The sequence below is a fragment of the Cephus cinctus genome, unplaced genomic scaffold (assembly GCF_000341935.2).
Source record: "Cephus cinctus unplaced genomic scaffold, Ccin1 Ccin1_scaffold0709, whole genome shotgun sequence".
NCBI lineage: Eukaryota > Metazoa > Arthropoda > Insecta > Hymenoptera > Cephidae > Cephus > Cephus cinctus.
This window is the reverse complement of record NW_014333329.1, coordinates 369755-510318: the sequence shown is the minus strand read 5'-3', so window position 1 is coordinate 510318 and position 140564 is coordinate 369755. Positions and strand designations below refer to the sequence as shown.

Here is a 140564-nt window from a genome sequence, read left to right as displayed (position 1 = left end):
TTTGCGAATATTTCGCGAAATGCGAAGATTTGCGACGTTGGCAGTGTCTCTTTTAATCGTTGTTTGTTTGAAAGTTTTATCAGGTATTTTTTTTTTTTTTTTTTTTTTTTGACACGTTGTAACAGACTGTCACGGTTTATCAGGATTATCAATGAACACACGAGATACTTCCGGCTTTTTTTTTTTTTTTTTTTTAAATTTTTTAGGGTTTTTTTTTTTTTTTTTTTTTTATTGACACGTTGTAACAGACTGTCACGGTTTATCAGGATTATCAATGAACACACGAGATACTTCCGGCGAGATATACTTTTTATTATTTGCACGGCTAATGGAAACGTTTACCCTGTATCCCACGATTTTCTTCCGGCTGACTCTCGCGATTTAGGAAAAGAGTGGCAGGACTCTCTGGACTACGCAACCGACGCCGAAGACAGCTTCATCAGGATGCCGCACGGCTCGCGCAATCGTAAAAATCGTCGAAGTCGGAATCGCAGGCGATTCCAGCCTTCGGCCCCGGAACAGAACGGAAGCACTGCAGAAAGATCGACGAACGAATCTAACGAAACCAATACATCAGACGATGAAAAAATTGAGACAATCCTTGAAAATGCGGCAGAGACTAGGGTTAATGGAAATGCTGTAACCGTGAAAACTGAAAATGCTGATTCTGATCGGGACGAAGTTCCCTCTCTGCAATCACCAGTCGTTAAAAGACGTGCGAGACAGAATCGCTTTACAATTGAGAAAAAGGCGCTGAACACCGAAACAAAAATATGCGAAATCACAACGATTTGCAATCTTCCGCTCGAGGCCAGAATAGACCACATCGCCGGGGTGGGTATTCTGGAGAGGGGACTTAAGCAGGATGAACCCACGGTAACCATAGTCGAACCTATCGAACCTCTCTCGAGTAGCCTGACTTCGAAGGTCAAGACCCTTGGCGATCAAAAGTTCGCTCTGGCATTGTTGGCAAAGAACAACAGCCTCGAGATTCATGAAGTCAGCGACAGTGACGTGGAGCCTGACAATAGCAGAGTAGTAGTGGTCGAAGCGGAATCGGACGTGGAGAAGGAACCAGTAGGAGAATTGGTGATTCTCGAGAAGGATCCCGAAGAGGAGGAGGTCGAGGAGCACGGGAGTCTCGAGGAATATTATTCGACTTTGAAGCCCAAGACGGAAACGGATATTAAGAAAGAGGCGACAATGGACGAGAAGGAAGCACCGGAAACGCCAATGTCCAAGGAGGTCGAGAAGAAGCTCAGGAGTTTCATAGAAGGGCTCAAGTTACCGGCCTCGCCGGAAGAGGCCAGGGACGAGTGTCAGAAGGCCGAGAACGAGAGAAATCTCGGCGGGAGTACAGCTTCCAGGAAAGCCAAGAAACGTGCAATTTTGGAATCTTACTTCTCGCAGACGCAGGCCGCCAACAGGTTTCTGGATATTATTCAGGAGGAGGGAGAAAAACTGTCGGAGGACGACGAGCAGCATATACGGGACTTCATAAATGAGGAAATAAGCAGGTACAGGAGGGAGGAGAAAAGAATCGATGAGAAAAACATGTCGCAGGAGGATACGGAGGAGCAGGTGAAATCCGTGAGTAGCGAGATGAAAGTAGCCGAGAGCAAATCGACAGTGGAAACAGAGAAAAACACGGCGGTTGTGAATAATGAAAATTCAGATAGCAAACAGACGAAGGAACCTGGTGTGTCGACGGTAACCGCAGTTTACAAAGAGCTTCCAGTGATGCAAGAGGCTACAATAGAAATTCAAAGCGATACGACAGACATCGCGAATCATGTACCGAGCAACGCGAATAACGATCACGCGATAAACGGTGAAGCTGGCGGAATATCGTCAATCACGGTAAATCCAACGACGAATTGTGCAAACGAACGAAGGTGTCCGCCACCACCTCCTAAAAGATCCTCCAGCTTCGGCAGCGATCCGGAGCCACATCGGCCGCCCACCCCACCCGAAATAGATTATCCGAGTGACCTTCCTGAGATTCCACCGCTTCCAAACAATGTATTTACCAATCCAAAAATACCGACACCACCGTTGCGTGGTAAAACAGTACATTTCGCTGATACGGAGAACGGCCATGAGCCACCCCTGCGACCACCGCCTCCCGTTCACGATAACTCGTTCTTTAACTCGAGCACCGAACCAATTTACGAAAATGTCAAGGTAATCGGAAGATCGCGCAGTTGGGAAGAATCTAGACTATCACCATCGCCGCCACCGCTACCACCTGTACCATCGCCAGCCCCACAATTATCAATGGATCATCAGCATAAAGTTCGCGTATGCCAATCCAACGTTAAAACTGAACAAAATACGGTAGACTTCGTGAAGACCCTTTTAACAGTTCTATCTCAGCACGACACCACCAGTCAAGACGTACAAAATATTCTCGCTGGCTTCGACCTGACCCAACTGCCCGAAAACATACGCGACATAATCGACGACCTAATGGCGCCCAGTCCCAGCGCGTCGACCGCGAGTGACAGCATCGACTTACGCAACGTTGAGAGTACCGTCAAGCTTGGCAATGACGCGAGACTTGAAATAGCGCATGAGCACATTAAGGAGCCAGCCGAAAAATCTGTAAAATTCTCTGACCATCCGGTGTCATCCACTCCGAACGGCCTGGGTGGTTTCGAGGTGCCACGAGTCTCGGAGAAGAGTTCAGTGGCGAAGCACTGCGAGATCAAAGAGTACCGCACCGAGTGCTGGACCAGCTCAGAGACCAAGAACGGTATAAAGACTGATCAGTATCGCAAAAGCGAGCTTCGTAATCAGGAGAAGCACGACACTGAGATCATCAATGAGAACGAAGCCAAGTCGGTGAGACAGTCGAGCGAAAAACACGAGGACAGATCGGCAGCCTTTGACACGAAGATCGTCGATTCACTGTCCAAGTCCGAAGGGGTTAGCTACAGTCTGAAACGCGAGCAAAACACGGAAGAGAAGCGCGTCTCGCAACTGCACGTTAAAAATAACCAGACTGAAGTAGTGGCGAACGAGTGCGAGAAGAGGCAGACAAATAGTGAACACTGCACCAGCTCCACCGGGGTCAGTTCCAACGAGGTGAAGTCGGATTCCGCGGGCACTGCCGAGAAACGGGCCGGTGTGCCAGAAAAGTCTGATAACACGTTCCAGGAAGCCGAGTGCACGACCAATGCCATTAGTCCGACTGATTTTCAAGGTCAGGATTCTTCGAGCAGCAACGCCTCGTTGAGCACCGCAAAATATAATCCAGACAGATCTTCACCGGCAGACATACCCTCCGTGCTCCACGAGATAGAGAACACTGAGGATCGACGGGAAAGGGAAAATCACTCGCCTCCGTTAAAACGGAAGTTGACATTATTAAAGCAAGAGAAATCTCGAGAAAGCTTCAAGGAGAACGAAGAAGATTCTCCGCAGCCCATACCGTACTCCCCCATAGAGGATCTGTATAACGCGAAGAAAATCGATACCACCGTTGATTTTTCGACTAATCTAGACCCGAGACCAGACCTGCTAAAAGACCTCTGCATAAAGAAGATCCTGTCGATGCCCTACGGTGTTCAAATAATCAACGAAATAACCCTTCCAAAGTTTAACATCTTTAAAAATCTGCAGACCATTCAAGAATCCGTTAACACTAAACTAGATAACGACACATTAAAAACGCATGGTGTGAGCCAAGAGTCACTGTCGAGTAACCAAAGGTTGATATCGCGATCTCACAGCGTGGACTTAGATACGCGAAAAACTACTGTTTCAGAGGAGTCAATGAGCACAGAGACACGTAGAGAAGTTGTCTGTACAGAGAGTAGCGAGTCTCGTCGAGAAGAGACAATGAGCAAGCAGAGATCTAATACGTGGATGGGAGTACCAACTGCTGAGGATCCACGATTGCTAGTCTGCTTGTCGCCGTCCCAACAAGAGACCAAGATGCAAGCCAGTGCTGACAATCTCCTGGACCTGCACAAGAAGTTCCTAGAGAGACGTAGCTATCACGAGCCACAACAGCGTCACGACGCTTCCCTCCAAAAGTATCGTGTTGAAGTATGCGCCCCCCCAGGTAGCGAATCAAGTGGTCATAAGAGCGATACTCAGTGCGTGGGTGGTAAGGCCGGTCGTTGGAGTGGGGACTGGCACATTCCTGGACCTGGCAATAGACTTCTCGAAATTATTAAAGAAAATTCTACGGTGCCAGGAGATTCGCAAGTGTCTCACAAAGATCCTCGATCAAAATCTAAGCTCGTGGAACGTAGTCGCGACGCCATTTACGATTTCTACAGCACGAAAGGTAATGTTGATAACAAGACAATGAGAAGAGTACCGTCTCTGGATGACAATCAAGATCGTCTGAAAGCTACCAGACTCTCGGACTGGCTCAACCTGGCCAGGCGTAACTCCGTTGATAGCGATTCAGGAACACGTGGTGGTAATAACTTATTAATAGAGCAATCGTGCGAGAAAATATGTGAAGGCAGCGATAAGACGTATTCCAACTCGACAACCCGAGTCAATAATGTGCACGGAACCGGAGAGAGTTCAGTTTACGAAGAAGCGCCTCGGGAAGAAGCTACGCGTGATAAGTCACGATCATGGGCGACGAATCAACAGTCCAAGAGAGACAGGGAAAAGTTAATGGAAAATCGCACGGAGAATCAGTTCAACGAAACGTCTAGTAGAAAAGTCATTGAGGGCAATCAACGTATAAACAGTGCATTGGTGGATCGTTCGCGCGAGTCTTGTGACGCAACCGTCAGAAGTAACACGCCGTTTCGCAAAAGTCCTATTTCGATGAACAGTGCTATTATTGACAAGTCTGCGAGCACGTCGGATATGAGGAAGACTACAGTGCTTAAGAAGAGTGACGTTAAGCAAGGTGTCAATCCTGCTTTGATCAATGACAAACCCGAGGTACCCCCAAAATTTAAGAAATCAGTATCCGTGGATAGATCATGTATCGACACGACAAGTATATTTGATAAGACACCACCAAGAAGTCATCTTGAGCCTAGGAGATATCATGACACTGAACGCGAGAAGCAAGTCAGTACCGAGGAAATTATGGAGAATCTGAAACAGTTGCAATCTAACATGAAATACCACATGGATAGTCGTAGACGGTATTCGTTGCCTCAGGAATATTTTGACGAGCAATTGAAATACATAGAGCAATTGGAGACTCAGCTTAAGAACGTTATAATGGCCGAGGAGGAGGAACGTAATACGTTAAGTAACGGCAGACAGGAGATCAATCAAAAAGTGCGGCAAAGACCGCACAGCGTCATAGGTGGTCCATGCGTCAGGGACGAACGCGACGTATTCAACGAAATTTCAAGTAATGAGAAAATTCAGGATTCTCGGAAGTTAAGGGATGTCTCCCAAGATAAGAACGATATTACGCACAGAGACACGTGGCACGAAGAATCCAGAGATGTTGGAGATGGCAAATCCGAAACGGTGAAGAAAGACGGTTTTTACGAGATAAGAAAGAAAATGTTGGACGCGGATGGCTTTCGCAAGGAGGAATCCGAGCGCAATGAAACCAAAGAGGAGAGATACGTTATCTCGAAAAGAGGTGACATAGCTCACAGAATCGAACCCGATGATAGAATCGTCAAAATCGAAAGACCAAAATCCGCAACGTCCGCGGTGCCGACGAACGGCGAAGTTTTCCGTCAAAAGATGTACGACGAGTACGTGCACAAAGTGCAGGAACGAGAGGAGCGGAAGCATCACAAGGTGATAAAGATCAGTTCGCATGCGGATCTTGATAAGACCGATGGGAAGGCTAATATGAACAAAATGGAACAAGAGTTTATACAGAGAGCTAAGAACAGACTGGATAAGTTTGGCATAAAGTTGGACGAGAGTGAATCGGAAGCTGTGAGCAGTGGTACGGAAAGGAATCAAGATGACGGTGCCGAGGAGGAGGCCAAGTGCCTCATCGATGGGAAAGAGATCACCGATGCCAGGAGATTGCCAAAGCATCTTCAGGAGTTCTTGAAGATATCATCGGAGCTCGAGGACGGTGAGTCTCGCCGAGTAGAAGATTGCTGTGTGCTCGCCGAGTATGCTTTTCGTCGTGTTCGATTGCTGCCATATTATTACCGTGCTCGCGTTTTACCACGTGGTCTTGGACTTTATAATACTGTGATGACGTCCTGGATATTATTAACAATCACTAACATCGGGATTGGAACATGTACATTAGGTTTATCGTGTTATTGACTAATGGAGTATCGATTATTCTCCCTGTACTTATATCCCTGTGCGTATATTGCATTTTGTAGTCAGAGAGTGCATCCTCAAGTGCATTCCCTATGCCCGGTTAATATTCATATTCATAATTCAAATTTTTTACGATAAAGGAGATATCTGTATAATTCTATATGTGGAATCTTGATCTTGCACGCTACTGATATTTTCTTCCATTTCGATACCATTGACTCCTTAGAAGAAAGCTGAACAATGGAACAACAAGTGGTCTTTTTACCATTCTACACGTCCGTAAGTCATACCAGGTTGCATATGAGGCGTCGAATAATATTACTTGTAAACAGAATAATATATGGAAATACTACACGATTTCAACATTTTGCGTGTAATTGTATCATGGAAATATACTTAGCATTGGGAATCTTAGTTTTCATAAACATTCTAAAAATATTGTGTAGCATGAGTCGTTTATCGATTAAAAATATCTATATCATCAATATATCAGGTTGCACTGTACCTGGAGTAGTCTTGCTTGTTGGTTCAGTGCATATGAGAAATCTTGCTAAATAATGGCCATTTAATTCTGTGCAGTGTATCGTGTCGTGTATCCGAAAATAAATTTACAATAAGTACAAATGCCCTATTTTATAAATGTCAACCCTTCCACATTAGAAGCTTCCATAAGGTCAAAGGTAACATCCCCTCGTTTACCTAAAGCCCTTACGGTACGAGAAACTTTGATTGACATTATCCAAAACAAAGTGCAGTCATTTATCACGAACTGCAGCTGCAGAAGAATGCAGATTGCTGCATGACAGATACCCTCATTTAATACGATATTTCCTTCCATAAGTCATTCGCAGCTCGTTTGTCTTTCCACACATTTTATAAAGGCCACAAACCGGAAGTGCCACAAATACATCATTATTATTAATTAGCGTCATTAACACGATGGCACGTTGAAGACAAGTCGTGGTAAAGCGTTATCTTATTAATTCGTTCGATAAAAAATTCGTTCGACGATAAAAAAAATTGAAAGAAAATCAGTTACTTTTTTTTTATCTGAATATAAATATTAAAATAAATAAACAAAAATTAACATCCCTTTCTCGTATACTGTACGCGGGTCTTTGTAGTTTTCCGCATAGATGAATTTCAGTCGTCCAATGGTGAGACGCGATTTACTTAAGTCAGTGTTTCTGACTGGTCTAAGTTTATTTTCCTTCGAATTGAAATCGCGGCAATCGCTACGTAGCCACGCTAGCGGCTCGCCGCTGATTCATAAGAGGTAAACTATATTTAGAGGGCGTCGAAAAATAGGCCAGTAGTTGGACGTCACCGCATCCCAGTGCCCAACGGGATCGCCGTCTTGTTTTCAGCTATTTCGAACCGTTGCAACATCCACGCTCGCGTCCGAACCGTTACGCGACGCTGTGATGATCGAATTTTGATCGATCGTAAGAGGATCTATGAGATCTTGCCGAATGGGCACTTTTCTTCTCGTTACGCGTTACCGCGCGTGACGCTATCAGAGATTAAAAAACAAAACTTTGAATCGTGCTATTAAAAAAAAAGTGCATGCACCTGACACTAAAATTGCATAATGCTATTAAAATTATTTTTTATTTTTTTGCTTCTTCTAATTACCATTCGATTCGATCACTCATGTATATCTATAGATCGTATAGAACCTCAATTTGAATAATTATCACATATTTGCCGATGCGCATTTGAATAATCGTTATTAACCGAACAAATTTGTTTATGCAATCGCACACACTTGATTGGTTGTATTTATCGACTATACACAATACGCAAAATTAACGAGTATATGACTGATGACTGTAGAACATAGTGATGCTTGATAGATGCTTTTTTAGCGAGCACCCAATGCATGCTTTCTTTCGTTAACGGAAATGGCTAATGAAATTGCAGCTGGAGAAAAAGGCATATCAACAGATCTACTGCACGAGATTGACACGGCTTTGAAAATCGGCAAGGGATTTCTGCTTGGTGAAGGTGCGTTGCCATATGAGTCTGCTTCTAAAGCGATATTACCTAACGTAACGTAGATACGCCTTGAGCCATTTTGCATTGTAATCGGAAGTAACGATAGCGGGACGCCTTTCAATGCGCGCCGTCTCCATTCATTCCATTACTCGACGAACGATAAAGCCTAGCGTCTCGCTAAACGGTACGGTCGTTAGCATTGCGAAAAGGGAATGCTAGTGAATCCAGCATTGCACTTGAAGGTTGGTATTTTGCATTTTAATAACGTCTCCGTTACACCCTGCCCTTGGAAGGTGGGCAGTTGCAGCGAGAAGTAGTGAAATGTTTTTTACACACAATTATTCACGTATTCTATCTAATATTCGGTACCGGTACGTGCGCCAAGGGAATTTCACTGAAATGCCAACGAGATCTTCTCTATGGAATTTCGTACATGGCTGAGCAGTCGATCTGTATTATGCCGGCAATCGTGTTCTAGTGGCACGTATCGCTGTGCTTTTAGATTGCGTACGCACGATCAAAGGCTGCCTTATTAAATCGGATTTGAAAAGCCCGCCTTTTTTCCTCCTGACCACCCTCAGGTACGTGCCGTCCAAGTTTACACGCTGAGCATGGCGTTGGTTGGTATCAAGCGGATATAATTAATAACAGATTTTGGATTATCTACGAGGAAAGCAACGTGCTCAGCCATAAACAACCTTAATGTTATGATGGGTAATCTCTCAGTGCGATAACGATAATGTTATGCAACCGAACAATGTATTGTTCTCGAGACACTGTGCGTGCTATTAGCTTTCGTGCGGAGACGGGGAGTGTATCTGTGGTCTTTGTAATAAATCATAGTATGACAGTGACAGATGCATTTACTTATGCATGCTTCTATTATGAAAGTGCATCTGTTGCATTGGCTTTGTTTTATCGTGATTGTTTATATTATTGGTAATTATTATTCAGCATGGTCACCGTGCTCAAATTTTAATTACTCGGTTTGAGTATTTTCTTGTTTACGTTCAATGTCATTGTTTTTTTTTTAATTCGACTATGCAACACCGGCTGTGCCAAATTACGTTACTCTAATTAAATGTCCTTCGATTTGCTCTTACTGATGCAGACGTCTTTGAAGTGTCGGATTACTGTTTACGATACCATCACGTAGGCTTATCAGATAGTCTACTACAAACTGTAGGTGGGAGTAAACTCTTGCACAGTTACTAGAAACTGATAAGGCATACCTTTCAGACTCGAATAACTATGCAAGTGGCTATACTCCTACCTGCAGTTACAATTTCTGATTATTAGCTATATGATATATTGCGATACTAGACGAATATTATATTATATTATCACAAAAGCCCATGAATCATGTCGCCAATTCGATTTCCTCTCACTCCCGATGTTTCCAGTCGATTCAATCTCCACAGGAAGTAACTTACTGGAAAATCAACTCACGATCAACCCCGCGAATGTTACTGCGCTCCGCTTAGATGCAATATAGGAGCAGGTCTCCATGGTAACGAAATGTAATTTCAATTTTCCTGCCCTTTGCGGAAATTCATGAAATTTCAGTGCATCTCAGACGCGTGTTAATATTTTGCAGATATGTGTACCTGCCTTTGGAAATTTTATACGTTTATGGGAAAAAAATGTTTTTTTTTCATTTTTTGGAAATTTTCTCGCAAGTTAAAATTTTGATAATTGACAGGGCCACTGTAGTAATTATTATTGTCTCATTACGCGACTTCAGCACAGCGTTTTCGCGCTGTCCGTTTACGTCGACACGGACGCAGTGGAAGTCGGTGACGCCGACAGCGACTACGAGCTTTCGACGTCGCGACGCCCCAGTCCCGTTTCATCGTCCGCGCGTACTTCCTCCTTAGAAAGCTGATCGCGCTATGCTCTGAAGTTCGAGCGAGACGCAAGAGGAGAATTTGAAAACAGAGGGCATTGTGCAATATACTGATTTAAATTTCAAGTGGAACAGTGACGTCATGTTGGAGAAAAGTGAGTGCCGTTCAATCATATAGGTTTCACGGGACTCGGTATTATCGAGTTAAAACGTATTCGAGACGGACTGAGTCCATGTGGTCGTTCAACAGGTTGTATCAATGGCTCAAAGATGTTTATCAATAATCAATAAATTAATTTCAAGCTCACGTGGAAAAATTGATTAGCAGAAATTCCTTGAGTTTTACAAAATGACTATTCAATCTTCAATAACAATAAATTTTTAGGACACTCACGTCGTTATTACCAATGATAACTTATCAATGTTATCTTTCTCAAAACTTTTTTTGACTAAACTTTTCTTTTATTTTGACTTTCGTTAATTTACATTCGACGAAAAATTGTTCTCGTTATCATGAGTTTCTTCAACTACCTTCACTTTTAATACGTTCTCATTGACCTCCGTAATTTGACCACTTTTGTGGATTATTCATGAATATGGACCAATAGCGCGATAATATACTCGTCGACGACTTTTTTACGCCTGCTTAGGCAGTGCGACGAACCGTGTCGTATTTTTCGAAAAAGCACGAACAAGACCTACGGGAAAATGACGGTAGCCAAATAACGAATCTTAGTAGGATATTAAGTCCATTACGAAAACCAACATCCTACATCCGCTTGGTTCTCAGTTACGTAAGAGGATCGCGTTACGTTTCAGCGACGTCTCGCCACGAGGAATATGGACTCAGACGAATTTGAAACGGGAAATATTAAGTTTGCTATTTCCGTATCGCCTTGGACACATTAATTTCAAGTGTTTTGACACTCGTTCAATTAAATCATTTCGGGTGATTCGCAAAATCCACATTATGATATATAGGATTTAGCCAGATTTTTAATCTTTTCGAAAATAACCGTGAAACCCCATCTCTGTAGAACTGTCTATTCTCGAAGCTTCAAGAAAAGTAAATTTCATAAATATGCAAACTGTCATGGAAAATGTTTTTAAATTGCGAGACAAGTTCACCTGTTTGCAATATGTATACCGAAGATAGTCGCTTGCGAATAAAAAACAAGCAGCCACTATCGTCTCTCTTATGCATTTTTCTTTTTGGTCTCTCTCTTTCTTTCGCTCTTCTTCGTTACTTCTCCTGACGACCTCATCAAGTGCAGTTCTCTATTAATGAGCTGCAAGGACTCCATTACAGAAGCTCTTTGCTACTCGCATGCCGTGAAACGCCAAGAGCTTCTCAGTCGCCGGAATTACTGTCCTTCCAGTAGTACCAAAGTAAAAAAAAATATTTGCATATTACATAAGCTCGTCTTGCCTATTCAACGTTTCCAAAGTATTCACTAAGTACGTATGAACTGCATTGTCAATATCTCTAGTGCAATCTTGGTCAGCTTGACCTACTAAACCTCACGGAGTTAATTAAGAAGGAACAAAAAAACTTCACACAGCTCCAATAGGAACCGTATAGAAAACTTTCCTTGCATCTTATAATAATGCATTTAGTCATTCAAAGATAAATATTTTTCAAAGTACAGATAAGGATAGAACGATAGGAACGTTCTATAGATAATCGTTATTTCTATGACCGCTCGAAATCCACATTTGTATACCTACTCGAAAAGTTCTTTGAAATTTTTTCTACGTTACTCATCCACGTCGACGTCCAACTTTCCGTTAAGTTCGCCAATCTTTTTCTGTCGGCCGCTAACGAGTCTTTGAATGCCTCTTAAGTCAGTCCGGTAGTTTCGTAAACTACCAGAAAGTTGACCAACGTCTTCCCTCGAGTGATTTTCAAAGTTCTTCAGTGACTAACTAAAGAACGTGATCCCAGTAGACTACCCAAGTACCACCTACCGAAGATCCATTGCCTAAAACAATTAATCATGAATATATTAACGACTCAATGACTGTTCATACAAATTGGAAGCCATATTTAATTTCGTGCAAGAAGGAAATGCAATTTTCTTGCATTAGATTTCTGATTTTTATTTCCATTAATTTGCTAAAGTTGTAGCAAATTACCAGACGAGTATTAAATTCGTCAATTGATACTTGCAGAGAACAACATGTTTGCTCCTACGTTTAAAGCATCGTCGGCTAAACCAGGTAAATCATATACGTCCCAATATGAACACGTGATAATGTGTGCCTTGATGTTATCCTTCAGATAAAACAATGAAAGTCCATTGTAACGGACATATTGATTAACCATAATTAAATCAAACTGTGTATACGTAGACTACAGTAAATTCCTACTAATCATAGTAAAAAATGTACATACAGCAAATAGCATGAAGACACTACCGATTTTAATCAGGTTCTTAATTATTATAATATACGAGATATCAATCCTCAAACGCATTATTCGCGTCGCCAAAAATAAATGAGGTGTCGTGTGCAATATACATATATATTATATATGTATATATATGTTTCGCTCTAAAAACTAACGGCAGTAATAATAATCCACCCATGGAAATTCTAAATTTACCAGAGTCTTGGATTCAGTCACGAATTTACTTAGTCACGTTCGCTGTCTGTTTGAGTTTATCACGAGACCTCGATAAAATCCAACTTAGACCTTACGTCATGGGACACCATGTCTGTATAGTAAACACGCCTCCGAAAAAATGAATTAGAAAATCTTTTTTTGGCACTCCAAAAAGATCGACCATCGGTAACGTATTTTCTCTGTAATTTAATTCTTGAGGATCAACCGTGAAAAATGCGCGAATGTTTGTTTCATCAAAGCGCCGTCTCTTCTTTGTATCCGTCATCAAGCGTCGCGACGCAACCACGTGTATAAACAGTCGAGTGCATCGGCTTCTGCACTGACTACTCGGCAAGTGGATATGGGAGAAAATATTCAGTACTGAAAAGTCTAGTAATCCGCAAAGGCCAAAATACTCGACTTATACATATATGCCTACCCTAACGGTCAATGCAAAAAAAAGCACAATGGATACGGCGTAGTAATTTAACTAAAAATAGAAATGCAATTGTAATCTGGGCAGTATTCTTTCTCTGGTTTTATGAACTGATCGGCGGCTGCCAAAGTGGCTCGTATCCAAGTTTTACTTAGGATAATTAAAAATCGAGCAGCATATCTATTTCTTGATTCAATAGCGTGAAGAAATCCCTTTTTCTTCCTGAATCACATTTAGGATCGAGTTTACGTGATTTTAATATTGTCGAATCGACGCGATGCAGAATTTTGTATTCTCCAGTCTACATACATCTTAGCAAACGGTTTACGATGTGTAAAGCATGACTCATCCAGAGGAAACCCTTGCCAGGAAACCTCTGTTTCTTTTTTTTTTCACGTAATGAACATTCGCGAGCCAAGAATTACTCCTCCGCTTTTGTAACTTGGTCAGTTTTGCCTTGTACTAAATTAACACTGTCGCCATGCGTGTTACGTTGAAAACTTGCAAAAAGATCTTTCCCTTAACGTATAATAAAACAGGACTCCTTTTACTGATTTACTTTACACAATATACAATAAAAGAGGATTTTGCTTGAATTTTTTGTCGTGTGAGAATGATCTCATAAGATATTACCATAACTTGTACTGTGAACTCTATAATCATGGAGGACTGTTTGACGAGTGAAATATGAGAATCTAGGATATTTGATGTCCAGGATTAATGTATAATTGATCCTGTCGATAGGAGTGTGGTCACCGGGAAGCGAACCCCGTCCACCGCCAAAACAGCCAAGTCCTGAGCGTGGCAAGGAATCGGACAAGGATGCTGGGATTCCACCAGTATGGACTCCGTCCAGCGCAGGTGCAAGTCCGGTTCCTGAGAGGAAGGAATTTCGTCCCGTTCAATTCGAAAGTCCTGTATTAAGTCGAAAGAATAAACCTCAGTCGCAGGTAAATATATAATTCATATATCCTTATTATACAATATTGTCATTAATTCAAATATCTTAACGTGATGATCCCATCTTTAGTCTTCCACGGAGGAGGCACCTCCACCCTGGGAAGGCGAGGAGGAAAAGAAGGAAGCATCAGATATCCTTTCGCAGAGTATCACATCCCGTATCGTCAATTCGCACTCGGCACCCTCTCAGGGGTTGAACACCCTTGCGGGTACACCCCGATTGCCTCGAGCACAAAATCCTACGATTACCTTACTGCAAAAGGCCAGGGGTTAGTTTTACATTTTATAAGTATCTTTTGACTTATTTACATGAGTTATCGTTATCTTATTACGTCATAAACAAATCTCATTAAATCGGAAAAACCTTGTACATTGCAGAGGGTCAGTTACCGAAAGGAGCTGCGTACTTAGAGGAAAGTGATAAAGTTGCTTATCGGAAGAATGACGAAAGACCTTTGATCAGTCCTGGCGAGATAAGTATGTATATTTTTATTCGTATAAAAGCGTTGCTTAATATTATTTTTTTTTGCCTATTTACGATTCGCAAAAATTTACGATTACATTGTGATATAACCGCCGTACGGTATATTGATTATACTTGTGTGGAAAAATTTGAACGGATTTCCGGAAGTCCGTTCGCATTGCGCGAGTGCGAGTGTTAAATATTGTATCACGAAATTATGATGAATTCGTTTGAACTCGATGATCAGTCTACACCGTGAAGAAGGAGTACGAAAGCGAGCCAGAAACAGAAAACGAGCCGCCCAAGAAGATGGCTGATTTAGGACCTAGGAAATTCGAAGGTATCGGTCCAATAACCAAGGAGGGTATTCCTCTTGTACTGAGATCGGTAAGTTGTTATAAAAATAAAATTTTTGTTAACCCTAAATCTCTAGATGCTATCAGCAATATTTTTTATTAATCTTCTATCGATATCCAACTAACACTTCTAACCGGATGTTTCATATGACCAAATATTAAGGTCCCACGTAAGGTAGTAGATAAAAAAATATAATATATTTTCTTAATAAGAAGTTTTACTAAAATAATTATAACTACTGAATTTTATTTCAGGAAGTCAAAGAGAACAACCAAGCAAGATGGTACAAGAAAATGTATGACTCTTTGCATCGCGCTGATAAGGATGGTCAGTGTTCCAGATAATCATTAAATGACTTTTGAAAAAAAAAAGTTACTATACGTAGTGACGACCCTTATAAATTCGTATTGCTTCCTTATTAATTTAGTCCTTAAACGCAGTCATTACTTTAAATATCATAAAAATGTCCGAGCTTACTCTGAACGACTATACATATAAATAGGTTATAATATTTTCAAGGCATAAAATTGCAGCAGCCTAAATATTATTAAGATTCATTTGTCATCCTTGGATGCATAATTTATCTTCATATTTAAAGCTACCGGCCAAGCGCAGTTCCCACGTAATGCAGACGCATTTTTCAATTTCAGAAGACTACGTAACCATCCGGTACAAGCCACGTAGAGGTGACTATAGTTGTTAATACAACAATTAAAACTGTTCCAATCCCAAGAAGAGCTTAAAATTTTTAACAAATGTTTTTTTTTAAGTGAAGACTAATATTTCTTTATGGTTTATTTCATTAACTCGCACTATATTCAGTTTCTTACAGATACTGTGTGATCCTATGGAACCTTTAAGTACATATCGGGCGTGTTACGTAGCTCGACGCTGAGTTCAGCCGTTTAATTTAACCAGTTGCTTGTTCATGCGTGGAAATAACAATAAACCGATTAACTATCGTTGCTGATCTCCTACGCCTTTGTTACCTAATATCCTACTAAATAATTAATCTTTTTTTCAGGTACGGTTCGCTGGCTCTGTCAGCTATTTCTTTTTCGTAATTGCGATTTTGTCAGCTTTTATTGATGTAACATATATAATAAGGCGGGTGCAATGCTTTCATATGCTTTTATGCTAGGATTTCAATTTGCTTTATTATATTTAAAGTATTCGCAGAATATCGCAGATTTCATTATGTCGAATGTACACAGGATGTTTATATTCGAGAATGTTTATTGATCTTTGCTATATTAAAGTGATACTAGAAGGTAATTAATTAAAATTTCTTTGGTCACAAGCATAGTTTTCGTATAATTTTTTTTTTTAAATAGGAAACGAACTGTTTTAGTAAAAATGTATGAATATTTGTAAAGAGCTTCGAGTCCAAGAATTATTTCACTTCAGTGGTTTATTTTGAAGTAGGAACCATACTACATTCTGGAGGTTGTAAAGTGTATAGATTTACAAAAGTACACGTAACATCCTGTATCTAAAAATAAAGATCTATAAACTAGTCGTATTTACGATTTTATATAAAAGTTCTCAAAATAAAATTATTTTTTTTCCAGGAGGAAGGTACGGTTACGGCACCAGTAGTGGTTACTTGAGTGAACCCGAACCACGTGGTTCTTCCGACAGATCAGCGACTCTTGACAATCGACGACGTCTGCGAAATAAAGAAAATGACTTCTCCACTTCGACTATGCCGAGAAAGTAAGTATCTACAGGTACTTGTACTTTTTATAATCCAATTGGATATCAAAAATTACATAAAAAAAAACATTTTAAAATCAGAAACGGCCCACTGAAATACGCCAGCGAGGTTTACAAAAATCAACCAGGCCGTATCGAGGATTACGAACCAGGTCGATCATCCATTGCCGACAAGGAAACCAAAGAGGTATGTCTTAGAGTGAAAAAAAAAATTCATTTTTGAAATAGCCAGTGAGTTCATTCGATACTTTAGTATTTTTCAAAGTTTAACGAAAAAGTGACATAGCGAATTAAATGGAAAAATAAATCGTCTCTAGTGTAGTATATTGAAAAGGATCAAACAGCTTTGCTACTTGATTTCGTAAGAGAGCTGACTCTTGGTTCATAGATTACAAACTATTAGAACGAACGATGATCTGAAATATGAAATTGAGAAAGAGGATCAGTAAAGCACGTCACGTTGTAAATTGTACAGGAACTAACACTATCGAATCCCTTCGCATTTGCATTATCGTTGTTCCGTGAAACGTGATAATTAACGTGCAGTAATGAGTATTAACAAAGAATATATTGAACGGCAAATACTAATGGTAGATACTTAATGCTGGCTTTAAGTGCTACTTGAACATGATGATAGTTTGAAATGGCTTTGCTTTTAGCCAACGTCTATCACGTGGACAAGAAGAAAGGTAACGACGATACGAAAAACTAAGAGAAATTCTATATTTCTTCCTTTGTTATTTAACGCCACGATACTAAGTGCGAATTGTTTGCTTCTTATAAGATGCGATTCATCTTTTATATAATGATGTCGACTCAATGGATCAAAGCAATTGTCCGAGAGTATATTAGTTATATTTTATGAAGCTTCAGTAGTGCTGCTTGTAGACAATTATATATATTTTTTTTATTACATTGATTACTGTCCATTCAAAATTTTGCTATTGCGGTAAAGAGACTATCATACGTGGTATCAAAAAGAATTTTGAATGGGAAGTAACGTGTCTTAAGTAATCCTATAAAATTTTCTCTTTATTTTTGACCCTATTTTATACAAAGTAACCCAAATAGACTTCACGCCTAGTATAACGCCGTGTTTAATTATATTTTTCTAGTGGTGGGACGAGGTCATGGACATATTTGACGGGGTACGCCATTTTTATATTTAATGTAACTACTTAAGAATTTGTTATCAGCTTAAGTTTCTCAGATTCTCTATAAAATGTTCAGTCCACGTCAAAGATATCGAAAAGAACTTGCATCAAAATCCGAGGAATCCTTTAAGAAGGAACCTATTTATTTCTCTTTCTAAAACTTTGTTTAATTCAACGCGATATTTACTATGAAAATAAAACTCGATGCGTGTTCTTTTCTAATGGTGATGGGAAAAGGGTACGGTCAAAAATTCTTACGTCAAAGTAAATCTGACATATTTTGCTCGTAAAAGAATTATCATTTGGGCCTTGCAGATGATCCAAAATGGTCGATTATTATTACGATTATTATTCTCCCTAAAAATAGAACGAGTCAATCAGCTGACATTAACAATGAAACTGGGAGAAATTACGAGCACGCGATAATTCAACATCGCTATAAAGTCCCATTGCATTCAGCGTCCGACAGCTGATTGGCACGTTAATTTTCGAAGGAGACATCACCTATCGCTCTAACGTATCGTACTCCCAATGTCAATTGGCTTTAAACTTACACTTTAAAAGCACCGTATCACTGTCACTCACTGTATTATCTTACCTCTGGTAATGACGTGTTGTTAGCTTCACGATAAACAATCTTTCACATACAGCCCCTCTTCGCCCGTATCAGCACTATCCAATTTGCGGCAAATAATCCAGGCTGACATTTCCCATCCATACCGATACCAAGATCCCCGGATAACTAATCCGTAGATCCTAACCGTGAACCACTTTTCAAAATTCAATGATTCTATATCCCAATAAATGCTGTCCTGTACCATTATTCTTCAACTGTTGCGTGTAGTACTCGTTAACATTGTTGATCTCGATGTGTTGGTTGTTTGTGTCGTCGTCTCTACTTGTGCGCTACTTCCGGTTCCGGTTCTGGTTGGCGAGCGCAGTGGCTGGATGAGAACGGACATCCTCAAGATCACAATCCCGAGGAACCGATCGGAGAGCGTCGACTCTCGCAATCGGCACGAGCTTTCAGTCTCTCCTACAGACCGGACGGCCGTCACAGTGTAAGAGCACCACTCACGAGTTCGAATACTCCCGAAAATACCTACGAATTAGGGCAACTCGAGGAAGGTCGCTTCCTTACCGACCGAGTCGATAATACCCACAGCGTTTTCGCGCATTCGAGACCTCCACGAGAAATCGGTAAAGACAGTTCCGCCACGTCGCGCTGCAAGACCAGACCAAGCACGGGGATACAGGTGCAGGGTAGATCCTGCACCATGAAGAGCGAACGCACCACGTCATCCAGGATGACGCGCGGGAAGGGATCTATAAAATCTCATCAACGACAAGAGATCGATGACGTGAAAGGTGTTAAAGACGAAACGAACGATAACAGTGCGTCGCCCGAGCGCATAATACGACCCTTACGCGACTGCTACAGCATGCTGGAAGGAAAGTCGAAGAGCTTCGTACTGCCAGATCGTTATAATCATCGATCGTTAACTAAGACCGGATGTCAATCTGCTCGATTGGCTAAAATCGATGATCGGTTGCTCCTGCCACTGCCAAGCACTCGCAATGACTACCACCACCACCATCACCATCATCACAACCACCACAACCACCATCATCACCACCACCACCGCATTCCACCTTCTTCTTCTTCCAGCACCAATCATATCATACCACAACCTTCTGCTCTGACTGCGACATCGCCACGGGTTAGATTGCCATCCGTGATTTCGAGTGCACGATGCATTCTTATTAAATGCGACGTTCATTATTATTGCCATTATTATCCTTATTAATATAGTCAAGTTCAATGCTCGCGCGATTTTATTTCTCATCAGCTCTCGTATTTTTTACGGCTACAGCTATATGATATATATAACGCTCTTAAAATCATAGTTATATTACTATATGGGCGATTCAATGCCGGTTCGGTCTGTGTTGACAGCATGGTCGCGGGTTCTTATGAATTTTGAGTATATGTAGTGTTGATTGAGAAGGAATCTTTTGTAGAAGGATTTCACGAAATTCTCCAAATTCAAAGAGTTACATGTTGAATTTTTGTACAAGGGTTCTCTTTGAATGTCTTATCTCTGCGTACGGTTATCTCGCGACCTTGACGAAACCAACAGGCAGCTTGCCAAAATTTGGAGAACGCTAATGGCTCCATGGTACCGGTGCGCTTGCCTTAAAACAATAAAGATTAATGTCCAGTCTCTGTATGTTGGCTCTGCCATAATCCGGACACTTGTTCCAGTTGTTCTATTGCTCTGTCTCTACTTATTCTTGTCATTGTCGATGTCGTTGTTGCTATATTTGCTGTTGCTGTCTTCGATCTTGTTCCCATTATCCATCCTCCTGTACTTATCTACTTGTTCTTAAGCTTCGTGCATACCGTGTTACTCTGTTGAATAATTTTATCACTCTACTCAAAAGTTAGCCGAATGAGCAGCATGCTTTTTAATCAACGTGTGAACCATAAGTATATTTGTTGGCTATTCTGATATGATACAAATAATATCCATATGTGCATTGGCGTGAAAGCTCTTAAATGTATGCTTGCGATTAAACTGCTTTGCCGAAAATTCATGGTGATGTCAGTGTATACTCGTAAAGTAATGAAGCACGCAATAAAAGGCATGTCTACGTGTCGTAATATATATGTTACGCGAAAGACCAAACAATACAGATGAATAAGTGTCAAACGATTTTCTTCGATTTTACAGCCTTTCGATCAGCGCAGTACACATATCGCCAAGCCCTATATGTCCCAGTAAGTACACCAACAAAATGTCATTCGATTAAGGCTACTAATTAAAAAAAAAAAACAATCTTATCTTCTTACTTCATTACAGTGCCTTAAAAGAATCCGGCTACGAAAGCGATTCGACCCTGGTATTTCGTCGACGCGACGACGTCAATCCTCTGAGTCCTCTTGAACAAAGATTGGCTTACAAGACTGTACAAAAGGGTGGCGACGTACCCCTGCATGGTCTTCGTAAACCAGCCCCTGAACGACCAAAGGGTAAGTAAGAAAAATTCAATTACGAAGTATGTTTAATTTTTTGGATTTTGTTCTGGGATATGGGGGGTTAAATCTATGCTTCATTTAAAAATCAATATCCCTTTATATCTTTCAATGGATTTTACGTAATTTCAAAGTACCCGATAACATATCACGACTCATTCATCGCCACGTAACACGGAATGTCTCACAATTAACCCCAAGTAATACGCGTGGTGCATGTGGTCGTGTTTTTGCAGCGATTAACCATTATTTTCTAACGGCAAATATATGCGACGTGCATCTTGACTAACTCTAAAATCCAAAGTATCTTCTGAACTTTGATTGCGATGCTGTCTAATTGCAATTAAGCGCTCTTAGTACCACGGCACGAAAGTACGTGCTGTTTTGGTCGATGACGAAACTACAAGAGCCTGATCTCATCTTGTAGATATATTAGTACCTTAGTGCATCATCCAAGTGACGTACTCACATTATTATGCATGAACGTCTTTTATGCGTTTTTAAGTATATGGCACTCTACCTCGAATGTTTTGAATTTATTATATTTTAATGCTTCCAGTAAGTCTTTACTATGCCAGTTTTTTCATCTCTATCCTCTTACAGGTTACTTTTATATTATACCGTAACATGGCACATATCTTTTTATTCTCTGTCTTCTTATCTATCTTTTCGATCTATCGATATCGGTATGCAGCTATGAGTTTTCGATTTTTCTCACATTATTGCTCCCCTGCACACCACGAAGAGGAACGATCTCCTGCGATACCACACGCGCAAGCAAAACTCACTGCCTTGCCTTGGTGAAAGGGGTTCATCTCGCGAATCACCGAACTCGCACTGCTAACGGGCCCAAAACGAAACTCTGTCCACAGACGACTCCGAGATCGAATACTTCCCGATCTCGCCGACTTTGACGCGGATTCGCGTACACAAGAAAACGAATCCCACGTCAACAGAAACGAACGCGCGAACTCCGATCTGCCCGGGCGGTGCCAGTTCCTCATCCACGGAGATGGTTTTCGCGCGCTACAAAAGATCCGCACCCTCTCTGGTCAACTCAGCCCTGAGACAGTCCTTCAAGTCGGACATCATTCCGGCAAGGTCGCACTCGACACCTTCCAGAATATCCTCCCCACCACCTGGACGACCGCCATCGAGGGTATCGTCTCCTGCTAGCGGACCACCCTCTCCTCCAAGGAGAATGTCCTCCCGAAATAACTCAACTCTCAGACTCTACTCGAAGATGCACATTACTGATAATCCACATCCACCGAGTTCAAGACACGAGCAGTGCTTTGCGGCTGATAGCGTGTCAAACATCAGATTCCTGAGGGACCGGCTTTCTTGCAAGCTCGAAAAACACAGGAAGGACAGAGAAGAGGCACAGAGGATCAGGATAACAAGAACCTTGTCGACCAGTCCAGTATCGTCGCGGACCAGGGTGTCCTCTACGGTCATTACTGATTTTCCTAGTGGGAAATCAGAACCTTGTTTATCTAGAAGTTTCACAGAGGGTACCAGCTCCAAGCATTCTACTCGGAGTCCTGAACGATTGAGATCCAGGATCTCTACATCGGCTAGTCCTGTATCCAGGACTTCTAGGACTACAGTACAGAAAACGGTCGATAGCAAACGAACCTTGGAAGATAAACCACCTATCAAGAGAGTACCGTCCAAGAGTCCTATTTCCATGAGCTCTAGGGAATCGACTGTAGATCGGCTATGCTCATCGGAAAGGACGTGCCATCATGGCAGTCGGTCAAGGACTTCGGTTGTCCCAGTGCAAAAGGAGCCTATTAAAGTTCGTCGTACGAAAAAGGAGCAGGATGAGGTTTGCAAGAGATTGAGTAGATCACCTGATTTATCTTCACCCATGGAAGTTCGTAAGGTTATCCAGAAGCAGAAGGACAAGGAGTCCAAGGTAGGACAGACGAAACTCTTGCCTTCGGGAACCGTTGTGAAAAGTTCTACGACTCTGTATTCTTCGGCTGCCAATAGCAAGCAAAAGAATACCGAAGATAAATCATTGAGAGTAACCGTGGCGATATCATCCAAAGGACGGGAGCTTCTACGAAGAACCACGGAAACTTCAACCACTACCAGAAGTCTGACGAAAACGTCGACCACGAGTTCATCGCCGTTGATAAGTCGGAAAACGACTTTTGTAGAACCTGTCGAAAATTCCAAGCTGAAGCCAGTAACGAAGCAGCAGGATAAATTGCGAAGTAGCCGAGAATCCTTGCGTTCGACTTCATCCTACTGTACGGATGTTCTGAATGATATCGGTAAGAGGAAACGACCGCGTGAGAAACCGCAGACAATTGTGAAATCGCCCGTGAGGAAACCAGAAACTATCAGTCTGATACCAGAGGACAAGGACAGGAAGATTGAGAAGAAAAAACTGCGAAAGGATAAAAATAACGAGATCGTTAAAAATAAAAAATCGTCAAACGGTAAGAAAAGTGATTCTGAAAAGAAAAAGTCTAGGAAAGCTTTAGGAAAGGCAGCTGGGTCGGAGATGGCTAAGGAATTGCGTAAACTCGATCAAGAAAATCCCACACCTGCATTGACTGTGGAGCAGATAAAACGCCATCAGGAAGCCATGAAGTCGGATGCATTTTTTCAAAATTTATTTTTGAGAAATATCTCACCCACCCCCTCGCAAGCCAGTACACTGAGAAAATCATCGGTCCTAGAGCGCGCCAAAATGTTTCAGGATTTAAATAATGAGAATTTCAAATCGGAACCGTCGCTCAGATCCCTTAATATTTACCTGACCAGTAAGCGACCAGTTTCTAATTCAAAATTCAAAAATTGGGATCGCGACAGTGTCTCTTCGAGGTGTTCCAGTCCTTATGGTGTCAGCTGGCCTGGGCGGTCCGTATTTCAAAAAATTAGCAAATTTGATAGTCTCCTGAGCGTTGATGATTACGCGACGGAATTCGGTTCGGCCACTTCACTGCGTGGACGAAGTCCGGACATAACTCAGCATTGCTACAAGGAAAGAAGTTTGAGCGAACCACCATTAAAAGTGCTACCGGTAACTTCCGAGCAACAAAATCCTGAGCGTCATTCGCCACGACCAGCATCGCCATCTCCAATTAGATCACCAGCCTGCCGCAGGATCCAAAGCCTAAGACAACAGGACGTTCCGGGTACCACAATCGTCGTGAGAAAAGCAAGAGCCAGAAGTGCTGGTGAAATTGAGCAACGTAAGAAAGCAATTTTCGGGTCAAACTTGTCACTGGCAAAAAGTACAAGTTCACTGAATTCCTCGCAAATCGATAGAGAAGAGTATCAGCAATACGTACTAGAGATGCTGCACTGTAAAAGAAAATCTAAACGATATAAGGATCTTCATGATTTCTATGCAAGCTTGGAAAGAATGGGTGAGCTAGAGCGTACAGCATCCAGTGGTGACTTGAAGCCCAGATTAAAGAACGAAGAGATCATTGACTACGATCGTTGGAAGGAAGTCAGATCTAAGGAACGTGCGGAACAAGAATTGAAGCTATTGTATGGTAAATTGAAAGCAGCCCAAAAGGAAAAGGACTTCCTCTTCAGACCTAAGGACGTCGATCAGTTCAGATGGCGAGGTGATTCCGGATTGAGGTGTAAGGAAAAGTCCGTGGAAAATATACGCGATCATTTTCGTAAATTAGAAAACGAAGAGAGCGAATTGGAATCTTTGCGACGTCGTGAAATCTCGTCGAAGAAAGACGTCTATAAGCCACTATGGCGAGGAAACTCGGTGGTGAGTGTAGCGAATACAATATCGAGAAGAGCAACGTCATCCGAAATGGAAAAAACCGTACAGCCGCTTCTGCAAAAGAATCTCGGTGGAAGTAGAAAATTTTGGAGCAGCCTGTCAGTCGAGCAAGTAAATGCTTTGAAGAATCAGCTTAATGAAATTTATAGCAACGACAGTGGAAAATTGAAGGCCATGTCAAAATCTGATTACGAAATAGTAGTTCCATCTCAGGACCAGTTTGGCGATGGCATCCAGGAAGATAAGAAAGGTCTTCATGTACGATGTCATTCCATGGTGACGCCGGATATATGCAAAATGGCCGAAGTCGTCGATAAGAAGTCTCCTTACAGCCACTTGGATTCCCCGTTGAAGAGAAGCAATTCGATAAATCGCGGAAGAAGCATTGAGAGATCACAATCGGACAGAGAAGTGGTGGCGCCGGCTATGTCTGAATTGGAAAAGAAGAGATTATCGTTGACCTTGAGTCAAGAGATCTTAGATAAGGTAACGCGAAGACGAGCTTCTGCGTCGATAACGCCACGAGAGACCCGCGGTGCGATAGCTGCAGCTGCAGCGAAACCAAAGGGTTCGACCTCAAGTGGAACTGACACTTCACCGCGCACCTGTTACTCCCTGGAAATGTCAGAAGAAGGTACACCAAAGTCCAAAGATAAAAGTGACTTCTTACTAGTTTTAACGCCAAACGACGAAACGCCGACGAGCAAGCGAAGGGTTGAAAATGTCCTGGAACAATGGTCGAAGAAGCCACCATTAATGACAATGGCCGTTTCCGAAGAAAGTTTAGTCAAAATGTCACGGGCTACGTCCGGTAGTGAGCTGGATAGCAATACTGAGAGTTCCGAGACATCGGTGAGAACTGTTATACATCAGGGAAGCGCAGAAGACGTAACGAGAAAGGTCGAATTCTTTGAGACTATGGATTACGAGACGAAAAAGGATGATAAAATGGATGCGCGGACAGAGAAGCAGCCAAGGAGCAGTCTGTCGTTTTCTCAAAGTTTTGCAGACCTGAAGGAACTCTTTGGCGAGACGGAATCAGCTAAATACGCAACGATACCGTTTCACAGGTCACGACCTCGTTCGACCTCACCGAGACGAAGTCCTCCCGCTTCGCCAGACACTTTCAACACGCGACAATTCTATTCACGATCGCAGGACCGTGAACACTTTGTCGACAGGGCCCGCAGTGTCAGTCCGTGTCGCGGTATGTCGACGTCATCCTGCAGCCTCGAGAGTCTATGGCAGCGAAGTGCATCTCCAGATCCAGAAAAGTACTGGCGAGCCTACCTGAAGTTGGCGAAGAGCGGAGCAGTGAGGAGACTACGCGCCAAATTCGAAAGTCTAGAGGAACTGACTGGTAACCGTGCGAAGATGGTGCCAACCCCAAAAAGATTCCAAAGCGATCCGGAACTGACGCGTAATTTACTAAGCAAGGGAGCAGACGATAACAGGGCAATAATCAAGCCACAGGAGGTACCAGACGTGAGCTGGCTCAGAAGGAAATATGAACCAGTGAGAGGTCGGGCGCGTAAACGTGGTACGTCACCACCAATTCCACGTATCCCTTTGCGAATGGAGGACCTGGGTATGCCGCGTATCAACGTGATAAGTAAATTAGCCGAGCTAAAAGAACCATTGCGAAAGACAGCGAGCTCCTCTAAGAAAGCAGAAACGAAGGAGTTGGAAGCTAGCAAGCCGGTCGGTCGTATTCGTAAGAAATTCGAGCATGATCAGGAGGTGTCGATTCTAGGTGAGATGTTCACGTCAACTCCGAACGTGCACGAACTTCGTGATATAGCACCGTATTTGGCCGGTCAGTGGGTTGCACACAAGTATCCTAGTCGTCATGATAACGCGCGGTCCTTATCCTCACCCGAGCTCGAGACGGAGGGTGGATCCTCGAGTCGTATATCGAGTCATGGAGACGGTACCTCGGAGAAGAGGCAGAAGGTCGGAAAGCCACGTGCTACCTCCTCGTCACCTATACGTCCTAGAAGACCACCTTCGATCTTGAAGCAACCCACGGACGCCTTTGCGAATCAACCTTTTGACCCGAGCAAGCACAGACCGAGGTATAGGTACCAACCTCCTCCTCCGACTGTTCATCGAGAGACCAGGCCCTGGTGGCCACCAATACCAACCTACACCGCGAGGCCTACGGTCACCTTCGAAGGTCCGGCTTCCTTATGAGTTAGGATACCTAATACACTATCTTTTTCTCTTTTTTTCCTGTAGCACGTGTGTTCCTCTCAAGAAGGAGTGCTTTCGAGTTCAGTTAGTCTGGACACGATTGGCCCTTGTCTCACCTGCAAGCTCTCCTCCTTGATGCGGATTACACGTAATGGCCAACACCAATATCGATAGATTAGAAAAAGAGGCACATACCGCAGTTTAATAGTACAAGGCTGCATTGTCGTACGCGATTTTAGGATTAGTGCGTTGTCCTTTGTGTTTATCCCTAGCTCTATCTCATTCGAGACACTTTTTTTAGTGCGGCTAATTATTTTGATTTTCATTTTGTTTCGCTGAAATATAGAGTACTCGAACGCACCTCCGCCGCCACCAAAAGCTCCACACTACAAAGGCGACCGTCAAGGTAATGCTACATGCTAATGATCGTTGCTAATTTTACATTCTTGCATTCATATGTACATCTCCCATTGTGTTTCCTCTTTCTTACCTTTCCTGTATAATGGATCGTTAACCAACTGCCGATAACGAGTGCCCGCATTAACCAATGCTCGACGAATTATCTAATCACGGTAACTACAACCCAAAATTTGTCAAAGGTGACCAATATCCTTTTGATTAAAAAAACAAACCGTATCTCCAAAGAAACACTACATCCGTTCCTCTACGAGGAAAATCAGGCATGCCAAGTGACTGTCGAAGCATGAAAACTAGTTAAGTGTCATAGTAAGCATGTCTCTATTATACAGAGAAAAACCTTATTACCACGTATGATATGTTTTGTATGCATATTAAGGTCGCTACGGTGAAAAAAATAACCAGAGACGACATCGTTCTCTAAGTATGTCTATATGTATGTTGCGGTCATCGTCGGATGCACGTAATGATGCACGTACCTACTTGAATAAACGCCGGAAATTATATCGCACGCTAGCATAACTTGTGCCTGTCGAAGTGTTGTTTCTGGATCATGGATTGATACATTGAAAAAAGAAATTCACATCCATTACATTATCATATCGATCAGGCTGGTTATTTAAGGTGTCAAGAAGAAAAAATTAATACTTTTCAAATATAAGATTTGATTGAGGTTAAATGATGAGATCTGTGGTCTCGTTCTGTTCATTGCATACTTAATGTGTCAATGAAGTTTCGGACGTGATAAACAAGAATGGTCATTGATCCGTTCAACCATCATGATGCTTTGGTCGGATGTGAAATATAGGAAGAAACATATGATAATACAATTAAAATGAAATTCTATTTTGCCATAACGAGAATTTCCCTGGCAGGCAATGAAACGATAATGATTGGCTTATTATAATTCGTGAATAATGATTCGTAGTTTCATATCTGTTTTGCAAACTATGTATCAAAGCCGAGGAAATTATGTTACTGGATATTATTAGTATTGCTCGTCCGTATGTTACACAGTCGCAGGAACACGTGATGATCGTGAAAATATTGAAATCGCACGGAATGGCGTCATCGCTTATAATAAATATGAGAGCGTCCACGCTACATATACGAATCGGACAGTGTTATACTTTTAATCTTCACTACGAATATATTAATTGAATTGAATACGAATTTTTTTTATTATCAAATTCCATGGTTACAATTACATAAATCTAACATACATATATACCTTGAGTCGATAAAAGTAAATAATATATGAAAAATATTAGAAATTTTGATAGCTTCCCACGAATTTCAACTGTTTCCAAAAATCCCATTAAAATTTTCCAAGCATTGTTGAAAATTTTCAAAAATCTTACCTTCACTCCCATTAATCGTTCCACCGATCGTCAAGCGTCGTGCGTCCTTTGAAAATGACTGCAGAACTTATCTATTACCTGTAACGCACTCAAATTATCGACACGCATCGAGCAACGTGCTGCTCGATAAAGCAACAACAGCAAAGTAACAGTTATCTTGCCCGTTACATAATTACAAGCAAGACCGTTTATTCAAGCAGTGAGGAGTGCAACCTTGGCATCCTGGGTCGAACGTTACCGATTCCAGCAGTGATTTAGTTCTTTCGTGAAATGAATGGCAGAAGGAGCGTGTCTAGTGGGTGGTGGTCAGTATTTTGGTAGTGGAAGACTTTCACTGTACTAGGATCAGTGTTATTCCAACGTACCGGGCTTAATATTACTCAGATAACAACTCGCAGACTCCAATGACGAACCTTATCTAATCGCGTTACGGTAATTCGTGGGCCTCTGTTTCTACACTTACGGCAAAACATATGGACAGTCCCGCGGATGATCTGGATGAAAGAAGTGGACGATAGAAAAAAAAGACAGAAATTTTTTCGTTATACCAGAGAGACGTTATATGCGACTTCCGTCCTTGGGAACATAAAGTGGCTCGCATTGTCTACGGCTGAAGTTAAAAGTGGAGTGAGCACGAATGGTGCCAGCTTAGCCGGCCAGACGCGTTTTGCGCGTCTTGCGCGTCTGTCGCGTTAACGAAATTACGTTTGTTTTTATCATATTCATTTTTTTTATTTGCCTCTATTTCTATTCACGTGATCATGAAGTTATCTCGTATCGAATGGAATTCGCCGATTGTTGTGTCGTGTGTGCTGTAGATCGGTGCGTGACCCGCGTAAAGATAGAATGCCGAGATTCGAGTACTCGGTGGAAATTAATTTCTTGTTGGGAGGGAAGTGGGTGGAATGTTATCGTGCGTGACGCAGAGACTGTGATAAAAGTTCGCCTTCCATCGATCCTCGAACTGTTTCACCAAACCCTTGCCAATCGTTGCTCACGAATTACGAACGGTGCTTGTTTGAGCTTTAAACATATCTGAACGACGTGCTTGCGTGTTATGCTTACGAGTCTTTGAATTTATATACACTTCGGCAAGCGAGAATATATTTTCGTTCTTACGTTACAGTCTATGGTGATTATTTTTTCATGGAAACGTAGCCAATACATTAAGGCGGCTCAGTGAACTTTCCACGATAATGGATACTGTGTCAAGGTGGTACTGATACAGGACAAATAATCCCACGATTGGATATTTAACGTCGTACATTAACCTTCGATTTGGATTATGGATTTTGATTGGAATTTATTCGAAATTATTACAGGATAATATTTTACAATTTCAAGCGATAGAAAATGGCAATTTTCTGTATCACCTAAATCGATGTGTCTATAATAGTCATTAAGACGGTCAGTGCGTTCAGTAAAACGGTGAAAACGTTACGTTGTAAATACGGCAGATCATACGCTCCACAGAAGTTGTTCTACATTGCGTCGAGAATGAGACGCGACACGACTCATTAGAATATAATAGGGTCTGTATCGGCTTGTGAGAGTAGAGGTAGCACCGTTCTCAGGGAAAGAGTTCGTTGCATGAAAACGGTGAAAATTGTATCAACACAATTTTGCGAAGAGAGTATTACACTGGGAGTTGAGTTTTTCTTACTTTATTTTAACTTCCTCTTTTTCTTCTTGGCAGAGAAGGAGTTTAAAATGAGACTAACTCAAACTCGTCGTATCAGTCTAGGAAAATTTGATCAGCTCCTCTCGTGAAAGTCCTTTCGGATCCCTTCGTTACCACTCGGATAACGTTCGACGCTTCTGGCACTTTAATCGCGCAATCGCCGTTTGAAGTTTCCTTCTTTGGGTTTTTCTTTCTATTTTAATAAAACGGTGACTCACGCAAGATATGATACCCAAGTACAAATATAGATTCTTATATCGTGTATAGATAACTGTCGTGAAATTAGTAACACATAAACCACGTCGTTTACAAGAAATTTCCACGCCACAGTTGAGAAATCGACACTGATACAACGCGATTTCGGAATCGCTTGAAGTTAGTCGCTTTCCATTTTCATCGCGTGTTCCCGCGTAATCGATTTCGAATAATAACCTAAGAAGCCAGCGTGCAATATAAAGTTTCGAGCGCAGGTTAATTAGAGCAAGAGATTCCCCGTTAATCGTTTAAAAGGAGGAAGAATTGTAATTAATAAAAACCAATTAAAATAGCTCAGTCAAGTACCCGCTTTGAAAATGAAATTAACGTTCACTCGCTCTAGATATTAATAAATAATAAGCAACGCATCGATAAATTCAATATTATCAAAATTGACGTCACTCCACTCGAAATAGCGATTATTTTCTTTTTACCAAACAACACTTTCACGCCTTTTTAGGAACTAGTCCCGTGAACAAGTACTCGTTGAAATTGATGTAACCTTGAAGATTTAAAGAAAATTACAGTTGTTCTTGGTCCGTAATTATTAGAGTAGCAGGTATAAAACGGATGTAGATGCAAAGGCGTAGTAATACCCGTTTAAGAGAAATGAATCGAGGACAAATTTGAAATCGACATGAAATCCGCGACTACTGAAATATACATAGTACGTATTACAAACACACATAGCTTCTATGGAAGCACCTAGTTAGATAAGAGATCAGGAGAGCTCAGTGTGCGTGACGCGGATGAGAACCTTCATTTACCGTGAATGAGTTAGCGAAGTAACCCGACGTAACGTAACCAGCGTAGCGATCTTAAGACAGAGGCATTGTCTTGGACCCGAGACCCAGGAACCCGTAAACCAAGTCCCAACCACTTGACCAGTATTGCTCCAACGATCGCGTGACTACGAACGGTTCTTTAAGATGAGCTACGTAAATCAGTATCACTGGATAAAAAAATATAATTTCAAAAAATCCTCCCTACAGTATCGCTGTTGACTTCGTGAACGGCTATAACTCTATGGGTAAAAGTTCAGTCGCAAACAGTAACCGGTTATCGTGGAAATGTCTTTATCTCAGCGAGTTCGATAAATCACGATGAACAATAAGAATGAGAAACGAAGAATAACTTTTGTTTTCTTATACGACGCAATAACTCGCAATCTCGTCGTTCGAACGTTTATTTTTTTTACATTCGTCAGATCGTACAGTGACGTCAGATTGACAATGAAAGGTGGCAAATTTGACAATCGCTATTCAATTGTTGAATAAAACCAAAACCCAGTGTGCGCGAGTGTCCTTGGATTTTGTATTATCGATATTGTTAATGTGCTCGGCAATGGAGCGTGTAATGTCGCCAAGAACTACGGGTTCTCCGCTCTACCCACGTGTTGATGACTTGGAGAGGAGTCAACAGTGGAATAGTCTGAGGAGCGACATCAACGAACTGGAACGAATGCATCCAAGAAATAGAGTCTTGATGAGGACTCGGACCCAGGATTCGGATTTCAAGAGACACGCTATCAACAGACGTTCTTTACCCGAGTCCCAAAAAACTGACCTACTGGTCGTGCGCGTGACGACGAGCGATCACCTCACAAAGAACCACAGAAGCCAGATGGATCATTCGGTAGATCGTGCTGCCTTGGTGGACAAGAGATTGAGTTGGAAGCCAAGAACGGAATTCGAGAGAAAATACTTCGGTAATAATAATTACGAGGAATTTCATTACGATCGCGCTAAGAATAGCTGTCCGAATTATTATGAGAGTACAGAACGTCTAAATAAGGAAAATAATACGAATTTTAACGAATCAAAAGCATTCCATAATGCTGGAGAGAACAAAGAGAGGAAAGATTCGAGTAAACCAAAGGAAAGCCCTACTGACGTTAATCGGAACGTTAAATCTAATATGGTGAATCTTTTCAAGCAGGAAGAATCGGAGTTTCTTGGAAGTAGAGAAAGACTGCATGAAATATTCGAACACAATCGACACTTAAGGAGACAATTTTTTGCTAACATGCCAGGCAGTGTTTCTGTAAATAAGAACAGCGACGTTGATAAACGTGAGAATAAAGTGCTTGGGAAGCCTGGAATTCCAGAAGGAAATGGATTCGGTAGCACTGAGACAGTCACTAGTCAAAGTAATCATTCGGCTGACAGTAGCGTGGCTAGTAGGAAACTTCAAGATGGGCACAGTGACATTGGCAACACGCCCGAACCACTAGATGCTGAGGAAACCTACGCAAATGCAATGCAAAGGAATAAGGTGAAGTATGCTTCACTAAAGAGGCAGGAGGACTTCACTGAAGTTATCGGTTCGAAATCGGAAGGGAAGTATAATACAGTGCCGAGAACTAAGCCAATTCTCGACGTTAATGAGCATCATAATAATGCAGATAACGTATCTCTTAATGACTCAGCTCAGAATATACAATCCTTGGATAAGATTGATCGATCTGAACAAACGATCAGTCGCACTGTTTATTTTAATGACAACGAGAGAAATTCAAACGACGAGTTCAAGCCTCGTTTTAACAATCTACCAAGAATCGAAACGGATTATATTAAGAATTTCTCAAAGATTTCTCTGCCAAGTAAAACTGAAAATACTTATGAGATGCTGCCAAATTTTCAGGATAGAAACGACGCTAAAAAACTGAAAGATTTTGAGAAATTTGAAAATCACGAAAATGTACTATTTACCATGAATTACGCGGTCAATGATGAGGATGCTGTTAACATCGATAATGAGAATGACAGATCACTTTCGATGACGTCGTACGAGAATCAACAAATTTTTAGAAGTCCGAATTATAATCCAGAATCAGATGGTCTTATGCTGCTGGACCGTCTCGAATCTCGGATCGAAGAACAAAAGGCTAATCGATCTTACCTTGACTCTCAATCGATGAATGACTCCATATCTTCAACTACTGATCGAAATACTATTCGTAATGATCGTCTTAAGTCATCTGTTCTAACGAGAAGAAGCAATTACGATTTCTCAGACGTAAACAATAAATCAAGTATGTCCAATGATTTTCGAAAATCTTTACCCAATCTGGCGATCCTTAATCAACCACAATTTTCTACGAATTCTGTAACCAGACTGTCGATTAATGGGTCCATGATAGATCTGTCGGGATCTAAACTCTCTCATGACTATGGTAAAAATTATTTGGACCAGACTCAACCACAATCACTATACAAAGAATACGTCCCAAATTTCTACACAGCACACAGTCACTTACGCGAGTCATCAATCGAGGAATCAAAAGTCCCAAAAATTCCAAAACGTCGAATTGAAAAGATCATACCCCCTCCTCTGGATTTATCAAAAGTATGTGACTTGTCCGATTATGATGAAGAGGAAAGATCAATGTTGAAGAATTATACCGTTGACGTGTCCCTCCTGCAAGATTATGATAGGCCAATGACTGGTGTTTTTACCGTAATTCGTGACGACAGCCCGCCATTTGACACTTTCACAAGAGAAAGAGAAACCGTGATAAGAGATAGTAAAGATTTTTTAAAAATCTCAAACAATTCACCATCATCAGTATCAACCTTGAATTCTGATAAAATTCGAAATCCTAATAAAAATACTAAAGAGAGGCCTCGACTAATTTGCTCAAGATTTTTAAATAAATCTTGCGGCGATATATCCAGAGCCTGTGAACTACAGTCTCCACAATTAGTGAACAACTTCAAAAATTCAATGGTGGATATACGTTCTACCAACTACTCTACCGATGGTGACCAGCATTCACGGCTGGGTAGCTTTGACAGTGCATCGAACAGCGGTACCGTGAGTCCTCTGTCAGATCACCGGAAGTCGAGTGGCAGACTTACTCCGGGGACCGGAACCACGCTTCCATTGGTTTATGGCCCGATACCATACAGTCAGTACACAAATAGATTTTTTTTAAATTTACTAGGTACGATCTATTTTTGTACAGTCCCAACTATGCAGCTCAAATTACATATGTCAAGTCCACATATAATTCAAATTATAGAACAAGTAACATCTCCTCCATCACATAAACGACTATCATTAAAGGAATGACAGTCTTGTACAACCCACTAGCTCCCATGCATATAATTCAAATTTACTTACTTCTAATGAAGTAATTCTCATTTAAAGGAATATGCTAACGATACAGGCATAACAATAGAAATATGAACTCTCTTTACATTACTGTTTAAGAAAAAAATATTAATATGCCTAAATCACTCAAAAATGTAATATCCATTACAAAGCATTTACCACTCGTATTACGTAAGATGTCACAGACTCAAAACTTAATGAAGTCCTTGAATACTTTATCCGTCTAAGTCTCCTCATATAGATTAGATATAGACACAAGTGTTCCGATATTTATACTACTTACTCTAATGATAACATACACCGAAAAAAACATCACTTTTCGTTATAACACATGACGAATGATCCGGACATACCGATAACCAGACATAAAACATATACGACACATTTCTCATGATATATTACACTAACTAATAGTAGCAAATATTTATCACTTCCGCGAAACTCCTCGTGAATTTCTAGAATTCAAATTCAATTAGAATTCCCACGTTGTGCTTCCCAACGTTAATCGCACTTGCAGTGTATTCTGACTGGAATTTCCAACGGGCTGCAAAGCCAGCGATTCGACGCCACGTGCTCAGCTTATAGGAAATGCGTGGCAACACTGTCGTTCATTTTGCTATAGCTGTCAAAGAGACCAAAACGGATGCTGCATGTAGAATTTCGTAACAACCATTGTCACCTACGCAGACCAGAGATCGTTGGCTCTGATAAGATCGTCGTCATCGAAGTGAAGCGGCTTTATTTTCATGTACCAAAATCAACGTGTAACGTATGCGGTGTTCATTGCGTAGTACCATGCTTCACGATCATCACAGTCGCCCAGTGTGAACTCAGCGCAGACGCGTGACAGGCACACTCTCACCGTAGCGCCACTACGTTATGTCGCATCTTTCTATGATATCAGTTGTATCATCGCTACGCGTTGTGTTGGACGTGTTACTTAGTACCAGTGTTAATTACCGTAATTAGTTAAGAATTTTATTAAGGGTGAGCATCGCTACTCACGTCACGGTATGTTGAGATCATTGTACGTTGACTTTGATCGTTAATGATTTATTACAATAGCATGCGTATACGTATGATCATCACGTATTAGGAATTTATCCAATTTTTGTTGCTGTTGCATTGTTAATTAAAAACGCAGTAAAAATGAGAACTTTTAGTATCGTGATCATCTAGTCTAGTTTAGTTGGTAACGCTACGTTCAAGAGGGATCGTGTATACTGTGTGTATAGTATGCCATGTTATTTTAGGAGCTTAAGGTGCATATATGCGCAAAAAGGAACATAAATATGCACGGGTTGCTGAGAGTAAGCGATTTAGAGTCACTAAAGTCCCGCGACAGATGATTATAGTATGTTCAGGGAATAGTGAATGTTTGGTACAATTAATCAGACATGCAGAGTTACTCCAATACCGTTCGTAACTTTTGCTCTAATGAAAAATTGGAATTCTAGATGGCGTCATTTGTTTTGTCTCATCACGTTACACGGCTTTGGTACACAGCTCTGTCAGACAGTTATGCTGTAAAAGTGGCAATGATTATTTATGGGACAGTCTAGATTAAATAAACTGCTAGCGTATACCACGCGTTAAAGAAATTCCTCATAGCAGGAATGCTGAACGCGTAGAAATTTTTTTTCTTGGAATTACTAATCGCAAGTTTCCTCTTTCGCTATTTCCGCTTTCCACGTGTTCGATATTGCATATTTTCAACGGAACAGGAAGAATTAAATATTTATTAAAATATTACACACGAACTGAATTTTTTTAGGAACTGCAAAACTCGTATATTTCCTCACGGCTATAACAAATACACTGGTGTCGTAAGTGCGTAATTTTATACCAAATCGTACGGCAACGGTATTCATTATGCAATATGAGTCTGAGTCATACCAACTATTTTAATTCCCTGCATTCGTGAATATTAGATTTGCAAAAAAAGAAATCACATCTTATGTATTCGTCAGAAACCATCTGGTCAGTTGACTGTTTAAATAATAGCACTGATAATTCATACGAAATTTATGGCATACAGTTATTAAATATAAATAATATTTACAGGGTGATATGCAATCGATGAGAAAATTTTACTTAACATAGGAAATAGGTAAAAAAGAAATTATTCGTTGAAAATGAAATTTTCTCAATTTCTACTAGTGCTGTCACTCCCTCTCTGTTTCTCCTTAGGATCAACGGACCGTTGTAATACGAAACCTTATAATCGCCAGAGACTTGGTTAGGCTTAGAGAAATGTAGGTCATTTATTGGCGATCCAATTTTTTCTACCCCACGTACCCAGCTACAAGGGATTCCTTTGGCTTTGTAAAAACAAATATTCTACTACGTAATGATATTATTGTAATTTGATATTCGTTCGAATCACTACCGATCAATTAAAAAGAAATAGAGTATATGAACAGTATAAGGCATCGAGCCGTGCAGAAGATCACAATTATAATCGTACGTTCGTGATGCTGCGCTGGAGCCTTAATTACGTTCACGGCCAATAAATGTCAATTCTAATGCCCGACAACAATGGCCACCGTTACAATAATAAACAGCATTTTGTAAAGTGGTTTTAATTCGTGGCCCAAATATATACGGGAGCACACGTGTTCTTGATTCGTTAATGACACCAATGATTAAGGACTATACGTCTTGCCTTTAGCATTAGGTCATGATTAGAACGGAATGTAAAAGTTGGCATACTTTTACGATGCTTCCTCCGCGAAATTCTCATTTAATTTACTTTCCATTAATTATCCAACGCGTAACTGTCTCGTCATTAAGAATGCAATATGGCTCTTCTGTATACACAGTACACGTGCCGACCATTATTACAGTCATTATGAAGCATTTTCTTTTTAATTATTATTTTTCTATAGAATACCAAGACATATATTAAATTATATTCAACACATGAAATGCGTCAATGAACGGATCAAATGTTAACCTTAACGCTTTATAGTTAAATTCTACTTGAAGATTGTGTACTTCTGGTCTGGTGATAGTGCGGGTCAGCCGTTAAATGTCAGGGTGAAACATTTCGTTTGTTTTATATGGGATAACGGAAGCTGTACTACTCGATAAAGTTGTATGATAATTTTAACTTTAAAAACACAAGCAGAGGTTTAGAAATTTCATCATAATACATCCGGCACAGGAAACAGTCACGACATAAGGAGTTCCTGTAATCAATGTCTAATTGGAACTTTCATGCACTGATCTATAATTAAAAGAGGTGTAATTAAGGGACAGTGACCCTTGCGATTACAGAAATAATCTGGCATAGAGTGGATACAAAACAGTACTTATACCCTGTAACGTATCCTATTATAACTTTCTCGAACTTGTGGTGTCAATTACTTTCGATAAAATTAATATAATCAACTTCAAAGTAACCAGTACACTTCGGCAAAAGATACGTACTACACTACTTCACCTACAATTTCAAAATGACAAATTTCAAATTTTTGAATTTTCTTTCTTCAACAAAAATAATATATTTCTTATACATTCTTTATACATTTCTCAACAATCTAGCACACACGAGCTTGTAAGTTTCTCTCATTTGTTTTACATATTCGGAATTTCCTTTTCTACTAAGTACATCGTTACTAAATTGCATTGGAGAAAATGAAAGATCAGCAGCTCCATTAATTTTAAATAATTTCTATATTCCTCAAGATTTCACAAAAAATATTCACATTAAAATTCACATAAAAAATGTACATTCCTACATGTTCTAATGGTAGCAGCTTACAATGTCCTGTATTGTACTAAAGTCTATGTATATTCTCAAGACCTTATATCCCGATTATTAATTCCTGACGTTCATCAACTTTAATTGTTTTCGTCAACAGAATCGCCAAGACGTTATGTTGAGGGTGAGGTGACGATTCACTATCGCTCGCCAGTGCGCACAGAGGCGAAGGAACCATTGAGCGAGGAGGAACTTGCACGCAGAAGTGCCGAGAATATGCGTCGCGTTTATCAGGAAGAAAGACGTCGCAAATATCTTCAAGAGCTGCACGATATCGATTCACGACGTCATACGGACAATTTTATGTGAGTACTGTGAACTCGAGACTGTAAAGAGCACAGAGCTAAAGCGCATAGACACGAACTATATATTTCATGTAATTCAATAATGACACGTGAATGATGCAGACTTTTTTATAAACCATTAATTATATTTTAATATTACGCGAAGTATCTTGATGATATGCGTAATGTTTACACGATATAATTAACCGTATACATCTGTTCCTCAAAATACATGAAAGGAAATATATTTCTACAGTTTAATCGTGATACTAGGGTATACGGTATAATTTTGTTATAATATTTGACACTTTTTTTTACAGATATAGTAACATTTGATACATAATATAAATATATTGCAAATATTTCATTATTTATAGCCGGTATATAATATATCGATATATCATAATTATTATAGTCCATGCCGAAGTTTATTACGATAAAAACACATCTAGTTCACACGATCCATGTAACTTTACGCGCGATGAACATCGCAGTTCATAAGTGGAGGAGAAACGTTAACTCGCGTTATGACAACGAGTGAAACTAAACATTTTCTTTCGGTGCCAGTAGTGGGTAGTACCTGTAGAATTGTACGATAGTATCGCATTTAATTCGCAGAGAGTAAACGCGTCTACCGTTAGTACAGTAACAAGTACTCCAAGTACCTGGTAGTACAAGTTGTGAAGATATTGCTGAGATGTCAAACAATTGTTGGCTACTGCAACAAATTGAAGTGACAAATCAGTGAGTTGGATGTGAAATATATCCTTGAAGTTTTTTTTTTCGTTCCTTTTTGTCTGTTGCAATTTCTTGTATAATCGTGACGCAATATCGGACAGAGTTTCTTGCAGTGAATGGTTAAAAGTTACAGGGTCAATAACAGTTACGTTATTATTTCAGACCTTCGCAGAAGTCTCCAATACCGCTGAACAGATACGATGATTTTATCGATGACCTCAGTCATCGTGGGAGATCTCATCAGGATGTTACACCTGAGCCACGTCTGGTTGCAAGGGCTCTTTATAATTTTGTAGGACAGTCTTCCAGGGAACTGACTTTCCGACGTGGCGATATTATATTCGTACGTCGTCAAGTTGATAAGAATTGGTACGAGGGAGAGCACAATGCCATGGTGGGATTATTCCCGTTTAATTATGTTGAGGTAATGACCTTTTTATTGTATTACGTGACTCGTTCTTGATACGTATTAATAGACCGCACTGATTAATATCATAATTTTATATTCAAATATTTAGATTCTCCCGTATGATGGAATAAGGACAACACCAAAGAAGCCACACGAGGGACAGGCGCGCGCAAAATTCAATTTCGTCGCTCAGACAAATCTGGAATTATCGTTAACCAAAGGTATAGTCATATACCTTCATATAGTATCATTAATGCTATCATTATCGATTATAAGCAAAATTTCATATACTCGTGTATATTTTCAGGTGAAATGGTTATTCTGACACGACGGGTAGATGAAAATTGGTACGAAGGACGGATTGGTAATAGGAAAGGAATATTCCCAATTTCCTACGTTGAAGTGATCGTAGAGCCAGGTCACAGGCCAGGTACTGTTATAGAAATTAACATATACATATAATTAAACGTATTCGTCGCTTTCAGCTGATACGTCATCCTCTCATCTCTCATGCTTCTCATATAATTCTCTCTTCTGTAGGGTTGAAAATTATTCTTAAAAATAGAATAGCCTAGCAGAACTGTCACTAAATTCTTCCTCGTGAATAACTCGTCACTTTTATTCGTGAGTACTTCACATAGCTCTACCGGATAGTCTTGTACGTTTCCCAAATTAAAAAAGAAAGTTTGTTTTCCTCGTGGCTACATCATCAATCCTTCAGCATTCGTTTCTAATCACTGTGCACGCGCTCGCTTTTCCGGCTGAGAAAACTTTACGAAATGAGTTAAACAACTTTGGCTGATATTTTGTTGAATTTCAGAAACTCCCGTTCAGAGTAAACCCGTTGCTTCACCCGCAGCACACAGTCTGCTCTCTAATGGATCGGCTGGTGGAAAAATGAGCATGGGAGCTCATCATTACACCCCATCGATCCCCGTCAACCCCACCACAACCCAGCCCCATTACAATTCACTGGTAAGTATTTACAGTCCCTGCTACTGAGTTGACCTAGTATTATATAAAACAAAAGAGAAGAGATTAAATAATGTATTAAAGTGTATCACAAATGCTATCTAATTCATTAGAAAAATATTATACCTAGAATTCAATAACAAGTCATTCCAAAATAGTAATACATTAGGCACATTGTTATTCTAGTCTGCCTGTATCATCGATAAAAAAATTACAATTTCTTCTAAGGCGTCAAGTCAGCCGTACTAATTATCACTTGTTTTTCAAATAGCCACGTATGGGAGGGAACAAATTACACGTAGCTCCTGTCAACGAGACATTACACATCGATACCCACTCAGAGCCTCAACCGTAAGTAAACTCTATTAACGTAACAGACATTTGTCGTTGTCGAACTCTGTTTCTTTCTCGGAACATTGAGTACCGTGACACATGGCTCTATCTCTGGTATTAAACAGTCTTTCCCTCATGGTCGCAGGTATCGTGCTCTCTACAATTACAGACCGCAGAATGAAGATGAACTGGAATTGAAAGAAGGCGATACGGTGTATGTGATGGAAAAATGTGACGACGGTTGGTACGTCGGCTCGAGCCAACGAACCGGTTACTTCGGTACCTTCCCTGGAAATTACGTGGAAAGATTGTGAGAGAACACAAGGCGCGATCTCGTACGAACGAGGAGATCATAGGTAGACCGAACATCACTTCCGTTGCATTGGAAAAAAAAAGGTAGACCGGAAGTCAAGTGAATGCTAATGAAATTGCATCGTAGCGATCGAATTATTGCTTGAGGGATGAAATTGCTATACTTCCTTGAAATTGTGACATTAGATTAGATACGATACCGAAATAAATATTGATAAGAGGTTTTAAACATTTACATAATACGTATCTCTGTCGACTAACGAAATGTTACGACGAGCAAAGTGTCGAAAGCGATTATGGGTCTTCCTCCGAATACGGTATCACATTTGATTTTAATTGATAACAATCACGCATGCACTCGGATACTCGATAGCCTCGAGAGAATAATATTTAACGACGATCTTGTATAACATTGCATCTACCAAAAATAATGTATAAGTTCACCTAGGCTAATGTGTAAGTAGTGTATAATAACATTTAGTAATTTATTGATATGAAGTTGTCATGCTACGAATGTAACGACGATCAATGTTACGATGACGTTCGCACACGTCATCGCTGTATATCCTATGCGCACGATGCCCCATTGCGTGGCTCAACAATACATTTTTCTTACAAATATATCTACGTAGGAATGGCCTCTTGTAAAACGCGCGACTATAAATGCATACAGTTATTTGTAAAGTCGAAACAATTTTAATAACGAGTGTAAAATCGAACTTCGTTATTTTTAAATCAATAAGGGATAAGAATGACTACTGTATTTGATAGGGAGCTCTTTACATGTACGCGATACTTCGAATACTTAGAGTAGCCATCCTTAATCCTTTCGATACAAGTGATTTCAGAGAGAAACCATTAATTTCTCAACTGCGCTAAAATAAAACTTCATTTTCTTTATGATTAAGCTTGAGTCTGAAAGGGCTAAGGAACTTTGGCCTGTAAACGAACACCTCACTCACCTCGGAGTTTGCATTGAGTAAAAATGTTTGTTGAAAAATAAAACCGTAATATGAATACATGAATTCTTATAGGTTGTCGCGAATGCGTTCCCCGTTATATCAACCCGCGACAACGTTCTAATAAAACAAAATACGTAGGGTCGACATTTGTGAGATTGTTAACTATTTGATTTCTTGAACCGACCACTCTTATCAGCATCTAGAGACGTGTATTCTGCTTGAGTTGAATTTACATTAGAATTAACCCAATGATTTAGAAGGTGGATTTCATTTCGTCGCCAACAAGGTGACGAAGCAAATCTCTCATTATGATTGAAAGTTTGCCTTCCCAAATTCATATTCATATTTTTGTATACATTATTTATACTTAGAATTATATATAGTATATATATAGTATATGCATAAAATATGAAAAATATCACCTAAACAATTAGTGATATATATATATATATATATAAATCATAGGTATATACACATAATTACACGCGACATTTTATTGCATGTTCATGCACCAAACATCAAATACATACAACATGACTCCGTTGCTATGACCATCGCTATGAAATTTCTTGTTGTGCGATAAGTTCTATGCGTGTGTAATAAAACCTACATACGTACATTGCGCGTCGTCACGGACGTAGTTCAAAAAACAGACAATATTAAAATTATTGATACGAATAGAGAATATGTACAAGGGCATTACTCTGTTCAGTATACAGATATACCGGGTGTCGTCGACGCGGAGTCTTGTGTAACATTCAAATTGGACGCTTCTAGTCAGTCAAACGTCACATACTGACTTTACCGAAGATATACTGGCTCTTACAGGATATATTAAATATTCGACATATCGCATGGATATCATAGAAAATGAATGAAGAATATACAAATATTAATTATTAAAATCACGCGTGTGACCAGATATAGATGTACGATCAACCAAAAATATCTTATTTTAATTGAACCTTAAAGGATACAATGTAAACTTTAAGAAAACTCTCATATGGTACATTTTTAATTGACTGCTAAATGCGCGAGTTTAAGATCTAAGCGTTCATCACTTATACACAGTGATTTTTTTCTTATTGTTACGAATTTTTTAAACATTGAATACTCGCGCTTGACGCAGATTTTTATTTCTACCATATTTAGGAGTCTTGCATCTACTCCAATAACATCTTTCCTGAATAAACTTTGATAGCGTCATGTTTTCTGTTTTGAGCGCCACATCTCTTGTACTTCGTTTATTTTCCGAGAGAGGCTTCGTAGTGTCTATAATGCTGCAACGATGTATCGTATCGTTTTATTTGAAATTATTGTATTTTCATTAATTAGCACTAACGATGTCACTATTCATTGTACACTTCGGCTACCAATAAACCCTAGTGTATTACTAATTCGTTTGACAGTGAAATATTATTTTTGGCCTCTCCTATATTGGTTCCTGATAAAGAAATGTCTTTGGTATAAATTGCGAATAATAATTAGTCTGTCACCGCGAATAAGTGTCTCTACGCTCAACCTACTCCTAGCTATGTAACATATTAATGTATTCTATATATTAGTAATTCCACTTTATTAGCAAATACCATGAAAAAATACTAAACTGAGCCCGTCTGTAGCAACTCATTAGCCACACTAACATCCTAAATTGTAAATTGCTATCAAATATCAAAATCCGCTTTATCACAAGATCGACAGCATCTTCGTCTGTATCCTGGAACCTCGCAGTAACGTCTGAGACTCGGTACGACGCAATAATCACTGGTATCATTTTCACACGATTTAATACAGTCGGAAGTCCTTCTTGCGTATCCTTTGCATGCTCTTAATTCGTCCTGTATAAAGGAACCGTTACAATCAAACAAAGTTTCGCCATGTGAAGAAACGCAACGAGCCATCCTAGACTGGATACCTCTTCCACACGATTGCGAACACTATAAAAAAAAATATGATTTTACAATCCTGCTTGATGTTCATTTTGATACAACTTTCATTATATCTTCTTACCAAAGACCAATCGGTGAATTCCCATCGTCCCTGACAAGGTATTCTATTACATTCCCTTTTATTGCCAGGGCTCCGTTTACTACAACATGTAGGAGGCATCATTGTCCTGTATACATCTAATTCATTATCCTTTGTAAAATAGCTGTCGTTAAAAGACGAATGAACGCAATAAAGCTGTCTATACTGTACGCCAGAGCTACCACACGTAGCTGAACAGCCTTCCCAAGGGCCTGACAGCCATTTGAAATCGCAGCTGAATTGTCAATAAAAATTTACATAATCGTTATTCATAATATGTATAGATGCTAATATCGAATTGATTTTCCATACCTAAATATATTACACTTCTCAACATCCTGTACAGGCTTCAGGCTTAAAGGACACTTTCTCTTAGGAACAATCCTCCCTGTATATTCATCCTTACACGCAACTGTTTTCTGCCTTGTACCACCACCACAACTTGCACTACATGGACCCCACCCACCCGGTAGCCATGAATATCTTTCAGCAGCAATTCGATCATTGCGATTTAACGTATACTTCAAAAATATCGATACGGATACACCTTGCTTGACAACCTTCTCAGGTATGGCAATCTGTTGATCACATCCGAATAAAGAAATAAAAATTCGTCTTGTCATCTTAAAACAGTATAAAACATACCGATACTACTATTTCTGCAAATAAAGGTCCTTTGGCCCACATGGTGTAAGTATCGCCCAGCTTTTGAGGTCGGAAAGCTGCACCTTCCACTATTAAAATTTGTCCACGACCTCTTGAATCAAAACCCTTCACGTCGTTTCTACGTCTTCTTCTATCTCTGACGGTGATAGTGACGTTTTCCTTATAATCAGCCGGTGCCTGCAGTACAGTAACATCAACCCTTATATTGTATGCAGCATGTGGCACCACGGCGACTCTTGTCATAGCTACAAAGTTATATGCACTTCACTTACTAACAGAAATTTCGCAGGTAAACTTTGTCCTTTATAACATATGTATGTATGACAAAGCGATCTTCTTGGCTTTAACTTACCTCGTCTTAGTTTACGTTGAACCTTATTAGTGACGTTGTTACAGTTTGAATTATCACCATCGCATACTCCACAAGTATCCTGTTTCTTTCTAGAACCTAAGATGTTATCGCATCCCATTTCATGACATTTACCCTGGTAAGGATTGCTTATTGAGAATGAATCGTATAAAATTCTCATAATCAATGAAAATATCATACCTGAATGCATATATCAGTATTCCCATAAGAGCATGGTGTACCATCAATGAGATTTTCACCACTGAAAAAAATCTCACCACTTTGTTTGCTGCGACACGTCAATTGACATTTTAAACTTTCTTGATCGGGTTCGTATGGCAGCCAAGTCATATTGTACCTGGCTGAGGTAAATTTGAAATCCATCAGACTTGCTAATCTGGAGCATTGTTTCGTCCTGAGATCTATGGGTTTAGGGCAATCTGGTTGTACGCATATGCGAAATTCTTCGAGTTTACCCTTACAAACGATACCACCATAGGCAGGTCTATAAATTTATAAATATGGCTTTTCGTTATGAACAATTTTTCATACTTTGTTTTTTGTACTTACGTAGGCTTATTACATTTACGGGATCGAAATTGCACACCGATGCCACAAGTTCTAGAACACTTTGCCCATTCGCCCCATGGGCCCCAACCACCGTCACGTGCATTATGAACCACTGGTCCCAATCCAAATCTTTTACGGTCCACTGGCTCGCAGTAGCCATTGATGCACCACTGGAACGATGTAATACAGTAATAATGATAGCTGTCTAAATTATAAGAAATTATTCATTTGATTACCTTATCTTCTCCACACGAAGTACCCTCCAGTGGAGGACCTTTTTTAGTCTTGCAAACTTGAGAAGAATTCAAATGACCACACCACAGATGCGAACACGGTTCGGGTAAATCAAAGCTTCTACACAAACTATATCTACGGTCAGAAAAGAAATACACTGATATTCTCTGGTGCAAAGAAATGATATTCAACAGAGAGTAAAGTAGGAATTATACCCATCACCAAATTCCATACGACATTGCTCGTCCATTGTAAACGTATCCTGTAGGGTTGCCTTCAGATCTGTTGCATTAGTGTTATCGGGTGCATTGAGAAGACAAGACCATTGTCTATAAAAAGGAATGACCTAAGCCAGTCTCTCTTTTTTGGATAAATTGAATACAACCTGTATTACAGATAAAAACTGTACTTTGCTCTATGGTGAAATTCTCGTTTGGAGCATGTTGACCAGTGAAAGCGATGAAACGTTGCTGCCACCATAGGAGCCATGACACTTCCAAAAGATGCTTCATCCCCGCAAGTATTTCCAGCATTTTCATCCCCGTCGTGGGACAATCCTAAACTGCACCACATAAATAAACGACGTTACCATTATCCTTTCATTTTTATACTTTACATACATGTGCGCCACTTCATGGGCAATGATGAAAGCGCTAGTTAAACCCTCATCACGATTCAAGGCGCAAGACCGTGCTGGATCACAGGCACCTGACACAGGAGCGTATCCGGATGGTCCACCGATATCCAATCTGGTTAACCATACAGCAACATCGTGACTTTCCTCCGAAGATGACAACAGCTTTCTATTCCACTTGTTAACATTTTCCAAAGATCGTCTAGCATTTCCGCTACGTACCTGAAATTGAAATTAAAAAATCTTAGGAAAAATAATGAAATCAGATATTTATTATTTTAATATGTCCAATCTATTCTGCTGTTTTTATAATGATAATTATAGTGTTATAATACTTGCCATACTGTCTTCTTTTTTAGCGTAGAATATCATTCTTACTATGACAAGCTTCATATTAGACTCCAGAGAAGGATCCTTGTAAATTGCGCTTACCTGTAGAATAAATAAATTATTTTAAAAATATATAATCGATATATTTCCATCAATTTTATATTGAAGTAGAAAGAAACCATCTTTTCTGCTTAAGAAATTCTTCTCATCCAATTATGCGAAATATAGAGCCGATGCACAGACTGTATGTCTGATGATGATTATTTAGTTTGGATTATTCGACAATTATTTTAATCTCAAGTCTTATTTTCTTTGTTATAACTTCGCACGAATGGAACTTTTAAATAAAACGCTCCAGGTGGACAAACTTACCTTCGTAAGCTCAACTTCGTCGGTGCTTCTCTCACTAGCCTTATAGTACCTTAATCAGCTGAAGTTAAACCATTACCTAACTACTCTATTAACTTTATTAGACCATATTCTTATACCTTCCTAGTTTAACTGTCGTTAAGACAAAAGTGTTCAGGCATTAGCAACAATATGCTACTTGATACATATAGATATATCTATTTAATATCCTCCTAAGAAACTTCAAACAAATTTCTACTGAATCAATATTTAAGGGTGCCATTAAAAATTATCATAAATAAAACATGTAGAGCCAATAAACGCACGTTAGAAGGCTTAATGGATTTATAGATGCGTAAGATACAAAATTTGATAAGTTGAACCTCTTACTGTTACTTTTTTAATATATTAACCATCTTCTGCAAAATACCTTGGATTTTGGAAATTATGAAAAAATTTCGTATACTCACAATATTTAATAGCGCAAGTATATATTGTTGAACTCTGCCACCATGAAAATCAACAACCGAGTAATCAGCTGCAATTCCAATTTCAAGCCATCTAGGTGGAGCTTCTTCGCTTACAGTTTTCCGTTCTATGCAACAAGAAAATAATAATCACGGTGTATGCGGTAGTTTGATAAAATATTTGTTAAAAATTATTTCAAATAGATTTAAAAGAATTCACATTTTGTACGTGAAAGCTCGGTCTCGTTTTACGCTTCAACGACAATAAAACATAACAAGTAAAATATCTTAAACTGGAATTTATTTATAACGCCACTATAGGTCGATGCAAAATAAATGTCTCTGTATTATTTTTCTCTTTCAATATTTAACACCTAAGCGAAAGCTCTGCGAATACAGCCATTTCTCAGGAAGCGTTGACTTGTACCTGCAATAGATATTATTTCACTTTATCTTGGTTTTACTTACTAGGCAATTTATCTCTTTCCCACGCCCGATCAAAGAAATATCCAATATGCTCGGAATCTTCCTCAAATGGGAGTTTCGCATCCACCGATTCTCCTTCTTCGTACCCAGATCCTCCCTTACCCTTTTCATCTTTATTTTCCTCCTCTACCTCAGCTTCAACATCAATCATATCTCCCGTTAAATTATAGAACTCCCTCGTATTGCAGATCATCAAATCTCGTTTGACTCGTTTGTGGCTCCTGTAGTCGATTTTCTCCCTACCACCTAACCTCATGGAACCCTCCACCAATTTTAGATTCAAATCCTCTTCTTCCTCGGATCCAGGACCATGTCCCGAGGCTCTCGTTGAAAATTCATTTACTCTCGATATATTGAAATTCCCAACGTACAGTATAATATTGTTAAGATACCCCCGAAAACGCTCCAAGATTTCGTTCGCGAATATCCCATTGTCCTCAGCATCCTCTGTACCAAAAACAAACGATAGCCTATCGATTCCTTCTTTCATAAGAGATTTGAAATTAAGTTTTCCTAATTCGTACGAAGAAATTCTCTCGCTCATATGATTCTCATTATTCTCAATCAGCTTCGTGTCCTTTAGGTCCATCCCGTCCCTTTCTTCCATTGAATTTAAATTACCCATCATTGGAGAGCTAACATCCGCACGGGAATTGCCTCTCCAATTTAGATTATCGACTCTCTCCTTGACCTCATTTGATTTTAAAGCATTCTCATTCCCAGCATCTTCCTGCTGATTTAAGCCACTCTCAAGTTTCGCTATGTATTTCGATCCGTTTAACAAATTCGAATTTCCTCTACTTTTTTTAAATCTCTCTCGATTTTCATCAACTAAATTCGTTTTTGAATTCCGATTTTGATGAAACTCGTTATCGTTACGCGTCAACGAGACGTAACCATCTGCTCCTCTTTCCAGCTTCCACTTCGTCGGGGTCGCTGACTCGTAGAGAATGTGACGCCGTCCGTCTTTTAAGGGTTGAATAAAAAACGACACATTCTCAATGTGGACCAAACCGTACATCTCTCTGTCGCACAGTGTCAAGGCAACGGTTGATCTTTGACTTATCACAAAACCATGACGAACTTCACAGTTTGTAGGGATATTATCACTGGAATCTCTTGATTTTTGATATTCCATCGAACCGATCCATTGGACAAGAAAGTCTGGTGACACTATAAGACGATCGTTTAGTCTCGTTTCTAATGTCCAATTTTTCAACGATATCCATATAAGCGTCTCGTCGTTCTCAACGGAGCGTCGTTTACGATATTCATCCCGATGAATTATCTTTGGGTAAACGATCTCGCCATTAATACCAGGCTGCGGACCTTCTTCTGAATCCAGCAAAGCGATCGCTATTCCCAGCAGACATCCCATTAAGACAAAACGATGTGAAAACGTTAATCGATCCATACCGAGTCGGACAATTAAGGATGCTCAATACTGGAACACTGAATCTTCTCTACGACGAAATAGAATCAGTCAATCGTACAGTAAAACTAGTTATCGATCAAGCGAATTTTCATGCTCTTTCAGAAAATCATTCATTGATTTTTTTCCTCAGCCAGATATTTTCCTACTCACAGCTCTCTACCTCACCGACCAAGTAGCTGTTACTCTTCCTGATGTAATCACAATTTCACATAGATCCAATTTCTTTTCAATTTCACATAACTCTCGTATCCATTACATTACAACTGATCTCACGTTTTACAATGATTGCACTTTTCGCAACTGCACTACCTATTCCAATTTCATGTCTCACCCTTGTTCAATATTCGCTGTTAAATATGGTTCAATTCCAAACGATTTCCCTATAGGATTTTAATTACGTAATTTAAAGCTCTCCGCAAGACAGCGATCATAATGAACTCTTGTTGTACTCGTGCTCGCTTTACAGCTATACGAATGACAAGAACGGGATAGTAATTAACATTTGATTAGGGAAAAGCTGCATTAGCCGTCGCGGTGGCCGTCCTCGGTGCAACTGGCTGCCATATGTAGAACCCACCAATATACTTGGAATATATATATATATATATATATATATATATATATGTGTATGTATAAATGCCTACGCACAAATGCGTACGGTCTCTTCTATGGTTGCCTGTAAGATGCGAAGCTCTGGTCGTTATAAAAGATGCGTATAATCTTGGCGCGCACAAAGTTCTAATAATGACGGCTTTATGTGAGCTATAGTGCCATCGTGTATAGCGATCGGAGTTCACTGACTCGTCGGAGCGATTGTATGTCCATATTGAAGATCACCAGTTTCGATGTCAGATCAATAAAAAGTGACGATCTTCTGCTTAAGGTCAGTTTATTTATTCATTTTCGTAGTACCTATTGAATTCGTTGTTGAACCAGTGATTTATGACTTAATACCAAAAAATTATCACTTGAATATTATATCAATCTTAAAGGGCCAGGACAGATCTATGTCTTGTGATGGTATACGGAATTTTGAAACTGAGGACGTGACGTAATTCAATACTTACGGCTATCGTATAAACATAAGTGGGATTAATGTCGTGCCGTTAACCTAATTGTTTTTCTGTAGTCCCTTACGCAATGGATTTACCACCCAAAAAACATTTTCGTGTAAGGTCAAGATCTTCAGCATTGGTCGTGCCTTCTACGGCTGACAACCTTGCATGAATTTAATATTAAACTTTTCTAAAATCTCCCTTTTCACACGGGACAATTTATTTATTTTCCAGTTTTTATAAGCGTTATTGAATTTGTGCTTAAGTTACAACGTTGAGTGCGGCTGACAAGAAGGTCAGTACTGAGTAGTCAGCAGAGTGGATGACACAATCATTGAGTGCCTGCTGATCGTATAAGCTTGAGTGATCGCATATTAAAAAGAAGAGTATTTCCATATAAAGAAATCCTGATGAAAAATGTTTTCAAAACGAAGGTTATCTTTTCATAGAAGATTCATTCATTAACAGTGTCACGACGGATACATTATCACAGTGAGCATCGCTTGTAATATCATAGCTAAATAAAATCCAATATTCGTCCTCATCAGATCTGCAGCCGTTCCTTTGCCAGTGTTGCACAGAGATTTCTCGCAGCACGCGGTACACGCATACAGCTTTGTGCGTTCTCCAATCACGATACATCCTGGCTCGCATTTATTTGTGCAATTTCTCTCCAGAGACCACATCATTGGTACGGAAGTAGAATTTTCTGTGCTGGTCGTATACGAGAAGCGTTTAACCTGTCAAAATTAATATATTTCTAAAAAATCTGTACAATGAAGCATAGAAAAATCATACGACAGATTATCAACTTACCATGCATATTCTTTTGTCATCTTTGCATTTTTGTATGAGGGAACTGTAGTTTCCGGCCAAATCGACACATCTTTCTCCATCGTCCATGGTATCGCACTGATAACACCATAAGTCATTAGCTCGTTCGGATGCTGCGTGGGTGCGATGCTCCTTGGACATAAGTTGTCCTAAAAAGTCATTAAATAATAAGTACTAGGTTGATGATTTTTTTAAAAACTAATATACACTACCCAAAGAACGAAATATTTGTTAGTATCGGTAAAAATCTGTCAGTCACTACATATGTGGTTGATCAATATAAATACTTTCTAACATAAAATAACATCAGTACGTTATAATTAAAATATATTCGAAATTCAATCAAACACTACATTACGCTTATGGAAATTGATAGGCATTATTACACAAGGCATATGTCAACGGGATGAGCCTTATGCCTACAGAGATAACACGTAATCTTCTGACACTCGTGTAAATAAACAATAGATACTTTAATTATAAAATTTTAGGAAGTCCGAGAGAAATTTTAAATGAAACATATTCTGATTAGCTGATAATAAATGACATGAAGTTTTTACCCTGGGAAAACATGATTGATATGACGACCAGGAGGAACACTGTAATTACACGATTATCACCGTTCATGATTAACGGCTGTTTACTCTACATCGGCAGTGATTTGCCCACACTACTTATTTAAACATTTTTATTTACTTTTCTTCTACTGATCTTATTTGACGAATGTGACAAATCAGAACGTTGCATGGCACTACGGCATCCGCCATATTGCTACCCATGGGGCATGCGTGTTAGAGTATGCTCCAGAAACCCCAAAGCGAACGTAAAGAATCGATATTACAAAATTATAAAACGCGACAACCCTGTCAAATATCGTATGAATAACGCAACGAAAAGTATTGAGGTATTGGAAAATTTTAATGATTATTATGTCACTGCTATGATGAAATACATGAAAAAAGGGTGCGACGCATATACGATTATACAACATGCATGCGTAAATTTATCGATCGTCCTGCCTAAGTTACTGAGCATCGCGCAATTGCTATCTCGAAGTTATATGGTGGATAGAAAGGTATCAGAAGAATGATACAATTGAAGGATCACGATTTTAAGAAAAATTATAATTTAAAATATCTACAGGAAATACCTAAATGAAAATAATGAATTTCGCTAAATTACAAGCAAGTAGAATTGTAGAGTATTAAGATGAAATGACAAAAATTGCTTGTAAAATGTAAGAAAAAGGATTTTATTATATTGATTATAATTTGTGGAGCACCATAGGGACCAACTGTAATGGAAAGTTAAGTACAGCATCCTATCTCCTTTATTTCCTGTGTTCCGTAACAATGCCCTTAATCTTTAGTCCAGTACTACAAGTCTGACATAGCGCTATTGTTACGTACTTGATACTTTACAAAGTCAGATTTAAAATGGCAAAAGGGATTCATGGATATGTCAAACAAATAACTACATAAAATTACACTGTAAATTTCTTTTATGCCAAATAATTGTTTAAGTGTCAAAAGGGTGCGTATTTTGCGATTACACTATTGAAATAAGAGTGAGGATGAAATAGTTGTCTGAGAGACAGGTAGTAGGATTAGTGTGACTATGGAGTATACGGAGCCAAAGGTTAATCGACTGCGATATCAAGGAATCTTAAGGGTCTACGGAAGCTTGCAAGACCCTGAGCTGAAATTGGAAGACTCCCATGAAAATAAATGAAGAGTCACCAAAGTATTTTGGGGTATCCCTATTCGAAACTGGCGATTCGGCTTCTTTGGCAAATTATATTTGAAATGGGAATAGACGCTTTGCTTTAGCTAAATCTGAAACCACATCGTATACCACAGGATTTCTAAGCCATTAAGCCCGAAACGATATAGCAACTGTAACATATATTATATGACGTCTTGTTAAATCCAACAGATTCTTATACAAATTTTTTCAGTGTATACAAACCATCAAAAATTGTTGCAGCGTCCTAAGCAAGATAGAAATTATATTTATCAATCGTTATGCATGACCACGAATCGTACGTCATATTATTCTTATGTCGGTCAAGGTTACATATTTTCTTAAGCCTGAATTCCATTTATTGGGATAACACATACCAATGTTACGACATACGAATGGATTCATAATCAAACAAATAGAAATTAACCAAAGGAACAAGAAAGCCGTAATTCCGAATTCTTAATGAGAGTTTGTTAGGACAAAAAATCGCGTGCAAAGTCTGATAACCCTCGATTAAGGGTCTCTCTACTTTCTGGAAAGGTTCAGCCTAATTGAGTAAGGACTTGGCTAATCAACGAGTAATACGGGCTCACGTATTTTTGATTGCTCTATTGGTCCAGTACCAACCATCAAAGGAAAAATTGTTCAACGAAAATGAAACAAAAAATTGGTTGAGACATTGGGTAGCTAAATTTAAATTAACCATGACACAATTCAAATTGGAGCATCATCTCGGAAATATCTAAGAAATGATAAAACATATTTCAATTAGGAATCTCGTTATACGGGATGCTGCTTTTTATCTATCCCTGAATAATGTTTTCGTTCGAAATACGAAGAAGAACTGTCTACAGTATATAAAACATATACATACACGGATAACCAGCATGGTAGGATATATTATGTATATTTGACATCAGCCCAAACAAGTTCACATATTTAGTTTTGCTACCAAGCAAAAAATATTCCTTATTACTTTATACATAGTTATAGTATCTGCAGAAGAAGTTCGTACAAAATGCGTCCTACGAGAGATATATAAAAATAAAATAAACACAAATACTCCAGATTCATTCTCACCCTTGAAATTTAAAAAATCTTATAATTAAAAGCATTCCTAGTGCAGTCATAAGTCGAGTACTTAATATTATCAAGGGAGAAAGCATGGAGATTACATGAGGAGCACGAACTCCATGTATACATACAGCTTCCCAAAATAAGAGGGCACTAGTGTTCTGTATGCACCGAAAAAGTGGATGGGTATAAGGCGTACTTTGAAAATTATTAAATAAATAATTTAACCTACTTTAACTTAGATACACAAATTATAAAAATTTGTAATGGCGATTACTTATAAATATTTGCCAGCTTACTTCACATATATTTTTTATGCTATATTCACGTCAGTACAAAAGGGAAACTAGCGACGCGGGTGGTACAGAAAGAAAACGTAATGTGAACGATATTAGTAGCAGGTTCTGTCAATTTTCCCATTAGAGTTCGTGCTCCTTATGTAGTCTCCATGGGGAAAGAGTTGACGTCACATACCTTATAAAGTACAGTCTTTTTTTAACCCACACATCACGTTCAAGGTACTCGAGAGCTCTATGACCCGTACCATTCAGGGTTAGCTTCCGATTTAGTTATATATCACGTGGGTGAATCGATCGAAATTTTGTAAATGTTCCTTCGTGAAAATGTCTGTGATGTCATAGCAGAGGATTCTTTATTCTATTATGCACAACACGTTCTGAAAGACTTTCATGCTGACTCTTTTCGATAAAATACGTCGAATCAATTCGATCGATATCTATTTACGTTTGCGCGAACCGTTCAGTCACTCGGTATAAAACGATTACTGCTCGATTTACGTTAACATCGGAAGGCTTTCTCTCCAAGGATGCTTTTCGATTTCAAAAGGATGCCTTTTGAGATATAGTACAGGGGGCGAAATAAAGGATATATTTGAGGGACCATTGGAATACGATTCTAAAAATAACCAAAAATTCATCCATCTACGTAACTCGTGCCAAAAAAAATTTTCATTATAAAATTATCCATCCATGAATAATTCTTCGGTAATAAATATAAATAATTATGTATTATCTAATCGTGGGCAAATATTGTATACTATAATAGTGTATAGTGTAAGATATGTGTTTTGAATATGTTTATGTTCATCCATAAAATTTGTTACTCTCGAAACCACTTATGGATAGCTTGGATAGGCTGTATCGAGATTTGATATAATAAATTATGTGCACAAAGTCGTTAAAAACTTATGATTTAATAATAAGAATATCAGCACCTCATCGTAACGCCCCAGGTATATACATGAGTGTCCGATAAATTTGCAATTGGAAAATATGATATAAGTTAGAATATCTGAAATTAGAATATGAGTGTAAATCTAACTTTGTTTTACTTCTTAAGCGCGATTATATTAGAAAAGTGATGTGAAATCAGTGCAGATATTTTTGAGAGATTTAATTTCAAACGATTACTATTCTTTTAATTCATTGAGTCACACAATATTAGCCGTAGCATAACTGTCCATTGACAATGCCCTTTTGCCAAATGTAATATACGAACAATCAATGGAAAACGATTTATTACCTTTGGAAAAAAATATTGGCAACGGAAAACTTTGCTACGCGTACTGTTATGAAAATTGCTACATTTATGTGTTTCTATGAAAATATTAATTAGTCAGAGTTAGCGTCTAACATTGCCAAATACAAGCCACATTTAATTTAGTTTAAAATGCAAGACGTAAGGTGAATTGGTAAAATGATAAGGGTAGACTTAGGGTTTGTCTTATCAATGTATATACTTCGGATGGAGACAGGTTCGAAATACGGATTCACCCAGAGAACTTTCCAGCCCTCGCACATCTCTACTTCGTGTAATTTGATAATTTCAAGCACTGCGGAAATTAGCAGTCAGATTTAGTAATTTAGCAGGATGTGGTCAACGTAAGCATGCATATTTATTCTCATAAATATTCCCCCAACAGGTAATTTTCAAAACCCAAAGAATATTATTGTGAAACCCGTTGAATATTGTTACAACGTATACACATTATTTACACGCAATCATATGGATACACTGTTCATTAAACATATAAAAAATATACTTAACATACTTTATGTATATTCGAAATTTTGAAGAAAAATTATCATCAAAATATCATTGGTAGAGTTCTAACGAAACAATATAACTATACACTGCGTGACGTTCGTACGTACAGGAACAATAGTATCTTACGTACCTGGTAACAAAGAAACTATAGCGTGGAATTTGTGTCAATCATTATTCTTGGCTGATGCACCTGCAGGTTCTACAGGGGTGAACAGCCCCGGGAAAATCGATCCTTCGTCCGCCAGACACCCCAGGTCCTTATTACTTTCGTTCGTCGTGTAGTTCGCATAGTACGCGACGGTACATATGTATATACATAGGAACCACGTAAAATAGAAAAAATATATATATATACATATATTATATTACATTTTGAACGTAAGCGAGTCACTATACTGGTATCCGCATTCATCTTCATCGCAGTGAAAGTATGTCAGGTGTTGGCAGTGATCCAAATTCTAAAAATATAACGAGAGAAACCATAAGAAAGAACAAAGGGCAGCCTGACTACTTTCTCAGGCTCAATTTTCCCGGAACTAGAAATGCCGTATCACACTTTTCCTCTTGTGCGAACTTGAACCTTTACCTTTCCTATTCACGATGCGAATCGCATTGTAGATGAAAAATGACTTTGTACTCACAATAGGAATAGTCCAGCTTCACCATGACAGTGCACCTACAGTGGAACCTCATCTAGCTTACCTAATCCGGAGACGTGTAAGCTATGTGAAGAACCAATCAGGTACGAGAAACGGTGACGACGTTTTCCTCTCTCTCTCTCTCTCTCTCGCTGCTCTAAAAAACGAAAACGTTTAAAATGTGCCCCTCCATTTACCCATGTAAGCTGAATGAAGGTGAGCTAGGCGAGGCCCCAGTGTACTATAAAAAGGATGCAGTATCCTATACAGGATACAGGATTAAATATTATTGTGCAAAGAATCAAGGTATATAGAAAAATAATAAAATTATTAATACTCGCTATTAGACTTGGTCGAATAGAAAAAGTAATTTTTAAAAATAAATTGGACGTAATCCATGTATTAAATTAGATTTGTTTCAGAAATATATATTTAATTTTTTAAAGCGTTTCGTCCGATGAGCATACGAATATTTTAGTGTTCGCGCAAGATCAATTTATATGACGGAAAGCAGAAATATGGCTAGCGTATAAATTCTACGAGGAAAAGTCAGAAAAGTCTTTATTAAAGACTGGTTAACGTTGAACCCAAGTTTTACGACTCTCTGAAGTCACGTTATGGCCATTGTGCTACTGAAGCTTACATGATAGTTTATGGTTATCGTGTTGAGTTCTAGTTAGTAACAATTCGTGTAAAGTAACACGTTCAAAGTATAGAACATTCCTGCAATTATTCATGAGTCATTGCTTGGATCTATATTTAATAAAAATAACGCTGACTGCAAAAATAGTTACACAAGTGTTAACGAGATATATGCCGATCGTGCTTTCGCACGAAATTATGTCAACACCGTTCAAGTACTCTAACCCAAAATCGACGAATGCACTACATTCTCGTATAGTTTTCGGCTCGGTTTGAACAATGCACTCTTTTTTCACTACCGTTAAAAATATCCTACGATTAAATCCTGGAATCCCAAGCAGCAAACTTACTGATCTATTTTACGTCATGGAAAAGTAATTCCAAGCTAAATGAAAATTAACCCTCTCTTTTGGATGACTGAACCTAATCCCTTTACTTTCATCCCAATTCATCCCCCCGTTCAAGATATTAATTTGTGTACAGTCTTTAATGAGTTATTCTAGTATAATACAATTTTAATATTAAATTTACCTTTACTACGTACAACGATACTTATTTCTTGCTTCTGCTAGTTCGAACATCTCATATGTGGCTGATAAGTGCTATCAAGCTTTAGAGCTCCTATTGATATCTCCTTCCCAATGGAGCAACATGTGAACGTCCAACAGGGGTGGTTTCACCATCCCTAACCATCTTATCTCCTGGAGATCCCTCCGGCTGCCTATTCCCCTCCCACCAATGAAAGAGGTTGAACGAGGGGTCAGGGATGGAAAGGGGATCGGCTGTGGGAGGGTGGGTCAATGGCGGCAAAGGGACGCCGGGAAGCTCGCAAGCTTGCAGTACCGTTTCGACCACCGACGTAGTGGATGCGTCGCGACGACCTACCGCGTGGCACAACCTTATACAAGGTACACCCCACGAATGTAACTTGAAACATAGAGGCTATACTGCGTGGATAATTTAAAAACTTTTTCTACGTCCCCACAAATTAAATTTCCTGTGATAACTGAAGTTTACCTGTATCCTTTTTCTTTCTTTTTTTTTTATAGAGTTTATATGAAAATGCATAGATGCCTTCGCGAATATCATATAAATATATTGCATATTATATTTCTTGGTCGTCTGTGAAATAAATTATAGCTAAGTGTCCGTGTGATGAGTATCTCTTTAGTTTTTAATAAACGTGACATTTCATAAATAATAATACAATTTTGCGTGAACAACAAATATAGTTAGTAGATTGTTGTTAAATGCTGTTTTTATTAACATTTTTAAGACAAGGGGCCGATTGGTGTTCTTGATCGATCCACACATTTTTTTTAACGTATTCGAAAGTTCTTGCAACTGACTGTTCACCACAATCGTATCGTAAATTAATAAGTCGGATTTGTCAACGGGATTTCAAAGAAGTCGAGAAAATTTGCAGTGAGATATATCGTGCTTGTTCGTGATCTTAAATTGAAAAAACATATCTGTATGGAATATAAGATGCTTTATTATACAAATTTTGTATTCTTTTTATTCATTGTCTTCACGTAGGATAATACGAATATTATTTAGCCCCTCGGCTTATACAAAAAACTTGAGACGAGAAGAAATATTTTTGGACGCGCTTACATACGCTACAAAAATTTCAAAATAATAAAAATTTCTTGCTTGATAGCCAGCAACACGAATTTACTAAAAATTCTTCAAATTCATCATTCACTAAAATATACAATATTTCATTCCGGTTCGATAGCTATTATGCTTTTAGTAGAGTAAATATGCAAACGGGTACTGCCTATAGTTTTGCGAATGCATTTACTCAGGTAAATGCACTCGCAATTCAAAAAAGTGCAAACATACATAATCGAATTGATGTCAGTTCCAAATTCAGGGGGCTCTTCTGCTTTAACATTCATAACAAAGTGACCCCTCAAAGTGGAGCTGGTCTTGTGGATTTACCCTACGCATAATTAACGTTTCAAAGATAAAACTGAAAAAAAGTTTGGCTTTATTTCATTTTCAGGCATAAGCCGCTATTAACAACTTCTGGGAAATTTTGGGAAACGACAAAGAGAAGATTATACTGCAAAATTACAACCGTTACGAGCTTTTGATATACTTCCGCGCTACGACTTTGGGGAATTGTACGAGGATAAGCAGCGGCCATTATTCCTGGCTTTTGCTCCATTTCCCATATTTTCGCCGAAAGAAAATTTTCGTCATCAAGTTGATTCGCACGAGTTTGGAACGCGGACCGTGTAAATCGTCCCGAAGAAACGAAACTCCAAAAATCATACTCAGAACGTCATACGTCATTTGTGAACTTTAATCGTACGTGATACCGAGATATCAAAAACGAAATGTAAATCAGCGAAGTGGAAAAAGAAGAAGAAAAAAAAGAAGAAGAAGAAAAAGAAGAGGACTTCATCGCTGAGGATACTTCACGGGTAAGTGTACCTCTCAAAAAGTGTACTTTATGTTCTACTTATGCAACGTTTTAACCACATAAGAAAAAAAAATTATCTTCGAGATTAACTACTTAAAAAAGTATGAAATGTGAACAGAGGATGACACAAGGTTAAAAGATAAAGGGATTACGTACTACTTGGTAGAATATCATAAAGTGAATAATTATAATAAATATAAAGCTATAGGTTTTGACATTTTGACATTAATTCTACGATCAAAGAAGCTCCAGAAATATTCATAAACAGGTGGCATAATTGATTTAATTAGATAAAAACAAATATACCGAACCCTGAGAATAAATTTCACATATGCATATGCCGTCATATCAAAGGTCAAAGGGAATACCGAATAAGAAGCATACATATACATTTCTCAGTGTCATGAGTACAGTTCAACAAAATGCTTCTAATTCCTTGAATTTTCTATAAGATATATAAATAACTATGTATTTATTGGAAATTTAAATGCCAACACTATAGTTACGTCAATCGATTTTCGTTGATTTATATTACTAGACTGCATTCAGGTATATTCGGATAGTTCAAGCGAGTATTTCATTCGTGGCTACGTTAGCCTTCGTATCTCAATTATCAATTCGTTGTACAGTCTAATATAGAGAACAGCCGATGAGATCTCGTATGATAAAGAACAGTGCATTAGAAAATGATGTTTTTTTTATAATTTCAATAAGGAATACAAACTCGCTACACGTAATTACATGATGAATAAGTTATTCATATTCAATACAAAATTCGTGCCATCATATTTTTTTAGTACTTTGAAAACCGTTCTAAAATAGTTACCTACAGGCTCGTTGCGTTCAATTTTCTGTTCCTTGACCACAAATGTTTAGCGAGAGTTTGTAGACCATCATCACGTTTTGCTCGCTGATGGTTGTACATTGTTACGAATTTGCATACCGTTATGACTTGATCGATGCAATTTAAGAAAGTGACAGACTTATCAAAATCAATAAAAATCATAGGTCAAAATATTTTTTTTTCACCTGCTCGTATTTTTATTCCGTGATTGACTGCACTATTACCTACTCTATCATCATATCTACTGTGTAATGTGTCCAAGGCATGACAATCACTCCAACTAAGCAATCTTGTAGACAAAGTGTACTCTTTCGCATTTAACGAGAAATCGGAAATTCTTAGAGAGAAATTGGAAATTCCTACATTGATCTTGATATCAGACATTATTGCACTCTGCGCATTTATAAAAATGAAATTCAATTAAAAATACTTTAACGAAAGAGTACTATTATTATATACAAATTTTTTAAGAAAAATATTTTTAATATGGTAAGACATTTATCGTGCAAGAAAAAAAAATAATGGCGTCGTTATTACATTGTTAGTACCTATTCTCCAGGCCGTAAAGTTTCACGCAATACTAGATATCTATTTTGGCTTTTTATGCCGTTGTCGATATTATTGATTACGCTTCATACCGGCTACTCGCGTATTGTCACACCTGTTGTTTCGCTCTGATTAGAAAGTAACACGCCTCATCGTTCAGACAATCCAATATGAGTTTTTCAGTTGGAAAACGAGAATTTTATCCTTCGCTTCACGCATTTCTTACGCGAAGCAATAATCCTAGAGAGGAAGTGACTCAGGGACCAACCGAAGCTGATTTCCTCTTAAGAGGTTGAGAACAAACAACATCCGGACGCATGTTACTAGAACTACTCTTATCCACATAGAACTATAGGTGAGTATAGAGAGAGAGAGAGAGAGAGAACAAACACTCGGTTCAGGATTGTCTCGCATATTGCGTATCGACGTGCAAATGATTGCCCAGGTGCAATTGATGAACGGAATGCAACCGGCTCAATACGTCTCCATAGAAGTGGATCAGCCTAGGCAAAGCGCAGTTGAATAAAATTATATAAACATGCAACTGAATATCCGACCGATTGTTCAAATCGAATAATAGTATTTGTGAAAACTCTACCTTGATGTTTATATAAATATAATGAATATCTGATTTATCTATTATGAATTTTAAAATACGAAATCATGCATATTTATAAGCGTTAATAAAAGAAAAATTTTATTGATTTTGCCATTATCCATCCCGTTGCGTCCTTCGCATACAGATTAACGTTCTAAAGTACTCTTTGAAAATAATTGACCCACTATAAATATCACCAGAGAGTTATATGAAGGATACTTCCGTTTTCGTATTCCGGTCAACGCGCCCTTTACGAGGAAAATGCGTTAAGGGGAAATTCCGAAGTGGGTCCCTTTCCTAATTGCTTAAGGTATAGATACTCTTGCTCGTTGCACGACTCGATAGCTTGAAAAATGTTTCACGGACGTAAAGCTACAACACGCGTGGGTTTCTGTATAGTAAGCGAAGTCGACTGTGTAATATTTCTAAAATTTTTAAGAGCCCGATACTTAACCAGCTGAAAAATTTCCATGAAATTCGTTCGAGCGAACGTTATTTCGCTTTTGTACTACTTACATTATCGTGAGTTCTTCATCGACCGTTGCTGCAGGTACAACGACGTCACGGAATGCTCCTCCAAGAGTTCCATAAGAAAAGTCAAAAGTGCCGAAATCAATAATGTATTTTTTTAGGATTTTTACTTCATCTGTAGATTATTAATATAAATGATAATCTCCTAAATCTCTAAATCATTGATTATGCAAAAAATAATCTCTTACTCTCGTTTTGCATTGAGGGTGGAATACGGAGAAAAAATGTATTCGGGGGATGTGAAGCTGAAAATGATTTGCTAGAGATTTGCATGTAATTTCGCAATCAAGCTTTCAAGAACATCGTAGTCGATCCTCCTACGCATTAACACGTTTGCCATATACCTCTGTTACATACCACTGAGATGAATCTGATTAATTAAGAATACCATAGCTAATAAAGAGATAACACGCCAATACCAAGCATTTTTATAAAATTTTACTTTTATAAATCATTCTGCGTGATATGCAAGTTTTGAATATAGACCTTGCGAATATAGTTAAATTAGTCAAATACGTGACTTTAATAATCAGGATGTACAATTTACTTTTTTATATGTTACAGACGGAAAGTCTGTCTGTTTCTTTGATACGATGAAAGGAAATAAAGGGGAATTTAAGTAAAATGGAATGTGAAGTCATCCGGCTATCTATGGAGAACTGTAAGAGCGTCGGTAATAAAGGGTACGCGACGTTTGATGTAAAGGGAAGCTTTAACTTTGATTTTAACATGTGAGACGTACCTAGTTTAATGAGACAGATTTAATGGACGTATTAATTTGAATCAGGATGATTAACTGAATTTAAGTCAATTGAAGTTATCAGTACAGGGTATATGTCAGTTATTTATTACCTGCATAATGATATGACAAACCTTAACATAAACCTTTATGGGTTAAATTCACCAGTAAATAAAGACCTTAAGAAACGCTTTCTGCGAATGGATAGGTGTGATAAATACTATACATAAATATAATTTATGTGAACACGTTCATTTACTAGGTTCTGTCCATTCACTGGTGGATTCCACCAGTACTTCAACATTAAAATAATATTTCTTTTATGTTGTATAAAGTGTTAATTACTTTCGCTTTTAATTGACCACAGCACCTTTTATATCTGTGAAGTTAATTAAGGAACATGTTCGACCGACAAGTTTAAACTTTCGAAAACAGAAATAATTCCGGTTTCAATTGTCTTTTAGGGTTTCAATTCCAAAATAACAAGGAAAGTCCATCCATTTCATTATTTCGTAACGTATGAAACATATGAGTGGAAAATAGGAGTTGACCCTGAAATGCCTTTTTCTTGTATCGTTAGTCAGATATGTGGGAGGTCGTTCATCTTCTTCTTATACAGTGTGCTAAAATAAGATTTTTTCGGGATACACAGTCTCTGATACGAGAAAAGTTAATCAATTAATGTTTCTTTGTCAAAGGCTGCTGTTGCTCGTAGAAAGTTAGCAAATTTAAGGATGATAATATTTTTTTATAAACTTTCAGTTATTCTTTCTCGTAAAATTTTTCTATCTTGAATAAACATTTATGAATTTATGTTATAACCATTGGTCACGAGTATTATCAATTTGATAATGATCGTTATTATCTTAGTTATCATTCTATAATAATTTAATCAATTATTGGAAACTGGTAATGGTACGCATTAGAATAATTAAATATCAATTTGTACGTATAATAATAGTGACATATACTTTAGTATAAAATTGTTATTTCATTTTAAAAAATCCTAATTTTTTATCTATAAAAACATCAATTTCATTTATCTCGGTATTCTTCCAAAACACGTATACCGCCTCGGGTAACGAAAACTTATAACTACGAGTATTCGAACCTTTCGATACAAACGAGACAGTCATAATTAAACAGAGTTCAGAAAAAAGAGAGCTAAGGATATGAACCGAAAAACTCGTTCGATCTTCATATTTTTGACATTACACAGAAAAGAAATTATCCGATGATCGAATAGAATGTTTAATCTGAAACGCGACCTTTTATACTTATTCTAGATTTAATTTCATTTATACAAAGACTATTTATTTAGCTTAGTTAAGAAAAAGTTTCACATTAACACAAATTTCCCTGTTTTCCAAGTTCTATTTATAACGCTGTGAAGTCGTTAGTATATTTTTAGAATGTAAATTCAGCTGGGCTAAATCCCTTGTCACTGTTAACACATGTATAATACATAGGCCGCTTCCTTGTCAAAAGAATCGAAATTTTTAAAAAGAGTCAGCGCTACACACTGGATATTGATTATAGTTCCATTTTGCTGAGTATAACGATGCATGACATAGTGTACTATAAGGCTCAAGTGTGAGACAAAATTGCGAAAGGGAAATTAAAATTGGCTTTCTCATTAGCTGCCGTTCTGTCTGTCTCTTACTTAACTGGGTTAACGTGACAAGTAAAAGTTAAGGAAGTTCATCCGACGACAAAGGGCGCAAGCAATCCGCATAATATCGACCTCACCAATCTAAACGGAGTTTTGCATAATTTTCAGGAAATTCGAAAGTTGGCACATTTCACTTGATAACACTTTTACCATCATGGCAGAAAGCGGATTCGTAGGCTGGTAAAAAGTTATTATGAACGTTTAACAAGCTAAAATGTCCCATAACACAGACATAGACTCAACTGTTACAATTGGATATTAAATTTAAAAAATAAAATATCTTCGAAAAACTTATTTTTCATTGTAATAACACTAATGAAATTTCAAATTGTATATTCATCCCGCTAGTCGATTCCTTTTTTTATTTTTATGGAAAAACCTGTAGAAAAAAATAGACCAATTTCCATATACCTCGTAGACAAATTTATGTTTGTTCGATTTCCTGACACAAGCTCTCGTACGCCCTTTGAAATTTATGTCATTTCTGTATTCCTGTCTGTCTCGCGAGCGATCTACTATTCTCTTTGAGATGCGAATAAAATTAAAAAACACTGGACCAAACATTGAAAGCTGGTGAAATCCTCAGTGCTGATGCATAAATGATAAATAGTTCAAAAAGAATAAAATTATCTGACTATTCGTCAGATCAGAAAATTATTCTGAGCATTCTTAGATCCCTCGTAAGGATGTACTATTGGAGTTTCTTCATTGGTGGAGATAACTTCTGGGAATCTCTAGAAGTATTCAATACTGCCTGAAGTAATAATTTCATGAGATACGTGTACTATACGTGGACTATAGCCCCGTATAACTTAAACTTGTGAGAAACTTTATCAATGTTTCGACGCAGATAGAAACTTAGAAAACCAGCATCTGGCTAGATCAGAAAAAATTAAGGAATTGAATTTGTTTTTGATTTTATTTGAAAAACAACATTATTTTCGATTTTATTTTCATTTATGAAAAAAAAATATCGATCGCACAGTTGAACGAGGTATATTTAATATCTGAAATAAATAAATATATTGAGCTCTCATTTATAATCAGTCGAATCCGTACGCAATATATTTCCCAGTGCATCGAGTGACGTAGAATATTTTTAAAGCGTACAAAATATCTAAGTATTATATAGTAACTATAGCAACAACAGTAATAATAAATCCTCTCATTAATCGTACATCTTTAAAAGACTTCAGACAGTTAGTCGTTCAATTTCTGGCATTGTTATAAATAACGTGGAGAACTGGATTCCATAGAACAATACTACTGAGTTTGCATACTTTCAAATAAAAGCTGCCTATTGTTTCTCTAACTTCCTAAAATCATTGCTTTCGTAAATCGATATAATTCAACTACATCTAAAGACATTTATCGTCAGTTATATGTGAAGGTTAGAGTAAGTACTTCACGTGCTATGAAGAATGCCAAAGATTCTGCGAAGCATTAGCGTTATAATTTTCTAAAAAATTATATCGACTTGTTGGCAGATGCAGGGTGTGCAAATTTTACTAGAATTCTAAAAACAATCAGTTTTCACATCCGGTACCATATGATAAATCAAATTATTCCTAATAACATGTAGAAATCATGTGACACGTGTATAACCTTTTCGTTTTGTAGATATGCCATTCAACCAAGTTAATAATCCATCTAGTTGTATAATTTCTGTACTTGAGTTACGTAATATATTACTCGGACAACATTGATGTTGTTAACGAGGTTATGTATAAATTTCAACGTAATTTCAAATGCGAATTGACTTTCTGTATAGAATATGAATTCTATGAACTCGCATCTATCAGTTCTAAGGAAAGTTTTCTCCCAGCTTCTAGAATATCATTAACATTCAACTAATGCATGTGAGGGATTTAAATATTATACAAAGTGAGATTTGTTTTTTGGATTGAGTTTTTCATTGTTTAATATTGTTCATTTATATTATTGAAAGATTTATTTATGACAGTGTTATACCTGTGTCGTGGCCATTAAAATTCCTTAGGAGAATGAATATGTGATTCAATGAATTTTACGTGAATAGGAAATGGACGTAATAATAAACACGGGTAGAACAATAGCGTTGGTTTATACTCCCGCTTTAAATAAAGTCAAGGTCAAATGTTTCAAAGAATCAAAATTTTGTTTAGAGGAAAAGTCAGTTTATTTTCATACGATAGAAAATCTGAATCATTATCATGAATTTCTTCATACTCAAAACACTTTAAGGAACACTGTCAAGAATCTATTCAGATCAAACTAACCTATTTTCTTATAACTATATAGTATATCAAGTTATATTCCAAAAATGGTCCCATTCGTCCAAATTGTACTGCACAACACTCTCCAGTGGCAAATGAACGCCCTTTATATTAATAACACAAAAATTTGGTTCATTTCCAAAATAATCAACCCAATCAATACATAATCGTTTTCATAATCATTTTCAAGAATAATCAGTTGCATAATCAAGATAGATAAGCATAGTCCATATCCTTATCCAATGAAACCAGAATATATACTCATGGGCCACTTGAGATAAAAATACGTGTAGCTGAAATCCTTCATGCTCTAAGTTATAGGGTGTGTTAATGTTCACTTCAAATAATCTTTTACTTGACGCAATACAACATGAATGCCATAAAAAGCGAACAACAATGCATTTATGTACTGTAGTATGGATCATTTCGTGACTTTAAGTGTGTATCCCCAATGCGAAATGGCAGACGCAAAAATAAAAATATGTAATCGTTATCGAAGAAGCTGTATATTTCCTATATATTTTGTGATCTAGTACAATTTTCAAAATATTTTCTAGGGAAATTATATTTCCAAGAAACAGTGCTTCAATCTATATAAGATATTTTACAAACTTTTTACGGTACATCGGGTCTGATCTCTAATGGGATTAATTGGGGATACACGAATTAGATGCAGGAAAGGGTTAGGGTTCCTCCAGTAATTGCTACAGATAGATATAACTGTAAGATCCTACAGGATAATTAATGATTCCCCTAGGTACGATACCACCCTAGATATATAGATACGATATATCGAAATATATTCACGTAACAGTTGGGAAATCCTTTTATAAATTCTTACTGAAATTCTCAATTGGAGAGGCAAAAATTACTCGAGAAGTTGAATTTTTAGATTAGATAGAGAGAAGCTAACATTATAGATATACAATATACATGTAGTATATGAAAGCTTTCTGATTTGATTCATTCGAATAGGGTCCGCTGGTCGGGCGCCATGGCAGGCTTTAAGGAATTCTCGAAACTATTTCTCCACATTCGACCTCGGTACGAATATCCAGAGAGAATACTGGACGACCAATCTTGAAATTTCTCTGGAAAAAAATGTAATTAAATTCCATAGGACTTAGTATACCCATCCACTAATACTAGTAACATACTAGGTGACGTCAGATATGTTTATTAATAAAGAGTAATAGCATACTGTATAGATTTATTAATTATATACAATTTATATTATTGAATTTAGTTTTTGATAAATCATGCTTATTATCTATCTTCCATATTAATGATATAGCATGGATTGAATTATTCGATGGTTTTCTTTTGATCCCATTGATATTCTCATACCATCTGTTCTCTGTATTAAAGAATGCTAGAGGCAATGTAGGTACACATGCCTGCCGGTAGCTGCGCGTGAACAAACAATCAAGACTCTGCAAATACCAAAGAGTGTATACCGCCATGAAACCGTTCTGTGACAACAAACTCAAATTAATTTTTTAAATAAAAGTAAACTCGCGTGCTTATGGGAAAAAGAGATCTCGAAGCACAGAAGCGAAATGCGACATTTAATACACTCAGAAGAGTATCGTTACTCTACGAGGAAGTGTTATCGAGTAGACGAAAGGATTTCGAATGAAGCATTTTTCATAAGTATCGATGACACATAGACGTGAAATATCAAAAAATCAACATTAAAACTATCGATTGGCAATGGCCGATATAATATGATAAAAATGGATTCCGTTAATGTAATACAAGGGTTAACCCCACATTATATCTACATGGGTTTTGCACTTTTGAGCGAAGAGCCATTACCCTACTTGTAAAAGTTGAAAGGGTAAACGCATGAAAGCTTCGCCATAAAAAATTTCATTATCTCATTTGTTCCTGACATTTCTCCCTTTTACATTTTATCTGTAGCCAGTTTCCTGCGTACAACAAAAACTCCATGCACAGTGAGCCAAAGAACAATGAAATTCTAGATATGTTCAACATCTATTCAACGATTCTTCATTATGCACATTGAGTGTGAAGCATACGTCGTACATCGTATCCGAGAGAAGACGACTTTCGTATTCAGGGAATCAAGGATATAGTAGGTTATCGATGAGCAGGTATTATTTATCGTTATCTCATGTCGATACGAACCTGAAAGCGAGGAGTGAATTTTTGGATAAACCAATATAATCTCAGCTACTTCTTCAACAGAAAGTAATGAGAGTACCATTAATTTTCAAATATCGTGTAGACTGGATAGATGAAAAAACTTGATATTGTTCTCTTCCAGACAAAGAGATAAGTATTATACGGATTCTCATTCATCATGAAGTTTTCCATCTGAAATCCCTTTGATATCTTCCCACTCAAATGTTTCAAAGGCTTTGTGAAAATTGTTCAAACGTTCCGGAAGTGCGACATTCTGCAACTCTTATTCATCGTTTAGGTTTTATTGCAATTGCTTGTCTCATAAAACTGGACGTTGTCACTACGACCCAACTCTTGCAATAATAATATCGCATGGATAACATAAAAGTCTACATCCAGGGGGTAGTAAAGTTTGATTACTCGGAAGACACGAAGTATATCAATAATTTTTTTTGAAATTGAATAACAGGGGAGTGGGTACATGAGCTATCTGTCACACCCCAACTCAATCCTTTTCAAATGGTGAAGAAAATCGTATGACTCATCCAGGGTTAATATCGAAGTCACATAGACTCGAGGACGAATTTCAACTATACTTGTGTAAATATTAGGTATCCTTTACATATTGGCACCAGCGTAAAACAAAATTAGTGCCTGGTAGAAGGCAATTTATTTTGAATTTGACAAGTCGGTGTGTGATGGGTTATAAAAAAATGTAATCGATAAAATTCAGAGATCCACAGTTCAATGCGTCCGCTAGAAAATGGATATACTATCTACACATATCGGTAACATAGACAATGTATCAATTAGTAATAGCACAGGAATTACGTTGATTTTAGCAAAACCTTTAACAATCAAGTTTACATTAAATTCTTAATTATGGGTATGTATATTTTGTGTTTCAGATTAGTAGACGTACTTTACGAGGCGCATTAGTAGGCTAATCGGTGAGTTTATTATACATAGGTACATACAGAATACCACGCTGCAGCTAAATGCAAGAGACAACAAAAACAAGGAGCATGCTGTCTGTTGTATTTAGCCATTATGCGGGCTCCCCAAGTAATCAGAGATTGCATGGAATAACAAACAGCTCTAGAAGATAAAACAGAGCCTTGGTTAATAATAAAAGCTTGTGTAGTCACAAAATTTTGCTTCTTCTCATACTTGAGGAAAACATTTTTAAACGAATTATTGAATAAACACGTTTATTCCATGTAAATACCCGTAAAATAACAACTGTTCGAGTCTGATGAAGAACATAAAACTCTGTTATAATTGTAACAAGTAATTTAACAGATTAAGATATTAATCCATTTTCCTACAAATTATAGTGCTCCTTTACTGTTTACGATATTACTACATAACGAACGGAATTACTACGTCCTCTTTAAACGTGTTGTACCAGCTACCGCGTGAGGTCGCTTAAGTAATAGCAATATTTCCAACGTTCGATAACGAAATTTAATCAGCCACCCCCTGCGGCGATGCAGGTGATTGCAAATGTTGCCGGATAGCAGTAGGCCGCAAATACTGCTGATGGCAGCCTACATAGGTCAAATGATTTTGCATTATTAAAAGTATCCATAAAACCACCCTTATAGATACAGACATCTTCTTCTGCAAATGGTTGAATATTCGAGTAACGTACCTACAAAAATGACACTTCAAACAGAATAAGAACTCCTTTCTATTTTCCCATCCATTTCGTCCTCTCACGGTCCTGTTTTCTCCTAGAATCGCATATACTCCGCACCAACCATGCAGACTGATCCAATATTCCGCAGCAGGAAAATGCGGTTTCACACGTGCTAGTTTGGCATATATTATAACTGCTGCTATAACTTTTCATATATCTCATCCCATCGTAAAGAAGATATAAATAAAAAAGAAAATCATACGTGTATACTTTTTGTTTGGTTTGTCCAAAAAATATTGAGATTTTCTGCAATTGAGTTATTTTTCAATTTGGAACTTTCACTCCGTTTATCTTATATCATTTTTCTTTATTTTACACGCCCTTGTGGGCTCTGTGATATTTATGTTTTACATTATAGCAGGTAGCGATATGCGAATAGATGCTTGTATGCATATGTATATGCATAAGGAGATAGAAGGTAGAGGAAAGATCCAAAGACAGTACTTTGTGAAAAAATCTTGGTATCATGAAAAATAATTTAACGATAATTAAAAACAGATGCCTCGTTGTCAGAGATTGATGTATTTCCAGTGAGAGACGTATTAAGTTTAATAAGAAAAAAAAGGGCGGAATAAGAAGGGCGTTACGTCATATCCTAGAGCTTTTTCTTTCACGTTTTAAAATCCTCTACCGGTTGGTAAGGGAATCCCTGAAGTTAATAGAAATTACGAGTCACCGGATAGGTGCAAGTTCGGTAAGAAGTTGCTAAAATGGAGGATTTCAAGGGTGGAAGAGGATTAAGGGCGATAAATCCAAAAGTCTGTGAAGGTGGGTTTCACGTTTATTTTTAAAAGATCTTGGCGAGTGGGAAAATAATAAAAAAGTCACGTCTGAGCTCAAGAACCTTCGCGACTATGCAATACCCATTCTACAGAAATCTTCTTACGATCAACAACATTACTAAAGCTGTGAGAGCGTCATCATCCGAGGCTTTAATTTTACTGAAAAAGTAAAATAAAAAGAGTATCCATTCTACATGTTATCGCTTTAATATTTTTATACTTTGTAAATCGAGTTAATTCGAGTTCAAGTATAAAACTTCAACATGCGTTTATGTTGCTTTTTCTTCAAGACTCCACTCAGAGCTCAGCATTTCAATTACGAAGTTTACGCCGGTAAATGTGCCTTCGACATCGTTCAAAATGAGGAAAAAGGGCGGTGCAAAAGTAATCGTCGTAATGATGCCTGAAATAGATGTCGGCCGCTGAGACGCCATAGATCGTGCGCCACACCTTGCAAATATTTTACCAGACTTTAATTTCCTACGAGGCTGACTAGAACGACCACCGTCACGTCGGACGCCGTCGACGAGGAATTTTCCAACCCCACAACAAAATAAAATGATAGAAACGACCGACAGAAATGCGGTTTAAGAGAATTCTTCGAATGACGTCAGTGCGAGAAAGAAGATATTTGAAAATTCTGAAAACAGAGGGAATAGGATTTGTTTTTAAACGTGATCGAAGTGCTTTATAAAAATATCGATTTATATATACCTAATGAATATTTACCATAGCGATTCTGTAAAGCTACTTGTAAAGCTATTTCCGGAATTCCACCAACGAACCTCTCAGAAATTTATGTTACGTCTAAGTATTAAGTAGACAATGACAAGGAAATATGACGATAGCATGATTAAACATGCAACTTAAGTCCCACTATTTTCACGTCCTTCCTTTACGATCAATAAAATCATGGCAAATTCAGGGCTTCCTGTAAATATTGTGTTTTCGTTGAAGTATCCTTTGCGGGAGGATTTGTTCAACAACGGAAAATAGACCAGTACTGATATCCCTGAGGCACTCTTTCGAATTTACTCTGCACACAGTTACATTTGCAGTAGAGTATGAGAAAAAGTTTTGAAAACATGCTTTTCAAAATGCTCATTGAACTTCCAGATACTATAGGTAATACTATAACCTTATTTATGAAGTAGATATTTCCCTAGTGCAATTAATGCACTTTCCAGTTAGTGCTGATCTTCTCACAACACTCTTTGCTGCTTATTCGGCACAAGTTGGCCAAACTCCTTCAAGCAGAATGTCAAGGATTCATTAACATTCTGATTGATGGTAGATGGTGATACTCGACACAGTAGTACTATAGCATCTTCAACCATTAAAGTGCACTTTAGACGATAGGATGCCATTAATTGAAACTATCTCTATTTTCTATTAGAACGACTTATAGGCAACTGCATAATATTATTCAAATTAAGAAAAATCTGTTTGAAGCACGTCGCATGTATAACGCCAAATGAAAAAAGATAATCTACCCTATACAGAAATTCGAAGTTCGCTCTAGAAAAAAAAAAGTGAACAAAATTTGATGAGTGTTCCAATTTCATTTTTCTGCGCTTCCGATACAAGAGCAGGAAACTATCCGTCACATTTCCACTGGGAGAATTATTCCCAAGAGGCAGGAGGCAGGCTAACCACAACTCCAAATAGAGACTGCCAACAAACGGGAAGAAAATAATAAAGGCGAATTCTCACAGTTGACAGTGGAAGAAATAATATTCAGAAGAAATAAGATTAGATCAAGGATACATAAAAAAAATGCCTGCTAATGCATAATTTGTGCCGGTCTACGTAAATCGATCATACCTAACGTACGTACATCGTAATTAAATTGCGTAATCGTTACGTCATTAGATAATAACGTTAAGTCAACTGCATATAAAACGACGCGTGGATGACGTAGCAAACGTGACAAACGTCACGAACGCGGCCAACACGCGATCCACACATTAATCGCAGTTCAGCGCTCGTGGCAGCTTTGTAGCTTTAAGCTCGGTACGCTGTTGCAAATCGATAAGTAATCTAAGGGTGCGCGCACACGGATTCCTCATATTCCAACATTCTTCCCTATCGGATGAAACCTTTTCGTGATGGCCTATTTATGAGGATCCTTCCGGATGGATTTTCAAGACCTCTGACTAAGGAGTCCTGACGTTTTACAGTTTTCGAACCGGACGCCATTACTTCCCGATCAGTATGGCGATGATCGATTTTATGGGATAATAAGATGTGGATATAGAAAATCGCTGACCACCATGTCCACGTGTTGCGTTCATGAATGCAATGCTCTGGAAATAATATCAGAGCGTGCTGGCAATATATCTTTGGAAATACTAGAAGCTGATCATCTTGTTACTTGTATGAGGATACCTATACCTGCTATAGGATCCGATTGCTAACAATTGTACTAAGGCGGATCTGTGGATGATCTTATTGTTGATGAGGAGTCTAAGAGCACTATACCGTATAACAGGGTAGAGGTGTATTATAGGATAATGGTGTTATCATTCAAACCACTTGGAGATATTGCGTATCACTGTATTCGTATTACAAGCATATTCAATTTTGATATTTCCATATGCTTTTCTTTTATATTGTATTTTATTTTAGTCCCTGCTTTGTATTTCTGATTTATTTATGTAATCGGCGACGGGACAATGATAAGGGCACAGATAAAAAATTATTTTTACTAACAATGGCATGTTTTTTTTTCATTATAATAATTATTGGTTTGCTTTGTTGAAAATTTTTTATATTTTTACCATAGAAACTTCTACGCAAGCGCCGTTGAAATCTCGCTCAATTTTACTAGAATACCGACTAAATATTTACACGGAATGAGTGGTAATATAAGGGATGAAAAGGAGGATAAGATATAATGATGAAAAGTACTGATGAAAAATTTAAATTTTAAATATCGTATTGAGATTTTATGTAAGAAATCATTACACGCTAGTTTGACACATTGGTTTTTTGTCTCTCCTTTTGGTCGTGACATAACCAATAGCACAATTGGAAGATAAAGGTTACAACGAGACAGGCGTCAAATCGTGTAAAATAACGAGAAATAAGAAATAAGGGCCGTTCGTCTTTCTAAGAATCGGAGAAAACGAGATCAAATAAAGAATTTTCTTTTCTGGAAAAAAAAGTGTCAAACTAGTAAGACGTGCTTAGGATCAATCACAGTTTGACTTTTTGAGAATGTGGGAGTAAATAAGAAAGTTGAACTCAACATTCATTTGCTTACATATTTCACCAGAATTCACACTGATGAATGCTGTGATCCGATTTACCAACTGCGATTGCTGCTATTGGAATTGGCTGCACGAACTCACATCCGTAAAAGGACGAGGAACAATTCGCCAAATCATCGATTTTGAATGAAAATCAATTGCAAAGAAATTTCTTGCCCATTTACCTAGTTTTCAGTTAATTGGTCCACGTATAGCTGATGGTGGATAAAGTCGGTCAATCAGATAATATAAATCCAATAGACTGTACCACATACTTTTTTATGTATACAGCTTTACTTCGTTTCCTGTGAAATTTCAACCCCAATATATTCATATATCAGAAATATACGGATTACAATAATCTCTATATCATCTGCATGCATAATACATATGAACTATAATCAAAATAAAATAATTCTCGTAAAAACTTTTATGTTATATTATGTCTCTGAGGATAAAATTATTAAGAGAAATTTATTCGAGAATTCCAAATATTTTAACCCCCTTGAACATGCAGACCACAATTATGTGGTTACCTACTGGGAATGCAATAGCATATAACGTTCTGCCTATCAACCATATTGATTCATGCACCAGTAAGCTCAAAGCAAATACAGTAGCAAACACAGTTCATTAACGTTTACTGGACTATTTTGATTCTCAGTACAAGCTTTGTACTGCAGGTCAATGTCGAATCTTTAGATTATGTACTAAGCAGCCATGGAATTACTAGAACCACAAAACAGTCATTTTCTCTATACATATAAACTCAAGAAAAATGCCTTCAATTTTGTAGCACGGCTATTATAAGGTCATGGACAGATAAGAATAATTGTTGTCAAATTCAGAATAGGGTACTTTACCAGTAATTCAGGCTATTTCTATGCCAGTTTGCAATGACTAAGCTAAGGAGTGACTGCTCGTTCTTCGATAAGGGTAAATTGGTGAGGTTTCACTTTGCATGATCCAGCGTATCATCGAATTCACATGGCAAGGCAGAAAGAGCCTATTTGCAAAATGTCCTTGGTATTTCTCATAAAAGAGAAGCAGATTCGGGAGTCAAATTTAGAGGTCGTGTTCTCTCACTTTTTTTCTCTTTCCCTTCGGAGACGAAAAATTTATTGGAAAAAAACTTTTGATCTTCCATCTTCTTAAGATTACGTATTCCCCTTGTTTACAATCTCAGATTCACTGCGAAGAAGACCGGGTGAAGTTAACTTACTGCTTCGCGATATTCATGTTGTCCCTTTTTTTCGTTTATTTTGGACAGCTTCATTACCACGCCCAATGCACAGGATCTATGAGCCATTTTAAACAAAAAATGTAATTTAGCTTCCTATTTCTCAGAACCTGTATCTGCTTAAGTAATTTAGTGATTTTAGCTAAAAAAAATACTTACCCTTGTACTAAGAAAAAAAAACTCCAATTTTTTGAGTCCAATAACAACTCATTTATTTGATACGAAGTGGCAAGTTACTTGGCAGTTACATTTATGTTACTTCCTTTTACCATTGTTTGCTCTTTAACTGGATGTAATAATCGTCTTTTGTGAATTTACATAATGTACCAATATCTATGTCATATCATTGTCTTCTGTGACCTTTTACAATACTCGATTGCCCCTTGGGCGTCGTTAGTAAAGCATTCTGAGGGGTGCTGGTCGTATAGTATTATATCAATTTTTGTCAGCCAGGATATTTTACACGTTCCGTTTCATAAAGATAATTATTTGAATAACTGAAACGTAAAGGCTTTCCACTTCGTTTCATGTAACCAGCCATCCCGTTCAGTTCTGGATCTCGTTTCACAAGCCAGAATCCTTCGCTATCCCTTTTCATCGCAGAGAACATCTCGTACATTCTCCCTTATTCCTCCAATACATATATTATTTTACACGAGTGTCAAAACACTTTTTTAAAAGTAGACGTTACTTTATAAAATGAGTGAAATCGTTATACTTTTTTTTTTGAAATTCTAATTAAAAGGAATTGCGTTAATAGATGTTTTAGTCATTTTCTACTCTTTTCTTTATTTCTATTTTGCGTATCGCTATCATTCTGAGAGTATACTTGACTCATTTTGGTGTTACTATTACTTTAGCTAATGGCGGACAGAGCCGATTTCTTACTTCCAGCATTTCAACGACTCGTCTAGATCGATTAAACTCGAGGCAATTTTCCCTTAAGGACTGCCGACAAATTAATTACCTCAACAGTTCCGAGATATTGCCTTGCTAATGATGTCTGGCGAACTTGATCTAACACCAAAGTACAAATTAAATAATTATTAATCAAAGGACGATAGTTAAAATCCATTGTCAAATTGCGTACATATATAGCTACAGTTCGTCTAATCTATTATAATGTATATCATAAATATTCTTATAAACACGTTTAATCCCCGTCTGAGTACATTTAAAGATTTTGCAACGTCGTCAGAAACGTATACAGCTGTTAAAGAAGGACGTGTCTGGTACAGATATAACGTTGTATCACTTGGATGGTCGTTGTCATTACCCAAGGGACAAAGAGAAATAATAAAAGCTTTTATTCCTGGCAGCTGCTAAAAGCTCAGAGCAGACAGAATCCTTGTGGATGAGATATGAGTGTGAGATTTTTTGTCAACAATTGCGAATGCTTCTTATATTAATAATCGTCAGTTTTATGATCCCTTTGCACTTTCTTTAGGCTAATTAAACAATTCTATTTCTTAATAGGACAAACTTCAACTCAAGTTCTATCTGCTTTGTAGTAGCTATCTAAGCTGCTATCTCCAACATGGAAAGCTTACAGCTTCCAGTAGCAGCAATGTGAAATTTTATCACAACAACATTATACACTGTATAAAATTCTTTAATGCAGCAGCAGACAAAAGTTATTATAACAGTCACCAGAGGGTAGATGGGAATTATCGATCACCTGCACTCTGTACAAAAGTTTATATATAAACGTCCCAAAGCAATTCCGGCCAATTAAGTTTCGTTGTGTTAATTAACGTCTAAGCGAAAATATTCCATTAGCCAGTAATATTTATGAAAATTTATTACTCTTCGTGATGTTGAAAGTATTCGAAGTTCGCACGAGATGAACAGGTCTGGACGATCATTTCGACTAGCGACTAAAGTGGGAAACAATCGCTGTTCAGTAATGAAGTTCTCTTCAAGATCTTCCTAGATATACATATGATAAATACAACTGACGAAGAGCTTTTTAAATTTGAAGTACCAACCTACTAGTCTTCAACTCAATCCTTGTATGGTTGGCAGGGTTGAAGAGTCAGGGTAGATATACATGGAGTCTTATTAGGGTATCCATGGAAACCTAAGCTTTAATATGTGAATGCGGATAAGAAAGGGTGACTGGGTCAGCCTATTGCGCTGCCGACTATGCTAGGAAATAAAAATAAATGTTAGTAACCCTTAATAATGAAATGACGTCATCTTAATTTTAACATTGATAATGCTAACATGACAATCCTTGATTCAAAACTCATATCACTAATATATATAATTGATACTAAAAATTCGTTTGATATCTGGTCAATTGATATGTAAAATCGCTAAATGACTCGTTGTTGAGATTTATGTCGTAATGGCACTTATATTTTACTTATTGTTAACGAATAAAAAAGTTTATCTTCTCGCGTATGAAATTATACGAAATTGTTATTCTGATGAACTTAAACCATATATGTATGTCAGTCCGAGTAAGTCGTAAGGCAGAACCTTCTAAAGTTGACATAAAATGATTGATAAATGGTAGTTTGATGAAAAAGTCGATTTCTACATCCATACTTGATTAATATTGGAGTTCGATAAAAAAAAGAATTTATGCCCTGACAGTTTCACGTGTAAATGAATTATTTTTTCCTATATACGTACGTGGGTGTACTAGTTCAGTAACTAGATGATTCAAAAAAAAGTCGACAGAAAAATCATTATTTAGATAATAACGAGTAGTGATGTATCAATTGTATCCAATACATGTGCATCGATTTGATTATTAAAAAAACGAACTTCATATTTTTTTGTCATAAATATATATTTGGTACAAGGCGTCTTTTTTATCCTTGGAATTTGATTACGTGTAACAGTAACGAACTCTTTGATATACGATACTGACCGAAAGATACTTTATTGATGTTGTCAGTTCGGTCCAATTAATACGCAATTGGATTGCTTTTCTTCCCTTGAATGACTTTTATTAGCTTTTCCATCCATGGCAAAAGTTAATAACTACAATCAAATTATTTAATTAATCACTGTAGGATTGTTGATTGGCTTTTCGAATTTATCATTTGAAAAGAATTTACTGCTCAAAGGTTAGGTATCACTCCGATCTTATAGACACCAATAATTATCCTTATCTTACAATTGCGTTAAACAAGTACTGAAGCTATTGATAATATTAAGATGGCTTTTGATTTTCCTAATAAAAAAGAAAACGAAACTTCTAAAACTGACAAGACTTTCTTAAGAACGTTAACGAAACATTCTCACCATCTCGATATAAACATAAAGTAAATATCAGATTTCCAGTATATCGTTGTCGTACGAAAAACTTGTACTTTTATACAGGAATCACAGACGTTACAGAAATAGAATTTTGATTGACAATATCCTAGGGACATTAGGCAGTTTAATTTTTTTCACATGAAACGAACATGCGAGAATTTGAGAACAGAAGCTTCGTCGAGAACAAAGTTATGGTTACCAAGCGAAAATCCCTTCTCAGTTTCTGGGATAACCCTAAACTCGTGGGATGATACATGACATACGTACCTGATGCTTCGTGTACCTTAATAAAATACTAATGCCTTTGCTACGCAACACCACTGAAATATATATTGCTTAGGGACAAAATGGCGTAATATATCAGATATATGCCAAGATGAATATACTAATCTCTATATTAAATATTATATATAAATATTGACTATATCCCCAAATCGTACTGGTACTCCAAGTCCCCAATCCAGAGTTCAGCAACTGCAATTTTATTGACCGAAATTTTTGGTTTCCTCCCTTAAACTATCCTTCCACTCAAACAAAATCTACCCAGTAGTACAGACGGTTTTCGCGCACTTTGGTATCGTCCGAAAAATTATGTTAATGTGACAAAACTCACGTATTTACTTTCAAAGGAGGAGAAACAACAAACTTCAAAACTTTCGTATAATTAGCAAACGGGATGGCTCCCCTTTTCCTCGCAAGATGACCTGCGCGTGGATTTTAATGGTCTCCCGTACAAATTGAACTAAATCACCATGAAATTCAATCTGCAAACTTAACTCAAATCGGAGGGTGTGATATGAATGAGACGTGACTACCATCCATGATGGCGCTAGTAGCGTTTAAGCAGCATATAGAAAAATTTATTTAATACTGCTCTATTCGACTGCTCACCTCTTAAGCAAACTAGAACAGAAATTTCTGTCTTATTTAAAAACTTGTAAAAATTTTTGATCAAGGCTCAAGGTATAAAGGATGTTTTTCATAATATAAATATTAGGCTCAATATATATATATAGATAAATAAAAATTATTTATTTTTCATAGCCTCGAGGTACAGTAAAAATATGAATCGTATACATAGATACTGATTATTTATAAAGCAAGAATAATGATAATACTCAATTTCGATAATAAGACCCATGTCTGAATACTTTTTCAATGAAACTAACGGCATACGCATACTCCGTTACTGCAACGACCTCCCCTACGTCTTTGAGCAATACATTTAGCAGCGCAGGCAGTGTGATTGGGTGTCAGCCATTTCGATTGGAATGAGAACAAGTCGCAAGTCACACGGCGATGTCTTATGGGTGCTTCCTCTGTATGATCTGCAATTCCACCACTGGTATCTACGTCCTCGATACGAGCTGAATAAAATAAATATAAAAGTTAGCATTGAAAAATATTATTTCAAGTAAAAATAAAACAAAGCCATACTATGCACGACTGGTAATGCAGAAAGATATACTTACTCAGCTCGTAGGTTGGTCCATCGTAAGCTGGCTCAGGCATGCACTTGACAGAGGCGAAAGCAAAGATTGCAACAATGACAAAGACTGCGAAGACCTTCATGGTTTCTTGTATCTTTAGACTTTTGGGCTAATTTACTCTGAGAGTTATTGATGCTTGAGTGCTCTACTCGTTTTGATGTCGATGGATCGGTGTCCGCTTCTTTTATACGATCGAAATGAACAAAGAGCATCTGCACTTCTGATCCACTTCCTAGAACAGCTGTAGTAGTTTTCCTGTCAATTGGTAGTGACTATGATAGCAGAGGAAAGTAAGGAAAGTCGAACTTCCTTGCATTACTGCGGAAGATGGATACGATGGATACGGCGAACTTGGGTTTTACATAGCTTTGACGTCACTGCGTAAGAGAACTCAGTACTAAGTATTTCATGTTTTTTACTTGCGAATTCATAATAACAATTACCGATGCTCGGTATAACGCTCACTCCGTTAACCAGGAAGATATTTCCAATAATTGATTTGCAATTTCAGTATAACTTTGATCATTTGAAAAATACCAAATTAATTATTAACCATGGAAATTCCAAAGCCACCATTATACACCGTATGAATCCAGATCGACGTCAGATCCACCAGAGTGAATACATTTTTATTCTCCACTCACGCGCAGCGAGTTGAGACAAAGTTTTCAAAAATTTTACTGGAAAACTTGGATAGTAGAAAATATATGTTACAACTTGGTATACAAGTTTTCCACTCTTGTTCGAGCACTTCAGTCTTGTTTATGACTAACGAAACAGAAGCAGAAAGTTACGTGAGGCAAAAGTAACAAAAACAGTAGCTCTCGTGTCAACTCATTTACTTCTCATAAGGATTGATGAACTTTAACTTCAGCATAATATAAGCTGACTCTTGTCAACACTCTGTACACATTCTCTAGTGTCTCTGGTAAGCATGTTATAATAGATTGGATTACTTGTCACAGTTAAGCATTAGTTTACCGTATGCTAACTCGATAGTTAAATAGTATGTATACATTTCACTAGTGTACAGATCCAACGTGACTGCAATTAGAAACTAGAAATTGGCTTTTACAATTAGCATAAATTTCAAACTTCTGGAGCACGCAGATATTTACATTTGACATTAACTTAACGAAATATATGATTTCTCGTTACCGTAATACTACGAATAATCCGTGGAATACTTTTCAAATCTTTTATCTTCATAGAGATTCCTCATCGACTTGTAAGAATTCCATTCACGTAATTCAACCGGTTACGCGGTTTTACCACGTTCGCAAACTACCGTTGCCATAATCAGCTCTAGTAAATACTTAGAAATTTACTAGTTTCCTACGGCGGAAACCCAGCGTGACGTACAACTAAGAGAAAAAAGGCCTTATCCCGGCCTACCACGTTGTATCAAGTTTCTTTAATGGCATTTAATTATTTACAATATCATCTTACATTTAGATTGAGATAAATTTCTTATCACTGATTACGCTAATTACGTAACCGACTAAATTATGTAAATAGAATAAACACTGAAGTTTTAAAAGTCAATATCTATTTTTGGTATACCATTTTGATTAGTATTATACAAATTTTTGTATCGCCCACGTCTATCAGATTTACTATACAAAATCAATAACTTGATTAAAATCCAACTTTATGCGTCATTGGTAATCTAGAAATACCCGGGGAGATATTCCAGAATGATTGCTTCACGAGGAAAATATATCATATTACGATATTCATGTCCTTCGAAGTGTATGAGACATCTCTTTGTAGGCTTGGAGAATGTATACGTTTTGTACGTGACGTACATATACATGTATGTTAATACGTAAGTAGAGTGTAGAAAAATAATACAAGCATATACATACATATTTATCTTGAGAGCATGAGTTACTCATATGATCAATTAAACGAGATTATATACGTATATATGTATTTGAAGAAACGAAGCATACCTATACTGTATCAAAATAAATGTTTACACCAATTTAAATATTCCGCATTATTACCTGACGTTCATTTTTAAGGAATGAATTTATAACGTTCCACGGTTATGTAGGTACTATACATGATTCTAATATGTGCAAAAATATGACGTTCTGTACTTTATTGTACTCTTGACTATTTCTGGGATGCCTAAATAGTAGATGGGGAAAATAAAAAAATTATCATATGTGTCTGCTGTATACAGTTTGACTTTTATGAAATAATTAAAGTACGTTATAGTTGACTTTTTTTTACATAACATCAGCGGCCATTAAAGTGTGTCAACCCTCTTGTGACCTAATATTAGGAAATTTGTAACATCGGGATTATTGATACGTCAGTATATGGTATAGAACACGGATCCTGCACGAAATGGCGTTAACGAGGTGGAAGTATGATTTATATTGGAAATGCCAATAACTGCTCAAAGTTTTTGTAGTATTAATAACAGCGTCACGTGCCAATTAAGCGATAGCAAATCCTACAGCCGCGCATCTGTGTAGATCATTCCATCAATCAGATCCGTATACGTAATCTATCCGTGTTCTTTTTGTACATTGATATGTGATATGAGGGAAAGGATATCTCGTGTCAGTGAAATTGCCTGGGATAATTGTAATTTGCAAAAGAGTATTCAACCATTGAAAAATGTATGGATAGGGAAGGGTCGTTACAATGAAGACCTACCCTTGATTGGGTTTCCCTTGTCATAAAACGGATAATAGTATTTTAAAGCGCTCCCCAATTGTAGTAAAGGGGATCAAGCACTTTACCATTCATCTTCAATTTCGTCGTCATTCGGCCATTTGTTGCACTTTCGTCATTAAATTTTGTTCATCGCTATACTGCATTATCCTCCAATTATTCATAATTATGTATTACTTACTGTCACAGCCTTATATTCCTTGATCCAGAATGGTATATGAGAAAAATGTAAAATGATAAATCAAAGAACAAATATTTGAAAAGTAATGAAATCCTGTATACGAAAATCTTTCTGATTTCTATAGATATCGAATCATTCGAAATATTTCTGAAGACTTAAGAGTTATACATTCTTCTTTAAGGATAAAGTTACCTTTCTCCATTTTGATTCTCCGAAGATTTTCGCAGTACGAGGGTAAAGTCTTCACTTAAATTCGATCAATAAATAACTTTCCTTGGTGCCACTCGCGAATTCATCCTGAAAGCCTCGCAACTTGGTCCTGGTCTTTGAATTCAAAAAGTGGACCGTAGTCAGAAAACAATTTTTTGTTACAAATAAGCCATTTACAAAATCTGTGATTAACGAAGACAGCGAATGCTACAGGAACAAAGAAAGAGAAAGATACATGCTACCATAAAAAAGAAAAAGCTTTCGTAACGCAAGAGGGAGAGTGCTTCACTCGATTTAAAAAGTTTCCGAGATGTTTTCGGCATAAAAGTTGATTTAGGCTATAAAGTTGAATTATTTGTACGATTAGAATTTAAAAAAAAAAGTAAAAACCAGCGAGAATTTCGAGACGCTTTAGATACTCAGTGAATTATCTCTTTTCAGAGACACCTGAAGCGGCGGCAGCAGCAAAATGAGAAGACAGTCATACTGTACTAGTATGAGCAGTGGTAGTGGCCCTAGCGAGCCATTAATAGTCGTGGAGGAAAGTCTACTTGGCGAAGAAGAGGCTGATCTTCGTAGAAACGAATCTCCGCCTCGTTGTCTGGATCCCGATTCACCCTCTCTGAACCCTTATCTGTTATCACCATGGCGAGAAACGAGGAAGCATTCATTGCCGACGCCCCAATGTACTTCTGGAATAACTGCTTCGCAGGTAAAGAATAAAAAGTTCTGAAAAGATCTCATTACGAGCAGAACTTACTGTCAGTTGAAAGAAGAAAATATATCACATTGTGTTTTATGTACCTAAAAGGAATTCTAAGCTACACCCTTTGATGAATAGGTTCGGCGCCTGAGTGAAAGGGGTGGAGAAGGATCTGGACCGTCGCCAAAGGAAGCAGCATTCCTCGCTACTCTATCTCAGGCACCAGCCCCTCAACCTGGTGGACGTCGACATTCTGTCGTCACCATATCGAGGGTGCCTCCAACATTGTTTGGAAGAAATCGAAGAGAGTCCATAGCAGCGTTTCCAATGGGTGCTGCGAGAATTTTACCGAGTCGTCGTGACTCTGCCTCTGGTATAAGCGGACCCCCGAGTAACAGTGGGAGCACACACAATCTCCAGCTAGACATAATGGACGATATCGCGGAGATCAAAGCTGCGAGAAAGGTAAGTGCCCGATAGTGATGAAAAGGGAGAAAGAAGGGGAAAACCCAGTAAGGAACACAAAGAAATAAAATCGTCCGTTTAGCGAAAGGGTTCTTGATAAATCGTTCAATTTTCGAATCACGTTCTTCTTAGGTTCGTTTGAAGATGTGGAAGACCTCCTCCAAGGAGCGTATTTGCGAGGTGCAACCCCTCGAGGGCAATTCCTCGACCCAGAGGTACACGCAATGTCAGCAGCGTCGATTCTCCGACGTCTCCTTCATCTCTGAGACTGTACCTTCGGGTTCTATTCGAAGACGGGCATCAGAAATGCCTAAGATACCGAGCACAACCAAGCAGGCTACTTCACCGGCTGCTGGAATTGTTTGCTCCAACACCGATCTCATCTCAATACTTAGTTCTCTAACTTCTTCCGCAACGGAAATCAATCGTTGTGGGGATGAGAGTACGTCCCGAGATGATAGCGCCAAACCAGGCTCGAGCAAGTCGAGCGAACAAAAACGAAGCCGCTTGAAGAGTTTCCGTTCGAACAGCTTCGACGTATCTATACTGCACGGTACCGGAAACAAGCAACCCAGCAGCAATGCGAAGTCATCCACGGCGCCTTCTAGCTGGTTCGTTAAGCGACATCAGCCAATGTCTAAGAAGCAAAAGAGCGAGGACTGCGCCCCAACTGCGGTGACGTTCAAGGATGAGAGATCTAAAGTGATCAAAGTTGTAGATTCTTTGACAAAACCGATTTTGGCGAAAACTACCCCTATCAATGAATCGACGAGGCATAAGGTCGTTTGGGATGACACCAGCGGTACCAAAGTTGACGCTCAGGTCCTTGGTACCGCTATAGAAGAGTTTCTAACGGCACAGAGAGGAAATGATACTGACGCGTCGACAAGTTCTACTAGCAAACAGGGTGTATCACCTAGTAAACCAAAATCGAGTCCCAGTAAGATGGCTAGTTGGTTCACAGGAGGTAATAAAGAGGAGGAACAGACGGAATCCTGTGAACAATCCATGTGTTCCTCTCTTAAGGATCTATTTGTGAAGTAAAGCACAAAGAATAAGTGAGCACGTTTATGTGCTATGTAATTGTCCTTCCAAAGTCAGAATTGACTGGAACCGATCATGAGGTCGGTGTCGAAGATCTTGATTTAATTGAGCTAATCACGTCAGGCGAATATAAGAACCTGAAACGGCTTAAATATCAGAAATTAATGATCCAGACGGAGTAGATGTATCTGGTCCATGTAGAATTTTTAAATGAAGTAGATGGATTCGCGGAACGAACTGAAATTCTTAACAAGATGCTTACAATAGAGATTGGTTTTTGCTAAAGTCGAGAAATTAATACAGTTGAATTTGAAATTAGTTGAGCTAATATTTTTATTCTATTTAATCTTTACGTCATCCACCCTTATTATTTTATGTCATTCCATAAGACTTGTATCTTCTTTTTTTTTGACCTCGAAAGCTCCTGATTAACGACAGAAATTGACGAGATGGCACGAGAAGTGGATCAAAATGAAGGTTAAAGAGGAACGACGTTGCTGCTAAGTGTAGCCCATGAATAGCAATTATTATTCGTGAAACGTATTAAAGGTTTCATTGCAAAATCGAATAAAAAAGCAGCAAGAAAAAAAAAAGATAAAACTATGAAACTAGAGAATAACAGAACAGACAGGAAGCTACGGAAATAAAATAAAATATATCGAAGATAATTAACGATAAATGAACCGATTTACGGTCGACTTTAAATTTGACCGAGATGTTTTCCATTATTTGAGTATAAAACATTAATCTCCAAGATTTTATGAGGACGATATTGGTACGTCGACGTAAATGAAAAATTTTTCCAAAAGGCAAAATACAAATTTGCAATAAATATCTCATGAGAGCTGGGATCTATTTTAAAAACATGCTTCTCTTGTTAATTAATCAAACTTGTTAATTAATCAAGAGCCAAAAATGTTAAGATCGAAATTTACTTTCAAAAACCCGTCATTCGGATCTTAATAAAACTAATCTTAATTATATTCAGCTGAATCGATATCCTAACCTGTGTATTTAATTTATAGAGGGTTCGGACCTTCTCTCCTATCTTTTGGTAATTCGCTCTTTTCTTTATATTCGCTGTTCAGAATTTACAGTTAATAGAAAGGAAAAACGAGATTAAATCATTTAAGTTGAATCATTGAACTTACACGATAAGGAATGATTCACTATATTTTTCTATTCTTAAGGAAACATATCTCATTGAATTTGACCATTCAAACGTATTTATATATGTATGTCCGTGTGCGTGTATCATAGAAACATTTTTTTGTACGCGTTGCGATTACCTCGGACAGAAAGAATATTGAAAATTACGAAATGAAAAATGAAGATCTTTCGGAATAGAGCGTAAACACGTATTTGCTGGATCTACAAAAATGACTTTTGTTTTCAGCATGAATATAAGTCAAATAACAATAATAATAGCTATCTTTGCAGGTCAAAGATACAGGATAAAAGGGATGACTTATTGAAAAAAAATAATTTAAGAATTGCATAAATGTTATAAGTTATAATAGTATATTCTTACTACTAAGGTTATCTGATGTGACTTATATTTCAATAATTTTACGTAGAGTAATAAAATACATTTACCCGAGCGACTGGAATATTACAGAGAAAAAGAACTCATTATAAACCCTACTAAAAATCATCTTATACGTACATATACATATATAATATTCTTCGGGTATGTATACATATATATGTGTTACTTTCAAGGGCAATTAATAAACCAAGAAAATCTTCCAGACCCACTTGGGAAGAGCATAAAGCCGATAAGAAATAAGTGATTTAATCGACGTGTCTTTTTCGCTGACTATATCCCTAAATCATATTTATAAATTATATTATAACGAAAGAAACTTAAGGACCATATTATATAAATGTATAGACAATCGTCAGAAGGAATAGTAATTGTCAAGAGAACTGTATAATCATAATATTCGAAAGTTTAGTTAGATATTTAGTTAAGATAAATAGACTGTAGGTAATTTGTATAGAAATAGGTATAGTGAAAGAAAAATAGTCCTACCATCATACAAGAAAATGTACATAGACTTGACATAATATTGTATGTCCTTTAAATGTTCCTTATCGTGTATAAATAATTAAATGATAATTCTAAAAATGTTTTTATGTCAGTATAACGCAATAACGAATAATACAATGTGTCCCGTTATTTTAATGAGACAATAACTTATCATTGTCAAAAAATAAGTATGACTAAGCCTCAAATGTTTGTAATTAATTGAAACTGAAATTCGCATCCTGAGCTCCGTAATTACATACTTTTATTTTAATCAGGATTAAACGCAATGTTTTTTTTCAAGAATTGTCATTCCGTAGTTAAGAAAAATGTCTCATTAAATTTTCGATCAGGAGTTAGGTACATAAGTTTTGGATAATACCAATTGATGTATTATTGGATTTGAAGATGTAAAGTATCATAATGATAACGTATCTTGATATTTCAAAGCTTCTTTGTAGTTGTTGTATTACAAAAATTTGCTGTTTTGGATTTACATCGCCGTACACTAAATTAATTATCATAGTGTTTTCATCGCCTTTATCGTGCTTTTTTATGTGTCAAATTTTCGAAAATAGGATAGACATTAAAAATTTGATAAGAGTAATTTTATCTATTTGGATATCTCTCATTGGTAATAATCAAATATCTAAGTTATTTTCTATTATTGACAATTGTTACTCGATATCCCTTCTGTAGTGAGTCAAAATGCTTAAAAATTTGCAAAAACGATATGTTCTATATCCTTTACAGCACATAAGCACTGAGCTTAGTGTAAAATTATTTTTAGATAAAACATACCTTGCATTTCTTATAACCAATAAAAATTATACACTGAAGGGAAGAACGTGTAAGTATAGATGCGTTACCATATATAATTTTAACTAATGCAAGAATTCCTATGAAAGATATAATTTATACTTGCATTAGCACGAAAACAATAGCGCACAATATAAATATATTTTGTTAAAAGATCAATAATAGAGATCAATCTTTGTGCTGTTTATTCTGAAGAATTCTTGTAGCGTATAACACACGTCGAAAGACAGTGTGGGTTAGCTGTATATTCTAAAATAGTTAATAACGCGCAAGTATGTATAACAGCATTGTAAAATATAAAAATACTGTACTGTTATATATCTTATTATTTACGATATAATGCATCGGTCTATTTATGAAGTAAAATTATCATTGTTATCTTTAAACTTGAACAATAATCATACGTGCACTATGTGATCCTACCTGAGAAATTACGAATGTTACTCAAAATAAATCATGAATGTTGAAAATGCATCTTTATTTCCAAACGTCGAACATGATATTAGTGTAAAGTGTGAGTGGAGAAAGGAACGGCCATTAATGATGGAAGATATTGTTATAAAATGAAGATAAAGATTTTCTGAAAACAATTTTATTTCGTAGAAATTGGAATTGCTCAAAATGGTACAACTACACTCTTCAACACTCATGTTCTAATATACTAAAGTATAATATTGCCAGGATATTATCTACATTTAATTTGACAAAATAAAGCCATGTCATTGATAACTGTATATCATAGATAAAGTGATGTTATGCAAGTATAAAAATGAACGATATCCCGAAGAGTGTAACTATTAGATCCATTTGATTGGGTGTAAATTTACCGCAATTAAAAGGTTGATGAGATTCTGGAACGGGTATGTGCATTAAGCAATATATTGAAATCGATCTTGTTAACAATAATAAATAAATGGGAGTATTGAAAACGTTATTCAATTTTCTGAAACATTGAATTTCAATTTTTAATGGTTTAACGATGGAAGAATAGCGTAAGCGGAAGTTGGTCCAAACGCTCTTTGTATGTGCGTCTCACAAAAAATTGAATGATATTAGAGAACAAAAGTTTGATCTCTAACTATTCTTTCATTTTCAATTACAGAACTATTTACTCGATCTCATTTCAGATAATATCTCATATTTGACACATTCTTATTGCCAATATCATTTATTGCGTTCCCACCCAAGACAATCATTCATCACTTAGATACTGAAAAACAATGATGGAAATTTGATAATTATTGAGAAGGACGGTGATCCAATCGGCCTAAATCCGACATATATATTCGGTGTTAAATGAAGATAATGATAAATGTATGTAATGGCTAAATAAAAATGCAAATAGTCAATAAAGTATGTCAGTCATTCTACAGCTCTCCAGAGTCAGCTACAGTGATTTTTTTCGAGGTCTTGCCACTTTGACTACCCAATGCTTCCAACTGAAAAAGTATAAACAAAAAAGCCATTAAAATCACATTCCTATATGATCTCCATAGTGTGCTGCACACCACAAAATATGATTGAGAATGTATTTCTGGTTGCATACCAAGTAACACAATCAGTGCCATCCAGGATTACGGTACTGAGATAATCATTATTCTCTCATTGTACTTAAATCTAATAAAACTCTATGTTACATCATGATTCAATTGAACTTTTAAAATCTTCTTCAACATACCTTTCTAACAACATCCATCCCTTCAATTACTTTCCCAAATACAACATGCTTTCCATCCAGCCAGCCGGTCTTAGCGCATGTAATAAAGAACTGGCTACCATTAGTATTAGGGCCAGCATTAGCCATAGAAAGAATTCCAGCTTCGGTGTGCTTCAGCTGGAAGTTTTCATCTTGGAACTTAGTACCATAGACGGATTTACCACCAGTGCCATCATGTTTAGTGAAATCACCACCCTGACACATGAAATTAGGAATCACCCGGTGGAAGCTGCTACCCTTGTAACCAAAACCTTTCTCGCCTGTGCAAAGAGCACGGAAATTCTCAGCCGTCTTTGGGACAACATCGTTTCTTAGCTGAAAATAAACGGCGTTTTTTAAAGTCAAATACCACTTATTCTAATCTTTTCAGTATAAAGATAAAATTTAATGTAATATATTATTAATCAAATTTATTTTTTAATAATATTAATCAATGTTTCAGTATATAAAATACCAATAATACCACATTTAACTTGCAAGTGATACATGAGCTTTCCTTGACCTGGGACAATGGAAAATTTTACCTTAGTCATACCCGTATACGGAAGTGATCATTTCAGAGCAACAATAGAAACGGACAATACAAATAATCCTTATCAAATTAGATTGATCAGTATAAAGATAAGATTTAATGTATTATATTATTGTGTAAAGATCGAGTAGCAGAATGTGAATATAGCCGGTATTGAAGCCCGGCTTGGAAAAGCCAAGATGGCCATACAGGCCGGGTGATACTAATAACCAATAGAATTTTCATCAACGTAGCGAATATATAGAAGAAATTCGTCTTACCTCCATAACGATGCGGCCCGCGGGTTTTGAGTCCACACTCATATCGAAGAAAACGCGTGTCAGGCCCATTTTCTCAACTGTAGTAGCAAAGCTTCTTAGAGACGCTGAGAAAGACGGCTTACTGCGGCGGGCGGTGGCTCCCAAATGGTTCAAACGGCTGAAGGTCGAATCAATTGACAGTCGACAAATCGATGCTAACGCCATTTCCAGAACTTGTTTAGCGAAAAATTTGTAAAAAATGGGACCTATGCGTTATTCGCTTTCCTAAGCATAGACACGTGCTACTTGCCGGTCCACGTTAAGATTTTACAAACTATTATTGCGTAACGAAGCGTCGAATTCGTTCAAACATGACGGATTATCGAGCGCATGGTTCGCTATGATTCGACCATAGAATAAAAAGCTTCATGTAGAATTTTAGAGACTGTATAAATTTTGTACTATTCGTTCTAGTTCAAATCTCAATAACTAGATGGAGTAAAACTCGTAAATCTTGCAAAGCCTTTAAACCTTGCCAGTGGAGATTATGATACATTCAATGAGTTGAAAAAGCTTATTTCAGTGTGCAAGAGAGACGTAGCACGCCTCTGTATGCGCACTATCCGTTGACTCAGCACCTACACTGAGTTTCCGTGTGTTATAAATTATCCCATCCATCTGCGGCTCTATCGGTGTTTTAACCTCTATGAATTTCAACAATTTAAAACCGCGACGTACTTCGTAGGTCAGAATGGAAATTAGAGCCAACCGAGTTCACCTGCGGAAATGACGTATCATAAACTAATGCTCACAATTGGTTGAACGTGTGGAGGCCATCTCTGAAAAGTTTTTTTTGTTCACAGCGGAGACTGGTCAAATGCGAGAATCGAAGCGTTTCGTCTTTGACTCGTTACATTATTTCCTCGTTACAATATTCATCTCTTGTCCAGCCACACTTCCTGATTATCTACAGGCCCCTTTATGTGTTATAACGAAGCTATTCGATGTAGCGCAAATCTCACACTTCGTATAAATATTACAACGTTCAACCGAATTGAAGTTCTTGAATTTCTCATCACACTTTTAACAATGATATGATGATTTCTATGTACCATTTGCCATGATTTTTTAATTGATTAAATAAAGTCAATGGACTATGTATGTTCGTTTTCTGTCAGAAGGCCTTTTCGCTTTAGTACATTTACGTTTACGTTGTATTCTATAATTAGCCGTATAGCTCTTCCCCCGATAAGGTAGTTGTACATGCATACATATTGTTATATTTAAATGTGTATGTTATCATCAGAGTGTGGGACAGGAAGGGGAAGGAAAATCTCATAAGTGTTCAATGTCGAAGGAGTTACTTTAACTCTTGTAAATGCATTGAGAATCACGCGATACGTTATTATCTTTGCACAAACGATATTCACTGGAAGAATAAAATTTTGATAAGTTTAATACATAGATGAAATCTGACTCCAGCTGTAGTGTCCAAAAATATGGCGCCCGTGTGAAGGACGCTGAACGAGACGTTTGTGACATTGTATGGAACTATTTTAATTGATTGGAACGACCAGGTTATCCGAAAAAATGAGTAATTTGTCGCCCTTTGGCGGTGGAAAGAATCCACCGTGGGTACGAAACGCAGGTACTGTTTATTGTAAATATCAATAGTTTATTGTGGTTCCGTGTGCAAGCAAACGATGTTGCCAAATTTATGTTGAAATACTACATGCTTTTGTATAATTTTCCTATAATGATTTTTCATTTATTTATCCGAATTGTGGAAATATATTCCTCTGAGATATTACTATTTATTTAAACTGATAGTTCTACACTTAGTTTCAATGTATCACAGTATTTCATAATACATTGAAAACTATGCCATTGTACAATAATGTTAATAACGAAATATTTAATGAATTGCAGTTTCTTCGATTCGAAATTATCTCATTCTATAACTTCATATTTTATAACTATATCAATCCAACTAGAAACATTCTTATGAGGATTATATTTCTTCAATGCAGTACTTGTTATATATATTATCGTTATTGAAAAATCTTAAATGTTTTTTTTGTACATATAACTTTTATATATTTATCATTTAACTTTAGCTTTTGTATGATGTTTTTATCCTGATACATTATACTTACATATCTCTTAATATATATGGCGTTATCTCATTAACAGGGAACATGAAAAATATATATGGTTATATTAGAAAAAAATTATGTTTCACAATAAACATTGTTATGGTTTAACATTATCTATTAGGGCAAGGCATACAAAATATCCAACAACAAATGTTGGGTCAAGCAATGGGAGGCATTGGTGGTCAACCCATGGTACAATATCAGCAACAGACACAACAGGTTTATCAACAAAGTTTAGGCTTGCAGCAGGTAACAAGATATGTTTCTGATAAGATTAAAATAATTAAGATATCATGTAATTTGATATGTAATGTATTGTAAATAATTATGCTATATTATGTATTAAATATGGCATTTATTTATGTAGCCAAATATCACAATGGCATCCATGGCTACCCTTGGCTCCAATCTACCATCAGGTATAGCAGGACAATTATATCCACAAGTGGCTACTGTGTCTTATCCAACACCAAGAGCTTTAAATACCAATGCTTTTCAACAATCTGTAGCCAATGTAGCTCAACAGGTACAGCAAAATGTACCAGCATCATCCACAAAACAAAGAGTTTTCACAGGAACTGTAACGAAGGTTCATGATAATTTTGGTTTTGTGGATGAAGATGTTTTCTTTCAAACAAGGTCAGTTGAAAAAAGTTAAATTATTTTATGTTTGTATATGTAAAGAAGCATTTAAAGATTTTTATAACAATTACTGCTGCAGTGCTTGTGTGAAAGGATCAAATCCTGTAGTTGGTGATCGTGTTCTTGTCGAAGCATCTTTCAATCCATCAATGCCATTTAAGTGGAATGCCACTAGGATACAAGTACTTCCTATGGGAAATAATACAAATAATACTACTACACAACAAACCAATCAAACAAATCGTCCTCAACCTTCGAGGCCCTCAGGAACTTACAATGCAGTACCTCCCCCAGCAGAAAATACTAATAATAGGTATGAATAATTTTATCTAGCCGTCTTTTCATTCTAATAAAAAATTAATCGTACACGTACATTTAATGAATTTCAGCCGATTTGCAAACACAAATACTGGTAATAATAATAATCGTAATAAACCGGGAAGAGTTCGCGAAAGATCTCCACGAGATCGCAGAAATGAGGACGAAGAAGGTGAAAGAAAACGTCGGCGCGAAGAACGAATAAGAGAACGTGAAAAGAAAGAGGAGCGCAGTCCATCAAGAACTAGAAGGAGTAAATCACCAAGACCACGACGTCGTACAAGAGTGGTTCCTCGTTACATGGTACAAATACCAAAAATTGCACTGGACTTGTAAGTTTGCAATTCTCTGTTTTTTGCTAATCAGAGTAAATAACTGTCAACTGTATATGTCAAAAAAGAGCACAATGCAGTCAGCTGAAATGTACCTAGATATGAAATATGGAATTTTTTTACAAACGAATTTCTTTCAGGCCTGAGGCTGATGTTTTAGAAATCCGAAGACGCTATCAAAACATGTACATTCCTAGTGATTTCTTTTCCACAAACTTCAGATGGGTTGATGCATTCCCACCGCATATGCCATTCACACTGAACAAACCATGTTCCTTCCACGTTATGCATAAAGACGTGGATCCATATGTGGAAAATACATCAGTTCTAGAACCGCCTGATGCAGATTATTTATTTTCCGCAAAGGTATATCTAATATATTTATGGTGAAAGTGTCGATACTCATCCATTAGATGTGAGTTGGAGCCATTAATTATACGCTTTTTATTCATAGGTAATGCTTATATCAATGCCAGCCATGGAGGAAATTTATAAACGTTGTTGTGGTGTTACTGAAGATAGGGATCCTGATCGTGATTATGTTCATCCAACACGATTAGTAAATTTCCTAGTTGGTTTACGGGGGAAAAATGAAACAATGGCAATCGGAGGCCCATGGAGTCCTTCCCTTGACGGACCTAATCCTGAAAAGGATCCTTCTGTTCTTATCAAGACTGCTGTCAGGACCTGCAAGGCTCTTACTGGAATAGATTTATCCAGTTGCACTCAATGGTATGATTTCCTAAATAATTCCACCTGCTCATTATAGTATTCACATAGAATACTCTTTTTAACATTTCCATTTAATGTATTCCTTTATATCCATACACAATGCGAAAATCACAATCGTTCCATATTTTCCAAAATTTCTGACAAATTGTCAATTGATGAAACTAATTTGTATTAAGAGAAGTTTTCCAAAGTCAAGTTCACAACAGAGTTACCTACAATGCTATGACATAATTTTGCACATTCGACCGATAACGTTACAAATATCTTCGGTTTTTTTTTTTTTCAATCAGTGTACATGTCAAACATATTATTTCGACTGATCTTAGACCAGGGAAATCAGGATATATCCAGTGGGTGAATTTTTAGGGACTGGGTTAGCACTAACATACGTTTTGACTTGATGATAGGCTGATTGTAGCTCATGCAGTATGCAGGAGGTATGTATCCACGTGCACGACCGGCCGATTTCTCATCGTTCCACTGGATCTCGACTCGAGCACCTCATCGTCGTTATATGAGCAGACACGGACAGACAAACCCTCGGCTTTTTTTATTATTATTCTAATCAATCCGGTCAAATTTGTCATACGCTCTACGTCGTATACTGTGCGTGGCTTTGTGTGCAGTACGTGGTCTAGCGTGCGAACGAGCTATTAATTAGTATATAAGGCAATGCTAACCGGCATTAACCTGAGTTGACGTTTGGGTATTGTTTTTCCTTGCGGCACAGGTACCGCTTCTTGGAGCTCTACTACAGACGCGCAGAGACGACCCACAAGTCAGGGCGAGTGGTACCTTCCCGCGTTGAAACCGTCATACTATTTCTCCCAGATGTTTGGAGCTGTGTGCCGACCAGGCTGGAATGGGACGGGCTTCATCTCAACTATAAGAAACAACTGGAACGAAAGTTGCTGCGTGCTGCCTCTAACCCCGACGATTCGGATGCTGCCAATGACACTGATGAGGCTGCCGTCGCTGATCAAAAGGCACTGCCCACATCATCCCATATTACTTTTACCTTTTTATTATATTATTATATAATCGTGCAGATGTTTTTCCATTACTAAACTGGTTTTCAGTAGGCAGTACTTGCTCATCGATTCTATGGCTGTGTCATCGTTCTATTTACAAGCTTTATTTTCACATTGGGTTTGATCGTTTGTCACGAAAAAAAATTGCCATTTAGCGATACTCTTTATTTATACGATGTTTAAGTTTCTTCACAAATATTTTATGATTCTAATAATGATTGTTACTGTTGTACTGTAATTAGAGCTGGGCCGGTAATAAGAATTTTATATTTTCTGTTTATAAATTTGGTTGTAAGGGTAGTGAACATTTTTTTTCAAACGAACTTAACCAGTGGTAACGTTTTTTTTTTTTTTTTGCAAAACCTTACGAAATGTTGATATGGTAACAGCTATCGGTAATCGATGAGTTACGTACGGCAGATGCCCCCTTAGCCACTGGCAGTCTCATTACATTAACAAGCGAAGCGAGCAAGCCTAGCTCGGAGAAGAGCGCAGCTGAGCCATTCCCCTTCCTGAAACCTCCACCGTTAATTGACAAATCATTCAAAAATTTCATTTCATCAGTTTTATATACTACTACATTATTGATATTACTTGTCCATAACCAACCAACCACACCGACACCAGAGCCAGGACACTAAGAGATCGTAGCAGTTACTTGAGTCATACGTGAGGGTCACCGTGAATGGAGATATATATGATGTTATAATGTTATGCGAGAGTGGCGAAAGAATGAAGAGGGAGTGGTTTCGATTGGTTATAGGGGCTGCTTCTGTTTTGTAGTTTTTTACAAATCTCATTAGCATTATTTGTTAACATATGTTTCTTTTTACAGGATGAGGCAGTACCAGAGAAAAAGGATCCCACTCACTATTCAGAGCTAGATCCGAAATCGATGAGTGTAAGAGCATGATCTTGTATTGATATAATGCACTGTAAATCTTGCGGATCATAATATTACTTCTTGTGTGCAGGTCAATGATTTACGACAGGAATTGGCGGCACGGAATCTTAGTTCCAAAGGTCTTAAATCGCAATTACTCGCAAGACTGACCAAAGCCACGAAATCTGAACAAGCCAAAGAGGAAGGAAGACAGGATGAAGTGGAAGAGAATGAGAAAGAAATGTCTCCAGCTCCAAAGGAAGAATCATCAAAGGATGATAAAAAGTCAAAAGACAGTAAAGATGTATGTCTACATTGTCCTGTTACCTCACTTACTAAGATGTTCAACAATTTGTCCTTGTGCATATGGGAAACGTTAATGGGAATTCAAATTGCAGCACGATGAGGATAAGAAAAAAGTGCATGAGCGTGAACGGACCCAGCTTGAAAAACGATACAGCCTCCCAGATGCTTCGCATATTATTGTTCATCCTTCGCGAACGGCTAAGAGTGGAAAATTTGATTGCACTGTTATGTCTCTCAGTGTATTGTTGGATTACAGGCCAGAGGATACGAAGGTGTCAAATTATTTTGGTCAATTATGAAGTTTATGAAGCGTAGCATAATTATTATGTAGTGTGCTGCCATAATATGTTAGCTTGATGTTAAAACATTTTCATTACAGGAACATTCTTTTGAAGTGTCCCTATTTGCCGAACTCTTCAATGAAATGTTAATGCGTGACTTTGGTTTTCGTATATATCGCTCGTTGTGTAGCCTTCCTGAGAAGCCCAAAGAAAAAGACGACGACAAGAAAAAAGATAAGAAAGATGACAAAAGGGATGATAAAAAAGATGATAAAAGGAAGGAGGATGATAAAAAGTTGTGTAAGAAGGATGATCGCAGGGATGAGAAAAAACGAGAAGGTAGTAAAGACAAGAAGGACGAGAAGGATCTGAAAACTAAAATCGACGATAAAGATCGTGATAAGGAAAAGATGGACGACGAAGAAGATGATGACGATGATGAGTCTGAGGTTACTGTTACTCCATGTTTATTACAATGCAAATAGTACAAACAAAATGAATGAGTTGTTGTTTACGAATATAATTTTCATTCATCTTTCAGGACGATGATTCTGTAAAGGATGGCAAGAAAGATAAAGATAAGGATAGCAAAAAAAGGAAAGTCAAATTATATACTCAGGACCCATACCTTCTTCTATCATTTGTATATTTCGATCAGACTCACTGCGGCTATATTTTCGATAAAGATATTGAAGAGCTTATCTATACCCTTGGGCTAAATTTATCAAGAGCTCAAGTAAGAAAACTTGTGCAAAAAGTGGTTACCCGTGATTCGCTGCACTATCGTAAATTAACAGACAAGTCCAAAGAGGATGACACGAAAGAGGAGAAGGATGGGGAGAAGTCCGAAATTCCTGGAAAGGCTGATGACGATGAAGATCTTTTGAAATCTCTTGCTCTCGGTAAATACATTTCTCTGCGCCTCAAGATTACTTAATCCGGCGCCGTCTACGTTGGGTCACAGAGTCCCGGAGCATTTTTAAATGTGGATATTTTATTCACGCATACCACTCCTTGAATGTTCTCTAAATACGATAATTGTCAGATAAGCCCTTAATATGTTAGTTACATGGAATAAACCCATAGATCTCTAGTCGGCCCCACAGACCAATATAGACGACGGTGTTTCTTTTTGTAACGTAGACCGCGCCGGGTAATTCCCATAAAGAATAGTTTTCTAAACTTGCATTTATTTGTTTTTCTTAGGAAATAAAAGATTGCTTCCAGTATTCGTGGGAAGTGGTCCAGCTTCAAAAAGAGCACGCAGAGAGGACAGAGCTACGTTACTAGAAGAAGAGGAAGCTATACCGGACGGCTTCGTTATATACAAGGGCTCATTACTAGACGTAGAAAAACTTGTTGTGCAATTAAAAAGATCAGAGAAAGCACGCGTAGATACAGAAGCAAAAATGATGGAATTACAACACGAACTTAGCACTGTAAATGAAAAATCTGGTAAACAAAGTCACACTATTAAAGATCTTGCCGAGGATTTGAAGTTATATAAAGACAAATTGAGGAATACGGATGACAAATTAAAAAAAGTATCGGTACGTATTTATCACTTACCATATGTTGTAGGGATATAAATATCATTCCACGATAAAATCCATCCAAATTTTATATCTAATTACAGACCGAATCGCACACATATCTATCTACGTTAAAGAACGTTTATCACGTGGTGACGAAAGTAGTACAGCCTGATACAAAGAAAGTGGAAATAGTAGAAATACAAGATGAGAGAACAGTAGGAGAAGTAAATGGATCACAGGGTGAACACAAATCCAAAACCGATACACGATGGAGCGACAATAAAGCAGCCGTCAAGAAGGAATCAACAGATTCTGAAAAAGATAAAAAAAACGACAATAAAATTCTCATTAAGAAAGAGTCGGTCGATATTGATAAAGAGAAGAAATGAATGTTTAAATAGTTCATATTTATTATTTGTGTTGCGGAATAACACAACGCGGTAACACTTTAACCATTGCTTAATAATGAATGTGTTACACAGATATCGGTAGGATTGAATGAAAACGAATTTACTCCTAAGCGGTTTCTTTTTCTTTCTTTAAATCGTTTCTAATCATTGGTAAAATACATATAAGCAATTATAGGTACCGCGTGTTCGAATAATAATAATAAAAATAAAATTGATACGTTTAACAGTAACGCCTTTATAACACTTCTTCATGGTAACGTTTGTTACTGTTTTAATAGCTAAATTATTTACATGGCTCAATGGGTGCACTAATATTTCGGTATGTATGAATTATTGAACTAAGTAAATTGTAAATTACATTAGCATCAAATGTGGCGTCTCTGCGCCAAGGATTTTTGAATTTTTTATTTGAGTATAACAATTTTCAATTCATTGATACTAGTGCAAAAACCCTTTCGGTATCTATCACGAATACTCAAAAGGAATAGGAATACTCTTAACCTAAACCCTTATTACACAGTTGAATATTCTCACTGATAACAAAGATATTTCGATGTAACATAATGCAAACATTTTCTATTAGCTTTATTTATTACATTCTTAAAGACGTATATGAGAGCCAATCTTTTTTACTATGTTACATTGTATTTGGGTAGAACATCTATTGTGATATGTCATGTGTGCCCTTATGCCTTTACGGATAAAAGTAATGCGTACATGAACAATAGTTAATAATCGCATAGATTCCACTACCCGCCACATGTATGTTTCATATTGAAGAATAGTCAAATTACACAATGTTTTTTCCAATGATACTTTGAGATCCCATTTTCTTGTTTGCAATGACAATTTATAAACGCGTAATTATATTTATACGTGATTACTTCTACATTAAATTCTTCAATTGACTTTATCTGTCTATATCGTATAACTACAATAATAGATGTAACATCCTATGCAATTTAATTTTAAGAGTTAATTTGTAATATTCTAAACCGAAAATGCTTTGTGCGTCTAAAGTACAAGTTATTTATATATGTTCAATTTCAAGAATAAATAATTCGTAATGTGTTTCATTGAGTTTAATACCGCAAGTGTTTATACACTTTCAACATTTTCACACAGAAAAAATAATTTTAAAAACTGGCATTTTGCTATAAATCCAACATAGAATTTATCGATTCTTTGGATCATCCGTTGAAACATGTTTTCATTCAAATTTCAAACAAAATTAGAATAGCGCGAAACCTTAAAAATACTGTATTGTATTTTATTTAAATTGATGTTTCGTTATCTAATATTTGAACTAATTGATAGACTGCGTTTAGCTAAAAATGACAACAAATATCTTAAATGTTGCGCAATGTATAATTTGACCAATCAAATGTGTTTATTCCCTCCATCGGTTCCTCGCCGCTGAGTGCTCTTCTTTTGCGGCACAAATGGCTTAATTTCCACCGTGTAAAGTTTAAACAAAGTTAACCAATCACGTATAACAGTTAAATGGATTTGACCAATGAGGCTGCTTAACTCTGCACGGTGAAACCTAAGCCAATATAACTACGTTTACACGATTGTCTCAAACAGGTTTATTGAACACTGATCTAAAGGAATAGAGAAATCATAGACGATTCGACTTGTAAGGAATATTTGGGATTGGTCAATTCTTTTAGATCAGTATAACTAATCCTGTTTAAGAACATCGAGTAAACGTAGTCTGTGTTTCCTTTGCATAACATGATACTATTGGTTGGCTTTAGTAAAATAAACTTTAGCTAAAGTAGTATTCGTTACCTTCAGTAGAAAATCTTGCGTAGTTGTGCAATCGAAGTCGGACAGAGAAATTGTACCAAGAGTTTGTAGGTGTATCAGTTTGTACTTCTAAATTGCCTAATATTGTGTTGCATAAAAGTATTTATTTATTAATTAACGCTCATATGCTTCAAATTTTTGTAGAAAAATAACAAGGAGTTTTCCATTTAATCGGCACAGAACGACACAAAACTGAACCATTGGTTGTTATAAAAATATACTGCTAGAACCAACCAATCATCATACTTTATGTATGTCGGTAGAACTATGCCATGAATACTACACTTGCAACATAGTTGACATTTTTCCCGGAATATGCGCTGACATTCATTGCATTTGAGAGCTTTCCGTTTTGCAAATGGGCGGACTTCCTTCGTCGTAGGTTAAACGCGTTATTTTCGGAGTTATTTATTCGGGAGTGAGCAATTCATTTTTTGGAACACTACTATTTGTCCCAAGAAAGGACCTCACCCAGGAAGCCGATAGTTTGTTAGGTACAAGTTCGGCCTCAATACAGAACTCCGAAATATGAACAGCTTTGAAGGATAAGTGACGCCACTAACTTCAGTCCTTCATACTGAGACGATTTCGAGAGTAGAAAGAAACATTAAGATTATTTTAGTCAATTACAAAGTCTTCTGACAATCCAATCATGTCTGTAACATTCGCTCAACGCGGTAGACCTCCACCGAATAATGCCCAAATACAAAAGGTAAAACTATTTTTTTAATCATATGGAGTTCTCTTCTTTGTTACCTTAACAGTAATGTTATACTTTTAATTAACTTTTTCTTATAATTCGACATTTATATCGACTTTTATCACACTATTTTCTATATATATCATTTTCTATAGATGCTGGATGAAAACAGTCATCTCATACAAACAATTCAAGAATATCAAAATAAGGGAAAGCCACAAGAATGCATTCAGTGAGTTATCCCAAAAATATCAATAATGGGCTGATACTTATAATTAACTTTTTGAATTTTTTTTAGATATCAGCAAATATTACATCGAAATTTAGTATATTTAGCATCTATTGCTGATGCTAACCAAAATATTCAGGCTTTGCTTCCTGTAAGAACTCTTGCTTATTCCTTATAAATTTTCTATATTCATTTTTATAAATGGAATATTATTTTAATATTTCTTATTTAATGTATTTCTATAGCCACCACAAAGTATACCTAATGCACCTCAGCATGCTATGATGGGGCCTCAAGGTCCACCAAGTGGACCTGCTGTGTCTGGAGGTCCTGTTGGTGATATGCCTCCCAATGCTCCACAACCAATTCCAATGTCGAGTTTCAATCAAGGACAACCAATTCCGCAAGGAGGCTATAGGGGTCCTGTTATGCCTGGTCAAGGTCCTGCTATGAGCCGTATGTTAATTTGATTAATACGTCACTGTAACTATGTAATTTGATTTATATATTAATACCTGTTTTATTGAAAAGGTCCAACTGCAGGGCCAGTTCCACAACAATATAGAGGAGGTCCACAGGGATATCCACAGCAACCAACCCAACAAGGATATCCTGGGCCATATGCTAATCAAAACCCTGGCAGCAACTATCAAGGACCCCAAGGTTCTGCTTATACCCCAGGGCAGCCAAATCAATATGGACCACCTGCCCCGTCGCAGCAGCAGGGCTATCCCAGTCCAAATCAACCGGGCTATGGACCGCCAACTACAGTTAATAGCTATGGTCCACAACCAGGAGGTTATCCACCACCTGGTTCAACTCAGCCGCCAACTGGTTATGGGCCGCCGCCTCCAAATCAGCAGGGATATCCTCCACCTAACTCGTCGCAGCAGAATTTTCCCACAGGCGGACAGCAACAGCAGCCTGGACAGTATGGAAGTCCCAGTCCGCAACCCAGTTATCAACAACCGCCATCTCAGCCTCCTCCTCAGAATGCGTACAGCGCTAATCAATCAGCAAACTATCCTCCTCCATCTGCTCAAGGTTATCCGAACAATGCTCCCCCTCAAAGTTATCCTCCGCCACCAACTTCAACAGGAGCTCAGCCGCCACAGCCTGGGCCACAACAAAACGCAGGACCGCAACCTAACTACGGGAACCAAGCCAGTCCAGGACCAGGCCCTACTCCATATGGAGGACCTGCGTCCACATCTCCTCCATTTAGTACGTCCTCAGCAAGTGGAGGAAACACTTATGCTCAGAGTGGACAGCCTACAAGCACTCCCTCTGCTTCCACCCAAACTTATCCTCCAGGCAGTGGACCACCGCCAACTTCTCAAGCCGGAGGTTATGCTCCGCCGGGGCCAACGCCTGCAGGCTACCCGGTCCATCAGTCACCTCATCCGCCACCTCATCAGGGACCTCATCAGGCGCCACATCAACCACCACATCAACCACCACATCAACCTCCTCATCAGTCACCTCATCCACCACCACATCAGTCTCCTCATCAACCACCGCATCCCTCTGGTCCTCATCAGCCTCCTCATCAGCCGTCGCATCAAGGCTCACATCAACCGCCGCCTCATCAATCCCCACACCAGGCCCAGCATCAACCACCTCACCAGCCGCCGCCCCAACAATCTCAACAACAGTCACAAAATTCGCAACAGCAATCGCAGCAGCAACAATCACCTAGTCCTGCTCCAAGTGGTTTCCAGCCCCCATCTGGTCCGACTCAAGGCCCACCGCCGCCACCAGGCCCTCCTCAACCTCAATCAGCTTATGGACCACCGCAATCTCATCCTGCTACTACACAAACTTACGTTCCTCCCACACCTGGAGGACAACCCCAAGTTTATTCTCCGCATCCCCCTCAAGCAGGCCAACACTACGGACATACTCAGTATTCTCCTCAGACTTATCCACCACCACCTGCAGGGCAGGGATATCCACAATACCCACCACGTCCACCCGGTGGACATATGCCTCCGCCACCCGGACCTCAAGGACCACCTCCTCCTAATCAGTATGCTGGTTACGGCTACCAACCACCTCCTCAGTAAGCAAGATCTCTGTTTGATTCAATTGGTTAATCAACATATTTTCCTTGATTACGTTATTATACTCTCTGTTCATCTCTTATTTCGACATTTCTGTTGCGATAATGACGCTAATACATACTTATACTCTGGACAAGTTATATTGTCCTTGTTTATTAATCGGGGAAAAGGGGAAAAATCTTACATAAAGACATATGCGTGTTTCGTGAATACACATACACAGGATCATGTTCATCGAAAGTGAATGTACTTTTAAGTAGCATATCGCATCATTCGCAAAAAAAAAAGTATTGGATACAGATAAAAAAAGCTTCGATTAAAAATAATCAGCTTCCATTTATCTGATAATCGTATGGATTTTAACTATCGTGGTGGTTTGAAAGATTTTATTGTCTTACTTCCAGGTATAAGTTTTACCGAATATAATTGAATATAATTATGCGCCATTTCGAGATTATAGCTTCGTCTTTATCTTCTCTCTGTATAAGCTTTAATCATTGTTGCGACTTTTAGCAGTCAGGTAAACTATTTTGTAATTTTATTTGGATTCTTATAAAATTCTTAATTGCTATTATGGTAAGCGTAACGTTAACATTCCTCGGTGATACATATTACAAAATCTGCAATCTATTACAAAAAAAAAAGTAACTACGATTGTCAACAATATTCTTTACGAAGCGAACTACTTGTCTAAGTTACTCAAAAAGTCTGATTGATATTAGAAGAAAAATAGATGGCTTGACAGTGTTTTACTTTACTCAAGATGTAAATATCAAGTAATTACTTTACGAAAAATTGCTGTAAACACGAGGAATAAATGTATGTGTCATGAATCTTAAATCATTTTACTCATTAGTACACAAAAAAAAGACATTAGATGTGAGGAGATACTTACATTATATATAACTATCACAAAGAATTCTTACGCTAAAGCTCATCCTTAGATTTTATGTAATTCTCCTGGTTTACTCCGCTTTCGCATTTGCATGCATGTTCAGGCTGTGGTACCTCTTCCATATTAGGAAGTATATTTACACGGTTCTTCAATCTTTTCCTCCATTCCTGTAATACATCACTAATGTATTGATGTATGTAAAAGATCTATTATTCATTTACCTGTAGCAGAACTACGTGGTAACATATGATATTTTGAGGTAGCAAGTTCTTCCTTGCGTATTGTCGACCGGTCCTAGAAATTTTGTAAGCCTCCTGGTCATGTTTTTTCGCCCAGAGAATTTTCTCCACGAGATCCGATAGGTCTCTCTTAACTGGTACATAATGTTCATATGGTCTCAGATCCTTATAAAAATATTCATAATACTTGGAATCTTGTTTGAACACAAGAGAATCGCCGGCAAGCAAAAATGGGAATCTGTATGCTGCTACAGTACCATCGATGTTAAGTTGATACTTGTACTGAAAAATGATACAAATATTTGTAACTTTTCAGTAGGATTACACGAAGATCATGTAGGATAATATATTTACCTCAAAGAAAGTAAAAAAAGATACGTGATTCTGACGAGGACCATATTTATCTATTTCATCTTTAAAGAAGAAAAAATTGGTGATTGAAGCATTAAAAAGATCTGGATGTTCTCGTGCGATGTCTATTAAATCGAGACGTTCTCTTTGCGAGTCTCGGCCTCTCCAAAATAATTTTTCCTTCTTATTCTGCCATGGTATATTTGTACTACCTTGTACCGACAGCATGTCTAACATTACCCTGTGATTGGACCATTATAACATAACTTCGAAAAATTACATCGTTGGATGATCGGTAAGTAAGAATAATTTTTACCTGCCCATATTTTCTAGAGATGCTACAGTAATATCGTACGTCGGAAGAACAATATCCATTGTATCGTTAGATCCGCACCAGGAAAAAATTGGATGAATTGGAACAGAATTGGAAACTAACGGCCAATCTCCCAAATTGAAAAACAATTCCACATTGGGTAATATTACTTTCCGCGCTAAAGATAAGAAAATTTCATCAACAAATATCTTGAAATCAACGTGCTGCCCATAACACCTTCTGTATACCTGGTACACAAAATGATCAGATTAGTTAAATTAACAAAATATAATTAATTTAAATTAACCAGTATTATATAAATGATATATACTTTGTTATCTTTTATTATGTAATGACAAATGCTGACACTGTTTGGCCTATCAAATCTCTGGATAATTGCATTTCTCATTTCATCGAAATCGACGCTTTCAAATGGTGCAAGATCACGCTGGATTTGTTCATAATTTTCCGGACATTCATAATTATTCAACCAATTAGTTATTGATGGATTTGGACAGTCACATTCCTCTTCATACAACGGTCCTAAAAGTAACTAATTTTTATATTAAAATTAGAAAACCAAAGAGAAAAAAACCTTCAAACAATATATACATGCCTTTGAATGTTAAAGGCGTTCCTGGTACATCTTTGCCCTTGATTCGCAATATAATATTCAAATTGTAACACGTTCTATATATTTTATACCGTATTATAAAGCTACCATCCTTGCAATCAAAAACTTGTTTCCATAGATGGCATGGATTTCCTTCCTCAGTCTCACCCTGTATCTGTGTCATAACAATTCCATCCCCAGGTGATTCAGTTATGCTAAAAAATAGAAAAGAAACAAATTACAATGAAACGATCAAAGCCATTACACTTGTTTATATACAGCCGATTCAATCAAAGTTCTGCACATCCAAGAATACTCACTTTTTTCCGTCCGTATCATAAAGCTGCAGGAAGATGTATCGAGCACGCATAACAACTTCTTCGGATCGTAAACCAGGTCCCCAGATGATCGTTTTTGATGGATCAATATCAGTTTTAATTTTATTACCAGTTGATAATTCACATTGAATTATAACCAGAATAAAAGGCATTAAGAGTAACATTGTTTTCACTAATTTCCAATGGTTCTCACGAGACTATAATTTGCCTGGATATACATATGTATATTAAAGAAATACACCGATGAGAATTTGATATTTTATTTGAGCCAATCATGTGTTATTCTGCTTTAGAATTCTACCTTTCAAGAATTTCTAATTATTGGGCACAATAATCCTGGAGACAGTGCTATGGACGATATACATTCATTGTTTGGATTTATTTTACGCGATCTGCACTGCTCCATAATTCTATACAACTATAGCTGTCAGAATTTTAAACATTTTTATAATGGAGTATATGTGTAAAGCTCAGTTGGAGCACAGATCAGCTGACAGTCAGATCCTAATGTAGACTTTAATAGGTGCACGACGCCAAAAGATAGTACTTCAGAGGTGGACGCCATGTTGAGATTACGTGGAAATATTCCTTGGTCGCTTGCATGAAAATCCGGCATAAGAAATTACGGTACACAGCGACATATTTGTTGGAGTAGAATCGTTTAGAGGTAACCTGACATTACAGAGGAACAGAGATAGATAAACAAGAGAATGGAAGAGGAAACGATAGATATCATAGAAAAGGAGGAATGTGAGAATGAAGCTGGAGAAATAGAACCATTGATCAATCTTGATCCTGGACTGACGTACAATGAATTCTTTTGGAAATGTTTACGCGCTAACAGACCATGTTTATTTCGTTCGGGTCTCATGGAAAACTGGCCATCGAAGAAACGATGGAGGATGCCTGAAAATGCGCCAAATTTTGAATTACTCAGAGAACTATTCGGCAAGTATTACATCAGCACTGTTGAGTTCGAAGGAGTTTTATCGTATAGTTTGATAGAAGCACCGACCTAGATTATATCTCACGGTGAATTAACACAATTGAATACCATTGACTGAATACTACATTAGGTACGTCTTCGGCAATTGTTGTTGACTGCACCAAAACGATACAGTTGATGGATTCTGGGAAAGCAAAGACCATGAATATCAATGACTATTTGGACTATTGGATTGACTATCGAAGAAGTGGCTACTCAAAGGATATGCCACTTTTATATTTAAAGGATTGGCATTGTATGATTGAAAATCCGAACGTGCCTGTTTATGAAATACCGAAATACTTTGCTTCTGACTGGGTCAATGAGTATTATGTTTCCTCTTCGTCCACGTTTGGCGATTATAAATTCGTTTATATGGGACCAAAAGGCTCAGGGTATTTAGGAATTAAAGTTATTACTCAGAAATTATTTTGCACCACGAGTGTATCGTGACGGGGAATCGCTGATATCTTTTTGACATTTTCTTCTTAAGGACAGCCTTTCATATGGACGTTTTTGGATCATATAGTTGGTCGGCGAATATCGTTGGCAAAAAACTTTGGCACATATTTCCACCAGGAGAAGAAACCCGTCTACCCAATGCCGATGGGTACTTCTTGTATGACTCTAGTACAGATGAAGAAGACACTCTCTCTAGGATTCCTACATATCAAAAACATGATTTAAGCTCCATAAAGCGGTACGAGATTATACAGGAAGCTGGGGAGATTGTATTCATACCGTCCGGGTGGTATCATCAAGTTTGGAATTTGGTAACTATGCATATACCTGGTGAAACTGAACTTAGATAATTATATAACAAAATAAAAATGAACAAACAGGAGGATACAATATCACTCAGTCACAACTGGATTAATTCCTGCAACATTTGGATGGTTTGGCTGGGTTTGAAAAAAGAGATGGCAGCGGTAAGGATGACCATCCTTGAGTTTGTCGATGATTGGACGGATATAGAGCGTGCACTTAAATTCTCACACGGAATGAATTATCATGAATTTTGGCGATTCCTTTTGTACATTGCTGAGATCCGATTATCACACCTAAGAATTTCCGTAAGTTTAACATTCTTCCAGAAGTGGAAACTTGGCAGAAACCATTGCCTTTTCGATCTTTGTCAAATAAAAAGGGTGCTCGAAGATCTTTTACATGATGCAATGGACACGTCTATGTACCCTCACGTCTTTGAGCCGGATAAGCCCGAAAATTTATTACATAGAATTAATGAAGTATTGTAATATAAAATGTTGCAGTTGTTAATGGCAATATAAAGAGATTGTTATTTTATAAATAAGACCAATTTATTTGTCTCTAGTTATAACAATTTTCTCATAATTTACATCATATTAAAATCTTCGCTCTCTTATTTATTTTCGCCAAATTATAATTACAAATTTGTATGTAATTGTGTGTTATCCGCTGTCGTTAAACGCCAGATATTGTTATTTCTTTATCAAAGACTTCAAATAAATTGTGCAATCTTGCTAGCGACCGTGCTAAGGTATGCAAAGTATTTACGACAGCCATAGAATACGTTGCAGTAAACAAAACCAGAAATTCGAAAAATCCAAAAGCCTCGAGTCTTCTAAAGAGGAGAGGAGAAAAAGATAAGACACTGGTGTCAACAACAATTTTCTCATGTATACACTTAGCGTTTGTACAGCTGCTGAGAGTGAGAAAAACTTAAAATTTTCATAAAAATGAATATCCAGATCTTGTAGAAGTATAAATCTTTGACAAAGGTTAAAAATGGTGATCGACGAGAAAAATGTCTTACCCGCGAACATCGGCTGAGGCACTTTTTTTTTGATACACCATTCGACGAAAGTGCCATTACATTATTGTTTACGTATTAGGAATTGAAAGACAATAGGACTCTATGAGTCACCGTAATGGCTACGATTTTTACAATTCGTAGCTCACGTCGTTCATTTCTCGAATTAAAATATTAAAAACATTGCACAACGTAATTCTCAACGTAACGTATTTTATATACTCTAGGACATCCGGCATTTGCATAGCCGTCTGGGTAATCATTTTCCTCGTTGTTTACAGTGTAATATGCACTCAAGATTTTCCGCTGAAATTAAACGAAGTTCCATAGCATTTCTCGGATGAGCTTCTATTTTTATTTCGCTCGAGGGTGCCCGAGGATGTATCATTTAATTCCAAGGGATAAATAATCTCGTCTCGATTATAATTAAATCGCACCAATATGATATCTACCAAACAAGAAGTCACGATCGGAGCTCAAGTCAAACTCTTGCTCATGCTAAACTCCACCATCAAATGCGCGTGAAACATTCTCATCATACAAAACAACTAACGCTGTTACACTTACAATTAGAACCTAAAATTACATTTCACGTATTGTCTTACTCGCTACCGATCGTATAAGCATAAATATATTGTTAAACTTGGGATCGCTAGAAAGATATATATCATATATGTATATCTATATACAGAGTACACTACCAATAAAAATGTACAAAATCTATGAGACGTACAAGTTAATCCGAGCTCTATGGAGTTAAACATTCAAAGAAATCGACTTACCAGCAACGCAAAAAGAACAAAGCATTAAGCATGTATTAATTTACTGGGAATACAAAAAAAAACAAAGCATTGTATTTCCAATACAGAAAAAAATATAGGGAAAAGAAACAGTCAATGTAAATCCACTAATTTGCCTCAAGTTCTAATGCGCATGAATCGTTATTATTTCGAATAAAGCGAAAAAACGAATCTTTAAGACTATTTGGATGATTTTGACTCACTATCATATCTTTTGGAAGTAAGGAGGCTAATGTATTCCGCGTTCACTTAATTGATATGCTTTTATTTTTACAGTGCCATTTCTTTTCCTTTATAGTAGAAGATACATTGCAGTACCCCTCGGTAGATATGCTTGACACGAAAAGAAAAAAAACTTTTTCCCGTATGGGATCCTTCTTTATCAATGATAATAATGATTATTCGGGTGCGTGTCATCGTGTAAAACAATATCTCTCTGCTTGAGCAATATTCTATAAAATTTACGTCTCAAATATCTTTTCATGGCGATTGTGCGCTTTGCTCCTCTGTTCTTTCCTTTTCAATGAAATGAGTTAATAGTAACACTACTCTAAACTAATTTTTTGGAAGTTCAATCAAATTTATCTGATCGCGTAGTCAGCTTCATTTCATAGTATGCATACGTGCATGTAATACATAAACAGAAAAAAAATTCAAAAAATGTTACATAAGCAAATTATGTACTGAACAATGATCAATTTCAAATGCGGCCATAAAAAAATTGGAAGAGCAAAACAAAAAGAAGAAATGAATTAGAATAACGAAGCGACCGATTTAAATGAATTCTAGTATCTGTAAGATATTTCTTTTAGTTTCTAAACATATTCTAATCTTTTTTAAACTTATCCTCTTCCGATTTGTCTATGTGCTACTTTTATTTAATTTTTTGTCCCGAAAATTTTCGTGCTAATTTCATATGTTCAGCTTGCATGGCAAGAATATCCACTATGGGGATAGTCCACGTGCTTAGAAAAGGCCGACGTAATGATCGGCAACAATAAACACTCTGTCACACAACATCGGACTCTTCGAAGGATACAGACTAAACACAACGTACTTCTTTTGATACCTATATAATAGATACATATTTGTTTCGCGACTCTCGTTACAATAACAAGTAGTATTAAACCTTCCTCTTGGCAATGTACTAGAGGATTCTCTATGTACCATACGTATTATTCTCGTTCATATAATCTTTTTCCTCCCTTAGTCGTCGTACCTACATCGGATGGGAAGAAAGTGTCGAAAGCGTGGATAAAGTTGAGTTACTCGAAACAGGAGATGTAGAAGGTACGAGGGGTGCACCAGTGGGTGTTGTCGGCGGTGCAGACGGTACCTGAATCGGAGTAGCCGGTATTGGTTGATGTGTTTGCCTCGGCGGAGACAAGAGTTCTTGCCTGTCTCGCTCTCGTTCTCTTCCAGGTCGCCAAGCCTCCAGTAGTGCTTCGACCCGTTCCTCGGTAGGTCCCCACCGAGCTGTACCAGCTGCATTTTGTAACCAGACGACTAAAGTTCCATGAGCAGCACGTATGTTTACTTCACCTCTGTAGAGAAATGTGTTAGGATAATTAAGGTGGATTAAGTTTTTGAGTAAAAAAAATGGTAAAAGCGTACTTTGGTAAGACGTGCTGGAAGCCATGTCTGTACTCGTGCTCCATCGCAGGTACTACTACTTGTTTGCGTTTGAAGTGACTGCCTTCTAGCTTGATTAAGGCATTAGGTGCTGGATCTCTCCATTCCGGGAGAAAGACGACGAAGGAAAGGGGTTCCGCAGAATCAGAAAGAAGTCTCTCAAAATGATTCACCATTGCTTCCATTAATTCCTCACAGTAAGGCGGATTAGCTTGAAAGGATCCACTAACCGGCCTGAAGTCAAGAAAGGGTCCACGTGATCCGAAATAAGAATCCGTATCAGCAAATGCTGAGCAGTACTGCCGGAAGTAGCAATTGAGGGGCGAGGCAAAGCATTCGAAGGTCACGCCGAATGATCGTTGAAGACATTCGAAGACGGTTACAGGTAGTGCCATTTGAGTTGCTTGACCTTCGTTTATACCGAGATAGGTCTGATAACGCTTGAGCATACACCAAACTCGTGGCAGGAACATTTCGAATTTCTTGTCATCAAAACAGTTGTACCTGTAGAGGTGTTCCAGCTTTGTCAGGTGAACATTATTGATGCACATTGCGTCGCCGTGGAAGCGCAGCATAGTCTGCTCCCTTTCAGGGAGATAGTCAATCTGAGGAAGTCGAGGTCCTGGTAAAGAGAACTGCACAGGATAGCACCATACTTTACGTTGAGTACTGGCAGGACCTCCCAATGGTATGACATCCCCCAGTCCATTATCCTTGAGGATCTGATTATTTTTATCTTTCACCTTCTTCGCGTATTCTGTAGAAAGGTGGTAGATCTTAAGGCAGATACCCTCTACGCTAACTTTAACAGTTTCTGTAAGATGAGGCTGACACTGTCGTTTCAGATGAGCCAATCTATCCTGAAAGTCGTCAAATGTTGCACCCACTGTCCGCCTCAGCCACTGAAATGTGTCTTCTGCATTCCACTTGACGACTTTTCTGCTCTCAGAAGAAGCTGCACGAGATTCAATCATCTTTTTAGCTGCCTCGGCGTAGCGCGAGAGCTGCTTCCTGGCATCGCCCGTAAATTTTGGTCTGACCAGCTTTATGGGAATATCGTTCATAATCTCCCGATACATGGACATGGAGATCTCTGGGAAGCATTGGCTTGGAAGGAGCGGATCGGAACCGCAGTCTATTACTTTGCGTTCCATTAGCCAACGATTGAACGAATCCTTTGGAGCATCAATCGACTCTCGAGTATGGCATAGTTCTTGGTAGCATTGTCGTAACTTGGCAAGTAGACCGCATCTTAGAGCCTCTGCTTCAGGGTGGACGTGAGGTAAATTCGACGGCGCTCTTTCGTAGATAATTACATTTGTTGGTATCTCCAAATCCCACGGCCCCCTGTTGGTCCATACAAGAAAAACTTATCAAGTTTTTAAAGATTTTTCTAAGTCTTACAGGTTTCAAGTGGGGCAAAGTAGGACTATACAGCAAATGTGTTGTGAATGTACCATTAAGCAAATGGAGGTCACATATGCGCGTGTGTACCTTTGATACTGATATTGGACTAACTGTTGAATCGTTGTGTGAAAAAAAAAATGAAATTGTGTAATAAAATGTAAAATTTACAAATATAGAATACTTCCGTTTTTAATATAGTAAAGGTGCAATTTAATGAGGAAGCCTGCACGCCTAACGTTTCTTGCGAAATATTTGGAAGCTCTAGTGTTAATTAATGCGATTAATTATGTTTATTTATTTTAATTAGTTAACTTGGATTACTGTGATAAAATATACCATAAAGACGATTACAAATTATATATACGTACGCTAGTACAAATTTTTTAGCTGGTGGAACTGTATTTCCGTCCTCGGATGCGCGACGTTTTAACGTACCTCCAGGCGTACCTGGAGGTATAGGTCCATTCCCCGGGATAGGTACTACGCCGCAAATACCAAGTGGATCCGTAATGGGATCAAACTGAAAAAATAAGAAAAATTTTAACGTTATATACTCATATCACAGATAACAAAAATTGTACTTTATCGTAACTATGGTAAGCACCTGTGGTTTTAGAGAAGGTACAACCCACAAAGATTCTCCAGTCAATTTATTCCAGAAATAAGGCCTATTCTCCCGCTTACTCCAAAATTTTTTCCAACCTTGTTGCTGTAATTCTGGTGAAAGTTCAGGTTCTGCGAAACCTCCAGGGTTTGGGACCTAAATATATACATATAACAATATAATTCTCATTATAACACACCTTCTGTTTAATTTTTCGTAGAAATAAAAATTTCTTTTTACCTGAGGAAGTAAGGATGGCTGTTGAATATGAGCAAGCTGTGTACAATGGTCCACGACATTTTGTGGAGGTGGTAGTACGGGTGCTTGCAGCTTCACTGGTGTAGGAACTATCACTTGCGTAACTGGAGGGTTTGATTCCTGCTGAAGAGACTGATGATGATGGTGCATAGCGGGAAGTGATGGAACAGATTGTCCTGACAATGTTTCCCAAGCTGAGGTACTTGCCATTTCTTGTTTCCCCCCACTCACTTCATTCATTGTTCAGACAAGATTTTTATCGCGATACGTTACTCGTACACTGAAACAATATTAAAAAGTAAATAATAATATATAACACTTCTTCAATTACAAAATTAGTGAAGAAAATGTGTGATAAATCATTAAAAGCAATTTAAGGAAGTACATGCTACTGTTTAGGAACAAGTTACACATGATTATATGAATATCTTAATTATAGTTGCTACAAACAAATATTACATTCAATGTATCCGTATAAAAGAAATTATATTTGCTTTGAGTCTGATGCAAATGTATACGGAAAGTTTGGAAAATTCTATGACAGCACTTTGTTGGTACCGTGTTTGTTTACAAACTAATGACACAACTTAAAAATCGTCATTGTACGTAGAAAATTGTATAGATACAATGTATATAATATGTTCAAAGGATCAAAGAGACTTACCGCGATTGAAGTCCTCTTTACTTTAGTTCAAATTCATCATAAAACTTAGTGTTCATTCATGATTTTGGAAGTTTGACGCAACGATCTCCACCTGTACGACGCCATTTGCTTGCAACTGATTGTGAGGATGGAAAAGCGAAGCGCTACTATTCTCCCACTTATGTTGCTTGTAGGCGCCACTCGAAGAAGCGCATGCGCAGTATGTAGTCACGTACGTGGTCTTTCAGGGAACTCTAGTAGCAGCCAATGCAACTAACAGTGATCGGTCCCTTGTGGTCCAACATTCTAATTTTATTACAATATAATTCGGAATGCATGAAATAACAAACCCTGTGAGACACACATAGCCAAATCAATATTATACTATTTCTATTTGTCAATAATTTTTTTTTAATTAAAATATTCTCGCTATTAAAATATATACTATTCTATATGTGTATATCAGATTATTAGTTTATTCAATCAAAACATTTTTAATGGTACTTTAGTGGGGATGATCGAACATGTTAATCTTTGCGGAATTTATTGTAAGTTATTTTACATTGAAACTAATGTATGTATAACTGTATACTATAGCGAAATTACAAAAATTATGTCTGTGCATAGATCAGTAACAGTCTTTGAGATTCATCTCGGCACTCGCTCGATAGTAATGATCCTCAGTTGATGTGCCACGTTGTGAAAGATGAATGCTTTCTAAATTAACTTCACCAAAATATGTATCTTTGTGAGCCTGAAATACGACAATTTTGTAGGCAATTTTCTTTTTTTCAATAATCTTAAAAAACAAAAAATATTACCACCTTTATGATCTCAGTTGCATCAAACGATTTTCGCTTCTTGTAACTTGGTTGTGTTTCACCTTTAAATTTGAATGCTGAATTCATTATAGTCATATGAAGTTTAATAGTTTTGTATTCCCTGCGTGTTAACCCTATAAACAGTAATATTATAATGAAAAATTTTAATACGTTCACGCCGGCGCATTTTTTTAATAAAGTACTTGAACTAGCCGTGAGCCGCCAGTGGTACACGCCGGCGTGATCGTGTTAACCTAAGATTTATTAACGATTCTATTTTTACACTTTTCATATACTTTACCTGTCTGATAAAAATATTCATAAATTTCATCAACTAATTTGTTCAGATTGTCATCTTTTGTTTGTATTTTTGTATATAAAACGTTTACATCAGACGGATCGTCATTCATACATTCAACTCCTTGTAACTTGATGGAAATCGGTCCATTTTCACGGAGGAAAGGTCTAAGATCAAAGAATTGTTAGTTGGCATTTAAGTGCTGCATGTATAGAATTTGCATACCTAACAATTTCTGTCTCACATGCGTTAAATGTTTCAATTGCTTGTTTATGTTCCTTTTCATCCAACAGAATGAGACAGACTAAAGTAAGATGCAATAAATGCGGCCGTTGAAAAATATCCTCATCCACCCCTACTGCATTTGTTTTACTATTCCTAAGAACATCTTCCTTGAAAGCATTGAAGTTCTGACGTATGGAATCCCCAAACATTGGTATTGACAAGAAATGGGTTACAGGCAATGATTTTGTGCTTGATTCTATTAAAAGATCGATTCGTCTTCTCGCGCTGATGATTCCCCGTCGACTGCGACCTCTTATTACTGTAAATTTCAAAACCAACGAGTGATATTCATTCATTCGTAAAATATCGTTGAACTTCTCAAATTAGTTTTAATACATTCGTAATTTTTAAAATTTATAAAGTAATTTTAACCTTTTACCTATATTTCCATCATAACCCAGTTTTGGTATTGATATAGAAGTTGCAGTATCAGATTCAAACTTTTTGCGCGTCGCATGTTTCACACCAATGATAAATGGGAAATAGGGTCTGAAAAAAAAACGATAAAAAACATTTTCAGTTACATGACATCAAAAGAAAATTTGACGAAAAATAATAATGTTATTGACTTGGGCACGTAAAACTCATGTTTAAAATGTCCATCTGATGTCGGTACTATGACAATCTGCTCGTCATTACATTCATCAATAACGCTATCATCACCAGGCTCATAAGATTCTTCATCATACGTAGATCGTCCACGATCCTTCGACCACGCCTCACTTTCAAACACCCGATATCGTCGGCCCTCAACAAAGACAATCTTGGGCTCAGTTACATCCATTTCTACTTGTGAAGGATAAATGCAAATAGAGAAACAAGTTTCTCATTTCTCACATATCCAACCAAAATTACGTATTACGTATGGTATCCTTGCAAAGTATAGACAAAGATGAGTAGGGAGATGCACAACGCTATGATTTTAGGCAATATCAAACTCATGGTGCTGAATAGAAGCGGCGAATCTGGAAGTAGGATTTTGTAATCATCTCCTCCGTCGATAAAGCATATTCCGTCGTTGTCGAGCTAAACTTGAACACAAACGCGTAGCTTGGCGGGCAGAGGTTCTCCGCTACTCACCGCTGGTTCCTAAAGCAACTCTTAGAACGAGCCCGGGAAATATAGAACTTCTCAAGAATTACCCAGAGTCAACGGACTACCCCTCCGACCTCCCCACCGACACATAGGATCGTCTCTACCCACACAAGTGCCCAAGGGTCAACGACATGTTGGAGTGTTTTTAGATACTAAATACGCGAGAGCTAGACACCTGGCTAGATTCACTATACGAAAGACCATGGCCGTAGATACCCTAAGGGGGCTCAAGGCCCCCGTCGGGAGACCCATAAGGTCCTGTTGCGGCCACAACTTGGGCCCGACCCACTGAGCAAGCTCAGCGGATGAGGCGGAAGGGCAACCCCCGACACCATGGTCTTAAGTCTAGCTGCACTAACAGGGTGACTACTCTTATATGACTACTTGAATTAATATGCTCGACCCGACCAAAGGAATAGGACAAGTAAAACAAGCACAATGGAAAGTGAGAGGGAATAGAATGAAACGAGAAGACAGAAGGGAAGATAGAAATAAAGAAGTTAAGAAGTAGAAAAGTAAGGAATATAAAAGTAGAGAAGAAATAAAGAAAGAGATAAATTACAAAGTAAAGAATGACAGATAAAGAAATATGAATGTAAAGAAGAAATAAATATAGAAAGAGAAGAATGTTGAAAATGAATAAGAGTAATGATTCCAAGAGACCAGTATAGAAGACCGAGAAGGGCTCGAGGAAGAATGAGCGCTCGGAGTCCGGGCGCTGCCTCCAGCGCTCACCCCCACTCTCCGCCATCTCCCACTCCCAGAGTCCTGCCGCGACGAATTTGCGCGCATACAATTTTGGGCAACTTCCAGTAATTTCTAAATATGTTTGGCCTGAATTTCCGATTTCTGAGTGTTAATATTTTAATTTATTGATTTAATTAATTCTTTTAATGTTACAAACACTTAATTTATTAATATTTCAATTTGAATGTAATTTATTTTCGATATTCTACAATTTCAATTCAAATTTGATCTACTCCGTATATTCTGCGAGATTTTTATTTAGCTTCAATTTTATATTTTGAATAAATTTTGAAAGTAAATCAAGGTCCAATAATATTTAGTAAAAATTGAGGTGCTACACGGGTGTCAAGTTGGCACTTTCTTAAAAATGTCTTAAAAATATTTCAACAATAAGCTTTTTCAATAATTCTTGAGAAGTTCTATATTTCCCAGGCTCGTTCTGAGAGTTGCTTTGGGTACCAGCGGTGAGTAGCGGAGAACCTCTGCCCGCCAAGCTACGCGTTCGTGTTCACGTTTAGCTCGGCAACGACGGGATTTGCATTGTCGACGAAGCGATGATCACAGAATCCTACTTCCAGACTTGCCGCTACGATTTAGCGGCATGATTTTGGTACCGCTGAAAACTGGAGTGTTGTACATCTCCCTGCTTATCTCTGCTCAGAGAAACCCTTACAACTAGGCAGTTCATCGAATTAAGCATAAATACATATTTAAGCAATATCTGATGAGCGGCCTCATTCTAAGGGTTGCTCTGAGAACCAACGGTAAGTTCCGGAGTACCTCTGCCGGCCAGGCTACACGTTCGTGATCACGTTCAGCTCGGCTACGACGGGATATGCATTGTCGACGGACTTGATGATCACAAAATCCTACTCCCGGACTCGCCGCTACGATTTAGCGCCATGATTTTGGTATCGCCTAAAATCGTAGCGTTGTACAATTCCCTTCTCATCTCTGGCTAAACTATAGGTCCGTTCGTGCAAACGTTTTTACGTGCTCCTAAGCACTATAGGTGTGTTCAAAAGTAAGCCGTGTGCGTCGACAGCACGTTTATATAATTAGTTTTAGCCAATAAGGAGTCAAAGCTGTTAACATACCTTTATAAGGTTTCATAATTCAGATGGCAGGAGGTGTCTTTTCTTGAATAAGTATGTTGCTGACTCGTGAACAATCGTAATCAATGACTAAGCCTCCATTGTTGTGGACCAATCATCGTCAACCACGATCCAAAACCCGGGGCTTGCAGAAACGTCTGCTACGATGGCAACGATTAGAGTTTTGTGGATATTTTTCCTTAATTTGACGATATGCGCTCTTCTATCTGGTGCTGAGTAAGTTTAGAGAATGTTTTTAAATTTGTTTGTGTGAATGTCATATATTCTTTTTAAAACTGCGTATAATTATAATAATTATTCCCTATTATGCTTCTAACTGTTTGGTCTCAAATAGCTTTGTTGATCCTATATTGTGTAAAAGCTTAGTCAGTCGATTATGAATTAAAATCCATTGGTCGATTTAATATGATGAATTTTTTTAGGCGAGATTTCTATGCTATTCTTGGATTATCCAAAAGTGCTAGCACTCATTCTATTAAAAAAGCATACAGGCGATTAGCAAAGGAGCTTCATCCAGATAAAAACAAGGATGAACCTGATGCCGTACAGAAATTTCAAGATCTTGGAGCAGCATATGAAGTGCTCTCTGATCCTGAGAAAAGAGAGATGTATGATAAATGTGGAGAAGAATGTTTGAAAAAGGATGGCTCTATGAACAACATGGATCCATTTGCCAGCTTCTTTGGGGATTTTGGTTTTCACTTTGGTGGAGAGCAACAACATCATCAACATGAAACTCCTAAAGGATCCAACATAATCATGGATATAGATGTAACATTAGAAGAATTATATAATGGACATTTCATAGAGGTACTTATTCAGTTAATATTATTTCTAATACTTTAACTTTTTATAAATATAAAATTTAATTTCTTTGATTATTTTAAATTTTAGATAGCAAGAAATAAACCAGTAGTAAAAGCAGCTAAAGGAACTAGAAAATGTAATTGTCGACAAGAATTGGTTTCCAGACATCTAGGCAATGGAAGGTTTACTGTTACCCAGCAGTCTGTTTGTTCTGAGTGTCCAAATGTTAAACTAGTGAATGAAGAACGTGTTTTGGAGGTGGAAGTAGAACCTGGTATGGTTGATGGTCAAGAAACTGTATTTACAGCAGAAGGAGAGCCACATCTAGATGGGGAACCTGGTGATCTGATTCTCAAGTAAGGCCTAAATACAGTCTGTAATAAAATCATGTTTAATGATTTAGAAATAATGTAATAAATAACAATCTGTAGGATCCGCACATTACCACATCCTGTATTTGAAAGGATTGGGGATGATCTGTATACCAATGTTACTGTATCAATGCAAGATGCGCTCAGTGGCTTTACTGTTGATATACCACATTTAGATGGTCGTACGATCACAATTCAAAGGGATAATGTAACACGACCTGGAGCTCGTATTCGTAAAAAGGGTGAGGGAATGCCTAATTATGATAACAACAATCTCCATGGTACACTATATGTAACAATTGATGTGGCATTCCCAGACAAGGAATTCACACCAGAAGAAAAAGAGCGTAAGTCAATTCTTAAGCAATTTTGAGAGACTATCCAAAAGAATGTACCAGTCTCAAAATGCATTATTTTTCTGTTCACAGAAATTAAGCAATTATTCCAACAAAGTTCTGTAAATAGGGTTTATAATGGTATACGTGGAGCGTAGATTTCCGCTTACAAAGGAGATTTATCAAACGAATGACAATGCAAAGTGCGTGTATCGTAATGAATTTTATCTGTGTTCATCGTGTATGTTCTAATCGAACAAAACCATCGAGCATCTTCGACTTCCGCACGTGGTATTCACCAACTGGATTGGTGACTCTGTGTCAAACGCAACTTCGAGGCACATAACCTGAATGTGTGAACAACGCGTACATACTCCCGGAATATCTGTACTGGTGGCTTTCAGCAGCATCGTATAATACGTCAACTTTTCGTGAGCTAAGACCGTGCAGTGAAGCCGGGAACAAACCATAAATTGAATTCTATTAGTTACTCGTGGAATATGGGTGATGTGCGAATGTTTGAACGAACATAAGAGTTTTGCATTTGAAACGTTTGTGTATTGTACGCGATGGTGTTTTTAAATGTCCATTATAATGCCTAAATATAGATATTTACAAGAATTAAATTAAAAACATACAGATTCTTCTCATATCACTTCTATATGAGTACCGTAATTTATTTCGAAAATTCACTTAGCCATTAGTAAGCGACCACATTTTTAATCTTGTTTGTCTTCCAAATTCTAATTTCCACATACATGCATCACGTGCTTCCCATGATTAAAAAAGAAAGAACAAGGAAAACCGGCAACTCGAAGTTTACTCTTTGGTAAAACTTAAGAATACGCCTTCTTCAAGTTAGCTGCGAAATATATATATATATATATATATAATATATAAATAGAGGGAGGCGTATTCTTAAATTTAGCCGACTGAATATAAATAGTCTATAGATGTTCCTATATTCTGCGCCTCACGATTCTGATATGTAGAATATACATATATGTATCTATATCTGATATGTAGAATATATATCTATAATGGGATAAGTCTATTTATAGCTATCCGCGACACACAGGCTCCCATTGTATTATATCTCATAAGATGTCCAGTCTATTTACCTCTTCAGTCAACGCTGAAACATTAGAGGAGACAATATGTATACGATAATGAAGAGATTATAAAATATCACATGGGCGTAATATCTGAGATATGTGATGCCAGCTTAGAGGCAGTAGCAATATAGGCGCATGTTGAAATCATCGACGCAGGCACTCTGTTTGCCATACGTATTCAGTCTACTTATAGACCCCAACAATTCCTTGGTATTGCTACTGTTGTTACTGTTACTGCTATTGTCAAACCGATTTCGTATACTGCCCTCAAAAATTGCGTCACCTGGATATGTTTGTATACTGATAGTATAATCAGTCCAAGGTGCTTTTTTGTCATCCGCTTCAATCTTACCAGTCCACACTTTAGCGTCCATTAGGCTTTTTAATTTGAGCACCGCACATTGGCGATAATCAGCAAGCATCCGATTGAGCTCCTGAAGGAAGAAATCTAAAATTCCTTGGAGATCAGGATCATTGAGCGAGACGTTTCTGCTATCATGACACATGCACCAGTGTCCAGGAATCCCGGCAGTAGTACAGGTCCTATGATCAGGTACCGGAAGGAACCAACTAATACCACGAGGTATGTTTTCACCATTATACGACCCCAGGATATTCGTACGATTTTTCAGATTCATTTCGCGAAGATTCTCCGGATGAAGAATATCAAGAAGAGTCTCGTGAAGATCAAACGGTGTCGTCAAACTTCTAGTGTTTCTATGTAAATTCGCCCAAGCAACGGGAAAGCGTTTCCTCCACCATTTTGGTAGAACCAAAAACACAAACGGTAAGCTACCTTCTAGTCTTCCTTGATAAGTCTGTCGAAAATCCCCCCATCTCATACCGTGATCACTCATGATAACAAGGGCTGTATTCATAAGGAGATCGTCGCGTCCAACATACTCAAAGAACTGCCGATAAGATTCGTCGCCAAGTTGTGGAAAATTGAAGAAATCGTGAGTTAAACTAGATTGCCAGAAAAAAGCGAAATAAGGATCTTCGGCGAAGCTGTTAATCACCTTCCTAGTATAGTTCAGTAAATTATCAAAATTCTTTCTCGTACCGAGGCAGATATCTGCATTGAGCTTATGAGTATTGCCGATGTCATGTTCGGCAGCGATGCAATATGGCCGCAGATAGTAGTCCGTTGGTTGTTTCTTAAAGCCTGGTTTCAGATAGTTGAAAGTCGTCATTTCGCAGGCGTCTTCACCGAAAATGGTACGGTAACCCGACGCACTGAAATTCTTCCAGAGGAAAGGACACTCGTCGAATGGTTTTTTGCGATTGTCCCAACATCGTCCAACAAGTTCCTCTTGTGATAATCCTGATAATACTGGTACGATATTCGGATAAGTATTGTCTCCGACTTTGTTGTATCCCAACATTTCTACGGCCTCGAGTTTACGTAGTGCCTCTACAGTCTTTGGCATCATTCGATGAAAATTCATACGCGATATTGAGTCTAACCCTACTATGAGAACACTTAGTGGAGAAACATCTTTTCTTGTGTCTAATTTTTTTTGGCATCTTGATTCTACTTGCGGCTTATGCGGTACGAATGCGTGATAATCTCGATATATTTTCTCGTTCTTCTTTGTACATTCTACTTTAATGAATTCCGCAGTGACGATTGCCCATTCCTCGAAATAATTGCAGTCCTTGGCGAATCTGTGAGAATTCATAAAAATGCACTAAAATCACAATGGCGTCATGAACTTGAAACATGAAAAACAATCTATTCAATATGCAATAAAAGGAATGTAAACAACTATTGAAGATAAATAAAAATATCACTGGAACCAGCGTACCATTACAGTATAAACTTTAACGTAACGAATGTTGCTCTGTACGTTGCGAAAGATAATTAAAATGTTCAAATCTTAATTCCATGCTGATTTATGAGTACCTACGTCACAGATTCGTCGTTATTCGCTTCCCGCCAAAATTCTCGCCAGCAACACTTCACCCTCTCATCCTTATTGTAATAAAAGCCACGTGCTTCTGGATTCACAAAGATGTGACTGTCGTTGGATTCGACGAGAGGCAAGTTGTTACCAAAATCACAAACTATCGGCTTCTCTTTATGCACGTAGCGACGTATAGCAGGATCAAATGGGTCGAGTGCTGGTATTCTGCAGCCTTTATTACGAACGAGATAGCCAGTGGCTGGATTCAGCTTTGGACCTCCCATAAAATGCTGAGTGTTATTATCTGCAAAGTGATAGAGCAGATAAACAGTCATTGTATCAGCATATGCACCCACGTGCGACGTGTCGTATAGTACCATGCATTACAATACAAGAATTCTTTAAACCTTGATTCGAAACGTGTCCAAGACGGGCGATTCTCAATTGATCGATAGTGAAGCTATTGATTGCAACAAGGGACACAAATAGAAATATCAGTATTGCTATTAGCCATCTCCGTAATCGTGAACCTCCCTTCGGGCTGGTGATCTCGAATGCCGATCCATCTCTCTCGCGAGGATCATCCTGCTCCCACGTTTTCTTGGCCACGCGGAGGAGTACCTGGCGAAACCAAGAATCCCTATGCAAGACGTTTCTGACTATTTCACCATTTTACTTAATTAATTTATTTAATATTTATTAAACCTAGCTAATCAATGCGTTTCTCACCATATTCTAAATGTTTTACTGTACTCGGAATCGATGCGGTACTTGTGCGCGCCACTAGCACCACGTTAATCGACTTTACGACCGTAATAATACTTTGGTGCAAATGCCACTGCGTTATTTGTTAAAGGTAGCTCCCACCATGATCAACCCCCACCAGTATACTTAACAGTAACAACTGGCGGAATTTATCGCAAGCCGAGTAATCAGTAATGTAAATATAGATATCAATTCCATATGACAAGCTAATAAATAAAAAATCTGTCTGGTTATTAGAATTCTCGAAAATAGCAGTGAATCTGAATTATTAAAATTGTGTATAAAGAAACAATCAGTTATGGTTTCTTTAAAGTGACAGTTCTTTGGATCTTCCTTTTCTCCTTAATAATTTACCTGACTATCTCTATGGAAGTTTGATTTTCAAAAATTTATGAAAACTGAATTAATCATATGCCAGACAAAGATTAACACCATATCAGATTTTACTGACAAAACATTTATATTAATCGGTTACAATTTCAGAAATAATAAATACTTTTCTCTCTTTGGATTTATCATGCAGATTGATTATAGATCATAGATCTTTACCTCGTCGTCAAGACGATCTGCACGCATGCCACGAGTATCTCGTGATTCTCGAAGATTTTCTTTGATTCCAAACAACCACTGATCAAGTAATACAATCTAATGAACAGAAAGTTTTATTCGTCTGATTAGTTCTATACTACAAGTTAATTAATGAATTAAATTATATCGTTACCTTAGAATATTTTTTGTGCAATACAAATTTTTAAACGCTCAACCTCCTTGTGCAAGGTGACCGAAACTTCATTCTAACCTGACAGTACACATGATTCATTAATCTTCTTATAGGACTATTCTAGCCAAAACTTCCACCAGGTCCAAATATCCATTGACAGAATACAGTCTTCGGGTCGAGACATTCTTTGTACATCACTGCATAAGACGCAGAACGTGTAAAGCGAAATTGTTTCTTTTACGCGTTGCCAATCGTAAAATAAACTTAATATTTTTAATTTCCGAAACCTGTGTTGAAAGATATGTAACTTATTCTATTCCTTTTCCCGGGCTGCACAGGTCGCGTGTAGCGACAAGGCGCTGGCTGAACGATGCAAACTTGTACATTTCCCTCGACTTGAGTCTGGTCGATACAAGTACGTCAACGCGCACGCGCTACCTCCTACCTTTCGTGTTGCTGGTAATAAGTCGTACTCGTGGACTTGAACTACCTACATCTGTGCTCCTTTTAATAATCGACTTGCTGATAACATTGTAACTGCTTGCATAAGTATAGCTGCCATAGTACTGCTACAGAAATTTTTCAAGGTCAATGATGATTAGTCGTAAGACGAACTCTTAACGTGGTACCAATTACCACATTGTTCGAGCGCTCTATGCATTCTGGATTCATTATTTAATTACACAGAATTTTTCGATACTTTTTTATAATTTTTAACAGATTTTTTTTGATAACTCGATTAATGGAAAAATTTCTCAATGCTTCATACTCGTTATTTATTTCGTATATCAGAAAACCTGTGATATATATATATATATATATATGTATTTTGATTTGCCATGAAACGGTGCACGATTTCGAAAATCTGATGCGGCAAACATTAAATATATTTTTTATTGCGCATATTATTATTGTTTGTTTAATTTCCGTTTATTTCGTATATCAGAAAACCTGTGACTTTTTTATAATTTTTAACAGATTTTTTTTGATAACTCGATTAATGGAAAAATTTCTCAATGCTTCATACTCGTTATTTATTTCGTATATCAGAAAACCTGTGATATATATATATATATATATATGTATTTTGATTTGCCATGAAACGGTGCACGATTTCGAAAATCTGATGCGGCAAACATTAAATATATTTTTTATTGCGCATATTATTATTGTTTGTTTAATTTCCGTTTGAAAATAAATCAATGATCTTTACCATTTTAAATTATATCGAATAAAGGTAAATACGAAAATCGCAGAGAAACAAGAAACAGAATTGAGATATTTGCGTTCGAGATTTGGTAATTTTTGGACAAATCCCCGATACGGGCGGAACGGCTAACTTCGTGCAGCAGCTTCACGCTGAATATGTTATTCGCAGTTGTTTCGTGATACGCGTTCAAGCAGACGCAAACCTCTACACGGTGGCTAAAAAGTACTGTAATTCAATTTTTTTTTGGATTACAAGTTATTTGTCGATCGAGGCAACTAAATAATCCTGTAAGTATCCATCATAGAGCGTGGCACTCAAATTGAAATATCCCCTCCTGTTTACCTGTCGTACGAGTTTAAGTTGTAGATCGGTGCCTGAGGCTGTTAAGGATGCAAAAGTGACAACTAGGAACATGTAGATTCCAAAATCAATGGCGAGGAATACTTGGAATGCAAATTGGAATATGTACCTTTCAACTTGTATTAAAAAAAAAAAAAAAAAAAAAAAAAAAAAAAAAAAAAAAAAAAAAAAAAAAAAAAAAAAAAAAAAAAAAAAAAAAAAAAAAAAAAAAAAAAAAAAAAAAAAAAAAAAAAAAAAAAAAAAAAAAAAAAAAAAAAAACATGGTCATACCTTTTAGTCACCGTGTACGGGTTTGCGTCTGATTTTTGAAATCGTGCACCGTTTCATAGTAAACTGCAAACGTGCATCTTACCTGATACACTCTTTATATATAGTTTATGAATTTTGTAAATCTATCCGGTATTACTATAATCGTAAGCCTTATGAATTATCAGTCTTACCAAAATGCGTAAATGGCCCGCTGAGTAGGAAACTACATAAATGATCCAGTAATCAGTTTAGCGGGTTGCATATCGCTAGGCGCCCGGACTCACACTTACCCTGGTTAACAAGAGCTCTTCCCTCTTGTATAATTTGTACCAAACTGTACGGCCGGCTAGGTAGAAAACTCATATTCCCCCCTCAGTACGGTATAACTAATGCCCCTTAACAGCTATAACAAGATTTGGAGGTTAGGATTGATTCTGGAAAAAGCCAAATCACTATTCGCCATCACAATAATAATGGTTTATTGTTGAAGTGATATAGATATAATGATTCGTAACGTATTTGGCTATAGTGGTACGTATATAATTAATATAATTATATTTATACACGGATTATACAATATGTACAGAAACGTAAAACCGTAAGCAAGTTCTTGGACAATGAGCGGAGCACAATCATATTCACAGGACTGACATGTAGTTTTATGTTGCGTAATTGTCACGTATGTGTATTTATATGCGCACGAGGTTTCGTGCGTAAATTTTTCTGTATACAAGTACACTGTATGATTATGAGATAAATGTATAGTGTATTTTGAGTGTAACGTGTCAGACGTGTAAAAAGAGGAGATCAGGTTGTTGCAGCAGCTGCTGCGACTGCATCTGAAGTCGGCCAATCAGGGCGTGGTATACGCGATACATGAATGTTTTCATGATGTATGTATATTGATACGTTTAAACGCTACCATTTATAACGTAATCACCTTTCACGGTAGTACGCTACAATGTGTACATCAATTTTCTCAAATAGATGACGACACTACCCGATTTTCACTAGCATACGCGTACGCGATCCTTATCTCTTTAATATTTACAGCTATAGTCCTCTTTATGCTTCGCGCACTCTTATGGTACAGGCAAATATCATGGATGCTCTCTCGTTCAAAAAATGATTTCGCTTACTTGTTTTAAAAAGTAACGCGACAACGGGGAAGATATCTTTCTACGGTGTGCATTATTATTTCTTATCCATTCATTTCTTTATATATCTTATACAGACATTCGTGCTCTCTCTCTCTCTCTCTCTCTCTCTCTATCGCACGTATATTTACCATGCGCACCGTGAAAGTCTCAATATATCTTATACAGACATTCGTGCTGCTTACTTGTTTTAAAAAGTAACGCGACAACGGGGAAGATATCTTTCTACGGTGTGCATTATTATTTCTTATCCATTCATTTCTTTATATATCTTATACAGACATTCGTGCTCTCTCTCTCTCTCTCTCTCTCTCTATCGCACGTATATTTACCATGCGCACCGTGAAAGTCTCAATCCTCCAGAAAAATATTATTACAATAGTCGGGCGCTACGATAATGCATTGGAGCCGCGAGCTTTCCTATTATATATTTTTTTCATTCTCACCAAGTCATACATATACATTATGTATGCGTACACAAGCCATGTATTTCATCCATACTCCATCGTTCACTACGCCTTATCTAGATAGAGGATAGTCTCTAATCGTAAGATTATTTTGATGTCGCAATTCCTTCGGGTACGGTTTTCCTTTTAAGTGTTCGGAAATGACAACTGTTCTCCTTCCTGGACATTAATTAGGCGGATCACGTAACTATTGGGCCACCAGGATCATAGATCATCAACGTAGAAATATATTCTTGATTTTGCGAATACAAAATTCTCGATATGCATACGTGCCGTACCTGGCGTGACGTTCCACTTTATTCATTTTTCTTGTCGTTCTTCGCCTTCATCCTTCATACCCCTTCGAGCCCCGACTGACCGAAAGAGACCGTGACTGATTGAATATTTGGCTGTTGGCTCACTGACATCACACTCACGTTCGATCCTTTTTCTTGTAAATTGATTGTTTGCAGATTTGTTTTCGTTTCTTTTGTATGTTTTGTTTTTCTTGTTATCGCATCTTCAACGGGTACTTAGGAACTAACTCGAGGGAGATCTGTTGTTACTGTTGCTGCTACTGAAGCTGATTCCTAATTCGTTCGTATAAAAATATTCATTTGAAAATATGTGAAAAATCATATGGGCAGAGCGACTTGCACCCCACGTTGATACGTGAAACATCAGCTAACGTTTCTTCTCTTCAACCGAGGCTCAAAGCGGACGAAATAAATAAATACTTCCATTTAAAATAGTCAAATATCATCGTTAAACTTTCCATCGTCTTCGTACGCAATTACTAAGCATTTTTATATCTCGATCACACACATTTGCAAATATTCTCATGCGTACTTTTCCCAATTCCGTTTTTATCACGCAGTTACGCATGCACGCACGCTCGGATAGACAACGGTAGGTATCGATGATGAAAGTTTAATAGTTAGAAAAAAAAATGCCCAAAGCAAAACTCGAGTTCCCGCGAGTCGATGATTCGGATTGGAGGCTGAAATAATAATTGGAATGCCAGCAATTCGGTCTGGGCTAAACGTTGACCAAGTCTACGTTGTCACTGTAACTTCTAATGGCTCGTAAATTTCCCTTCCATTATTATACATCCGAATGTTTCATCAATATGTAGTAAAATTGAACTGGAAGTTTGAACTGACCTAACCGAATAGCTGGCTAATTTTAAAGAACTTGAAATTGTACGCCATCGGGGACGGGTGGGGGAGAACGCCTAACTCCCACCACGTATCGGCGCCATAATCATATAATATAATAATAATATATATAATATAATATAATTAATTTATAATAATACTATGATACAGAATATAAGTACATTGGTTTAGTGATTGCAGGCTGCTCCTCTCATATCACAGCGAGGGACGCTGCCGGGCCCGCCTCCTAACTTTTCCCTAATCTCTCTTAATTCTTTCTTGTCAATCATTTTATTTCGTACTCACATCATTCACACAAACACATTCAGGACATTCATTCTCCGGCACACATTACTCATTTATTCGATCATTCGTTTTTGGCCTCTGTCTCTTTTTCTAGTTTACTCGTTGTCTCCCCTGGCGTCTCTGACCCACCCCAATAGTACACTTTCTATATATTTTCTCCCTGTCACAACACACGGTACACCATCATTCATAATTTCACCCACATTCCCATTCAAGCTTTCTCTCCTCCAATGACGCAATATTTTTATTGGTATAATACACGTGTACTTGGATGAGTGTAGATTCGCCTTTGCATATCGTTGAACGATGATGCAAAGTCCGACCAAGAGCTTCGTGTAAACTGATTCTGAGAAGGAATAACCAAGGGAGGCTATACTAACAATAATGAGGCTGACGGCGAGGCGGGACTGACAATGAGGGAAATAACTTACATCGATCGTGGGAAATCGTGGGAAAGCGGCGCCACGTGTCTTGCGGCTCGTATCGTCGCACAGGACGTTAAGGAGCTCAGTCTAGGCGCTGCTATATTAATCTAGTTCTTCTCCCCACGCAGCCCTCTCCCTCTCACATTCTTACTCTATCTCTTTCTCGCACTCTTAGGTTAGTCTTGCCTCCTGCCCAAGGATGCCAAAGGATACCGAAGGAGATACGAGATACGCGAATCCTCTGGGAGGGGGGGAGTGGTCCCGCACGCAAGTGACCTTTGCGGCCATAACCCCTTGTCGCCTCGCGGGAACCCTCTAACGTAACCTAGCCTAACCGGAAGGATGTCAAGCGGAATCCGATCGACACTCTACCGTTCATTAACGCGTTACGACTAGTCTGATAATAGGAACATGCTGTCTTCTTCTGCTGGCATCGAATCATCACGAGGATGTGAGTCGCGTGGGATGCAGCGCGGTGAGAACACTGATCGACACTAGTGCAAGGTCGAGGATGACCAGGACGAGATGCAACTGTACTAATTGTAGCAGTCCCTGCAGGAGTTCTCGTCCATAGTGTGATTAGACCATGAAGTTGCTGTGTGATCGTCGTTAGGATAACTGTCCTAAGGATAACTAGGCTGCCAGACCTTCCCCTCTTGGCGCCGGTGTAGGTGGTAGTCTTGCCGTTGGCGGAGTCGCGTTCTCCTCCGTCCTGGACGAAGTTTCACGCTCGAATCTGTGTTGCAGCGGATCGCTACCTCCCCAGGATGGTACACTGGCGGAATTCTGATTGCCGGTGTTCGACGACGGAGTGCCAGGTGAATGAGATGGAGACGGTGTGCGGAAGAGCATGGACCCTGCTGATAGGGATTTCGATTCTCCTAGGGAGCCGTTACTCGGTGCCATCGGCTGCTTGTCAACAGGGAATCCCGCGGCGATACCGCCACCTCCGGCGCCACCGCCAGCACCGCCACCGCCACCAGCGACGCCTCCATAGACTGATCCAAAGAGACCAGCGTACTTGGCTGCACTTGCGCTGTGTGGCGACGTTAGTCCATTGTTACTTTGTATGACCGAGATCTCGTTCAGCTGTAAGTAATGCACGCCGACTGGTTAGCTTTATTCTGGGACAATTACCTAGAAACACGGGAAACAAGATAAGGATTAGTCGGCTCGTCGGGTTTTGCGGCTGAAGAGGGTAGGGACGTTTTGCCACTGGTATTATAAAACGCTCTACGATAAAGTCTGAAGATGTTCTATGATGCTCCTCGCGATTAGTGGCTAATGTCCTCCACCACCTTCGCGCTTATCCACGCGATACGTACTTTTTGCTGAACGCCATTAAGGAACGGCGCGGGTAGATAAGGATAAAAGAGATCCGGTCGTCGCTGAAGAAACTCCGAGTCCTTGGGTGTGATGGGCAGTGGCGGTAGATCCAATGACATTCGGCGACCTCGTCGCGACGCTCCGTTCGTCCACATATGCGTTCCCATGTGCACCTGTGCCAATGGAATAAGATGTTATAATCAAGTGAACGCGACGTGAAGAACAGTGGGCTATCCGTGCCATGTCGCGGCTACCCGTGTTAAGCTGCAATCCATTCTACCTATTGAGCGCAAGCATTAGTACGCCAATAAGCCGTTAGGTGAAGCATGAGAAGCCTGGCTATAGGCATTGGGGAAAATTCTGGCCGGAGAATGGGAGTGAGGACAATCTGGAGGAGCAGGGTAAGCTGTGATTCTTTTGATATTTTTGCAAGAAGGAAGATGGCGTATCAAGACAGGATTCGTGGCCAATATATGACGATGCTGAGTGAGAGGTGTGTGCCTGTACCTTGAGGTTGCCCTTGGTGGTGAAGGCCTTCTGGCAGACGGTGCATCGGAACGGTTTGTCGCCCGTATGTGTTCTCATATGGATCTGGAGCGCCGAAGATGAGGAGAAATTCTTATTGCAAACCTGGCACAAGTGCTTGCTGGGCATGCCTGCAAACACACACACACGCGCTAGTTCGCTAAGCTGCCTTTTTCAATTCGTTCCTTAGGACGCGCATCTTCTTTCCATTTTTTAACCTTCCAACCTCTCTCTCTCTCTCTCTTTCTAGCTCTTACGTGCGTTGAGAACAAGAACTCCGCAAGCTAGGGGCAAATATTAGCAGCTGAACGCATATCGAGAAGCAGGAAGTTGTAGGATGAGAAAGAGCGCGCGATGTTAGAGGCAGAGGTTAGAGAGGGAATAAATGAGCGAGTTATGTAGGCAGGAGAGTCTACTACTACGTCATATCGAACATGTAGCTCTGCTATGCGAGGCTATAAGCGAATTTAAAACCGGAGGAAAATTAATAATTACATAGACTCGTGAACGACTCTCTTTTCATTGAACAAAAAAATAATAGCTTCTCGCGGTATAGGATCAGTGTGCTTCTAACGTGACTAATTACGTTAAACGTCTGGAAGAGTGTCGCGATCCCTCTGAGAAAGTCTAAAATCGCGTGAGAAGTACCGCGGGTCTTTGACGCCGACGACGACGACGAGGGCGAAGACGACGACGGCGCCGGCGACGGTGAGGACGATGACGGCGACTTACTGGGCGGCCTCTTGGGCGCAGGTAAATCACCCTCGGGCGGTGATCTCTTGACAGGCATCGCCGCGGCTGCCACTACAGCTTCCACGGACGACGGTGGCATTGGTGGTGGTGGAGGCGCTGGAGGTGGTAGACTCGACTCATCCGCACACATGGGACTCCTCGAGTTCTCATGATCCTGCTGCTGTGGTTGCTGCTGCTGCTGCTGACCCGTCTGTTTCGCGTCGGCAAAGAGGTGAGGCGGCATGTCCCGGATCTTGTGTGTGAGCATGTGCTGCTTCATGTTCCCCTACGGAAGAAAAACAAACGTGGTACTCCACTGAGGTTGCATCTTACGAAACGGTGATCTTCTTGGGGAACAGGAAAATCGACATTCTAGGATGGTTACTCGAAAGACGGGTATCAAAACGAGGATAGCTAATACATGGGGATTGAGGTTAGGAATTGGTAGGGAGGAAAGGAAGAGGCCCTTACCAGGAAGACGTGGTCCGAGGCGAGAAGTCCGAGGGCGGGAGGCAGCATCGGGGGCAGGTGGAGAGCAGCGTAGCCAGAGATCACTCCCCGCCCCCATTCGTTGCCACCAGTCCGCCCCCGGGGCTTCCTCTCCTCAGGACGTCGCCGCCTGCGTTTCGGCCTCGTCCGATTGCCGCCATGCGACTCGGACGAAGGGATGTTGGTGATAGTGGTGCTAGTCGTGCTAGTGGTGCTAGTGGACTCGGTGCCGGTCTTGGATAGGGAGTTCCTCCGATCGACACAGGTACACGTATTCGTCAACCAGGGTTCGCGTTCATTCTGCAAAGTATCGCGGTGTATTGACAACCGGACAACAAGAGACAGAGGAGCGACCCGAGGATCAGCTTGAATCTAACAAACGGCAACAAGTGGCAGCGGGTACCGAAGGACCATTTAAAGGATGCCTCTTGGCAGCAATTTAATGCACCTTTAGTACTTACCTTCGTGGAAAAGCCCCGGTCGCAAATGGTGCACTTGAACGGTCGTTCCTTCGTGTGGCTCCGGTAGTGAATCTCCAAGGCCGAGTTACAAGCGAACGTCTTGTAACAGATATTGCATGTCGTGTTACCGCGGACTGCAACAGATCGTGGGAAAGTTAAATGTGACTCTCTCTTTGTGTCTTTCGACTAGGAGTAAGAGAGGGTAAAAGAGAAGATATAGAGAAGAATTGTGTGTGTGTGTGTGTATATATATATATATATTTGGATATATATATATATATAAGAAAAAAAGAGAGAGAAAGATATTCAGCAAACGCGCGTCCGACTCGTCAGGCATATTTTAGTAATAGCATCCATTTGCTTCTAGCCTGTGATGTGCTCAATGTACTAATCGTGTAAAGCCTAGAGAGCGGCAAATTTCAATCGCTTTTATTTACTTTCGAATCAAAGTCTAATAATCAACAACGAAATTCTGATGGCTGATCAGACTGCAGTGATTACATTCGAGATAGCAATTGTGAATCATTGATGTTCCTGATGGAGAGGCCCTATGCTCTCCCAATTACGACTCGGATTCACTTGGATAACAGTAACAGTGAGATCAATAGTAAAGATAGCGATGAGAATGATTCTTCTATTTTCTCGTGGTATAGTGATAAGGGCCAGGAGGATTGAGGAAAAGCGTGGAGGCAAGTTCATGTTGTACAAAGCAATTTATTCAGTGCCGTACATGGACGCAAGGAAAAGAACGTCGGGTCCGCATGTCTATAATATCAATAACATTATTAATATAATAGTATAATAGTAGTAATAATAGTAATATAAATGACAATGATAATAAAAAATGACAAGAACAATAATAGTAACGATACAAAACAAATCTATGAGTATACACATACATTTACGTATAAATACATATAAAAATATACAATAGAGGTGTATGTGGGGTATGTCTACGGGGCATGTGAGTGTACATAATGAATGTATTTTAATAAGCCGTGTTAGTCGGACGCACGTGTGTCGAATTCGGCCCGGCTACCGATGTTGGACTAACACGAGTGAAACGCGCGAGGAACGCGAGCGCGCGCGAACCCACCAGCCAGTACGTGAATCGAGAGATCAAATGATTCAAATGATCTTCGATGACACTCTGGACCAATCACAGAAACAGATAGGCAGACGGATAGAGAGAAAAAGCAAGAGTGACAGAGATAGATAATGTGTGCATGTGTATCCGTGAGAGAAAGAGTGAGATCCAGAACGAGAGAATGAGGGGGGTTGGGGGGGGGGAGTGCTAGGTCCAGCTACACCAAGTCAGGAAGAGGAGAAGAAGGATCGCATAAATCAGTCCACGTAGAGCAGTCTCAAAGTAACAAAGGATAAAATTATCTTGGAAAGGTGTATTAACTTCTAAGGAGAATCAATAATTTAGAGAACTTAAAGAGAGATAGAGAGAGACAGAGAGTGAAAAAGAGAGAGTGAAAGAGGATTGCAATGTTATGAATAAAAGGTGGGATGATGCCAGAGATTGGTACGTAGGTACGTAGGTAGGATAGGTATGCATCCCGAAGGGAGGGTAGGTGTAGCAGGAACCGCGCGCGGCTCGCCCCGCTGCTAGCAGCGCCTACCTGCTGGCCCTCCGACAGCCAGGCCGAGGGGATTGTAGGTAGAAGTGGCAGCGAGAACGGCTGACGTCGTTAGAGAGGCAAGTGCTCCTCCGGTGGTGGCGGTAGTGCTGCTACCGGCACCTTCACCGCCACCACCGCTACCGCCCCCGCCGCCGCTACTGCCACCGACACCGCCGACGCCACTGACACCAACGACGCTACCGACGCCTTCGCCGAGGACTGGATTCCCAGCGGTCATCGAGACTACGCTGTTTAACGTTGTACCGGATACGCTGGGAGTGCTGATGCTGCTACCGCCAATGCCGCTGGCGCCGCCACCACCGAGATTCGACGGTGGCGATGAGACCGCCCTAAGAAGGCCTGCGAACATTCCGAAAGCATGCGCGTGATGCGCTGTGCTCTGTGACGAGGCGGATGGCGATGCCAAGGATGCTCCTGCTGTCGGTGGGGACGGCGGCGTCGGGGTAGGCGTCGAGCCACCCACCGGGGTCGAGGAAGAGCGTGGGGTCAGGTCAAGCGGAACACCGCCGCTTCCATTTCGTATCGCCGGGGGACTGGTGCTCTTTTCACTTCCGTTATATCGGTGGGGTCCAGGTGACCTGGAGCTACCACCAGCCACTGTCGTCGTGATCGTTCGCACCTGGTTCTCGAGGGCCGCCAGAGACGTCGAAAAGCTTGGTAGCGACAGCCGTTGTTGCTGTTGTTGATGATGATGATGATGAAGGTGATGATGATGCTCCTCTTCGTTTTCATCTCTCTCCGGATCATTTTCAGCATCTTCCATACTTCGCCTCTCCCGTTCATCGCACCTCTCATCATCTTCTCGAGTGATGTCATCCTCCTCTTCTTGATCTTCAGCCATTTCGTCATCACCTGCGGTGGAGCTCCGCTCTTCCGAGTACTTTTGGTGTTGTTGATGCAGTTGCAAGTGATGCTGAGCATTCTGTTGGTGCGAGAGATGATGATGAGAGGGAAGAAGAGGATGATGCAGATGTTCTCGAGAGTCCTTCGAGTCGAGGTCATTCTCATGAGGAGTTCTTTCGGCTATGTGCTGGCGCGAACCTGGGAACCCCAAGGGGAACCCACTCCCTGCGGGATGAAGCGCCGGGAATCCCTGGGGGAGAAACGAGGCCAGAGGATGATGTGGGTAACCAGGTGGAAATTCATTAACTTCAGCCGCCTGAATTTGTTCCGGACTGAGATCCGTAGGTTCGCCCGTATGAAGTCGTATGTGCTGCTGAAGTACCAGGGCATTTGTGAATTTTTTGTGACATACCGGACATTGATGAAGCACCCTGAGGGGTGGTTTTGCTCGATGCACCCCCATGTGAGTCTTAAGGTTGCCTTTGGTGGTGAAGGCTCTGCCACATATTTTGCACTTAAATGGCCGTTCGCCTGTATGAGTACGATAGTGCATCTGGAGTGCACTCTTACAGGAGAGTACCCTGTGACAGATGACGCACTGGTTAGGATCCGTCAACTTGTGCTCGATGTTGTCAACCAGCTGTTGAAGCTTCGACGTCTCCGAGGTTTTGGTAATTTCGATAAGACTCTCCCAGGAGTTGTCATTGCTCCCCGGTCGTGGAAGTAGGCTCGAGTATATGGCAGGATCACGGGCAGGATCGACGATCATTTCACATCCAGGTGCGGTGGGAGTAGTGCCGCCACCACTGGAGGAGACGTGGTGAATCAGCTGAGGATGATGAATCGCCGAGGCGGAGGACGAAGTCACTGGCGGTAGTGGTGGCCCCGTGGGAAATAAAATTCCCGCGAAGGTCGTTTGGAGGCTACTGCTGCTGGCACTACTGCTTGCGGGAGAGGCACCAGGATAGCCGAGACTCTGATGACCAAGTCTACTCGAAGTACCGCGACCTGAGAGGTTCTCTGGCTGTTCTTCCATCTCTTCATCCCCGTCCCCGTCCATTTCATTTTCGGCCTCAAGTCGGGCACTCATCTTACTACTGTCCATACTACAGTCCTCGTAAGGTTGTGGTTGTGACGGAGGATTCGCCGTCGAGGATGGTGACGAGTTGTTCAGGTATCTCCGGCTACTATCTTCGTACTCCTCTATTTCGTCCTCGGGTTGCTCCTCGGTATCCTCTGGTTCTCGCTTCGGCGTTATCCTCTCGGAATCCTCCCGACTCGTTGGTCGTGATTGTTGTTGGTAGGAGTCTTGAGTAGGTGACTGGTGTTCTAGTTTAATCTCGTCTCTTTGCGCGGCCGAGGATGCTATCGAGGTAGTCTGCTCGTGATGATGGAGATGATGTTGTTGCTGAGCGTGATGATGATGCAGCTGCTGCTGCTGCTTCATCGGATGATGCTCGTGAAAGGAGGAATGATGCGAGTTCGATTGATGGTGGAGGTGAGGATGATGGGAACTGGGTAAAGGGAGATGATGATGTCCCGTTGGAACAGGAGGCGATGTGTGAGGAGACGGGACAGTGGTCTTACTGAGATTCTCCGGAACCTCTTGTTCCTCCCTGTGATTAAGGAGGGGTGATCGGTAAAGGGGTGGCAATACAGGGAGGGTTAGAGCAAGAGGTAACGGTGGCTGAGGTGGAAGGAACCCATGAGCCGCTGCGGCGGCGGCCGCGGCTGCTGCTGCTGCTGCGGAGCCAGGGTGACACAACGACGGATGATGCGACGACGATGATGGCGACGACGACGAGGAGGAGGAGGACGACGCTGGCGGTGCCGGGGGCGGCGGCGGCGGCGGCGGCGGCGGTGGCGGTGGCGGGGACGGTAAGGGCCTTTGCCCGGAAGCCGCGAGCTGCTGGAGAAGGGGGGGATGGTACTTGTCAAGGTGCTCGGGCACGGGATTCGGATTCATCTTAACGTGTGGAAACTTGGCCGTGTGCCTCTGGAAGTGGACCTTGAGGTTTCCCTTGGTGGTGAATCGGCTTCCGCAGACGTTGCATTTAAAGGGTCGCTCACCTGTATGGGACCGGATGTGAATCTGGAGCGCCGAATCACTGCCAAAGACCTTGCCGCAGTAGCGACAGCGGTGCTTGAAGAAGGGCTCGCCGCGCCCACCGGAGGACTTCGAATCGTAGGGTGACAGTCGTGAGCCCTTGCCGCCCCTGAACGCGAGCTCATCGGCTAGATTGTTCGCCAGGAGGCCCTGACTCGCATTGTCGAGCACCTCCTGCGCTCGTTTCTGTAGCATCTCCAGGGTGTTGGGCTCGTGAAGGGGCGGCGGGTCCGTGTTTGTGATGATCGACGAGGCCAGTGAGGAGCTTATCGAGCAGAGAGGCGGCATTTGGTGGGAGAGGGACATTTGACTTGCTGCGGCTGCGGCGGCC

At 38.5% G+C, this 140564-nt stretch overlaps 15 protein-coding genes and 1 long non-coding RNA gene across 47 annotated transcripts in view; 6 read left to right on the top strand and 10 right to left on the bottom strand.

Moving 5' to 3' along the window:
- The window catches only part of LOC112494722, a 91218-nt gene extending 62368 nt beyond the window's left edge, over window positions 1-28850 (bottom strand). The window contains exons 1-2 of the long non-coding RNA XR_003060470.1: window positions 28547-28850; window positions 11807-12060 (exon numbers count right to left, since the gene is read on the bottom strand). This is a non-coding gene — a long non-coding RNA (uncharacterized LOC112494722). The remainder of the gene's footprint in view (window positions 1-11806; window positions 12061-28546) is intronic.
- Window positions 1-43771, top strand: part of LOC107270181 — an 87909-nt gene extending 44138 nt beyond the window's left edge. For 6 of the 17 annotated variants that reach the window (XM_015744962.2, XM_015744959.2, XM_025087624.1 and 3 more), the window contains 24 exons: window positions 386-6034; window positions 8158-8241; window positions 12251-12298; window positions 13864-14069; window positions 14150-14348; window positions 14458-14556; window positions 14790-14929; window positions 15154-15226; window positions 15550-15585; window positions 16471-16615; window positions 16697-16802; window positions 17275-17304; window positions 17731-17763; window positions 20505-20551; window positions 20634-20803; window positions 21679-26751; window positions 27115-27174; window positions 38465-38669; window positions 39549-39810; window positions 39905-40016; window positions 40103-40225; window positions 40616-40770; window positions 41039-41118; window positions 41246-43771. In XM_015744962.2, the coding sequence (XP_015600448.1) occupies window positions 386-6034; window positions 8158-8241; window positions 12251-12298; window positions 13864-14069; window positions 14150-14348; window positions 14458-14556; window positions 14790-14929; window positions 15154-15226; window positions 15550-15585; window positions 16471-16615; window positions 16697-16802; window positions 17275-17304; window positions 17731-17763; window positions 20505-20551; window positions 20634-20803; window positions 21679-26751; window positions 27115-27174; window positions 38465-38669; window positions 39549-39810; window positions 39905-40016; window positions 40103-40225; window positions 40616-40770; window positions 41039-41118; window positions 41246-41414 (13304 nt within the window). In that variant the 3' untranslated portion in view covers window positions 41415-43771. The remainder of the gene's footprint in view (window positions 1-385; window positions 6035-8157; window positions 8242-12250; window positions 12299-13863; window positions 14070-14149; window positions 14349-14457; window positions 14557-14789; window positions 14930-15153; window positions 15227-15549; window positions 15586-16470; window positions 16616-16696; window positions 16803-17274; window positions 17305-17730; window positions 17764-20504; window positions 20552-20633; window positions 20804-21678; window positions 26752-27114; window positions 27175-38464; window positions 38670-39548; window positions 39811-39904; window positions 40017-40102; window positions 40226-40615; window positions 40771-41038; window positions 41119-41245) is intronic. The other 11 variants (XM_025087627.1, XM_025087626.1, XM_015744960.2 and 8 more) reach the window with 10 other exon arrangements.
- A 60-nt stretch (window positions 43772-43831) lies between these two features.
- On the bottom strand, window positions 43832-50463 carry LOC107270183 (A disintegrin and metalloproteinase with thrombospondin motifs 3). Its single transcript, XM_025087629.1, has 14 exons — window positions 48469-50463; window positions 48004-48128; window positions 47195-47287; window positions 46842-47077; window positions 46631-46783; window positions 46437-46550; window positions 46224-46356; window positions 45988-46157; window positions 45619-45922; window positions 45421-45553; window positions 45048-45313; window positions 44715-44980; window positions 44385-44637; window positions 43832-44311 (listed from the first exon to the last, which is right to left on the bottom strand). Exons 1-14 carry the CDS (start codon window positions 49898-49900, stop codon window positions 44039-44041), a joined length of 3951 nt encoding a protein of 1316 aa, XP_024943397.1. The 5' UTR covers window positions 49901-50463; the 3' UTR covers window positions 43832-44038.
- Window positions 50464-50797: 334 nt separating this feature from the next.
- Window positions 50798-52709, bottom strand: LOC107270163. Of its 2 annotated transcripts, none has more exons than XM_015744904.2 (3): window positions 52507-52709; window positions 51793-51959; window positions 50798-51716 (listed from the first exon to the last, which is right to left on the bottom strand). In XM_015744904.2, exons 2-3 carry the CDS (start codon window positions 51949-51951, stop codon window positions 51447-51449), a joined length of 429 nt encoding a protein of 142 aa, XP_015600390.1. In that variant the 5' UTR covers window positions 51952-51959; window positions 52507-52709; the 3' UTR covers window positions 50798-51446. The 2 variants fall into 2 exon arrangements, with proteins under 2 accessions (XP_015600390.1, XP_015600389.1); XM_015744903.2 differs by having other exon boundaries at window positions 52371-52658.
- A 6049-nt stretch (window positions 52710-58758) lies between these two features.
- Window positions 58759-89319, top strand: LOC107270226. 4 transcript variants are annotated; one of them, XM_015745046.2, is made up of 6 exons: window positions 58759-58882; window positions 59986-60409; window positions 70650-70691; window positions 85003-85273; window positions 85403-85729; window positions 85862-89319. In XM_015745046.2, the coding sequence occupies exons 4-6, from the start codon at window positions 85031-85033 to the stop codon at window positions 86771-86773; spliced, it is 1482 nt and encodes a 493-aa protein (XP_015600532.1). In that variant the 5' UTR covers window positions 58759-58882; window positions 59986-60409; window positions 70650-70691; window positions 85003-85030; the 3' UTR covers window positions 86774-89319. The 4 variants fall into 4 exon arrangements, with proteins under 4 accessions (XP_015600532.1, XP_015600534.1, XP_024943338.1 ...); XM_025087570.1 differs by lacking the exon at window positions 58759-58882 and adding an exon at window positions 59089-59205; XM_015745048.2 differs by lacking the exon at window positions 70650-70691.
- On the bottom strand, window positions 81007-81648 carry LOC107270228 (defensin-2). Its single transcript, XM_015745050.2, has 2 exons — window positions 81462-81648; window positions 81007-81356 (listed from the first exon to the last, which is right to left on the bottom strand). Exons 1-2 carry the CDS (start codon window positions 81559-81561, stop codon window positions 81154-81156), a joined length of 303 nt encoding a protein of 100 aa, XP_015600536.1. The 5' UTR covers window positions 81562-81648; the 3' UTR covers window positions 81007-81153.
- An 878-nt stretch (window positions 89320-90197) lies between the features above and the next one.
- Window positions 90198-92499, bottom strand: LOC107270227 (peptidyl-prolyl cis-trans isomerase). Its single transcript, XM_015745049.1, has 3 exons — window positions 92131-92499; window positions 91300-91653; window positions 90198-91060 (listed from the first exon to the last, which is right to left on the bottom strand). The coding sequence occupies exons 1-3, from the start codon at window positions 92332-92334 to the stop codon at window positions 90989-90991; spliced, it is 630 nt and encodes a 209-aa protein (XP_015600535.1). The 5' UTR covers window positions 92335-92499; the 3' UTR covers window positions 90198-90988.
- Window positions 92500-93437: 938 nt separating this feature from the next.
- LOC107270232 (cell division cycle and apoptosis regulator protein 1) lies at window positions 93438-100965 on the top strand. The gene is made up of 15 exons (XM_015745064.2): window positions 93438-93757; window positions 94387-94514; window positions 94633-94904; window positions 94987-95220; window positions 95297-95557; window positions 95698-95923; window positions 96012-96289; window positions 97020-97275; window positions 98156-98221; window positions 98295-98507; window positions 98602-98781; window positions 98889-99239; window positions 99332-99692; window positions 99997-100340; window positions 100427-100965. The coding sequence occupies exons 1-15, from the start codon at window positions 93700-93702 to the stop codon at window positions 100712-100714; spliced, it is 3516 nt and encodes a 1171-aa protein (XP_015600550.1). The 5' UTR covers window positions 93438-93699; the 3' UTR covers window positions 100715-100965.
- A 1616-nt stretch (window positions 100966-102581) lies between these two features.
- On the top strand, window positions 102582-106373 carry LOC107270212 (basic salivary proline-rich protein 1). Of its 3 annotated transcripts, XM_015745017.2 has the most exons (5): window positions 102584-103259; window positions 103403-103479; window positions 103546-103627; window positions 103722-103932; window positions 104008-106373. In XM_015745017.2, exons 1-5 carry the CDS (start codon window positions 103200-103202, stop codon window positions 105540-105542), a joined length of 1965 nt encoding a protein of 654 aa, XP_015600503.1. In that variant the 5' UTR covers window positions 102584-103199; the 3' UTR covers window positions 105543-106373. The 3 variants fall into 3 exon arrangements, with proteins under 3 accessions (XP_024943399.1, XP_015600503.1, XP_024943400.1); XM_025087632.1 differs by lacking the exon at window positions 103546-103627 and having other exon boundaries at window positions 103190-103259; XM_025087631.1 differs by lacking the exons at window positions 103403-103479; window positions 103546-103627 and having other exon boundaries at window positions 102582-103259.
- On the bottom strand, window positions 106369-108792 carry LOC107270213 (KDEL motif-containing protein 1). Its single transcript, XM_015745019.2, has 8 exons — window positions 108590-108792; window positions 108271-108496; window positions 107954-108165; window positions 107669-107880; window positions 107341-107585; window positions 107028-107265; window positions 106656-106955; window positions 106369-106601 (listed from the first exon to the last, which is right to left on the bottom strand). The coding sequence occupies exons 2-8, from the start codon at window positions 108450-108452 to the stop codon at window positions 106467-106469; spliced, it is 1524 nt and encodes a 507-aa protein (XP_015600505.1). The 5' UTR covers window positions 108453-108496; window positions 108590-108792; the 3' UTR covers window positions 106369-106466.
- Window positions 108793-108853: 61 nt separating this feature from the next.
- LOC107270214 (jmjC domain-containing protein 4) lies at window positions 108854-110791 on the top strand. The gene is made up of 4 exons (XM_015745020.2): window positions 108854-109236; window positions 109365-109668; window positions 109767-110046; window positions 110116-110791. Exons 1-4 carry the CDS (start codon window positions 108999-109001, stop codon window positions 110527-110529), a joined length of 1236 nt encoding a protein of 411 aa, XP_015600506.1. The 5' UTR covers window positions 108854-108998; the 3' UTR covers window positions 110530-110791.
- A 121-nt stretch (window positions 110792-110912) lies between these two features.
- LOC107270211 (phosphorylated CTD-interacting factor 1) lies at window positions 110913-116918 on the bottom strand. The gene is made up of 6 exons (XM_015745016.2): window positions 116431-116918; window positions 115749-116046; window positions 115509-115664; window positions 115273-115424; window positions 113480-114844; window positions 110913-113409 (listed from the first exon to the last, which is right to left on the bottom strand). The coding sequence occupies exons 2-6, from the start codon at window positions 116004-116006 to the stop codon at window positions 113085-113087; spliced, it is 2256 nt and encodes a 751-aa protein (XP_015600502.1). The 5' UTR covers window positions 116007-116046; window positions 116431-116918; the 3' UTR covers window positions 110913-113084.
- Window positions 116919-116936: 18 nt separating this feature from the next.
- Window positions 116937-118745, bottom strand: LOC107270216 (activating signal cointegrator 1 complex subunit 1). Of its 2 annotated transcripts, none has more exons than XM_015745021.1 (6): window positions 118383-118745; window positions 118193-118302; window positions 117754-118072; window positions 117532-117695; window positions 117234-117364; window positions 116937-117163 (listed from the first exon to the last, which is right to left on the bottom strand). In XM_015745021.1, the coding sequence occupies exons 1-6, from the start codon at window positions 118595-118597 to the stop codon at window positions 117038-117040; spliced, it is 1065 nt and encodes a 354-aa protein (XP_015600507.1). In that variant the 5' UTR covers window positions 118598-118745; the 3' UTR covers window positions 116937-117037. The 2 variants fall into 2 exon arrangements, with proteins under 2 accessions (XP_015600507.1, XP_015600508.1); XM_015745022.1 differs by having other exon boundaries at window positions 118503-118745.
- A 1824-nt stretch (window positions 118746-120569) lies between these two features.
- LOC107270234 (dnaJ homolog shv) lies at window positions 120570-122924 on the top strand. Its single transcript, XM_015745067.2, has 6 exons — window positions 120570-120679; window positions 120762-120986; window positions 121193-121580; window positions 121665-121933; window positions 122009-122295; window positions 122377-122924. Exons 2-6 carry the CDS (start codon window positions 120916-120918, stop codon window positions 122439-122441), a joined length of 1080 nt encoding a protein of 359 aa, XP_015600553.1. The 5' UTR covers window positions 120570-120679; window positions 120762-120915; the 3' UTR covers window positions 122442-122924.
- Window positions 122925-122935: 11 nt separating this feature from the next.
- Window positions 122936-127255, bottom strand: LOC107270233. Of its 3 annotated transcripts, none has more exons than XM_015745065.2 (5): window positions 126792-127255; window positions 126620-126715; window positions 125713-125926; window positions 125309-125609; window positions 122936-125066 (listed from the first exon to the last, which is right to left on the bottom strand). In XM_015745065.2, the coding sequence occupies exons 2-5, from the start codon at window positions 126644-126646 to the stop codon at window positions 123509-123511; spliced, it is 2100 nt and encodes a 699-aa protein (XP_015600551.1). In that variant the 5' UTR covers window positions 126647-126715; window positions 126792-127255; the 3' UTR covers window positions 122936-123508. The 3 variants fall into 3 exon arrangements, with proteins under 3 accessions (XP_015600551.1, XP_024943341.1, XP_015600552.1); XM_025087573.1 differs by lacking the exon at window positions 126792-127255 and adding an exon at window positions 126035-126276 and having other exon boundaries at window positions 125713-125945; XM_015745066.2 differs by lacking the exon at window positions 126792-127255 and adding an exon at window positions 126035-126276.
- Window positions 127256-130197: 2942 nt separating this feature from the next.
- Window positions 130198-140564, bottom strand: part of LOC107270229 (homeotic protein spalt-major) — a 35707-nt gene continuing 25340 nt past the window's right edge. For 2 of the 7 annotated variants that reach the window (XM_015745052.2, XM_015745051.2), the window contains exons 3-9: window positions 137263-140564; window positions 135635-135768; window positions 135156-135473; window positions 134601-134970; window positions 133935-134083; window positions 133427-133600; window positions 130198-133190 (exon numbers count right to left, since the gene is read on the bottom strand). The exon at window positions 137263-140564 is cut by the window's right edge and continues 1 nt beyond it. In XM_015745052.2, the coding sequence (XP_015600538.1) occupies window positions 132735-133190; window positions 133427-133600; window positions 133935-134083; window positions 134601-134970; window positions 135156-135473; window positions 135635-135768; window positions 137263-140564 (4903 nt within the window). In that variant the 3' untranslated portion in view covers window positions 130198-132734. Of the gene's footprint in view, window positions 133239-133426; window positions 133601-133934; window positions 134084-134600; window positions 134971-135155; window positions 135474-135634; window positions 135769-137262 lie in introns of all 7 variants that reach the window. The other 5 variants (XM_015745053.2, XM_015745055.2, XM_015745054.2 and 2 more) reach the window with 5 other exon arrangements.

What these genes read in the sequence shown, in the direction of transcription:
- LOC107270183 (XM_025087629.1), bottom strand. Translation starts at nt 49,900, where the DNA reads ATGGATCGATTAACGTTTTCACATCGTTTTGTCTTAATGGGATGTCTG. An exon ending in GGAAAGAGATAAATTGCCTA is followed by an intron (nt 48,129 to 48,468) that starts GTAAGTAAAACC and finishes CTTGTTGCATAG; the next exon opens with AACGGAAAACTGTAAGCGAA. An exon ending in GAATTTCACCATAGAGCAAA is followed by an intron (nt 46,551 to 46,630) that starts GTACAGTTTTTA and finishes TCCTTTTTATAG; the next exon opens with ACAATGGTCTTGTCTTCTCA.
- LOC107270163 (XM_015744903.2), bottom strand. Translation starts at nt 52,437, where the DNA reads ATGAACGGTGATAATCGTGTAATTACAGTGTTCCTCCTGGTCGTCATA. An exon ending in ATCAATCATGTTTTCCCAGG is followed by an intron (nt 51,960 to 52,370) that starts GTAAAAACTTCA and finishes ATGACTTTTTAG; the next exon opens with GACAACTTATGTCCAAGGAG. An exon ending in ATGACAAAAGAATATGCATG is followed by an intron (nt 51,717 to 51,792) that starts GTAAGTTGATAA and finishes TAATTTTGACAG; the next exon opens with GTTAAACGCTTCTCGTATAC.
- LOC107270228 (XM_015745050.2), bottom strand. Translation starts at nt 81,561, where the DNA reads ATGAAGGTCTTCGCAGTCTTTGTCATTGTTGCAATCTTTGCTTTCGCC. An exon ending in TGGACCAACCTACGAGCTGA is followed by an intron (nt 81,357 to 81,461) that starts GTAAGTATATCT and finishes TATTTTATTCAG; the next exon opens with CTCGTATCGAGGACGTAGAT.
- LOC107270226 (XM_015745048.2), top strand. Translation starts at nt 85,031, where the DNA reads ATGAGAAGACAGTCATACTGTACTAGTATGAGCAGTGGTAGTGGCCCT. An exon ending in CTGGAATAACTGCTTCGCAG is followed by an intron (nt 85,274 to 85,402) that starts GTAAAGAATAAA and finishes TTTGATGAATAG; the next exon opens with GTTCGGCGCCTGAGTGAAAG. An exon ending in AGATCAAAGCTGCGAGAAAG is followed by an intron (nt 85,730 to 85,861) that starts GTAAGTGCCCGA and finishes CGTTCTTCTTAG; the next exon opens with GTTCGTTTGAAGATGTGGAA.
- LOC107270227 (XM_015745049.1), bottom strand. Translation starts at nt 92,334, where the DNA reads ATGGCGTTAGCATCGATTTGTCGACTGTCAATTGATTCGACCTTCAGC. An exon ending in CGGGCCGCATCGTTATGGAG is followed by an intron (nt 91,654 to 92,130) that starts GTAAGACGAATT and finishes GTTTATTTTCAG; the next exon opens with CTAAGAAACGATGTTGTCCC. An exon ending in GGATGGATGTTGTTAGAAAG is followed by an intron (nt 91,061 to 91,299) that starts GTATGTTGAAGA and finishes ATACTTTTTCAG; the next exon opens with TTGGAAGCATTGGGTAGTCA.
- LOC107270232 (XM_015745064.2), top strand. Translation starts at nt 93,700, where the DNA reads ATGAGTAATTTGTCGCCCTTTGGCGGTGGAAAGAATCCACCGTGGGTA. An exon ending in ACCGTGGGTACGAAACGCAG is followed by an intron (nt 93,758 to 94,386) that starts GTACTGTTTATT and finishes ATTATCTATTAG; the next exon opens with GGCAAGGCATACAAAATATC. An exon ending in TTATCCAGTTGCACTCAATG is followed by an intron (nt 96,290 to 97,019) that starts GTATGATTTCCT and finishes CTTGCGGCACAG; the next exon opens with GTACCGCTTCTTGGAGCTCT.
- LOC107270212 (XM_015745017.2), top strand. Translation starts at nt 103,200, where the DNA reads ATGTCTGTAACATTCGCTCAACGCGGTAGACCTCCACCGAATAATGCC. An exon ending in ATAATGCCCAAATACAAAAG is followed by an intron (nt 103,260 to 103,402) that starts GTAAAACTATTT and finishes CATTTTCTATAG; the next exon opens with ATGCTGGATGAAAACAGTCA. An exon ending in ATATTCAGGCTTTGCTTCCT is followed by an intron (nt 103,628 to 103,721) that starts GTAAGAACTCTT and finishes GTATTTCTATAG; the next exon opens with CCACCACAAAGTATACCTAA.
- LOC107270213 (XM_015745019.2), bottom strand. Translation starts at nt 108,452, where the DNA reads ATGTTACTCTTAATGCCTTTTATTCTGGTTATAATTCAATGTGAATTA. An exon ending in TATGATACGGACGGAAAAAA is followed by an intron (nt 108,166 to 108,270) that starts GTGAGTATTCTT and finishes TCTATTTTTTAG; the next exon opens with CATAACTGAATCACCTGGGG. An exon ending in ACATAATAAAAGATAACAAA is followed by an intron (nt 107,586 to 107,668) that starts GTATATATCATT and finishes TTTGTGTACCAG; the next exon opens with GTATACAGAAGGTGTTATGG.
- LOC107270214 (XM_015745020.2), top strand. Translation starts at nt 108,999, where the DNA reads ATGGAAGAGGAAACGATAGATATCATAGAAAAGGAGGAATGTGAGAAT. An exon ending in ATTACTCAGAGAACTATTCG is followed by an intron (nt 109,237 to 109,364) that starts GCAAGTATTACA and finishes ATACTACATTAG; the next exon opens with GTACGTCTTCGGCAATTGTT. An exon ending in ATCATCAAGTTTGGAATTTG is followed by an intron (nt 110,047 to 110,115) that starts GTAACTATGCAT and finishes ATGAACAAACAG; the next exon opens with GAGGATACAATATCACTCAG.
- LOC107270211 (XM_015745016.2), bottom strand. Translation starts at nt 116,006, where the DNA reads ATGAATGAAGTGAGTGGGGGGAAACAAGAAATGGCAAGTACCTCAGCT. An exon ending in TACCTTCTCTAAAACCACAG is followed by an intron (nt 115,425 to 115,508) that starts GTGCTTACCATA and finishes TTATTTTTTCAG; the next exon opens with TTTGATCCCATTACGGATCC. An exon ending in TTCCAGCACGTCTTACCAAA is followed by an intron (nt 113,410 to 113,479) that starts GTACGCTTTTAC and finishes ATTTCTCTACAG; the next exon opens with AGGTGAAGTAAACATACGTG.
- LOC107270216 (XM_015745021.1), bottom strand. Translation starts at nt 118,597, where the DNA reads ATGGATGTAACTGAGCCCAAGATTGTCTTTGTTGAGGGCCGACGATAT. An exon ending in CATGAGTTTTACGTGCCCAA is followed by an intron (nt 118,303 to 118,382) that starts GTCAATAACATT and finishes TTTTTTTTTCAG; the next exon opens with ACCCTATTTCCCATTTATCA. An exon ending in ATGCAACTGAGATCATAAAG is followed by an intron (nt 117,164 to 117,233) that starts GTGGTAATATTT and finishes GTCGTATTTCAG; the next exon opens with GCTCACAAAGATACATATTT.
- LOC107270234 (XM_015745067.2), top strand. Translation starts at nt 120,916, where the DNA reads ATGGCAACGATTAGAGTTTTGTGGATATTTTTCCTTAATTTGACGATA. An exon ending in GCTCTTCTATCTGGTGCTGA is followed by an intron (nt 120,987 to 121,192) that starts GTAAGTTTAGAG and finishes GAATTTTTTTAG; the next exon opens with GCGAGATTTCTATGCTATTC. An exon ending in ATAATGGACATTTCATAGAG is followed by an intron (nt 121,581 to 121,664) that starts GTACTTATTCAG and finishes TTTAAATTTTAG; the next exon opens with ATAGCAAGAAATAAACCAGT.
- LOC107270233 (XM_015745065.2), bottom strand. Translation starts at nt 126,646, where the DNA reads ATGCGTGCAGATCGTCTTGACGACGAG. An exon ending in TGGACACGTTTCGAATCAAG is followed by an intron (nt 125,610 to 125,712) that starts GTTTAAAGAATT and finishes ATCACTTTGCAG; the next exon opens with ATAATAACACTCAGCATTTT. An exon ending in AATAACGACGAATCTGTGAC is followed by an intron (nt 125,067 to 125,308) that starts GTAGGTACTCAT and finishes GAATTCTCACAG; the next exon opens with ATTCGCCAAGGACTGCAATT.